The sequence below is a fragment of the Argentina silus genome, assembly GCF_951799395.1.
Source record: "Argentina silus genome assembly, chromosome: 14".
Lineage (NCBI taxonomy): Eukaryota > Metazoa > Chordata > Actinopteri > Argentiniformes > Argentinidae > Argentina > Argentina silus.
This window is the reverse complement of record NC_139668.1, coordinates 13,352,478-13,496,656: the sequence shown is the minus strand read 5'-3', so window position 1 is coordinate 13,496,656 and position 144,179 is coordinate 13,352,478. Positions and strand designations below refer to the sequence as shown.

At 43.4% G+C, this 144,179-nt stretch overlaps 8 protein-coding genes and 2 long non-coding RNA genes across 23 annotated transcripts in view; 6 read left to right on the top strand and 4 right to left on the bottom strand.

The window, feature by feature from the left end:
• The window catches only part of LOC310814692 (ribosomal protein S6 kinase-related protein-like), a gene marked incomplete at both ends in the record, with an annotated part of 5,137 nt that extends 4,678 nt beyond the window's left edge, over positions 1-459 (top strand). Inside the window, one exon of the mRNA XM_083684192.1 lies at positions 160-459. Coding sequence (XP_083540318.1) covers positions 160-459 — 300 coding nt within the window. The remainder of the gene's footprint in view (positions 1-159) is intronic.
• A 4,544-nt stretch (positions 460-5,003) lies between these two features.
• Positions 5,004-7,797, top strand: aldoca (aldolase C, fructose-bisphosphate, a; the record flags this gene model as incomplete). Its single annotated transcript, XM_083685120.1, has 8 exons — positions 5,004-5,119; positions 5,330-5,537; positions 5,773-5,827; positions 6,150-6,310; positions 6,418-6,501; positions 7,008-7,182; positions 7,305-7,504; positions 7,711-7,797. The coding sequence occupies 8 exons, from the start codon at positions 5,004-5,006 to the stop codon at positions 7,795-7,797; spliced, it is 1,086 nt and encodes a 361-aa protein (XP_083541246.1).
• Positions 7,798-10,179: 2,382 nt separating this feature from the next.
• Positions 10,180-13,835, top strand: srsf1a (serine and arginine rich splicing factor 1a). The gene is made up of 5 exons (XM_083685317.1): positions 10,180-10,588; positions 10,952-11,136; positions 11,741-11,913; positions 12,207-12,973; positions 13,412-13,835. Exons 1-4 carry the CDS (start codon positions 10,398-10,400, stop codon positions 12,402-12,404), a joined length of 747 nt encoding a protein of 248 aa, XP_083541443.1. The 5' UTR covers positions 10,180-10,397; the 3' UTR covers positions 12,405-12,973; positions 13,412-13,835.
• dynll2a (dynein, light chain, LC8-type 2a) lies at positions 13,579-16,169 on the top strand. 4 transcript variants are annotated; one of them, XM_083685320.1, is made up of 4 exons: positions 13,579-13,714; positions 14,391-14,525; positions 15,480-15,613; positions 15,708-16,169. In XM_083685320.1, the coding sequence occupies exons 3-4, from the start codon at positions 15,482-15,484 to the stop codon at positions 15,843-15,845; spliced, it is 270 nt and encodes an 89-aa protein (XP_083541446.1). In that variant the 5' UTR covers positions 13,579-13,714; positions 14,391-14,525; positions 15,480-15,481; the 3' UTR covers positions 15,846-16,169. The 4 variants fall into 4 exon arrangements, with proteins under 4 accessions (XP_083541446.1, XP_083541445.1, XP_083541447.1 ...); XM_083685319.1 differs by lacking the exon at positions 14,391-14,525 and having other exon boundaries at positions 13,580-13,714; XM_083685322.1 differs by lacking the exons at positions 13,579-13,714; positions 14,391-14,525 and adding an exon at positions 14,548-14,695.
• A 21,785-nt stretch (positions 16,170-37,954) lies between these two features.
• Positions 37,955-51,888, top strand: hnf1ba (HNF1 homeobox Ba; the record flags this gene model as incomplete). 4 transcript variants are annotated; one of them, XM_083685188.1, is made up of 10 exons in its annotated part: positions 37,955-38,325; positions 40,706-40,905; positions 41,408-41,678; positions 41,828-42,057; positions 46,943-47,094; positions 48,493-48,619; positions 49,045-49,227; positions 49,490-49,608; positions 50,136-50,180; positions 51,868-51,888. In XM_083685188.1, the coding sequence occupies 10 exons, from the start codon at positions 37,955-37,957 to the stop codon at positions 51,886-51,888; spliced, it is 1,719 nt and encodes a 572-aa protein (XP_083541314.1). The 4 variants fall into 4 exon arrangements, with proteins under 4 accessions (XP_083541314.1, XP_083541313.1, XP_083541315.1 ...); XM_083685187.1 differs by having other exon boundaries at positions 49,045-49,245; XM_083685189.1 differs by lacking the exon at positions 50,136-50,180.
• Positions 51,889-60,053: 8,165 nt separating this feature from the next.
• synrg (synergin, gamma) lies at positions 60,054-97,170 on the top strand. Of its 7 annotated transcripts, none has more exons than XM_083684416.1 (24): positions 60,054-60,107; positions 64,948-64,988; positions 66,145-66,275; positions 67,247-67,374; positions 67,593-67,698; positions 67,987-68,098; positions 68,898-69,248; positions 70,497-70,778; positions 72,342-72,419; positions 72,540-72,736; positions 73,821-74,108; positions 74,220-74,359; positions 75,444-75,559; positions 75,720-75,782; positions 77,088-78,050; positions 84,119-84,679; positions 85,676-85,839; positions 86,234-86,287; positions 86,418-86,514; positions 87,149-87,297; positions 90,036-90,146; positions 90,383-90,421; positions 93,734-93,766; positions 95,518-97,170. In XM_083684416.1, exons 1-24 carry the CDS (start codon positions 60,073-60,075, stop codon positions 95,647-95,649), a joined length of 4,371 nt encoding a protein of 1,456 aa, XP_083540542.1. In that variant the 5' UTR covers positions 60,054-60,072; the 3' UTR covers positions 95,650-97,170. The 7 variants fall into 7 exon arrangements, with proteins under 7 accessions (XP_083540542.1, XP_083540541.1, XP_083540545.1 ...); XM_083684415.1 differs by having other exon boundaries at positions 72,339-72,419; XM_083684419.1 differs by lacking the exon at positions 70,497-70,778 and having other exon boundaries at positions 72,339-72,419.
• Positions 97,171-101,444: 4,274 nt separating this feature from the next.
• Positions 101,445-102,077, bottom strand: dusp14 (dual specificity phosphatase 14; the record flags this gene model as incomplete). Its single annotated transcript, XM_083684640.1, has 1 exon — positions 101,445-102,077. One exon carries the CDS (start codon positions 102,075-102,077, stop codon positions 101,445-101,447), a length of 633 nt encoding a protein of 210 aa, XP_083540766.1.
• A 14,075-nt stretch (positions 102,078-116,152) lies between these two features.
• Positions 116,153-125,935, bottom strand: tada2a (transcriptional adaptor 2A). Its single transcript, XM_083685185.1, has 15 exons — positions 125,842-125,935; positions 125,299-125,405; positions 125,133-125,192; positions 124,719-124,810; positions 124,268-124,425; positions 123,699-123,787; positions 123,359-123,431; positions 123,017-123,080; positions 122,082-122,125; positions 119,545-119,655; positions 118,827-118,898; positions 118,486-118,618; positions 117,821-117,864; positions 117,331-117,410; positions 116,153-116,806 (listed from the first exon to the last, which is right to left on the bottom strand). Exons 1-15 carry the CDS (start codon positions 125,864-125,866, stop codon positions 116,621-116,623), a joined length of 1,338 nt encoding a protein of 445 aa, XP_083541311.1. The 5' UTR covers positions 125,867-125,935; the 3' UTR covers positions 116,153-116,620.
• Positions 125,936-126,075: 140 nt separating this feature from the next.
• LOC310815012 lies at positions 126,076-129,626 on the bottom strand. 2 transcript variants are annotated; one of them, XR_014554605.1, is made up of 5 exons: positions 129,442-129,626; positions 128,502-128,585; positions 127,507-127,596; positions 127,148-127,252; positions 126,076-126,747 (listed from the first exon to the last, which is right to left on the bottom strand). It is a non-coding gene; the product is annotated as an uncharacterized lncRNA (long non-coding RNA). The 2 variants fall into 2 exon arrangements; XR_014554606.1 differs by having other exon boundaries at positions 129,457-129,626.
• A 621-nt stretch (positions 129,627-130,247) lies between these two features.
• LOC310814847 lies at positions 130,248-131,737 on the bottom strand. The gene is made up of 3 exons (XR_014554597.1): positions 131,600-131,737; positions 130,807-130,902; positions 130,248-130,655 (listed from the first exon to the last, which is right to left on the bottom strand). It is a non-coding gene; the product is annotated as an uncharacterized lncRNA (long non-coding RNA).
• Positions 131,738-144,179: the final 12,442 nt, after the last annotated feature.

Below are 144,179 nucleotides of genomic sequence, written 5' to 3'. Positions count from 1 at the left end.
CAAGAACTATGCATATCCAATAGTTTTAGGCAGGTGTTGGAGTAAAATATTAGGAAACTTTATGAACAGAAAAACTCAAATTGAACTTTCTCTGAACTTACTCCCAATGCTCTTCTCTCTCTCTCCCTCCCTCCCTCCATATGTCCCTGGTGACCCCAGCTCATATGCAAGAACCCATCCCATCGCCTGCGTAGCCTGGAGCGCTTCAAAAGGCAGACTTTTTTCCGCGGCACTTCCTTTGACTCCCAGTTACTACAGAAGACCCCTGTTGAACTGATCCTTGAACTCAAGAATCATCCAGATCGTCCAGCCAAAGCAATGCGGGGCCTGTCTATGGACGACTACTTCCAGAACTTTGAATGTGACATCCTCAACTCCCCCACCAGCCCCACTGACCTGTCACCTACCTTGGCCAACATTGACCTGAGCCAGGCCACAGCTCAGGGTTGTAAGGCATAATAAGGTCACTCCGTGCTATACTGTGCCTCAAACTGAAATTCGTGACGTTACTGAATCAAAACAAGGATAGATATTTGATTGATAGACATTGTATACCAGATAAATGTTATTTTTTCTGTATATACCTAGTCCATGTGGCTCCTTCTCTACCTCTGTATGTGTACCCTGTTGATGGTCTTAATGCACACAGCAAGCTTTCCCAGTAGTAAATTGTCTTTGAAAGTTGTAGGTTTTTACAGAGATGAATGAGAGAGCAGGGGTCTCTCGTTACCTGCAACAGGATAGGTCCTTCCTTCTTCAGATCATGGCACACTTAATTTTATCCATGATTGCATCAATTATCTGCCTATTTTAAGCTAATAATTTGACTGATATGGGTATATTTGCCATTGGGAGGAACAGCACTGCACCTGTATTGAGAGCAAATACTTCCAGTTGTTATGTAAATAGTGAACAGAATGCACTGATCACTGATGTGATCTCATGGCATCTCTCTGTCAGTAATCAAAGATAAACTGTTTCCAAATGATGCTTTGGAATCGTGGATCCAGTTACCTGCATGTTAAATCTTTCCATTTTATATTACAATTTTATAAGAAGATGTCTTTATTTGATAGAAACCTTTGCATTGTAAATTGTAAATGTATTTCAAGCTGCATGGTTTTACGTTTCGTTACGTTGACCATCCCATTATGTTATGTCTTGACTGCCCACAATGTGTGTCCTGCTGTGTATGTCTACCCTGAGCAGATTTCACTGAATTACATTGCTGGTGTGTTTCTCCCAACTACAGAAACAATTTAAATTAAAAGCTATCTTGAAGACCCAAATCTCACTTTGGAGTTGGCCGTGGTGGTGTGTGTGTTTTATGTATCATGTGCTTTTCATGTCATCTAGGGCCTCCTTTCTTCTCTCCATCTCATGAGAAATATATAGTAAGTAATGTTGTAGTAAGTAATGTAAACCAGTACCTTGTTTCCCCCACAGAGCCACCTGTAGTGTTGCGAAAAGTTAAGTTCCACAGGGTTTCTAAGTTAGGAGGATACACTTGCTCCATATAGACACCTGGCTGTCCTGACCACAATGAATACTCCAGAATAGCTACAATACTAGATGTGGCTTTGAGTTCATTGTGACCTATTGAGTATTATTAATTTTGCCTTCAGTATACAGTATGAGCACTATACCTGGATCCATAGCTAACTCTCAGCCCTTGGTGTGACCTATTTGGAGGACTGGTAAACCCTTCAGGGAGCAACCTTAATAGACTGAAAATTGAAGACCAGATAAAGCAGTATCATTAAATGTTTTTAATTAGCTAACTGGAAAAAGACTACCACCCCTATGGAGATGGTTAAATATAGTCAAAGTGCTTTTTCAAATCATCCTCGTCTAACGCAGTATCTCCTGATTCTGAATGAGATGGTGTGTGGACTCCCTCCCTTGTCTGGATTTTGACATTGAATCCCCCTCCAGGCCCTTGTCTTAGATAGGTCTTCTCTGTCTGTTACGACTCTGGTGGCAGTCCAGTGACCCACATCTTGGCAGTGGAGTCCGTCTCTAGTCATTACAGCACACTGACCCACAATGGAGGAGGAGTCCCCTACTATCACAGTGTAACAAGTGGGTTGTGTCACGAGAAAATGCCAAAACGTCATACATTACTGTAGTTTTGATTACTGCTGCTAACCCCACAATAATAGTGTACTGTGATGACACCACATGTAGTCTCTGTGACAGAGACTTACCCGATTTGTGTGTTTATTAGAAAAAGGGAAGCGGAAGATTGTCAACGTTTGCAAAATAGATTATTATTTCACGATTTTGAGTAGTAGTAAGGAATAAAATCATAAAGCATGCTAATACAGTAAAGGTTACTTTATATGACATGGATCAAGTCAATGCTAGCTGTCTTTCAGATGACAGATCAGCTGACACAAGCAGACACAATCACGTGTTCCAAGTTGATATGGCGGCCTATTTAAGTGGTCTGTCTACACACCACTGTGTAGCCCACCACCACCACCCCCAGCCTCCACCTGCTCTGGTTCTGCTCTGTCTGTATCTATCAGGGGGGTTGATAGACGTGTGGGCTCCCTGTACATGTATGTAATATGCATGTACTGTATGTGTTGTTGTTGTTTATAACTCCCAGGCACTCTCAAAAGAACGGAGCCATCCAAGTACGCCAAGCCTAATTGTATAACCATTTTATATTCAATAAATGGTTAAGTGACTCATGGCACATGTGAGTGTTCCTGACTGAACTTATGAAATGCTTTGTGTGAATCTGCATAATTGATAGCTTCCGTGTTCTGTTCACTGTCATAATTAAAGTTTGGTTGTCACATAATAATAATAATAATAATAATATATACAATTAAAAATAGCACTGTTTTGACAGGATCATAGACTATTTTTTCAATTATTTCACTTTCAATAGGAAATGTTCCAATAAATTCAGCAATCAAGTGAAGACAATGGCAGGGCAGGGCTATCATAATCATAGACTATGTAGCAGACTGTTCCAAGCAAAAAGTTAAGTTGCTAAACTTAACAAAGTTAAAACTTTGGTTTTCATTTGAGAGAATTTTTTCCTCTGACCTGGTTCAAATGTCACTGCCCATTTAGGCTTCATTGTAACCTGGAGATTATTTCTATTTCTGAATATTTCTATCACATTCTTTACTGATACTGCATGCTGAGCCAATGAGCCATAGGAGTGTTTGAATTGCTCTGAGACTGAGACTGTCCTGTGGGTTTTAGGGGGAGGTCCTAATTGCCAAGAGATTCAGAACTTTGCCCAGGGCTTATTTGAACTAATTAGAATAAAAATAGTAGCCTATGCAAAGTGGTATAGTTTAAATCTTAAATGAGGTTGGTGCATAAGGTTATATCTAGAATGGGAAGAAGAAAAAAATTATTGGGCCAACATTATAATAATAATAATAATAATAATAATAATAATATACCTGGATGTAGGCCTTTACAAGGTACTAAAGTTGTCTGTCATCATGAAAAGGAGCTTCTTCATGAATTTTATTCAGGGGAATAAATATAGTTGTAATTATTTTTTTTTTGTGAAAATGAAAATGTCAAGCATATAATTCTGTTAACCTTATTAAGATCAGCACGGCAAACACTTACTTGGAACATTCCATTATAATCTCGGCTGCAATGATTTTTATTTCAATGTTATGACTTTTAAAGATAACTGCCTAGATTATGTCAAATTAAAAAGTATGTACATTATGTGACTGAAATCATTACATATAACTGTGACCTAGAATGATGGATGACTAAATAAATGCATTCACAATTGATATAGAGCAGAATTTATTATTATCTTATACACTAATGACTAGGGTCCTAGACTAATGAGGGCGTGTCGTTAAGCCCCGCCCCTAAGATCTTGGCTTTAGAGGTGCCGCGGCCTGAGCAGCATCCACACGAGGACCGGCGAGGAGCGTGACAGTGATCGTCACTTCAGTGAAGAAGTGAAGTCTGATTTTTTTAGTCCGTCCCTTGTCAGGTAAGATTTTCCCGGCTATTTTGACAATTGGCTGTTTTTATTAACAACTATTTATGTTATTCATTTCTATAAATTGCGCTTTTGTTGTTTGCTTATGCTATTCGATTTCACATTCAGCTAATTGACATAAAAGGGGATGTAACATTTCCTGTAATCAATTAGCTAAATTAGTGGTACCCCATGATGCATCCGCAACATGCATGGGGCATTATTTTCAAATTAATAATTAGATGATAATATTAAGTCAATAGAACTTAATAGAACTGCAATAGAACTAGAAACAATTGTATACCATATGCAATCCTCCTGCAACTGGCACGTGAAGTGACGCTTATTTATTCTTCTGGTGATGGCTGCACATTCGCACATTTGTTTTAATAATTGCTCTTTGACTGTGAAAGATCACTTGGCATTCTTATTTTATGTATATATTTCTTGTTGTTGTTGTTTTTCTCCCCTGACTGTCCTACAAATGTACTAATTGGGAAATTAAAGACAATTGATTGATTGATTTAAGCAGATTGCCAACGAGGATCAGTGGAAGTAGTATTGAGAGTTGTGTTGTTGATGGGTCTTTTTTGCTACGTCAAGAGATTACCACCTGATGGATCAAAAAGTGAAAGTGCTTTAGCGTGCAGCACTGTGATCAGCACTGCTACGTCAGCGGGCGAGATGCCTCATCCATATTGCCACATGTATTTGGCAGTGCCAACCTCGTCAGTGGCACCAAGCCTGAGGTTGCTGCCATACTTGCCTAGTTAACAGAAGAGTTTCCAAATAAATAGTCTATCTCCACGTTTTATCTGTGGGGGGAAAATGATCAAATGAAAATGATAATGCTTGAAGACTGAAAAACGTTTTGCATTGTTGGGGAGTGTCTTGCTTGAAAGACATTTCCCCTCATTTGTCAATAACCGATCACATCAACAAGGCATTCTAGACTTTCACAGAGTGAAGTAAACTGTGTTTTGAATTGAATGTCCCTGTGCAGGTTGTGTGACCATCTATCAGGATGACCCACCAGTTCCCTGCCCTCTCCACGGCCCAGAAGAAGGAGCTGCAGGACACTGCCCTGCGTATAGTTGCCCCAGGGAAGGGCATCTTGGCTGCAGATGAGTCTGTGGGTAAGTAAGGGGTTGTGGAAGGAAGGAGGCGCCACTCACTCGACAAAACATAACATTTTATATGATTCTAATCCAATAAAATAATAGTAAAAGAGTGTGCTACTTTCTCCATATTTAACCTAATTTATCCTCCTAACCTAATGATGTGCTAAGCGTGTGTCTTCATTCCTCCTAGCGAACATGTTTGTTTATGAAATGTCCTCGGAACAGGCAGCATAGCGAAGCGTCTGAGCCAGGTAGGAGTGGAGAACACGGAGGAGAACCGCCGGCAGTACCGCCAGGTCCTCTTCAGCGCAGACGACCGCATCAACAGCTGCATCGGAGGAGTCATCTTCTTCCACGAGACGCTGTACCAGAACGCTGACGATGGCACACCCTTTGTCAAGATGATCAAGGACAGGGGCATCTTGGTGGGAATCAAGGTATGAGTGCGCAAACACAGTGGTTAGCGAGGCCTTGGAGGGATTTTCTAGGTGAGCAGAAGAATTTTAAAGATGATCTGGAATCTGACTGGCAGCCAGTTGAGTAATGTGTGCCCACGGTTTGGTTTGATTGAGGACTAGAAGCTGAATTCTGAATGTACTGAAGTCTATTGATGGTATTCTGTACAGGACAGTATTGCAGTTGTCCAGATGTGATGTTATCTCTTTTCCTCAGGTCGACAAGGGTGTTGTTCCCATGGCAGGAACCAGTGGAGAAACCACCACTCAGGGTAGGGCTGAGACCCCCACTTCAGTGGTTGCTAATGTCACACTTTAGGAATCAGAATATCTGTGTTTGTCTGCTACAACATTAGATTAGATAAGATTAAATTAGAATATTTTGTCACACATTTATTATATTAACTCCACGTTTTTTATACAAGCTTGCTTTGCAGACATATATAGACAGTAATAATAATACACTGTGGTCTCTTATTCAATACCATCATTTGAAACATCTTGAAACATTTTTCATTAAGATTGCACATATCCATCAGAGATTACCAGAGGAAATCCTGAGTAATGCTCCACTGACTCTTCTTCGTCCCATAGGACTGGATGGGCTGTCGGAGCGCTGTGCTCAGTATAAGAGAGACGGGGCAAACTTCGCTAAATGGCGTTGTGTGCTCAAGATCAGTGACACCACCCCCTCTAAATTGGCCATCGCAGAGAATGCCAATGTCCTTGCCCGCTATTCAAGCATTTGTCAGCAGGTAAGAGTTCTGCAAAGGTGTGAGGGAAAAAAAAGCTGTATTATACTTCAGTAGCCTGAAACATCCTATTCAGACCTTTGATGCTGATTCTATCCTCTGTTATCCAGCATGGGATTGTTCCCATCATTGAGCCTGAAATTTTGCCTGATGGGGATCATGATCTGAGGCGTTGTCAGTACGTCACAGAGAAGGTAGGACCCTTTTCTTAGATTGTGTGTGTGTGTGTGTGTGTGTGTGTGTGTGTGTAAATGGCCAGTTTAACATGCTGAGTGTTGAACAGGTCCTTGCTGCTGCTGCTGCTGCTGTGAGTGTGTGTGTGTGTGTGTGTGTGTGTGTGTGTGTGTGTGTGAGCTTCTCTTCTCCTCTTCTCCCTCTTCTACCCTGTTCTCCCTCCCTGTACAAGTTCTCTCCTGCTAATAAAATATATTTAAAATTAAAAAAGAAATTAAAAAAAGAATAATAATAATATATAGCCTACTGGCATTACAGCTGCCAATGGCCCCTGGTGTGAGCATTGATTACTTTGTCTTATGATGACTGTTGGATAGATGATTCACTTATTTAAAAAAATGTATTGTTGTAAGTCACTTTGGATAAAGGCATCTGCTAAATGCCATAAATGTAAATGTAAAGCTTATTTGCTATGCATATATCATACACACAGTTTACTGTAACATGCTGTGTGTCTATTGGACAGGTCCTTGCTGCAGTGTACAAGGCCATGTCTGACCATCATGTGTACCTGGAGGGCACTCTGCTCAAGCCCAACATGGTCACATCTGGCCACAGCTGCCCCATCAAATATGGTCCAGAGGAGGTTGCCATGGCAACGGTCACAGCCTTGCGTCGTACTGTTCCCCCCGCTGTCACAGGTATACATTTATTGGATTATTATTGCAGTTTCTGAGGAGCTCTGAAGCAATATATTGACAGAAATCTATAAAAAATTTAAAAAGAAATCTATGGATCCATCTTCTGTTGACTGTGTCTGCAGGAGTGACATTACTCTCCGGGGGTCAGACTGAAGAAGAGGCCTCAGTCAACCTGAACGCCATGAACAACTGCCCCCTAGTGAAACCCTGGGCCCTCACCTTCTCCTTTGGCCGAGCCCTGCAGGCCTCCGCACTCAAAACCTGGCGCGGACATAAAGAGAACGAGAACGCCGCCACTGAGCAGTTTGTCAAGCGAGCAGAGGCACGTCCATCTCTTTTCAGCCTCTTGATTAACTTGGCTTTCATGTAATAGCACTCGTCGAACACTCAATCTCTCAGAATACTTTTATTCAAACCCCTAAAAGATTTCTTCTCCCCTCTATTCCTAGTTTGGCGAATTGTTCATGTATGAGATACCATCTGAAATCATCTATCCCCCTCCCCCCCCCTCTCTTTTTTCCCCATCAGGTGAACAGCATGGCATCCCAGGGGAAGTACAATGATGGAGGGGACAGTGACACAGCTGACCTCTATTTGCCCAAGCATGCATACTGAACAGCCTGTGATAATGCCCACATTCCAGCTTCTGCCAACTAACAGCATTGTCCACTGACACTACCATAACAATGTCCAGTCACAGGCATATGCTGTCTACAATTTGTATTCTAGATGTCGTAGTATAGATACTGGAGTGTACACTTGTACTTTCAAAATGATGCACATTGGTGGACACGCTCGATGAAGGGATTATATGAAATTAGGCATTGACAGTGTATTTTCCTTTGCTTTGACATTTGAGGACAATCATCTGATGATGGCCTTTGACTGGTTATTCGTCAAACATTATGTAGATAGTTGTAACTTTTGAGATGATAACACACTCTTATAGCATTAACACTTTAAACATAGTCAAATCATGTTATTCATTTTCTTTTTGACTTCTTTGAATCCTCCTAAATTATCTACTGCACAATTAGAAAATAATAAACGACAAAAGTGTGGTGCCTTGAGGAAAATGGAATACAGTAAATGTGACACGTATTACCACCATCTACTAAAACATTCCAATATTTGTTTTGTGGATGTGTTTCTAGACAAAATAACTGTGTGAAGACACCACCGATTTGTAGAGAGCTTTGAGTGTTCTATCGTTTCGTAGTGGCAGAGAGTTATTATCGTTGATAAAGAAATGGACAGCTGGGCAGTTAAAGGTGGCAATAAATGCTGTGGAAAAGTGTTTTTATTGTGACAAATCTTGTTCTCTACGCACCTGATGAAGTAGTAGCCTACAAAAGATCATACAAATAAATGTGTTGAGTAAAAAGCTCTTGTGGGCATTCTAATTTATGTCTGTATCTATATCTTGAAATGAAACGATGTAATTTAATGTATAGTTAATATTCTGTTGTTTGTCATATTACTTTCTCGATAGACAGATTTGGTACCATGGCACTAACATTTAGACTATAAGACAGTGATTTATCAACGTATTGACTGAAAATGGGAAAAAAAATGGAAAGTAAGACCATCAAGCACAAGATCTGTAAAAGTTAATTGGTGAAGTTCAATATAAGCCGGTAGCCGTCATCTGATTTTATTTCATATACCATGGCACCATCTACTGGCATGCGATTGTAGTTTATATGGTTCCAGGAAGACTGAACCATCAATTACGCAGAGCCTCCCCCCCCAATCTAATACGTAATGAAATTCGCACCGCTCATTTATAAAAAAAAAAAAAAAAAAAACTTTGTAAACGATGCACTCTGGTCAAGTCGTGAAATGGTAAATGTAGTTATTTGTTGAATATATTAATAATTAATGAATATTTTTTTTCTATAATTACCACATTCCAACAATTGATGAGAATTGATTGCATGGCCAATAAACAGTCTTTGTCTTTTCTTTGTTTGTAAATCTACTAGGCCTCGCGCCTTCGTTGAAATATTTGGCGCGCCCTGGGGGAATCACGCCCATTGGGTCCCGCCCCCAAGGTTGGGAACCACGCAAAGGCCCTGTCCAGATACAGCCCGACACTTTACCGACACTTGTGTAGAGGACCCATACAATCCGCTCAGATTTACTCAAGTGTCGAGGGAGTAGGGAGTGCTTCTTTCTGTACAGAATCATAGCCTCATCTGGAGTACAGATAAACACCTTATGTGATTTACACTCATCGTTATAATGAATATAACGAAGGCTATAACGATGGTATACTAGGCTACTATTTAAGATAATTCTTTAGAAAATATAAAGTTCTAAATTACATATTAAGAGTTGTGAATAGCCGAAAAATAGGCCTACACGAAACTGAATTGAGCACCATATCTCAAAATCTTACCTACACTTGCAGGGTTTTCCAGCACACTCAGTTTTAACTCCTGCTGCATTTGCTGGGCTACTCTTCTTGAAAAAACCTACCGCTGGGTTACACTCAGCACTGGGCAAGTTGTTTAGATCCACACCTTCTCTCAAAAAGCCTAATACTTACTCTTCGGGAGGTAATATACTTTATAGTGGATCATTTTAGAAGAATAGGCAAACCTATCTGTCACCTCCCTCGCCCACAACATATAGGCTTACTTAACTCGACACCACACGTGTTAAAAATGGATAAATAATGGACATTAAAGCCAGGCCCTCCAAATGAAGTTCGGGCCATTAGTTAAGAACATTTAAACTCAAGCAATGACATTCCATGCCCATAATTGTTGTTTATTATCTGAAGCTAGAATGAGCCTATACATACATAATTGGTTTAGAAATTATTTGACAACAAAAACATAAACTGTAATCTCATCGTATTTCTAAAGATACCATATCACGCACACCTGTTCAATCAATGATATGGACTATTTTGTTTGGCGGACGTAGCCATTTGTAGAGTTCAGAACTGTGCACGTTTCCGGGATCCATGAATGCCCCAGCGAAGAAGCGCGGTTCCTGAAGAAACTGAGTGAATTGGAGCAGCACGGGGGGGAGAAGTGGTGGACAACTTTTAGTGATTGATCGTTTATTCCGTATTGTTTCGTAGACCGTGTATATGAAATTTACTGGTTTTCTTAACGGCTGTGAACTGCGTGAATACTTCGTAGCTAATTCGCTTTGTATTTCAACCTAAGTCAAAACAATTTAACGTTAGCTTGCTAGCTACGATGTCGGGAGGTGTCGTGCGAGGCCCTGCTGGAAATAACGATTGTCGAATCTATGTTGGAAATCTACCCCCTGATATTCGCACCAAAGATGTCGAAGACGTGTTTTACAAATATGGAGCAATTCGAGACATCGATCTGAAAAATCGGAGAGGAGGACCCCCTTTTGCCTTTATCGAGTTTGAAGATCCTAGGTAAGGTGCTAGGCTACTTGGCTAGCTTTAGCTTAGCTAACTCGTGCGCTACTCAAAGCAACTCACTCACGCGACTTCGTTGTGGCAAAGCAGCTTGTTGTTTAACTAGTGAGCTAGTCCCATAGTAGTTGGCTAGCTGAAATCTGAACTTCTCAATCTTATGTCTGGGTGTCCTTTAGCTAGCTTCACAGCTCCCTGTGTGCCTGTCTGTTTTCACTCGTTTATTGGAAGGTGTCTTTGTTGCTAGTTAGCCAACGCGGATTATGCCCTGCATGAGTTGCCATGAGTGCACCATGTTGTGATTATGAATGTCTCTGCAGCATGTTGCGTTCGCTAACGATATGCATTCTGTGTTTCTTTCAGAGATGCAGATGATGCAGTGTACGGGAGGGATGGCTATGACTACGACGGCTATCGCCTGCGTGTTGAGTTCCCTCGAAGCGGCAGGGGTTCAGGCAGAGGCGGTTTCGGTGGAGGGATTGGCGGTGCCCCTAGAGGCAGATACGGGCCTCCATCCAGACGCTCTGAGTACAGGGTCATTGTCTCAGGTGAGCCGCGTAAATGTGTTTGGGACTCTGCATTGACCAACCGCGCCGCTATGCAAACGGTAACATCTAATCTTTGACCAGTCTTATTTTTCAACAAAACTGTGCAGTCTCCTGTTGGCGGCATTAAAAAGTGACACCTCCTCCGATTGATTGGCTAGTTGTGTCTTGGCTGGTTGGATTGGTGCAAGTAGATTACAATAGACCTAAGTGCTGAAAGTTTTGATCTTTAATAAATGTTTAACTAAATTTTAACTTGCACATAATTTGATTGTTTCTGGTGGAGTACCGTGCGTAGGGTTCAGTGGGTCATTGAACACGTTTGGAATAATAGTGACTGTACAATGACTAACCTCAAGTCGGCACACAGAACCACGTGACTACATCCTCTCCCTCCAATTTATTATGTAATATGCCTTACATTGCAGCCAGATCGATATCATCATGCTACTATTGTGCCATCCTTATAATGCCTAGCACATCCTGCACGAACATGGTTATTGCTGGCAGAACCTTTTGAATGTGGTCAAGTAGCACCTGTTGAGCAAAGTATTGAAAACAATCAATTTCAGCACTTCTCTGAATGCTTTTTTGATCTTAATTTAAGGGCTCCCTCAAAGTGGCAGTTGGCAAGATTTAAAGGATCATATGCGTGAAGCCGGGGACGTATGTTATGCCGACGTTTTCAGAGATGGAACTGGAGTTGTCGAGTTTGTGCGCAAAGAAGACATGACCTACGCTGTTCGAAAGCTGGATAACACCAAATTCCGATCACATGAGGTATGCTTTTAGATTTGGTTGGTTTTCATGTCACGGATGTTTTGTTTTCCCTCAACGGTGAGTAAAGTCATGGGGGTGGGGTGGTGGTGGGGGGGTTTCAAGTTTGTAGAAACCCTCCCTGCCCACTAACCCCTGGATATTTGTTCTGATGTATGCCTTAGGGGATTCTCAACAGGTGGCTACTTGTGCTTCCCTCCCAAGAAATTGAGTTCCTGTTTTTAATGCAATGCGAGGAAATTGTTTTGGAGGGATCTTTTTTTTTCAACGTCAAGTTCTCTTTGTGTGTCTACCAGGGAGAGACTGCATACATTCGCGTGAAAGTAGACGGTCCCCGCAGCCCGAGCTACGGAAGATCACGGTCCCGGAGCCGCAGTCGCAGCAGGAGCCGCAGTCGCAGCGCCAGCCGGAGCCGCAGCAACTCCCGTACCCGTGGTGGCAGAGGGTCACCACGCTACTCTCCGCGCCATAGCCGTTCTCGCTCCCGTTCCTAAACTCTGCTCCTTCTACCATCACTAATGTTGTGTTGCCCTTTTGGTGGATTCCCCCCCCCCTTGTAAACCGACTCCCTACCCTCTTGTTTTTACCCTTTTGAGTTTTACAGACGTCAAACTATAGATTTTAATTTTTGCATTTCATTTCCTGATGTCCTTGTAGTGGATGATCTTGGAATATAGCTGTTATCCCTGTCATCTTTCCTATCCTTCACCCCTACTGTCCTTTTATTTTGATCCCCTCTAAATTAGTTTTTAATTGACTGTTGTCTTTCCTCCTCAATTTTTGCAACATTTGAAAACTTACTGCGCTGAACTTCAAAAAGGTTGAGTTGTGAATCAGTTGCACTCAATGTTTTTGTAAGTGTTTGAAAATTGAGATGTTCTGTTTTTCATGGGATGGCGGGGATCTCATTGCTTAACTGTATTTTACCCTTGTGTCTTCCTTTAGACATCTGAAGATAAGGATTAAAGAATGATTTGGAATAAAAGCATTGTGGAGCACATTTCATTTGTTTGATCAGGAAGGATAGGACATCTTATTGAGGAGGAGTCAGGTCGAGGCAATGGTATGCTTCAGTATTGATTATTCGAACTACTGACAAATTGGCGAATTGAAATGGTTACTACAGGATGCATGATCATTGATAAGTCTCTTGAATGTCAGGCAACCTATTAGCTATAATCATACAGTGCATGTCTTTGGCTTTCAGCCAGGACAGTCCTGAAGTTTGCAATTTGACTGGTATTTTACAGATTAATTACCATTTGCTATTTCTTTATAATGAATTATTAGGTGGGCGCTCTAGGGTTTAGCGCAAAGATTGACTAAATGGCTTCAACCTGTAGAAAGTAGTTTTTTTTCTGAACTCGTTTGATGCTTTGGGTGCTCAGTGGCATTTTGATATCTAGTTATGTCATGAGTGCACAAAGTAAAAATTGGGTTAGGCCCATATCAGACATGATTCTAATGGTTTGCCTCTGATTTTTTTTCCTGGTATTTCAAGGTTTTGATTGGAGGAGTGGCTCAGTGGATCCCAATCCTTGGAGCCGGATCAGTGGATCGTTTAGGACAGGGATAGGCAAGGATGGATGCTTGGAACGGGATCCGTTTTCCAGGAATCAAATCAATTGATTATGAACTAATTAAGGAATCCTAGTGCAACTTTTTGAATGGCCCATTAAGTTTCGATTTTTTTGAGCGATAAATGTGTGCAGAGTCAAAGGATATGGCTTTATTTACGCTTTTGGAATAAGAAAAGGAATCAGGACCAGGAAGTTGGATCAAAGGATGGAGTCATAGCAGTCTGGTAAATAAGGGATTAAAATTGGGATGGTTGGGGAAGGGATTACTTTTGGGTACAGATTGTCTTTTTTGCTTAACTTTACTTTCCTTTAGTCTAGCATTTTCAATAAAATCCTGAAAAGACATACCTGTTCCTTTTTTAGTTTGGTTTTTCTGGTTTTGAATATTTGTAAAGGATTAATTATAAGGCCATGTGATGTAATACAATAAGAAATGCTCATCTATACAGTGGAAGATTCACAGAAAAAAATATTGAGTCACTTATTGCCTTTTTGGTTATACATGATTGGTTGTATAAAATGATCTTAATATACAGTAATGGTGGCTAAATATAGCTCCTAGTACACTAGGAAGAAATGTAAACATCTTTCAATCATGTCAAGCATGCATGTGCTTTACACACAAGGGCAATAAGGGTGCTGTTGGAACACATTCAAATGTATCCATCTTCCCATAATAGTCACTGATCTAACATGATGGGATTGGTTAAAGATGGTTTTCCACTGCATACACCAAGTAGGCCTTGACAGATCAGTAAATACTTCAAGGATAGGAGGAAGGAAAGGCTCGTTTTTATAGTATTCGAATACGGCCATGGTATTTGAATTAGCAATTAGTCAATCAGACATCCATGATTTGATATGTTGCTATCAATAAACCTCCATTGTCCACCAGTACAGCTTGGTTTACAAGCTCCCCTACCTCTCACCTTGTATTGTCAACGATGCATTGTGGGATGAAATAAGATGCCGGCAGAGTGGAGCTGCTAGAAAATGCTCAGAACACGGAGAGGTTGCTGTTCAGCCAATGGTAGGGTAAGTGGCGTGCGGCCGAGTGGAGGGCGGGGGAGGTATTTCAACGAGGGAGAGAGAGCCACATATTTGCAGAGAGTAAATCTTATTTCGCAGCAAGAAGGCAAAGCTCGAAAACCATCAACTAAATACCAATTTACGAAGGAAAAGTGCATTCATTACCCTCTACACAGGTGAGCGACATTGATGTACTATACGCACACACAAATGCATGGCTGATGAATGAAGTTGAACGAAAGCAAGTTTCTCGTGCCGACCATTCACTTTTCCGTGTTTTTTATTCGTACAACAATGCATTCAATTGATCATTTAATGCGCATTGAATTTGGTTGGGTTATCAGAGTAGTGCACCCCCAGGGGTGTCCATCCATCTTCTCTGTAATTTTACCCAAAATCGCGTATTTATAGAAGTTTTCCTATTCATTATACTCCTGAAATGCAGAAAATACACTTGGTGGTTTATATTGTTTGTTACGGCCATCGTGTAAAATAATTAATACAATTAAACATATGTCGGTATAGGCTGCTATGTGATTTAACTGAGTAATTTAATTCGACCTGTATCCAGTTTCTCCGTAGCCTATTCATATTGCACCTGCTCGAAGGGTCGTCGCCACTCACGCAATTGGTTAAAATACAGTCGAAAGATTCGCATAAATGATCTTGTGTTTCTCATGTGACCGGACAACGCTGGCCATTAGCCAGTTGAAATTGTAGGGTTTTTGTCGATTGATTGACCTGCCCTCTTATCACCTATGTTGGTGTCATTAGTTGCACGTGTTACCAACGCATCGAATTCATAGGGAAATGTAACCAACTTCACAATGGCTGATCATTTTGTGTCCACTTACATGTAGCCTACAGTGACATAATTGCCTTGAGGATTGATCAACATGAATGTCACGTGGTGATAAAAGACTGGTAGTGGTGGTGTTGATTTTTTCCCCCTGTTTGCAGACATGACTGACAGAAAGGCTGTTATCAAGAATGCTGACATGTCTGAGGACATGCAGCAGGATGCAGTTGACTGTGCTACCCAGGCAATGGAGAAGTACAATATAGAGAAGGACATTGCAGCTTACATCAAGAAGGTGAGATGTCCATACTGTATGCAATTTTAATAGATGCTGTTACCTGTTTTGTGAGCCACAGTAGATGACTAAAACCCCTCTTTTATCTTTACAGGAATTTGACAAGAAGTATAACCCTACGTGGCATTGCATTGTTGGGAGGAACTTCGGCAGTTACGTGACGCACGAGACTAAGCATTTCATCTACTTCTACTTGGGGCAGGTGGCCATCCTCCTCTTCAAGTCTGGCTGAGCTCTTCCTCCGAGGCCTGGAGTACCACTCTAACCCTGGACTGTACAATGCACTGGTGGCTGATGTCACATCTTCCCACGCACTTCAAAAGTTAATGAAAAGTAAACATACCATGGTGATACAAACTGGCTGTGCACAACTGCATGGACTAATGTGTACCATATTTAATGTGTGTGTGTTACAGTAAACTAAATTACTTATTAGTTGCCATAAAATGCAACTGGAAGAGATTTTTGTTAACACATTTGAAATTTTGTTATACCTGATTAAGTTGTAAATGCTTTAAGTGGCCTTTTGATTGTATAATAAAGGAAAGCTAGAGAATGTAGTTGTGCATCTGCTTTCCATCTGAGAGCTCTTGACTTCGGCTGCCACTTGAATGTGCTCAATTGCTTCCAACCTAGAATTCCTTGTTTCTGATGTGTGCATATTATTGCCAGAGGTACAAGTGAGACTACACGTATGTATGGATATCTCACCAGAATCACAATTGGTCTTATCAATCCCCACAATCTTATTGCGCAGAAATGTTATAGCTTTTGCTTTGTTTCTGTTAGTATCTGTATTATATGCAATGTTAACTGGGGCATGTTAGATGTTTCCGTACAGTCACGTCAGTGATCTTTTCATTTGAATGATTGAGATTACAGGGCGCAAAGGAGCCAGAATAAACAGAGTAGCACCAACCACACATGGAAATATTCAGCTGTGCAGAAGATTACTTTGAATGTCAGCTCTGCAGTTTTTTTAGGGAAGGCAATATATAGATTATCATAATCTTCAAGGGATTTGCTTGAATCAACATTTCACTGTCTTTGCAAGCAATGTCTTCCTATCCGTTCTCTGTGGGCTATATTGACTTGTCATTTTTTTCTGGGCATGCATCTTCTTTATGGTTCTATTGTGTCCTTTGGAACAAATGCTGTATGGTAGTTTACACATTTTACATCCTTATTTATTCTTTCAGATAAGAGGACTGTGGATTCCTGAAGTGTCATTCATTACATATATTTTGAACTTACATTCACAATCATTAAAACCTCTAAACAAGTCAATCAAACTTGATTTAATTCATTTGACAGGGCACAATGATCTATGTTTTCTTAAAGGTGCCAGATTTAGACAGAAGGCTGAACTTCATGTTGACCCCAGGGCATGTAGTTTAAAAAAACAAACAATGTACTGTGTTCATTTTGATAGGACCTGCACTGTCTAAACCAGTTCAAAACCTTGGGGTTACAGCTACATGGGGTGGAGTCTACTGTTTGAGTGGTTGGTCAACAGGAGTTCAGTAATGTAAAAGCCAGAGAGAAGATATAGGCCTATCATCTGGCAATTTTTATTCATGGAGAATAAAATCAGGGAGAAAGGTAGCTTAAAAGGTCAATCTGGGATTGGTACATACATTGTTGGAAACTGAAATAAATTATATAGCTAATGATTCTTGAAGAATAAAACATACAAATTCCCTACGAGCATAGTTCAACTGTCTTACCCCAGCAGGACCCAAAATATACGTTTGTTTTAAATTGTAAACAAACACTGTATAGCTTCAGAACATGGTTAAAACTATCATGATGATCTCATGGTCAGTGCTTACATCCATAGTTCATGATAGTGGTTACATTTCTCCAGCCCCATCACTCGGCTGTTTACCCCAAAAAATGGCAGGGTGACTACTTTCTTGTTTTGAATCCCAGATTGATCCTTTAATTGATAAGTCTATGAGTTTTCATCAGTTTACATCACAAAGGAGAGTATAGGGGACTATTTCCCTGTAGTTCATAACCCTTTTAAATAGTGCATGGCACACATTGATAATTAAGGTGATTGCACAGCTCTCTCCCTTTCATATAGACACATGCACACCTGCAGAGGCATGGAGGTCAATTGGATGCAAGACTACAGAGGAAGAATGCAAACTGGAAAAGTGACTCGTAAATTATTAGTGGGGAACTAACTGAATTAGCTAGATTTAGCTCTACTTTAAACAATAAGAACAACGTAGGCCGTGTTATTATGTGACTTGTGTTTCTCAATACTGTTTAGGTATCATTAGAGCTGCAAATGCAAACATACTCAGTGCTAACAAATGTGCTGATCGGCCTACTCTACCTGGTAGCCAGTTGAGTGATGCATTCAGTAAGAATCTATTTTTTATTTTTTATTTTTATTTTATAGATTTACAGTGGGGTGCACCAGACACCAAAGACTGTGGTTGTAGTACTTGTCTGCTTTAAGGAACATCTCACCTTCTTGATGTAAGCTGATTATTGTTGTGTCATTATATAGACTATTTAGTAGTGTTGTTTGGATTAAATAAAAACTCCTCTGATTAATACATCGTCAGGTTTCAAGCAGAAGATACAATTCCAGGTTCCTGGCTTTGTGCTTGATTCAGACATTGAGACGTACAGCTGAGATGATATATCTGTCTGAGTGTTCTATATGGAATGGTGAATTAGATTTTAGGCCACCTCATCAAGGATGGAATACATCCTGTACTCTTTGCACTAGCACCCTTATAAGAGCATAATTCAAAAAGTTTGTGGTATCGCGCAAATACGCTATTATGAGTTTATACTCCAACTAATGGGTGAATCTCAAAAGTCTTCGATTCCTTGTATCCTCCCTCGCATACTTCTTAACAAGTGCTGGAGATTTGAGGTTCCTCCCCTTGGACCCTCTCTGCAAATGCGTTTTAAGAAGGAGGGAGGAGAGAGGGTGCAAGGAATCCAGGCAAAACGTTTGAGATTCACCCAATGACCCGGTGTACCTCACTGCAGTACAACATCCTGCCACTGGGCGCAGACAGACACACTCAATAACATGTGTGTTCCTCTCACAAGGGATGCACATCCACACACCAAAAGGGTTGTGTAAGCACCTTTTTTTTTCCCGTGCATACTCTCACGTGGACACACTCATTTGGTCACATGCACAGAAACATGCGGGATTATTATACTTTGATGTTGGTAAATGAGTTGTATGGCGTCAGAGGAAGCTGATGCTCTACTACCTGGCCTGAGGATGCTGAAGATTTGGGAATCAGTCCAACTCAGCGGAATTATTCTCCAGTGTTTCCTGTTGAAAAGGAGACTGTGGAGTTTTTAACCTCATTGATTAGGGCCACCAAGAAGGCTCATAAAAGAATGAGAGCATCTCATTTCAATCAGTGTGAAATGTTGACATGAAAGAATGTCTCTTTGAGAGAATGTGTGGTGCTGTGAATGTTGTGTTTGACTGTTCTCAATGGTGAGAAGAGTGACGATGTGGTGTATCTATTTCACACTGATGGGACCACTCCACTCTCTGCTACATTAACACGTAGATGACCAAACATTCTTTGGTGACCTGAGAGAAACAAAAGACAAGATGCAGGTTACATGCAATGTATCTATTTTACCACAAGAGGGACACCTACTCCTATGTAATACCAAGCACAAAATCTGACAACAAGCTTTTTGATCTGAACAAACATATCACCAGTTATTTTTTTCAGACGAGAATATGTATAAATAGTTGTACAAAGTAATTACCAGGTATTACTACAGATATATCATACAAATCAAGTTATATTTGGATGTGAAAATGTCATGGGCTGTGCATTTGTGTAATTGTAATTGTAAAAATGTAATTTGCTTTGTGAATCTGGCTCTAAGTTCTGTATGATTGCAAAGTAGTTTTAGTTCCATGCGACTGAAGAGTACAAAGGCACAGTAAACATGTTGTCCCCCACAAATGATGTAGCGCTCCTCCTTGTGACAATTATTCAAATGTACAGTATTTTTTTATTATTATGAATGAGATAGAATAAACACAATAAATTTTCTTTTCCTCCTAGCTGTCTGTACCGTAACGTGTAGTGCTTCATGATTCATTATCAGTATTGCTTTTTACAGCTTTGAATTTATTTCACAAAATAGTATTCCCAAAGTCGTTAGGCTGTAGGCCCACTAGGCTACACTGCTACAGCTGCATTCACAGCCACACTAAAAAGTTACCGGTGTCATGTCAGATAGCGTTTACTTGTCAGTTAGTGTTCTCGATTAGACAGAAAGTGTGTTTTTAAGAGTAATCTGATGAAAGTTACTGTAAAATAACAGTAATAATGTCTTACACTTATGACACCTGATACTCCAAACAGTAATTAGATTAGATGAGATGAGATTAGATTAGATTAGATTAGATTAGATTCTTTACTTTAAACTTTATTGTCATTGCACAGAGTACAAGTACTGAGACAACGAAATGCAGTTTGGCATCTAACCAGATCTAACCAGCAAATGGTGGCATAGTGCAAAAGACAGGAAGTAATTGATGATACCATGAATATTAATGTTATATTATTCAACTTTTGCAATAATGCTTAATTACTACTTTAGTGATGATTGTCATGTTATACCTTTGTTCATCACATTTTTGTAAATATTATACCAGTGATTTTGATATTACCATGCACTTTAGATCGACTGTATGAATCTAATTATGTATTAAAAATATCTGTAAGACGTTGCTGACGCTTGCAGATGACATATTATTGAGTGCATTTGTGATCTGATATCATTCAAGTCAAACATTTTGATTAATTTTGCTGTTAAATTGACAAATTGCAATAACATCAATTCATGTTGTGAATTACATAATTCATGTTAAAATATTCTTAAAATACATTAAAAAAACTTGGAATGCAATGGTGACATGTAAGTAAGCCATCATCATTACGTTTTGCCTTGAAACCACAATTAATAGAGGAACACTATCTGACAAGGGAACACATACTGACAGTGCTTGTTTGATGAATTTTCAATGATTTGACAGTATTATTTGAAAACAGTCAATTGGCCAAAAGGTGCAGTGTGAAAAGGGTTGCACTTTCCTCGTTGCACCCTATTAAGACATTTTTAATGATAACAATCACTTTAGCTGCACCGTCACCTCAAACTACTAACACCGGACCTCTCTCATTCACCCAAGTTTTGTAAAAATTGGGCCAATCAGTGTAGTTTTCCCAGTGGTGTCAGAGATAAAGTGTGACATACGAACAGACAGAGACCGATCCATAGTCTCCTCCCCGATTTCATCGTGGGGGACAATTATGCAGGTCAATAGGTCAACAACCACAGAAATATCAACAATTCTATTTCTACGTCAACAACCTTCTTTTGCATCGCACGGAAACAGTATATGTTTATTATTCTGAATATTTAATGGTTGAGTGCTACCACCTGCTGCCGGTGTAATGGCGTGATGTGCTGATTTTACCCACCTCCATTCCCCTCCCTCCGCGGAACCATTAACCTCCAGAATCTTATCATGTCAATTGTGATGCCTGAGGAACAAGAGTCTTTGAGCTCCTTTTACAGCCCGCTCAGTGTGATAAGATGTGCCGTGGTTCAGCCCTCTGTTCTCCCCTACTGTTTTTACAGCTCACGCAGATACGAAAATTCATTTTTCTGAGCAGAGCCCAGAGTCTTTAGAGCTTCAGCTGTTTTGACTTTGACTAGGAGACATGACTCCTAGTCAAGGGCCAATGTTTTATTTAGGTTGAAATCATCATGAAGTCATTTCTTCACAGCAAATAGCAGCAAAAAAGATGTCACCTGGATATCTGCAGAACTTGGGTGTATAAGAATGCCCGATGTGCTTCTGGGGTGTAGAGAGGATAGCCTATTGGTAGCTATTAATTGATCTTCACGTTGACTGTTCTGATAGGTGCACCTAGAAATTGCACATTGTATGGAACCACTCCACTGTTCCAACCAGCCTCCAGCCAGCGTCCTTATCATAATTGGTATATGAAAGCAATCCACAGCGATAGTTTAGTTAATAATGTAAACAAGGGACTATTATGGTTCATCATTTGCAGAAAGCAGGGATTCCCCACCGCTATACGGGAGTTAAAGATTATCCCATTGCCTTCTATTAATAGTGACTGTCTGATACCACAGGGGGAGGTAGAGAGAGAGAGAGAGAGAGAGAGAGAGAGAGAGAGAGAGGACAGATTGGATGAATGAGACGATGACATAGGAGGCGATAGGTACGTAAAGGGAAGCAGGTATAACGTTTTTTGTCTCTAACTAGACAAGAGTCCTCTTGTCTCCTCTCTCCCTCTAGTCTTATGTGTAGCCTTGTGGATTAAATGACCTTGGGGATACGGGTGGATGTCCCTCACCTCTCCTTGCCTCCACCATTTTGTTTGTACACAGCCTGTGAGGTTTGTCCTTGCACAGGGGACTGAGAGGTGATTGGGTTTCTAAATGTCATGCCCGGTTTGCTTTGCTGCCCCCGAGAGTAGTTTGTTCTAATGGTTTCCTCTGAATGGGATTGGGCACCAATGAGGCTGAGTTTGCAGTGCAATGCAATGCGATGCAGGAAGTGTCTCAAAGGCAGTCATGCTATGCAGTTTCACTCTGGTCCAGTATTGCTCATGTGCCATTGCCTCATTAATAAACCCATTTAAAGTAATGAAAAAACAAATGTGTGTGTGTGTGTGTGGGGGGACGGGGACGGGTAGTGATTGTATGGAGAGAGAGAGGAGAATTCCAGAGCAATACACACATGTTGTGCATCACTAAAGATCCGTCTGCTGTTGTAACCTCCATCATGTCTTAAAAACATTGCTCCTGTTTTTGCTTCTTTTAGACCCCTGGATCCAAGGCAATGCCCTCGCAGATACGTTTTTATAGTATGAAGGTGATCATAAAATAAATCTATAAAAGAGAAAGCAAACAACTTTAAAACACTTCAGAATAGAAGCTGCAATCAGATTTCTGTATTGATGAGATTAGCCAATGTAGGTTATGACAAGAGGGGAAGCAGGTTAAAGGTTGAAATTTCTGTCTTTCATGGGCCGCAACACTTGTATTTGATAGATAGCTGCACTTTTTATAACCATGACACACACACACACACACACATATGCTTGAGAGAGAGAGAGAGAGAGAGAGAGAGAGAAAGAGAGAGAACAAGATCAGTTGCATGACAGAAAAACATTGTAGAGACAATGTAGATTATCAGTGTCAGTCTGATCTATACACTATTTATGTACTTCTATAACTATAGGAATTATATATATTTTATTTTTTATTTTTTATTTTTTTACCAATGTGATGCATTCCTGTGAGAGTTTGAGAATTTGTTCTCAATGGTGTACCTGGCTAAATAAAGGTTAAACAGAGTGTATATTTGAAGAGTTCATGGTAAGATCAGCCTACCTCTCAACAATGATCAATAAAAAAAACACTGTTGCTATTGACCTAAAGTCAGTCACTAGTCCTGCCCCTCCACACACACACACACACACACACACACACACACACACACACACACACACACACACACACACACACACACACACACACACACACACACACACACACACACATGCACACACACACACACACAATCTGAGCCAAACTCTTTATGGTCTATCGTCTTGTCATTGTAATCCTGCCCCTTTACTGCCATGCCTGTGAGCTGCTGTCAAGGATAAGGCAATTAGCTCATCATAAAGACTTGATTTATAGAATCTGACTGCAAGCAATGAGGGTTATTCAGAACTTCACAACCCCTTTTGATTTAAGCGAAATCTCCTCAACAGTAGGTAGTGGTCGAAGATATAGTCACTGTAGGCAGTTTTCAAAGAAAGAATTCTGAGTAGACCATGGCTTTTTAAATAGTCAGCTGCTGTGCCTGCGTGTCTGGCTGTCCCCATTCAGTGGGCTTTTTTGGACAATATATGCCGGATTAGAACCTACGGCGACATGGGCATATACAATATATGCTCTGAAGGCATGCATCGCTAGAGAGAGAGAGAGAAAGAGAGAGAGAGGAAGAGAGAGAGAGAGAGAGAGAGAGAGAGAGAGAGAGAGAGAGAGAGAGAGAGAGAGATACTCTTCCTGGGTAATTGGCTCAGCTCAACCCTCTCCGGTTCTTATCTCAGGTCAGATCCAGGCAGTGGAGGGAGGCATGTGATGTTGAGCAACATCAGGGTCATAAAGAGCTGCAACTCTCTTTATGAGTAGGACTGTGAAACTCCTTATGATGAGTAGGACCGTGCTGAGTTGTCCAGAGGAAGCACTAAAGCAGTCTATAGGAGCAGTCTGGGACACTCACACTCCACCCTTTCCTTGTATTTCAAGGAATACATTTTCATAGACTTCAGCTATCCAAAATATCTTTAGGAATATCATATCTATCTTTTGTAAAAGTAGTAGGTCGGTTGTGGGGCCTGGCTGGACTGGAAATACACACAGAAGTGATGTGGAGTCAATTGTCAGTCACAAGATGACATAAGTGTTGTGAAAGGTAATCTGAGGGGTCTAGATTGCTGTCTAGTATTTTAAAGGTGTTATAAAAGCGATCTTTTATCTCATACACTTGTTACTGGGCTCTAGTCGGCCCTGACTTACCTCAAGGTCTGTTTGACTACAGCCATGTAAGGGGAGGGGGGGGCGGGTTGGAACTGAGGGGGGTCATGTGGGGGGTCGGGGAAGTTTCGGGGCGGGGGGGGGGGTTTGGGAAGTCACACAGGTAGGGGGGCACTGATGCAGTTGGTGGGACTGTGCAGTCACCATGTCTCAATCTACAAGCCAAGCCTGCATGACTAGGCCAGGGCAGGAGCTAATGGCCCCACAATTACATTCTCTCTGTCCTCCAGATAGCAGCCAGCGGAGCGAGACGCAGCTCTACCACTCCATCCCTATGGATGGAAATAATGGACATATTCTAGCATGACACATTGGCATCATCTCAGGGATATAGTAGAACTAGAAAATGGATTTTCAAATACAATTTGTAGGCTTGCTATGGCTGGCTAAAAGTATATATTAGTAGTACCCTAAGTAGTAGTAGCAATAGTGACTGTAACAATAGTGGAGGCTTAAAGGGATTTATATGTAGAACAGCTGAGGACACACAACCCCCTGGTCCCCTGTCCCCAGATCCTTGTACCCTGTACACTAGGTCCCTGTGAAATCATCCAGAACAGTGAGTGATGAGCAGGCGGTTGAGTATGCGTTAGTTAGCACTGTGTTGAAATGTAGATGGAGCAAGACTAAAGCAAGGGGTGGGGGTTGGGGTGCGTATGGGGGCGGGGGGGGGGAGGCTGAGACTGGGGGAGGGAGAGGAGGAGGGAAAGGGATGGTGGGCGGGGTGTGTGTGAGGGGGGCTAGAGTTGGAAAGGTCAAACTGATGTGGCAGCAGTGTTGAGCCAGAGAGGGACATACTTTCCGACAGGATGCCTCCCATGGCCAGGGTTAATGTGGTGGTGGAGGAACAGAAATGTGCGGATGAATTCATTTAAGGGATGAGCAGAGGAGCGTGGAGGGACAGAGGGAGCAGAGTCCATGTGGGGGTGGTGGGTGGGGGGTGGGTGGGGGGGGGGGGGTTAGAGGTGGGGGCTGATCCGGGCATATCCATTGGTACCCACCCCCCATCCATCCTAACTGTCAGTTAAATTTTCCTGCCTGCACCCTGACCCTAATGATCATCACCGTACTGCACACTTCACTGGGTTAGTCGTGCCAACAATAACACAAAAAAACATATCCAGTAGAATTATTTACCAACAGAGAAGAGACAGGGATGGCTACTCATTGTCCTGGCTCTACACAGATTCATGGCACACGTGCTGTACACATGTACTGTAGACTACCCGAATACTATTTTAACCTCTGAGTGGTAAAGTGACATCTTCTTGCTTTTCTTATTAAAGCATGTGGAATTACACCCTCCATTCATAATTGCATTACATTACAAAGCATGTGGAATTACACCCTCCATTCATAATTGCATTACAATTATGAATGGAGGGTGTAATTCCACATGCTTTAATAAGAAAAGCAAGAAGATGACAGAAGGAAATCAGGGAGGGAGATAGAGGGAAACAGACAAAGTGGGATTGACATAATGGAAAGTTTGGGACCAGGAATTGAACCTGGGTCTATAGGGTTGAAAATGTGTGCGAGCAAAAGTTGCGGTGGGGCCTAAACCTGCTCAGCCAAACTCGGTCTCAATGACCTTTATCCATTGATAGACATTATACTGCAGTTGATTTGAACATCTGATGTCTGATATTGTTGACATCCTCTGGTTTGATATTTGTCACAGTCAACGAATGGATATTTGGGTGTCATAAGTATTCATGATTAACATCTCAACCGTAACATCCAAACATGTGTCTGTAGGCCCATGTTGCATAGACCTCCACCTTGCATCCTTCTGAAATCTAGAAATAACTTGTATTTCCTCTTGAGTAAAAGCAATGTCAGGATGTTAGCAAGACTGAGGTTTATCTCCATTAGGAGTCATGTCTGGTGACAGCAGCAGAGAGGAAGGTAACTGTAGGTGCTTAAAGTTGTCAAAGAGGGACAAGACAGACGCCATGGTTGATTGAGTGTGAAGCTTTTCTCTTTACTCATGTTATAATAGATAACTTGGCTTCCACATTAGGTGGCACAGGGCCAGTTACTTCTATTTGTTCACGTCTGAAACCAACTTCTTAAACAAGCAAAGTAGACCCGAGGGGGCCTCTTCTTGAGTGATTTTGATACTTGCAACTGAAATTCTGGCATTATACTGTATATCATACATTCACAGGGAAATACAGAAAACGTCTCCATTATCCACTTGACAAGTGTCATGGATATGTGTTGAAGTTAGGGATTCTGATGTAGGCATTACGTGATGCTGCTATTCACTGATGAACTTCAGGTGGTTTCCTGTGTTTACCTGCTCCATGTGGCCCAGTGTTTATCTTCTGATTGAAAGGACACATCGATCAGATCCTTTCTCTCCTCCGGAGTTATCACTTGTGTGGCGTTATGGAGTTATCACGTGTGTGCTGCCAACGTTGTTATGTCGTGAGACATTCTATACGCCTTTTAATTTCTAAAAATGTGTTTTTCTGCTTGAGATATCTACATATCTGTTTTCTCACGAAATGGTGATATTTGCGAATGGGATTGTGCTCAGTGACATATACTGGGATGAGGTACAGTAGGAGAGCTCAACAATGCTCCCTTTGAGTCCTCCTCCCTCAGTGGGGCCACACCAACATTGATTGGTGTCTGAGGTAGAAGTGAATGTGCTGATTCCTCGCACATTAGGTTATTCATTAACACTTTACAAAAAAAAGAAATAAAAAGAGCTCATAGACTTGGATAGATAACCTGCTACTGTGGTTGTCAGAACAGGGAAATAAATTGCTGACAGAAAAAAAGGATCTTGACACTAAAGGTCATTCCTGCTACTGTCCCATTTTCAGCTTTATGTGGCCCTGTTTATAGCCAAAATAAAAAATATGCTTTAAGAGATAGAAAGTTCTGAGGGAGGGACCGGCGAGAGGTCCCGTGGCTGAGGTGGATGGTTTTGTAGATCTCTTGAGCTTTTGTTTGTAGAGCTTTTGTTATTGAATGACATGGGACATAGGACTATTGTAGCCTTGAGCAGACCAGAACATACAAAATAGCTTATAGGCCCAGACTCATGGTCGCAGTTTGTCACATTCATGACACATTCAAATGGATTACAATGTCATAAAATCATACAGTGACATTATAGCACAGAGAAACAGAGTTTCTTGACCTCCTAGTCCAAAGGTTCCTAGTTCCACTGTGCTCAGGTAGCTATACCACCCTCTGTGTGCAGCAGGTCTACATGTATCTCTGGAGAATTGGTCTCGATACCTGTTCAGCATTGTTGGTAGATGTTGTGTTATCTGAGGGATTTGAATTTCTTCTCTCCACTCAGGTGCTAGTCTTCACTCACTGCCGTTTTACTCCCCCTATCATTCCTTTTACACAGGTGTCACCCAGAGGTAGAAAGTAATGAATATCAACTACTCTCAACTACTCTGTAATTTAGTAGATTTTGGGGGGGGATTTGTACTTATTTTAGTTGAGTTTTTTTTTAGTTTTGAGTTTTTTTAACAGTTACCAAAACTGCCGTCAGTGTGCCCAATCATATTGAATAACGAGTGCCGCGATTTAACGGGCCAATCAAGTCAAACCACGAACAAAATCTGAACGATAGTCGAATTATCATAAAATACAATAACCAATGCACTCATTTTTCATTTTGAAAGTAATTACTTTTTAATAAGCTACTTTTTACTCTTACTTGAGTTGTTTCCTAGACTTGACTTTTACTTTAACTTGAGTGAAATTTCACTGAACAGTACTTCTACTTGAGTAGGATATTTAAGTACTCTTTCCACCTCTCACTATAATATTTCTCCTATTGGAATGTGCCCTTAGTGGTGTATTTCTTAGTTTGAACTGTGTGTGTGTGTGCGTGTGTGTGTGTGTGTGTGTGTGTCTGTGCTTGCGTGCTTGCATATGTGTGTGTGTGTGTGTGTGGTGTGTGTGTGTGTGTGCTTGCGTGCTTGCCAATGTGTGTGTGTGTATGTGTGTGTGTGTGTGTGTGTGTGTCGATGTTTGCTCTGCGGGGTCCCAGTCAGAACATTCCACTTCTCATGGCTGGTAATGGCGTGAGTGCGTGCTCCTGCATTAATCAGGGTGCTGTGAACCTGACTGTAATCGCAGAGGAAACCAAGCAGGTAATTACCTCTGAATCTTAAATTGTGGAGAGGAGGAGAAAGGGAAACTTTGGATAGGGAGGGGAGTCAGAGGAGGAGGGGGGTGTGTGTGTGTGTGTGTGTGTGTGTGTGTGTGTGTGTGTGTGTGTGTGTGTGTGCACATGCGGATGTGCACGTGCATGTGTGTGTGTGTGTCTGTGTGGTGCATCAGTTCTGGGAGAGTACACTCATCCTATTCCCATTTGTCTTCTACTCTCCCACCTCCTCCTCTAATTGCCTTATGCAAATCCAACAAAAACAGGAAATTGAATTGCATTGAAATAATATTAAGATTGCTGTGAGTTTTTCTCAGGAGAGGAGGGGAGGCCCTCACCTAAATATCTATACAATCAACATAAGACTTCATTTGACAAAATGTTTTAAGATCATCATGTTTTAAGATCACATGAATGTATGTTCTCAGGGCACTGAGTGAATCGTCAAATTGATAACAACAAAGCAACTACTTTTCTTAGATAAAAAGGGCTATTCACATGCTATACATTTGGTCACAAAATGTTCCATGATCGTAAGGCTGTGTTTGCTTAACCATTGAGAACAGAAGCTAATGGATTGGCGCAGATTTGAATTCCTTTCATCTAACAAGTCAGTATTCCATTGCTTTTCTGTCAACAGATTTATAACACACACTGCCACACCTTGCTGATCTTGGCTATTGGTCTTGGCACACACACACATTCGGTTTCATCAGAATGGGGTCAATGGAGATACTGTATGTATTTATGAGTGTTGATCCTCATTCCAAACACTTACTCCTCTCTGCTGCCTATGTGTGTGTGTGTGTGTGTGTGTGTGTGTGTGTGTGTGTGTGTGTGTGTGTGTGTCTGTGTGTGTGTGTGTGTGTGTGTGTGTGTCTGTGTGTGTGTCTGTGTGTGTGTTTGTTTGTGGTATATGTGCTGGGTTTGGAAATGCTTTTGTGATACTTTGGCTGAAGGCTTTGCTTTTCAGAACACATTGTTCTTTAGAATTGTTACTTAGAACACAAAGTGATTTGAAACATGAAAGTTACAAGTGAAGGGCCTTGCATACAGTAACACGTGTGTCAATATGGGAACGTCTCTTAGTGCTGTTCTAATTTATTGATGTGACTATACCTACATTCTACAGCACACCAGCATCATGTAATCAGAGGACTCACTTTTACACAGGCCTGATGTCAGGGCAGCAGTTTGACTGAACTCTCACTAGGCGGCAGCAGTGAGGGCATTAGAAGTTCCAGTGACAATGACACTGCCTGACGCCTTCTGCACCTTTCCTGAACAAAAGGAGCCCTGTAGACTCGCAGCTGGACAAGAGACCTATGTTGTGTGGGTCGTTGACCTGAAACCCACATATTCCAGTACAGAACTGTGGAACACGTTGGTGCCAGAATCATGCAAATGGTCTTCACAGATGACCAGTTCACTAACTACGAATAAAAACTGCCTTTCTATTATGGAGATGAGGACATGGACCTTACTCATTCTGTGCATGGTGCGTGTGTGTGTGTGTGTGTGTGTGTGTGTGTGTGTGTGTGTGTGTGTGTGTGTGTGTGTGTATGTGTGTGTGTGTGGGCCACTCCTTGTTTTAGAACACACCGACGTTAGCTGTTAAATACTACAGTAGGTGGATTTTATATATTTTGGCTCTCAAGGAAAAATAATGCAATATCGAATCAAATCATCAAATCAAACTGGTATAGCACATTTGAACAAACGTTGTAATATAATGTGCTTTACAATATAAAACAAAGACAATAAAAACAAGAATCGAGAGCAATAAGATAATACATCGACAAATCTAAGTATCTGAGTATATGTTCCAATAGTCAGCAACTCCCTGGGTATGTGTTATTTATTTACGTTTTACAGTAAATTGAAAAAAAAAAGAGCTTTGGAAATGGGATTTGAATTTGAAATAACTGCCTGAATTGATGGAATTGATATACAATTGACCCCAACCCCCTGCTGCTGTAAAAAAAAAAAAAGAAAAAAAAAAAGGCATGTTAACTGAGATCCACCTGTGGCTGTGGTGTGTGTGGTGTCTGCTTTGATGGATGAGAGAGGAGAAAAGCTCAGGTCCTGAGAATTACTGGCACCAGGAAAGGTGTGAGATCAACACAGTGAGGGGCCTCTATGTCCGTCTGCTTAAGTCCTCCATGGCAAACAGAGGACAAGAGCCAAGCTGACACATTTATCTAATGTGACCTTTTGCTAGAGTTGGTGACAACACAACACACACACACACACACACACACACACACACACACACACACACACACACACACACACACACAACACACACACACACACACACACACACACACACACACAACACACACACACACACACACACACACACAACACACACACACAGACACACACAACACACCTCTTTTCACCTGGTTGTCCCTGTGGTGGACCACACACATGTACCACCTTGAAGTTTTCTTTTCATGCCTCAATGTGCCTGTGTGTGTTTTTGACTCATTTGTTTTCCCTGAGTCACTCAGTTTGAGAGTGACATTGCTATTAACCTCTCTGCCAGGGGCCTGATTAATTGATGAGCATTAGTAGTTGGAGGTGGTGTTCCAGAAAACGGTTACAATGTTACACCACTCTGCTCTTGACTCACTTACATTTGACTATGATAACCTTTGTGTAAATGTATCAGACATGTAGGAAGGTGTGATAAGGAAACTTGTAGTGTTGTTAATATATTTGGTTTCAGTCACAGTGAAGGTTATATTAATCAAATTACCTTCTCTACACAAGGGTCTAGGAAGTAGGGGCTAGGGGTTGTTTCTGGACAGGGCCTACCCCTGACTTGAGATGGCCAACCATGTTGTGTTTTCACCTGGAGCCATAGAGATACAGTCTCCAGCCCCCTATACTCTGACAAAGTGGCTGTTGCTTCAATTCCCTGAGTCAATATTGACCACCGGGTCGGCCTGCCAGAGACACAGCAGCAGGTTGCAGCTGGGGCCTGGGGAGGATGGAGACAACAGAAGGGAGAGACCGCGGTATACTCTGTATTTTATATACCTAAAACCAAAAAGAGTTCTTTGACTTGTCCCTGTAGGAGAACCCTTTGAAGAACCTTTTTGGTGCCTTGTACAGTAGAACCCTTTTTGGTGTCATGTCTCTGTGGAAAGGGTTCTATATGGAACCGAAAAAGGTTTTTCAAAGGCTTCTCCTATTGGGACAGGAGCCCATTTTTAAAAAGAGTGTTATAACCTTTTTTCGGATGTCACCCAAGTATCCTCCCCATGTACAGTAGGGTGTACGAGGATGTTATCACATATTCAAATCCATGTTATATAATTTAGGTGTTGTAAAATGATATTTTTAGATAGGTCCATTATGTAGGACTACAGCGTTGATCCAAACTGCTTTCGAAAATGTTCTATTGAGGCTTCATGTTGAGATAATAGCACTCAAATCATCAAGACGTTGAGCAGTGATGCAGTGGAGAGTAAACTCAAGTGGACTCAGTTTACCCAACCTTTTAACTTTGTGAAAAGTGTTCACCCAGCTATTATGCTATGTAAGTCTATTATTGTTATCCACAACGTTAAGGGTTAACCCACCAATTATGTTTTACCACAACATCCCATAAGTTGAGTAGCCCCTGTCTATCTTGTACAATAGCCCCAGCTCCCGATGGATCCAGCTCCTCAGCCCCAGCCCCCCCCCCACCCCCGAGTTGCCAGGATGAATCAGAGCTGTGGTGTGCTGCTGCCTGTCAGCTGGTGCCGGGAGCTGCCTGCTCCTGACTGGTGGGGGTAGGGGGGTGGGGGGGCTTGGGGGAGGGATGGGGGGTGGGGGGTATGATGCAAGGGGTCGCACTGCCCTGGTGGGCAAGCTAACGTTACATCACCGCAATCAACCTCATGTCTAGTCTTGGTAGGCAGATGTTAATCAGAGATGGATATCAAATTTCCCTCACATATGGTATTCTATGTTTCTGTGTCAGGATGTGGGCAAGTAGGATGTGGGCAATAAATAAACTGAAATGTCAAACAATCCGAAAAAACAAGGAAATCAGAGAGAATCTAGTAAAAGAGCTAGGAGAGATAGAAGTCGGTTAGAGGGAGAGAGTGAGGGCAAGCGAGAGATGGATGAGGAGAGCGATAGAGAAAAGGAGAAAGAAAGAGAGAGAGAGAAAGCAGTTTGGCCTGCAGCTTGACTGATGAATGGCCGTGTAACCTCAAAGCCACTATGATCTGACAGGATTTAACAAAAGAAAAAAAGAAGTAAAAAACTCAATCCCTGACCACACACACACCTCTCGCACTCATGAGAGCAAATATGGCCGAGAGACTTTCAAGTCTTGGGCCTGGTTCAAGAAAAGCCCACAGAAACGCACGCCCACTCCAGTGTGTGTTGACAGAGCCAACACGGTCCATGTCAGACAGGCCCTCTGGCTACAGGCTTCAGTGTCAACCTCAGCCTCCATCTCTCTCTCCCCCTGGGCAGGATCAACGACAGGTCATGTTTAAGAATAGGGAGGAGTGGATACCAGCGATTTTCATCACTTTCCTCTTCCTCCTATATCTCTTTACCAGCAAGTCTGTGTGTGTGTGTGTGTGTGTGTGTGTGTGTGTGTGTGTGTGTGTGTGTGTGTGTGTGTGTGTGTGTGTATGTGTGTGTGTGTGTGTGTGTGTGTATGTGTGTGTGTGTGTGTGTGTGTGTGTGTGTGTGTGTGTGTGTGTGTGTGTGTGTGTGTGTGTGTGTGTGTGTGTGTGTGTGTGTGTGTGTTGGTATCTCAGTGATTCACACATACAGTGATGAAGTCCCTTTCCTCCCAAAGCTGAGATCAAAGCTGCTATTGCTTCCAATGGAAACTCAGTGTGATACAATCACAGCTCCTCTGCAAGAAGCAGCCTTAATATGGATATTTGAAAGCAACACCATTAGCACGGAATTGTCAATGGATTTCAATGATTAATGAAACTTTTGGTTTATCTGGCCACAACATTAGTTGACAGGGAAAGTAATGTATTTTTCACCATTTAGGTTTCCCTTAGAAAGAATGGTACTTCCTGGTTTAAATAAAGGTTAGATCAGAACATTTCGTGATAACCCTACATTGAGCTTTTTATGTGACAGATAGAGTCATCTCAGACTATGCCAAAGCAGACAAAACACACCTTATTATAAAACAGCCTATTTGTTATGTAGGTGTGGATGATTGCCCTCTCTTCGATCTGTCAGAGGAGAACAACACCCTTTACCAGACCGGAACATTATTAGTAGAATTGGAGATGCAAAAACATATTTTTCAACATTTTAAATGCTAAAAACTTCAGTGTAGAATTTACAACAGTAAATGAACGACCATTGAGTATGAGATAGTAACCCTAACCGTGAACAAATGACAATCAAATATTATATTATTATATGCCATTTAGCTGACGCTTTTATCCAAAGCGACTTACATTGCAGTGAGTGCATACATTTCAGTATATATGGTCCCAGCAGGAATCAAACTCACAACCTAAGCATTGTTAGCGCCATGCTCTACCAACTGAGCCACAGAGGACCAAGACAACCCTTCACACGTACAGTGATGAAAGTCCCAGAGGATGGAGAGATGAGTGGTCGGAGAGTGCAGGTTCAGGTTGGGGGTAAGGTCCGGTTTAGTGTGTGGAACGGGACATGGTCTCTGGTTCCTGAATCTCACGCAAAAGCCATGCAGCCCTTGCCCTTTTCAGTCGGAGAGTTTCCAAACGTTCCGCTCTCTGCCCCGAACTGTGACAAGGGGGGGGGGGGGGGGGGGGAGGGGTAGGGTTGAAAGAGGTCACTGAAGACCCACATGCCATCCTGGCATCCAGGCGCTTTGGGTCACTACCTGCACTGGCAGTTCATCCCAGAACCTCTGGACTCATTACACACCCATTAGACTACAGCAAACAGGCCTGTGCTGGATGGATCCAGCTCCTCAGCTCTGTGACATTAAAGCCTAACCCTTTTATAGGCCTACATGTTATAGCCTAGGTGTTAATCCATTCCATCATCGAGTTGGTTACTAAGATGAACATTAGCTTGGGTATCAGTTAGTTGATACCTGTTTTTGGAAATGGGGATATCTATCTTTCAATCAGAATGACAGTGTTGTGATGTTTCCTCGGCTTGTTCTTTGAGTAGTGAGGATTGCTCACTTGCATTGTGATCCCAGCTGATCTCCTTATCAGTCTATGCTGAGTGATTAACTCTTATCCAGGGAGACAACATGTCTGTCAAAGTAGAGTTTCTCACTCATGGGTTTGTTGTTGTGAATGTGATGGAAAGCTCATAAGTTGACATGGATAAACTGAGTGGAGGAACGTACGCAGTTGTGTGTTGTTTCCTGTTTCATGATTCTTGTGTAGCTTCCGTAGCTTTGTCTGTTATTTACAGCAGGTTATCTTCAGCGCCAGATTATGTTATAAGTATCGGTCTTCTTTTTTATATTGAAAAGAGGAACCCAAGTCATGAACAGAAATACAGCCATGAATAGAAATTTGCATGAACTTTGGTAGTCCGTGTGTTTCAACTGAATCCTAACAGTCCAAGGAGGGACACTGGGTTCTACTGTCTAGGCCTGATATGACAGATTCAGGGCACTGTCTGCAGTGTATACGAATGAGGTGCAGAAGGGTCTGCAGGTGCAGCTCAGGAGGCAGTGTGAAAGCCCTCCCCTCATCGTCTCTGTCCCTGTTGCCCAAGTGTCCCAGGCTGTGTCACTAACTCATGTGAGAATGCTGTGGCTCGTCCGTGTTCTCAGCTACGCTCCAGCACACACACTGCTTTCACAACAGGCCTGATGCTGTGCGTTCTGGATAAACAGTTTTTGCTGTTTGTTATGATTTGTTGTTAATGGTTGACAGACAGAAATGGTGGCATGTAAAAATGACAGGATCGTCCCGGCCCCATGTTCATCCTCTCTTCATTACCTAATTTCAGCGACATTTTGCAATGAAATCTCTTATCCTGTCACTTAGTGTATAATTGCTTGTCATGTTATTAACTAGGTATATATACTTATTTTGAAATGTCTTCATTGCTCCCATTAATTGAGACAGATATCTAATTTAATATTCTGTTTTAGTAAATAAATCAATTAAACACTGCTAATTTATTATTCTTATTAATGAGTATATAGGCCTAGGTCAAATTTGGCCAAATATTCTAAATGGCATATTGTTTTCTACTCTCTAAGTCTCAAAATTACTAAATCCCTTTATTTTGTGTATTCAGATGTAGCATATGCCTGCATGCCTGATTCAATCCGAAAATGCCCTTTAGTTTACAAACTTAAAGGCAATTCATATCACAAGACAGATGCGAGGTATGGAAAATGCCAATATTTATCATTGCGAAATTTATATTTATTTCCTCAGGCCAAGAGGTCTACATTGGATTTGAAAAAAAACAACAACAAAAAACATTCCTATCTGACAAACTTGTATTTTGTGGTGACAGTATTGATGACAGCTTGTGATTTAACTGTAACCGCTCGGTTATTGACGTTACCTGAGCTGCACATCTATCGATGGCATTTTACACCAGTTCGAAGTGCAGGTAAAGGTGTGCATCTCAGGCCAACTTTTCACGACAGCGGCACATAGAACAATGGCAGTGATAAGAAGATGATCGATTGCATTATATTATCTTGTGTAATGTCCTCTACAGTTCTCAAGATCAAATATGAGTAATGACCAACGCAACGCCTGTTTGGGGTTGTGAATCACTCAACATTACAGTTAAATGATCCATATGTTGACATACACCTTTTGAACTTTTTTTTAAGGAAAAAGTACACAAAATCGCATTTGGCTATCGAATAGACACAACGCGTCACGTAGGCCTATACAAGAAATGTCAAATTGATTAAGCCTATACTGTTTAATTGTGCGGATCATAACTAGACTACACTAATGAATCATTTAGTCTGTTTCCTAACCAGGTGGCTGGATTACAGCCCATATTCCCGATATCTAGGCTACCATGTTTCCATAATCTAAGGCCTACTATTGAGGAAAATTATTAAATACATTAGAAGTAGCCTGATGGGTATTTAGCCTAATGACCAATCAGGCCTAGCCTAAACGTTTGCGCCGTCCTGCTGTGTTCATTAGACCTAGGCTACTAATGATCAACCACATTGATACTACACTAAAGGGCTATATAATTATTGGCACACCTAATCTACATCAGATAGATAGATGTACTGTTATTTATATATGTATATACATTTATAATTTTATATTATATATATATATATATATATATATATATATATATATATATATATATATATATATATATATATATATATATATATATATATATATATATATATATTAATTTGACTTGGAGGCTATTATATCATGGCTATTTACTTACACATATGCTATGGCTGTGTAATATGATGTCATATGATCGGCATATAAGGTCTATAGGCCTAGTTGTTTAGTAATTTTTTCACTATGCAAGCCCGTTTACATCGTTTATTAAAACTTTGCGTATAAGATCGGCTATACAAAAGTTGTTGCTATTTGGTCACATATCGCTCTGAGACAACCACCTTTCCCTGTTTGGGCGACTTAATATGTCTTGCTCCACCGCTGTTATGTAGGGTTAGGGTTAGCTCGGTAACCGAACCTGGTAACCGAACCATGTAGTCCTATGTAGCCGCACCTGCTTGTTCGCTCTGGGAATCTGCTGGTGCCGCATTGTGCTTTTGCAGCGTTAGAACTAATAGCGATCATCTTTTCATGGATAGTGCTCCTTTACAAGTCATATGAGGACACCTCACTGTCCATGTCCGACATACTGTAAACAAACACAACACAAGCCACGATTCTTAAACATGTAATAGTTTATTTCTGACGCCTTATATAGTATACATATAATATAGAATCGACGAGTCTTTAGGAACAGGCTAATATTGTAGACCTACTTACATTGATGTTACAGAATCTGTCATTCTCGGCCTATACACTATACCTTTTCGCACATTAGGCCTACCTGTTGATTTTAAAGATGGATTCTGACACATAATTACAATAATATGATTATTAATAATATTCATTATACAATTATAATAATAGGACTACTAATAATAATAATTGGACCATCCTTCCTCTTTCGAAAGTCTTTATAAGCTATACAACAGAGTCCAAAGTTCATGAAAGTTTTGCTGATAAGAAGAGCCAATAAAAGCAACAGCGCCGGCTGCAGAGTAAACACACGTCTACCTGCTTCAGTCAGTGCGGCCTTTTCTCTGACGATTTGCATAGAGGGCCCATCAGCCAGCCCACTAATTACCATGGTTTATATTCCCTGCCCTCCGAAAGCATCATGGCAAATTATATCACTCTCCGCGACTGGGAAGTGAACCAGCTTCTCCAAGCAGGTGTCAGAGGAGAGTTCATATAGAAACACTGGACAGGAGAGGGAGAGAATAACATTTGATTGTATCGTTCTTCTCCTAAACTTCCCCTTCTCTGTAGTTTTAAGCAAACAACTTTTTTTTTTTTTTTATGTTCTCGAAAATGGTGTCTAAGTTGACATCCCTGCAACAGGAGCTTCTCAGCGCCTTGTTAGATTCCGGAGTTACCAAAGATGTTCTGATCCAAGCGTTGGATGATATGGACCCTAGTCCGAATGGCTTTGGAGTTAAATTGGAGAACCTTCAGATGTCTCCGCCAAGTTCTAAAATGAACGGAAATGATTCGGATTCGAAGCCGGTGTTTCATACCCTGACCAATGGGCACAGTAAGGGAAAATCGTCGGGAGACGAGGGGTCCGAGGACGGGGATGATTTCGATACGCCACCGATTTTAAAAGAACTACAGTCGTTAAACACCGAGGAGGCAGCGGAACAGAGGGCAGAAGTTGACCGCATGATAGCGTAAGTTCACTTTTCAATGTTAAATTGTAAACATCTGAGCTTTTTGGGATAGGATGTACCAATTGGTGTGTGAATATCCCGTTGACAATCAAAGGAAGCGACATTGTGAACCAACATTTGAAACGTCCTGGATTTAGAGTCACGTACGGTATGGAAATAGGACTCAGTGGCCTATAATGTTCCATATGTTTACGAATTCAAAATATCGCGCAAGCAGAATATTCCTTTCACATTCTGGTTGCTAATTATCCACGAGTTATTATTTATTTACTTTAGCTAAATGTAAACTAAACAAGGTCTATGTATTATTAACTTACTCCACCTCTTGCTGAAATTAAATCTAGCAATGCAAGCAGAGAAAGTGAACTCACAACCACGTTTCAATGTTTCAGTCAATAATAATGATGATAGCGATAGGCCTAAGAGTGATAATAATAATGATAATTTAAAAAACTATAACTGATCATAACTATAATAGTAATATAATAGTAATAATAATAACACTATGAAAATATATAATTATAATAATGATAACAACAAAAACAACTGTTGTTGTTGTTATTATTATTATTATTATTATTATTATTATTATTATTATTATTATTATAATATGCTGATAATAAAACTTTGTTCTGGAAAGGTATGCAGGGCTATAAAACGACCCTAGGTCTTACTATTTTCCTTAATTAGCCGTCGTAAAGCCATATATAAATTCATTAATCACGGCAGCAACTTGCTCAAATGACCGGAAGAAAATCAAAACTAACGCACGTGTAGTTAAGTTATTATTAATTTTATTCTATAAATCATCAACTGAAAGATACACAGTGGCGTATGATTACAGTGAATGGAGATCTGGTTATTCATTGTCGACAGTTATAAACCAACATATCCTAACCCACAGACTTAAATGTAGGCATTCTCCAAAACAAACAGTCTTGTGTAGATTCGCTTCAATTACCGATGTGAAGTCAATACTTAATCTCAGATGACTACGAGGGTAAGTGTCAATTTTACTGTAGCCTTACATATCACGCATTGCTCAGGATAAAGAATATAGACCAAATTGATTGAATTGTTTTCATAGCCTATGATTATTTCGATAAAAGAGACCCTCCATTACGTTGTCCACGCATGCAATTGCTGAAAAATGTATTTCCTGTTGACATTAGATAACTTATTTCTTAAGGATCAGAATAATGCTAATGATTTTGGAGGGATATGGCCTATTCGTGGCTTATTGAGAGCAATCTTGAAAGACATGCGTGCGTTAGGGCTAGGCCTATTAATGTCTGATATTGAACCAAACAACATTTTAGCATATAAAATAAAAACAGAATTATAAAAATGAAAGCAACCTCATAGATAGAAGTATATAGGGACACTCATTTTTTTTCCGCGGCCCATCTTCAATACAGAGGGAGCAGAATAACCTAAATGAACCCTCATACACACACAACGCATACATTTATTTATAGGACTACATGCAACGCTTATAATGAATGTTGATCTTGGTTTTTTTTCTGTTCGCTATTATGGACCACGAAAGAAACCTTGTTCGGAATGCGTGTATTTTTTTGTTTTGACGACAACTCTTGAGCACCTTTTCCCTCCTACTCTCCTGTGACTATATCACATCAACCATTTCATCTGTTTGATACGAGCTTATTAAATTGGAATTTGACATGTTAATGTCCAAATTGGAAACCGTATAAATATTCGTGCACCATACAGACAAATATGACAGCAATGCTTGTAAATACTGTTTGATTTACCTATTTGACTTGAATTTAATTAGCCTATATTTGTTGTTAGATTAGTCTTACATTTGCTATTTAATTATGCCTGAAATATAGTAGGAATGTAATTCTTGGAATTAGACTCTAATTTCTCAGTTTTAATACAGTAAAAACATTCAATTTAAATAGGTCTAATTTCATGGTGTCTTTTCAGGTTCAGAACTTGTTATGAAATCACCCAGTCGAATTGCACCAGCTCAATGAAATCAGTAGGCCTAACCTTTGAAAGTATTTACAGCCTATTGAATACAATGATTAACGGTCGTTTATTAGGGTACTTTACAAATGCCCCAATGTACAACCCCCTTTACGTGGAGCCTTGCGAAATAAGGAAAACGCCTGCCATTGACTTCGGAGACAAATTTGGAGAAGAGGGGAACTAAATGGTGGAACTGTGTGGATAGTAAATTATTTGGTATTATTAATTATATTATTTGATGAATATTGCATAATTAACACAACACCCACAGCCTAATAAGCACCATAACACTAGGCCTAATAGTACGAATAGAACTAATAACATGTATTTAGCAAGGGTGTGAATCTTGTATTCATGTATGTGTATTTTAATGTCAACCCAGGCATGACCCGTGGCGCGCCGCGCGCATGATCAAAGGATACATGCAACAACACAACATCCCACAGCGCGAGGTGGTGGACGTAACGGGGCTAAACCAGTCTCACCTCTCGCAGCACCTCAACAAAGGCACGCCCATGAAAACGCAGAAGCGAGCGGCGCTCTACACCTGGTATGTCAGGAAACAGCAGGAAATTCTCAGACGTAAGTTAATATTTGAGTTTCTCTCTCTCTCTCGCTCTCTCTCACACCCACACACACACACAAACACACACACACACACACACACACACACACACACACACACACACACACACACACATAGATATGGTTGTTGTGGGCGCCTTAATTCTAATGTATCTATTTAAATATGTTTACTAAAACACTCCCTTTTCCTGTCTATAGGCCTATGGGCAATTTTCTATTGGAGTTTCATTATGATGAATCCACCTGTCATGATAAATACTTGGCAATTGTCCCTCACTCAATTGCCAATTCCCTCGATTCCATTAGGCATTACCTGAATAATGGGTTTAATTTATCAAAGCTCCAATGCTTCATTATGTCATGGAAATTAAGAGTGATTTAAGTCCACTAGTGTCACCATAATATATTGTAAAAACACTGTCTCCAGTTTCTTTTTAAACTATTGCATGTTTATTATGTGATTTGAGATGCATCAAATGTATCTTCTCTTATTTTTCAGAGTTCAACCAGGCAGTTCAAGGTTCTGGCAGCAATATGACTGATAAAGCCAATCAGGATCAGGTGCTGTTTTTTTTCCCAGAGTTCAACCCACCCAGTCAGGGTATGGGGCAGCCTGGGGAAGAGATGGGCTCTGAACCTGCCTGCAAGAAAATGAGACGCAACCGTTTCAAATGGGGGCCCGCTTCCCAACAAATCCTCTACCAGGCCTACGAAAGGCAGAAGAACCCCAGCAAAGAGGAGAGGGAGGCTCTGGTGGAAGAGTGCAACAGGTAAGAGGAGGAAGCTTTTAAAAGTTAAAAATCCACAGACGGTGGATTGAACCCGGATCTCCCACATGCCAAGCCTGAACGTTTTTCAACCTATTTAAACATCTTTTACTTTTCTTTTAAACTGATACTATTTCCATCTGTCTTCCCAGGGCTGAATGTCTTCAGAGAGGGGTGTCCCCGTCCAAGGCTCACGGCCTGGGCTCTAACCTGGTCACCGAGGTGCGTGTCTATAACTGGTTTGCCAACCGGCGCAAGGAAGAGGCCTTCAGACAGAAGCTGGCGATGGACGCCTACACACCCACCCACAGCATCAACCTCCTGTCCCACAGCTCCCCACACCACCCGCAGGGCAGCACATCTCCACCTAGTAAGATAGCAGGTAGCATCACCACACATATACACAACACACAAGGCTTTTCACTCTGCTGGGTAATATCGCTCACTCTTGGGAAATATGGTTCTACCTTGAGCCAAAATAACCTTTTTGATGGCATACATCACCTCATTGTGTAATGGCCACACCATCAAAATGTTGGCTTTCCTTCCAACCCTGGGAGTTTCAGCGAGCCATGTTCTGAGTTGATTTAATCAAGATATGGGCCGCATCCCGATCAGGGATATATCTCGTAAGAGTCAAGAAACAATGGTTGGCAGAAGATTTTGTAGATTTTTTTGTTCTTCCCCCACAGTAAGAGTGAAAAGGTGGCGAGAGCCTCAGTTGATGAGATTAGGGAGAGTGAGGAGAACCAGAAAGAGAGAGAGAGAGAGAGAGAGCAAGTGATCAATAAGAGTGAGTGAGTGAGTGAGCTGAGCAAATGCCATTGTTATTCTGATCTTTGAAAACACACTGAGAACAATCTGCATTGTACCTGCAATCTCCACTCCAAAGTCAGCAGGCAGAGGAGGGTGGCACAAAGAGCAGCAGTCCTGTGACAGGCTATAGGGTCAGGACAGGGTCAGGGAGGGCTACACCACTAGCCTAGCCTAGTCTAGCTACAATACTTCCACGTTCACTCTGCTCAGTCCTTAGGTGGGTTGATGTTTGATGTTGATGTTGACTGTTTTTGGAATCAACAAAGTTAGTAACTGGAGCTGCAATAAGGAAATCCAACACCTGATTGCTCTGACTTTTTCACCTTATCTTGCTGTTTGCATTCAGTGTAATTTAGTCGTTGTAATGTCCTCTATCTTGGGTCGACGATGTAAAACCAAACCTATATCTTGATGTAGCGTTATCCTCAGTGGCCACTCCACCATAAAAGCAATGATTTGAGTGACTCAATCAATGCCTATTGTTGTCCTTTCATGTCAGCACACGAGGTCAACGCTGTAGAAAAACAAACCTTTTGCCTCGGCTCACTCTCTTACCTTTGGATATACTGGGCCTATTAGTGAACTGTCTGTTTGCTTGTGGTTTTTCCCAGCACACCTGACCAGGCAATGACCTCAGGTTGCAAAGCCAAGCCAGCCAGGGATGTCAGTGATCAGTGATAGGCTTGGCAGTAAGTGATAGGGGGGGGGGGGGTTGTAGGTTGTAGAGGGAGAGGGTAAGGGTCAGAAGCGGAAGATGCTTTGCCCCCACCCCCCCCCACCCCCCTCCTGCACTCAGTTGCCTGCTTACAAGGTGTCCTGCCAGTGTCCTGTGGACAGCATCAGCTGTTTTTCAGTGTCAGCCCTCCGGCCCAGACAATAACACCCCAGCAGGCCGCCTCATTGCGTTGCTAGGCCACGGCCTCTCTTATGCATGCTTAATGGACAATTAAAATCCATGGCTACTACATCTCCCAGGCCTTTGATAAGGGGCTCCCCTGATTCTGACTCTCTATAGCCCCGCCTGGCAGGGGGTTCCATTGTCCCTGGGTGTATTAGAAGACTGCCATGACTGGAACCTCGGTTCATTTATCTCCAGTGGGCCTTGGGGAGGGCCTGTTTTAAAGCCCCCCCGCCCCCCACCCCCCCTCACCTTTATGGTCGTCAGTTTTGTGGCTGAGGTTCGCTGCAGACCGTAGCAGCAGGAGCTGTCCGGTGACTGATTGGCTCTTTTCTGGCCAGACAGGAGTGATGGCCTCTTCTGCTCCAGCCTATAGAGAGAAAGCGGGGTAACCCCCCCCCCACACACACACACACACACACTCCTCCTCCTTCTCCTCCTTTATCTAGCCCAGTGCCACAACTCCAGTTATGTGAGAGAGGTCACTTCACTGGGTTAGATCAGAGAAAACCTCTTACTCCAGGAGTTTTCATTGATCAGAGTGAGGTTGGTTGGTCACAAGTGGATAGACAGTTAAGAGTAGGCTATGTGTTTTTTGGGAGTGTGTTCAACTCTACCCTCAGTGTTAGGAAGGCAAACCAAAACAAATGACAGATATTGTTTGTCACATGGAAATATGATATGTACATAACATGGTACATCCATGCATTCATCAAATAATGGTTCCACATTTCACTGGAGGCAATAACACATTTAAGGCTTCAGTTTCTGTCAGATCATTTAGTGAACCATACAAACTTTATTGAGCCATATACACTTTCTGTTTTTATAGTGAATATGAGAACATGCTATTGGAATTTAACCCTGGGGTCAATTCCAAACAGCGATCAAATAGTGTTTACATCTCTGGCCAACCTCTTCTAGTACCTCTATTGAATCAATAATATTGAATACGTAAGTTGACTCTCTTAAGTGATTTAAATAGGGGTTTTGCTTTAGTTTACCAGCATCAAGGATAAACAACAACATTGATCCACCCTCGTACCAATCTGCAAAGATAATTCAGCAAGACTAGCTTCTTTTTTTTCCACCAAATGTGCTAACACATTGAATTGAATGCCTGATAAGCTAAATTGTAGATTGCCGGTTTTTAAGATTCCTCCCTCGCTGACGTCCACTAGCAATGCAAAACCTTCTGACCCATTGGACGGGGGTTGGGGGGTGGTTGTTAGAAGGTTGTGTCGCGCTGTGTAACAAAATAATAAAGACGACACCATTCGATTCTGAGAAGATGTACCTCAGTTTATAAACTTTGTGTTGCGTGAGTACATTTCTTTTCATATTTTTTCATCCAAGGATGCTGTCCTCGTTATTCTGTATTTTGCCTTGTTGAGCGCCTCTCCCCCCCCCCACACCCCTGGGTTACCCCAGGCTAGGTTGGAGTAGTAGGGGAGAGGAATGAGAGGCCTGCCCTCTGCCTGCCCTGTCCACTGTCCTCTGAGCCCCAGAGAGAGAGAGGGGCACAAAGGCAGGCTACGTCCTGCAGACACCCAGGAGGTCTCACATATGCACTGGAGCTACAAAGAGCACTGCCTGGGGTTGGGGAGCCAGGCTTTGATATTACATGGCTCACACAGAGAGCTGAGGCCTTTAAAAACCCTGCTGCAGTTCCCTGCAACCGCTCCTCCCCTTCCCAGGTTCTCCCCCTCCCCTCCTGCTCTTCAGGGAGCACTGCTCACTGCTCCATCAAGGAGCCTGGGGTTCCTGGTTGATTTAGTTCTTAGTTACCAGATTTCTGGAGAGTATTAAAAGGAGGATGAATAGGGTGTCGACTGGAGAATAATTGTAACAGACTGGGATTAGTGAATGGTAATGCGTCGAGTGAGTAGTGGTTTGTGTTGCTCCCTCTTACAGATTTAATTTTGTTCATTGCATTTTTAGAGGAACAAAAATGTCTGCATCCCAAGCTCCCCCCTTGCTCTGTATTGGCAGCATCCCAATATGACCACCCAGGGCATTCTTAGGAACACTAACTAAGTTATTTATATATCCTATATCCCGTAGGATATAACCCTTTTTGGCTCTAGGTAGAAACTTTTTTCTAAGAGTAGCTATTTGGACACCACTCCACTTTTGTCCCAGAAATGAAGCCCTCCTACCTCCAGTCTCAGACTAGACGTCTGGCGGAAGCCCTCCTGACTGAGAGAGGGGTTCCCTGCAGCCAGAATTACTGCCAGCCACAGTCAGACAAAGCTGGCCTGAATAGCCACCCTCTCCCCTGGACACTTTTAGAGGTTGCCCAGCTCACAGATAAATGCCTGTTTATGAGTCCCCCTGCCATTGTGAGGTTATGGGGGTCATGAGTCCAATGGAGTGGCTTTATTGTTCTGGACCAGTGTTTACAAGGCCCAGTGGAGTGTTGTGGGGTTGCTAGTACGTTGCTGAAGACAATATGAGGTCTGTGGACTTCTTGTGGCCTGGACAGAGTAGAGGACATGTAGTTAGAGGGTGAATATCTCCAAGTCTCTTCAGAATGACTGGGGGGGTTATTGTCTTTTATGCCGGACTGTGCTATATGTCCATGTCCCCTGTCTCTAGCGGGTCGCTCAGTGTGACATGCCATTCGTGGGTCAGAGAGAGAGAGAGAGAGCGGGTTTTGGGAAGATCTCAGCTCAGAGTGCAAACAGAGCCTGTCTCTGCACCGTTCCGTCCCTGACCTGGCCACAGAGGAGCCACTGGTGGAGGGAGGGAGGGAGGGAGGGAGGGACATTCTGTGTGAGGCTGAGACTACAGGATAAGAATGTGTTTGACATTGGTTGTAATTGTGTAATGTTTGCTCTGTTGGTATCAGAGGTGTGTGTGTGAGTGTGTGTGTGTTGGGGGGGGGGGCAGGATTGGCAAACATCCATTTGATAGGGGGGGGGAGAGGAGACCAGCATTCCTGTGGCCCCCCCTGGTTCAGGCTGGCCAGTTTGGGTTTGGGAGACAATGTGAGGTCTAGACATGGGATTAAGGGATGGGTTTATTCAGTGATGTCACATAATTCAGTCACTTAATGTTATAGGAGAGTCCCAAGTCGAGGTGAAAATATGACAGCATTCCTTATATTATTTATGTCATAGTAGTAAAGTCATCATATATTACCTCTTATGAGGTACTGTATACTCTTGATCACACAGGGTTGTGCTTAAGTTCAGAGTGTCTGGACAGCAGATTATGGGGGGCTGCTGTGTGTGTGTGTGTGTGTGTGTGTGTGTGTGTGTGTGTGTGTGTGTGTGTGTGTCTGTGTGTAGTGTACACACTCCATGGCCTTGGCTGAGGTAGGTTGATAGCACTGGTGGAAGGGTCAGTGTGTTTGTTTGCTCTGCTCCCCCCCTCCTGTCTGGAGTCAAAAAGCAGGGGACTGTGTGGCACTGCAACATATACCCAGCTGCCCAGTGGCCTGTCCCTTTGCCCTACATACTGTAATTATGTGACACAGATGTTGCCCACCAAAAAGAAAAACTAAATCTAATTGCTTTCTCTCTCTCTCTCTCTCTCTCTCTCTCCCCAGTTCGGTACAGCCAGCAGGGACCCGGTGAGGTCAGCTCCTCAACGACCATTAGCCACCACAGCAGCATGGTGGCGAGCCAGTCTGTGCTCCAGCAGGTGTCTCCGGGCGGGTTGGACCCCAGCCACGGTCTGCTGTCACCTGACGCCAAGATGGTGAGTGAACACACCTGGCCAGGCCCTCCTGGCCTGAGATTAGATAAGGGCCCGGCACAGGTTTAGCATAGATATACAAAGTAGGTCCCTGAGCGCTTGCACTCCCATGGAACAGTTGGCAGGGACCAACAATTAGCGCATTGTGCTGCTCTGCGTGGCAGGTAGAGGGAGGCGGCTCTGAGCGCAGACCGTAGGCCTTGTCGTGGCATGCGCAGCCTTCACCAGAGTGAACCGACCAGGCACATCCGGAGCTGAGCTAATAAACCTGACAAAGAAACATTCTGCTCTTATTGATTAAATACCCTGTAAAGACAAGCCAGAGGGCGGGAAGCCGTGCGCTGCTTGTTTTTGCTCTTGCCAGGGAAAATGACGACAGCGCTTGATTATGTCCAATGTTGTCTGTTTTTTTTTCTTCTTGCTTTAGAAAGGTACACAGGTTTCTCCCCTCTGCCCTATTTCAATATTTGATCAGTCAAAGCGAAACCTGTGCTGAGACCTTAACCTCTTTTTCCGCTGCTGCAAAATCTGTTGTATACAGTCCTAACGCTTACAATGATTCTAGGGTTAGGGTTAGGGCTAGAACACGTTCATTGCATTGTTCTGTTCTACAACATTTTGGAACATCCTTGTATCACATCTATTTTGTGAGATGATCCATGAGGATTCATAATGCATTTGTCCTCCTCTGTCTGCAGCAAGTCAGATTACCAAAGCCTCCCTGTAGGGAGGGTGAACAATGTACTGTACAGCAGGTCAGACCTGACAGGTTGTTATCTATGGGGTACAGATGGGGTACTGACCATTCCCTCCTCTCAGGGCAGCTGGCAGCCTGTAGTCAAATAAACCCACAGCCTCATTGTGGTGGGAGGAATACTTTGAAACTGTAAAAGACCACAATTTGTATCAGCACCATGGACGCACACTTATGAGGCAACTGTACACTCACAGACACACATACACACACAAGCATGCACACATGCATGCACACACCCTGGCATACACACATGCACCTTGGTACACACACACACACTCTCACACTCTCACACACACACACACACACACACACACACACACACACACACACACACACACACACACACACACACACACACAAACGTGATTTTGAATCTGTGCTTTTAGGTTTTATTATCAGATGCCTGTGTAGATAACTGGGCTTACACAAGTAACGTGTTACACAACACACAAAAGCACCATACTCTAACTGAGTCAACATTTATCTGCGTGACCTGCTTTGCTGAGAGCATAGTTTCACTTCCAAAGTAATCACCACGCTATACTGTACACTATACATCTCATGGACAGTACTGTACATCAGACTGAAAAAACACATGAGGATTGCGCCTTTAACTATTTCTCGTTGTGTTTCTCTCTCTCCAGATTTCGGTGTCGGGCGGAGGACTCCCACCAGTGAGCACATTGACCAACATCCACAGCTCCCATCACTCACACCAGCAGACACAGAACCTCATCATGCCTCTCTCTGGAGTCATGGCCATAGCACAGAGTGAGTCAACCATCTCAGTGTGCCCTTATTACGTCTCCATCAGGTGAGGCTGGTGGAGGTAGACATTGGAGGACAGGCTCATTGTGATGCATTGACTGGAGCGAGGAAGGGTATCAAACTTGCTTATCATAATAAACAACTCCTCATTCCTGCTGTGTACAACTGCTGAGGACTTGATCAAATGTTGTTGTTTTTTACCTTTTTGTCTCTTCTTACACTTTTGAGAGGGAGAAAGAATTGTTGTGTTATTGTAGACAAAGAAATTATACATATAAACAGCCATAGGCTGAATTGCAGGTACAATTTACAAATCACAATTTCCAATTTACTAATAGCAATTGAACATAAAAAATAGTACAGAACAACATCGACAGACACATAGAAAACACAGTCACTGATGGCTTCACGGTGTGTTTGTGCTGTAGGTCTGAACACGTCGCAGTCACAGACAGTGCCAGTGATCAACAGTGTGTCGGGCAGCCTTGCGGCGCTGCAGCCGGTGCAGTTCTCCCAGCATCTCCACAACCACCACCAGCAGGGCCTGATGCATCAGTCCCCCAACCACATGAGCCAGCAGCCCTTCATGGCCACTGTCACTCACTCACACAGTCAGTACTACTACTACTACGACTACTATTACGACTACTACGACTACTACGACTACTACGACTACTACGACTACTATTACGACTACTACGACTACTACGACTACTACGACTACTACTACTACTATTATGACTACTATTACGACTACTATTATGACGACGACGACGACGACAACTACGACTACTACTACTATGACTACTACCACTATACTACTACTACTACTACTACTACTACTACTACTAACGTGTCTCTTTGTCTTGGCAGTGTACCCTCACAAGCAAGAGCCCCCACAGTATTCCCACCCGTCCCGCTTCCCCTCGGCCATGGTGGTCACAGACACCAACAGCCTCAGTACCCTCAGCTCCATGTCCTCCAGCAAACAGGTGAGTCCCTGGCCTGTCCCAGCCCCACTCACCTCATCTCACCTGGGTTCAAGTAGTATTAAGCAGCTTGTTTGAGTTTGCCTGGCACAATGGAATCAATGGAAAAAAAAGTTCCCAAAAGTGCAAACCCCGCCCATCAGGCAGGCTCAAGCAAACCCTCAACATTTTCAAATACTGTCCCAGGTCTACCGCACACAAACAGCCTTCACCCCCTCTCTCAGTGAGCACAGAGCTCTGTCCTCAGTGTCTGTACAACTAGGTCATTTTACCTCTGTGTCTTCTGCATGTACTGTGTAGTTCTAATGTGAGTAAAAAATGACTTTGACTGTGTTTCGGGAGATTTTGCAAACGATACAGAATGAAAGTTGCTATCATCTACTAACACAGCGAAAATCTTCTGCACACCTTCCAAAAACCCCCAACCTGAGCACTCATTAAGACTCTGCGATAGATCTAGACTAGGATAGGATAGGTCTATGTCATGACTTGTGATTGTGTGTTGACTTGTTTAATCCCTATCATATTAGGATTCCTCCGTAAACAAGATGGTGCAACTTGGGGGTCTCTCCTGGGTAAATACAATTTTCTTAGTTCAGTCCACTTAGTTTAACTCCACTGAGTCTGCTCACCAATGGGTTTGTCTTTTTTTGTATCACAGTCAAGGTCTCTTGACCATATATTCATATGCAATATATTGTATTTACACCTATTTTCGTATGCTTATATGTTTTCCATTGCATTGCCACTACACATAAATGCATGCAATGATTGTGTGGTTGAAGCAACACATCAGCCTACATCTACTTGGTCAGACCCACACAGACTAGTTGCAGGCAATGTGAGACCCAATGAGATTTAGAATAATGCAACATTTATTTGCATTCCGATTTTATGCGGCTAATGCTTCCGTTTCATTCCCTTACAATGCTGGGTTTGACCCTACTCAGTTCACCCACTGTTGTGCGTGCATGTGGACTGCAAATCTCAATCAGTGGACCAAGCGGGTGTATGGATACTCCTCAGAATTCCTATTTCCTTTGAAAGGCCAAACCAATCAATCACCTGTGCCCTCAGCCTGAACGGTGCTTGATTAACGACGCCTCTTTTCGCTTTCCTCTCCCTGGTGAGAGAGTGGCGCTCCCCGCCCGGCAAGACCCTAGCCCCTTGATCAGGAAATGAACTCTACTGTTAATCAAAGTTCTTGCTTCCCTTCTATACGAGGGGGGGGGGGGGGGGGGGGGTATAGGGGGAGGGGGTGGAGTATTACAGCTCTTCCCCTTTCCTACTTCTCCCTGGTCTCAGTGAGCGCTCTAGCCTGAAATGCTGTCCTCGTTCTGGGCTTTCACGCGTTCAATTTCCCACGCTGAGGCTGAGCACTCATCCTGCTGCAGCACTGCCACTGATAGGCGGACGGGCTGTGAGGACATGCTCATACTGTTTGGCAGATGCTCAGTTTAGCTTGAAAGCAACCTGCGTCTTTCAGCAGTTTTGACACGACACACCTCATAAATACAATATCCTCCTGGTTTGATCGAGATGCAGGGCCCAGTGCTCTACACCGAACCTGTGCAATGTATTGAACGAGTTCTGAGACGTAAGACGCTTTTCTTAAACCCAGCGAGCAATTAGCCAGCAGGTTCTCCCAGGCTGTCTTATCAGAGCTTTATTTGGCCTGGGTGGTGTAGAAAGGCCAGTGGGCTTCTCTCATGACCAACATGCTCAGGCTTTACAACCCTCTTGTTTGCTGAGGACCCCCCCCCCCCCCCCTCCACCCCCCACCCCCTCCTCTTTCCGTCCACTCCCACCTTCATTTAAAACGTACCTCCACTTAGAGCCTAGCATCTAATGACTGTGGTCTTAACAGCTGGCCTTTACCTTTATCAGGTAAGACTGTTTGCTGGCCAGAGGGTCACACCAGGGTCAACTGCCTCCATCCCTCTAGAGAAAGGAAAAATACATGACACAAACAATGTCAAATAAGGCTGTTTCAATGGAATCCAGGCTTTTCAGAGGGAGCGGAAGAGGGAAGAGGGAAGAGGGAGGAATATATTTGGTCAGGTGTGGCATACGTCGGGTGCAGGGTTGATAAATCTGTTTCTTTGAAATCTCACATGCAGGGGACTTTTAGAAATGGTGCACTTTTTCACATATGAAATACTTCCTCACCAGTGAATGTGTTTGTTGTATTGAACAGATTTTGTTTGTATGTACGATGTAGGCGACCCACTTTGACATGTTTTCCTCTTTCGCTTTTTGCAGTGTCCTCTTCAAGCCTGGTGAGAGTGCACACCTGACTTCCTTGGTGCCTAGCAACAGGAGCACATTTTTCCACCCCCCTCAGAGTGGTAACCGTGACAACTCCTAATAACTGGCAACAGTGCACTGGACGATGAGTCGGTCAATAAATCAAGTGTGGCGGAGCGGAGGGCGGGAGTGACATTAAATGGAGAGACAAATGAACACTGCAGGTTTTAAAACATTAATAGATGCCCAAAATGAAGAGAGGAGAAACTGGATTTCCTTTGACATACACAGATGATCAACAAGGATGTATGATTTATTTTTTATTTTTTATTTTTTAAACACAGTACTTTGAAAACAGTATTCAGTATTTCCTTAACTTTCAGTGAAAATGTATAAATGGCACAGTCATCCTTTATGTGGCCAATCATTTGTGACATTACTAAGGAACAAAACCATTGGAGATCCACATATGCCCGTGTGGTACTGTTTGTAAGCATGGGACTGGAAGGTGGTCTTCGAAGACTACTCTGATACTGTGATTCGATGTGGAAAGATGAAGGTGTACCCAGGCTGAGGTGCTCCCACAGTCTGGCCCCTGAGCTGTGATGTGCTGTGGTAGGGAAGGACTCCAAGATGGACACGGTTGTTCCCTCTGGCCCAAAAGCCTGGACTCATGGGCAAATCTGTCCGTCTCCAGCAGCCTTGGAAATAATGATAGCCACTTTTACTATATCATCTCACAGCCATGCACACCTAGCAAAACTGTCTGTATGACAATCATATTAGCCTTGAGCAGCTGTATTGGATTTGTAGATACATATTTTTGTGTACCTGTTCTGTTTAAAGGAGTCTTCCATGAGGTTGGTTTTTCATATTTAATTTTCTGTACTGAACATTCCAGATAATGACTACTGTGCTTTTGAATCTGAAGGATTTCAACATTTTGTAGACATAGACAATATATTTTATTTGTTATTTTGTTCCATTTGTAAACTGTGATTGAAAGATATGACAATCTATATATAACTCTGAAGGACTATGAAATGTGCATGGAAGTCAATATGGTGTATTGGAAGTCTGCACACTGTACAGTACCCTATACTGAGGAATTTCAGAGACGCACCCTTACTCAATGAACCCAGCAGCCCTCGTATATTTGCTGTTTTCAGAGCTGCCTGCAACTTGACTCATAACTATGGGTGAATTCATATATGCCAAAGTTACTTTAACACACTGTGCTTTGGGTGTTTTTTTTTTCAAGTCTGCCTTGTAGGAGTATTGACTCACGTTGTCAATGTGTGCCTTGGAACCCAGTCATAGTTCCAAATCATAGCCTCAGGGTGGCCCTTCTCCATGCCAGAGATGTACTGATGTTTGCACATGGGTCTAAGTGAACTTCAGGAATGGGCCCTCCCTCCCACTTCCTTATTGACTCAAATCCCAACATGTCAAGAGTAATGCAAAGACACATTTTCAATGGGATCCTTTTTTAATATTCATGATCATCAATCATTGCAGGGACCCCCTGCAATAATGAAAATATTGACAAGTATTTGCAAACACAACAGTGATGTCCTATAATTTGTCAAGGGGAGAGAGATGAAAGGGCTCCTTGGTCCAACAGTATGTTGTGACAGCAGCCATTCTAATCATGATGGATACCACAGGGAATGAGAAATGTTGGGGAGAGGAGGAGCTGCCCAGGGTCAGACACCCAGACAAACAATGTTAGCCACTTATGCAATCCTACCCTACACCCTTTTCATTCTACTGAGCCATGCTGAGCTGGGTACTGTGCTGGCCTGGTTGTACATTCATCGTTGTTGCTGTAACATTGCTGGAAAGGACCATGTGAAAAGAAAATATCTGAACGAGCCAGGTACTGTTCAGGTTGGGTTAAGGTTAGTAATATGTGTAAAGCCCCTAGGGAAAACAACCATCAGAAATAAAACAATTCAACAATTAATTGTTAATGAATTTTTAGACTGGATATTTTCTGAGGACAAATTATTTTACTTGATTCTCATATTTTCAAATATTGAAGTCATGCCCTCTTCACCTCCATGTCATGGTTGAGGCTTATTCAGACTCCTTTTCAATACAGTAGGTCATAATGTTGTTATTACTTTGTTATACTTTGTCTAAAACTGTTATGAACACTGCCATCTACAGTAATCAGAGGGCATACAGAAAAAAATACATTTAACTGTAGATAACAGAAGACAACATGATTTTCTCTTTGATGTGTTATTTTTGTATAAAATGGAAATCAATCTTTTAAAATCATTATTTATACTTTCTGAGAAAATGTTGATATTTCAAGTAAAGATTCTTTTCAAAATGAATGAATGATGGTCAGTGTTTTCTGTTTTGCTGTGGGATGTATGATATTTCTTTGTAAAAAAAAAAGAAAGAAATCCTTACCTTCCAGGAAGTTTAGCAACATGAATGACCCTCATGTTACCTTTTCACCTGACTGTGTTCTTATGACACGTGTGATGGGAATTTCTATTCTTCAGCAAATAATGTTTATTCAAGCTACGTATCTGATGGACAAAGTGAATTCCCTGGCCCACACCGTGTGACACATTGTCCCAGTGTGTGTGTGTGTGTGTGTGTGTGTGTGTGTGTGTGTGTGTGTGTGTGTGTGTGTGTGAGGGTCTGTGTGTATGTGTGTGTGTCTGTGTCTGTGTGTCTGTGTGTGTCTGTGTGTGTATGTCTGTGTGTTTGTTTGTGTTCTTTGCTAGTCGGATACATTGGTAAAATTACCATTTATTGCTCGAATACCAAAAGTCTTATGTGCATGCAAATTTAACAAAAATGGAAAATGGGTAGGAGGATACTGTGGGGCATACTGTGGGGAATAAATATTCAAATTAGAGAAACTGCTCATTTTCAGTCGTCTGCACAGTCATAGCCAGCCAGGGTCAGACAAAATCAATTCAGCTAAGCCAGGCAAGGAGTCCAAGTTTGACACTTCTTTCAGCACAAAAATTACACAAATTATACAGCAGTCTGGACTTCAATTACCTGATCCCATCCTCTTTGAATCACCGAAGTAATCTTATTGTGTTGTAGCTAGATCCATGTAGCTATGAGGACCCCATTTTATTCTCAGAAACACAACACAAAATACGCTACACCATGATTTTCATCGTCGATTGTCTTTAACAATGTTTTTGAGAAAACAGTGATTATTCAACCAGAGCTGCACTATTTAAAACTCCTATTGGATCATTATGGTTTACGGTTGTTATGTGCAACTTTGCTAACTTCTTAGGACTGTTTTGCTCAAGCAAAATGGACCCTTTTTAGTGTGCAACTCAAAGTCAACTCCCTCAGTGAAAGCTCTGCATATCATTTGTCAATGATGGAAACTTAAAATGCAATCTTTTGCTTTCTCAAATGGGCCAGCAGTGGGCACCTGGAGTGAATTATAACTCATATTAATAGACCACTTTACATTCCAAAACAAGTACAAGCCATTTGACATGACAGGGGGTTAGGTGCTACCTCAGTTAATGTTAGGACCTAGGGGCTTTACACACGACAGGACCGAGGCGAACCATATTGTGCTGCCTTGGATATCTTCCTTTCACACGGTCCTTTCCAGCACTGTTCCAGCAACTATGGTAGATGTGGAACCAAGCCATCCCAGCTCGGTTTGGCTCTGTAGTGTAATATGGGTATTCTGGTTCACAAACTGAACCAATGTGTTGTGTATTATATAGTAGAGGGGCCTGTTTTGGAATGGAAAGGAGCCATTGCTTCACAATTATGACTGCGAATCAGCTTCGCTACCGTTTTAAGAAGGACCTGATAAATCGTACTTGTTGACAAGTATGGTTTGTGTGCGTGTGTGTGTGTGTGTGTGTGTGTGTGTGTGTGTGTGTGTGTGTGTGTGAAAAATAACAAGGGGTGAATATCCAAACATACATATTCATTGTGACTCTCTCTGTATCAGTTGATCTGCTATCACAAACATATAAATCCCTCCCAAACTGCATCTATATACAACTTTATAGTTTGTCTCTAAAACTGAATCCACAACATGGACCTGTGGTTTTGAGTAGTGTGAAAGGACAATCATTGTAATAGTTGTAATGGGTTAGGGTTAACCCTAACCCTAACCCAACTCTGCAGAAGAAGCCTTTTCTGTCCTAAGCTTGAAACTCCTGAAGGACTGCCCTCCATAGCTACACGAGGAGGAGTCCTGCTGGGGACACCCTTGTAATCCAATGATGTTGCTCTGTTTGGTTATCAATGAGGCCTTTGATTCTAGGCCCAGGGAGCCACTAAAGATCTGAACCGCTGCTCTTTTATGACTTTTCACTCAAAGAAACACAGGTTAAGAAGAAAGAGTGTTCCATTCCCATTTGCATCCATTTGGAAACAAGGAGATATACAATGCTATACAGCACTAATTCATCGACTGAATTAAAATGACTGTGAACTAATAACAACGATTACATTAATTCAGCTGTTTAATTCAACTGACATTTTGGAGGGGTAGCTTTCAGTGTTAGATATAACATTACTTTTTGTGTTCTGTCTACATTTGCAGGCGAAATCACAGATTATGCTCATTGTCAAAGTGCTGTGTGTGCTCATATTGACCGTGCCATGGAATGCTGCACATCATCAACGTATGTTTTACAGTACCATTTCAGAGAAAGGAAATATATACCTGTAAAAGTCTTCACTGAAACGGTAGGACAGTCTAACAATCCAACTAGCATGCAACTATTGTTAAACAAATGAAGCTCCATTCTCAGTCCTCGCTTCTATCCTCATTTGTCACCGTGTCTCTGTTATGGAATCCCCAGCTAGAGAACACAGGTTAATGACTACCATGGCATTGTCCTATTCATCCCATAGCTGTCTACAAAGTGGAAAATATACATAACAACATGAAAAGGAAAAGGTAGAGGTGGTGATAGAGGGATGAGAGGAGGAGATTTATTTAAAGAGGCAATCTGTAATTGGTACATCAATTTTGGGACTTAATAAAGGTAATTAATTTAAATTAATGATATATTGTTCATCAATTTAAATTAATGATATATAAACATTGATTCTTGAATAATATAACTTGCTTCATGAGCTTAGATCAACTGTCTTACCGCACCAGAACCCAAAATATAAACGTGTTTTAAGCCATTGGTTGTAAACAATACAATTGTAAACACTGTATAACACATGGTTCAAAACTTTAACTTTGATCTCTTAGATGTCAGACCTGGCATCCATAGATCTGTCTATGAAATTGAGAGTGGTTACATTTCTCCAGCCCCGTCCCTCAGCTGTTTACCAGAAAAGGTTGCGGGGAGATCACTTTGTTGTTGTATGAATTATAGATTGCACCTTAAACATCACGCAATTTTAGGGAACTAACTGTGATGCTTACAGTACATAAGAACGTGATGAAGAGATGCAGTGTACTGGAGAGTTTTTCATTACCTCACCAGTAGGTAGTGAAGAGAAGAAGAAGGAATGATTCTTCAGATCCAGTTGGGACTCAGAGGTCAACATGAGGAGCGAGCTGGACACGCGGGGAACAGAGGACAGCGACAAAGGGACAGAAAGTGGAAGCTGCAGGGTGAATGTGGTCGTGTGTTTAGCAGTCCTAGAAGAATGGGTACTACATCAACTCCAGCTGAGGCCCAAAGGGGTTAATGGATAAGACTACCCAGCAGGGGTCAGAGGTCGCAAGGCCACGCTCTGCCAGGGCTAATTGGTCACTGCGAACGGAGTTCAAGCCAACCCCTCTGTGGAGAAATACATACACATGTATGCGGAAGCTTTGATAGAGGAGTCTTCCATCAAAAGCCCTTGATCTACGAAAGGCCCTCCATTGTGCCCTTGGACAGACATGGAGATCCAGGCTTTGGTTGTAACAATCAAAAGCCCTCACTGCATGTTACCAAGGACACAGACACATTATTAGTATTTCACAGATGCATTTCACTGCAGTTGTTGTTTTGTTTTACGTTCACATTTCACGTTTGAGCACTCTTGCTTTTTGTATTTTCTCTTGTTCAACATCCATCAGAACGCATTGGATTAAAAATTAGACCGGCAGACATTACAGTTGTCCAGTAAGTGGATACATAATCAGTTCATTGCTGTGAGATTACTTTATTATCTTCAGTGTGCAAGTATATGAAGCAGTATGCCATACTGAATGAAAAAGTAGTTTAGCAGGGCAACACAAAAGGATCAATTAGCATAGAAAAGTAGGACAGATCCTGCTGGAGAAAGGTCTATTTCAAGCCATAATTTAGCTGAGAGTCTGACAGTTGTTGTGTATATCATGAAAGAGGAAACATATCACAATTGAAGTGGAAAAACTACAACTCAGTACAACTCATACATAAAAACTACAACTCAGTATCATTGCCATACCATTGAAAGTATTAACAGTTCAAATTACTTATTATTATCAATTCGTTTTTTTAACAGAGAAATAACTGCAGATCAAATATCAACAAATGTATTCATTAGATTAGGTCATAAACCATTAGATGTGATACATTACATTGTTAAGGGCTAAATGAGTCAAATGAGCAGTCCTTTCACAGCCTAAGGGAATCAATCTTACTAGCAGGCCATCAGAGGAATAAGGCTGAATAAGAATGAGAGCCCTTTTTAGCCATTGCTCCTAAATGGGAGTAAATGAGATGTGGGTCTTCTCCTTGTCCTTTCATGTCAGAGACAGATCATATACAGTACAGAGGAGTCCTGACAGATTACGGTTGCCATGCTGATGCTGTCACAGGCCTGGTTGCTGAAGGGGTTAATGATTTATGGACAATAGGGGGATGCCCAGAGTGGGACCCTGGGTTAATGTTCACCTTTCTCACTGGGCCACCTCTGGGGTCTGCCCATTGCCAGCCCAACCCCAGCACCGGGGGACCTGACTGACTCTACTGGCCTCCAGCTAAACCCACCACGCCCAGCAGGGTGCGAGACCCATGCTCCTCAAGCCCCAAGAATGGACTCAAAGAGCCAAGGAGGAGGGACAGAGTCTGAGAGACTGACGAGGGCTGATGAGATGTTTTCAAGAGTGTAATGCTCTCAGACACCAACAAGTCACAGGACAACTGCTAAACAACTTTGTAGTTATTTAACGTAATGTATTGCTACATTACAACTGAATTTGTATCCAATGAATGCGTAGCCATGTGACTAAACTATATGGGTCAAGGTGGATGAGGAGTGCCACTATCTACAACCCACTATCTACCCCGTCTGGTGGAGGCATCAACGGCATTAAGGGAGATATCAATATGGTCATTCCTAGCTGGTGGTATTGCTCCCTCTGTAGTGGATATGACCTTTCAATGTGTCCATTGAGTAGATTCTGGGCAGAGGATGGGTCTAGGGTAGACCAGATGATGGATCGCAGAGGGGTCTGTCATCCTATGTCTTACACTGCCCTCATTAAGCTGTAAATCTTTCACAACAACACCCACTGAACAATAGGAGAAGGGCTCTTCCCTGTTACTCCACCTTGTCACTGGTGCAACAATGAAGATGCCAGCTGAATCAGTTTATGTGTCTCAGCCACACAATGGCCTCAATACCTCTATCAGCCTGTAAAAATGTTGGACAAATCCTTAGGGTATAAATGCAGTTGCCATTAAATTCAACAAGCTATAAAAAGATCAATGTATTTGACATGCTGCTAATTTTTACTAGGTAAATCTAATGTACTAAAATGAATGAATTTCCCCTTAGTGAAATGAACTTCCCCTTAGTAAAAGAAGATAGGCTATCATCTGCAATGGATTATGAGCAAGTCTTGCTTCCTTTATCTATCTATCTTATCTTTTCCCATAAAAAAATTCACACTCACATTTCCCATCTTATAAAGGATTCTGAAAAAAATACTGGACTGTGCCATTACCTGAATCCTAAAAAAAATACTAAAATCATAATAAAATAAATAAATAAATAAAAAGATTTAGTTCATTCAAGCCACTTCTTGATGTGGCTTCCTTTCCTTAATCTGCATTTATCTCCATACACCTGTCCTCTTCCTCTTGTCGAATCTTTGGTGTAACCTGATCCACTGTAATGTCTCTCGTGAGATCTTTGCTGGCAAAATACATTTGAGAGAAGCACAACAGTGACATCTTGTGGATAAGAAATAGCAGTGATCTGGAATATTCACACACCGTCACTGGCTTCCGACATCTTTCAGTCTGTGTTGTTACGATGGCTCTACGGCCAGGATCAGGGGGAGGTGGCAGGTATTTCATTTCTTTAAAATTAACATTTAAGAAACAAGACTCACGATATTCTACTTTTAACATTTCAATTTAATTGGTCAATATATTTACTCACCGGATAGTGAGAGGGGAATGAGGGTTGCTTTGTAGGCGAGGCAGGGTATCGTGACGGCTGTGTAGCTAACTAGCTAGCTCGCTCGCTAGCTGTCAGGTCAGCTGTCAAAGGTGCTCATTATTGTGTGACTGGTTTGTTGGATGTCGCAAATGATGACAGTTGACCAACTGATAATTCCCAACGACGATAGCTTACGATAGTGATGATAGTGGCAAGACTTATTATGGACAACTAGCTAACAGTTGCTGGCTAGCTAGCTTTCAGATGCTTATTGCTCTAGTCTAGTCTGCTAGCCTAGCTACCACCTATCTATCTATGTTATGTAGCCAGCTGCTGACGTTAAATCTAGATGACATAAATCTGTGCAAACAGCATGCCACATTGTGATGGTTAGAGTGATTGCTTGTAGGTACATTGATATAATTTGATACTAATTAAAGGGTTCATGATATCAGCCAGATAGCTAGCTAATATGGAATGTCTGTCGTCATGTCAGCTGATTCAGATGAGGTTGCTCTACAGCCCAGACTACCCGCACACTATTGTCAAGGCACAATGGTGTGAAAGCTAGCGCCTGCCATGATCTCTTATGACTTATGTTTCGCTAGCTAGTCAAGTAATATGCTAGCTAGCATCATTTTTAGCAGCTCGACAGAGCTAGCTAACAACCTCCCCACCGTGGTGATGTCAGGTGTCTGGGATGGATTCACATCAATTGCACTTGAAGGTAGCAGCTAGCAAACTAAAATAAACTTCTTCTGAACATGTGGATATCAGTTTCACATTCTCCTCTCGTCTCTTTCATGATGTGATCAGTATGAGCATTGTCGTCTCGTTACAGTGTCTCAACCCTCTCTGTTAAAAGGGCTTGCTTCTCTAGGCTTGTCCTCTCTGAGCTGTTGTCATGGGTCCTGACTTCATACCACTCCAACCTGTGTTCAGAGACTGATGGAGAGCCATGCGATTTAGCCAAGGCTAGTTATTTAGAGGAGCCTTGAGCCTGTTGATGTTGGTGAAGCAGCAAGTCCAACAGTGAAGATGAAAAGGCCAGCCTCATGTTTTTTTCATCAACAGAACCTCAGCCGGAGCTGAGCAGCTTGAATAATAAATGTCTACCTGCTACACATCTCTGGTTGAGCAGCCAGTGATATTGATACTGTTTGTGAAACCAAAGAACCCTGTATTTCAGATTAGCCTACCTGCGCCAAGCAGGACTAGGAACTTTGGTCGTTGCCGCTGCTTGGAACTACACTGTGTGTGACTTTGAGACTTTAGTAGAATGTGAGGTAACTACCGTATTTAGGTGTTGTGTGCGTGAAGCCCTAGAGTAGCTAGGCCTACAGGACATACACAACAAAATAATGTTAGTTTCTTCACACAGCATTGCTGTTATGTATAACCTAAATCATAATACTGTTCTCCAGCATGTTCTTATGGTTCCTTATCTTTGGTAGCATAGAGGTTCAGTTCACTACCTATCTTCCACTGTCGATTGAAGACCCATCTTAACGGTCCCTCCTAAAGACCTCTTCATCTCCACTATCCCCCTGTGCAAGTTTCCTTCTCCTGTGAATACATTTAAAAAATAATAATAGTAATAATAATAAATAATAATCTTCCTTTCTTCTAGCATTGTGACTGCCAATAGCCCCTGGTCCTAGCATAGATTAACTTTTTCTTATGATGACTGATGGATAGATGATTCACTTACTTAGTCCAATGTATTTGTTGTAAGTCGCTTTGGATAAAGGCATCTGCTAAATGCCATAAATGTAAATATAAAAAGTGTTCGAATGTTGCATGCAATCACAAGCCTAATATTTTGTTTTGCTCAAGCAAAATGAGGCCCCTAGTCCAAAGTTGGCGACTATGACAGGCTGCTCTAGCTACACTTGTGGCTACACTTTGTGTGTGTGTGTGTGTGTGTGTGTGTGTGTGTGTGTGTGTGTGTGTGTGTGTGTGTGTGTGTGTGTGTGTGTGGGCGTGTGGGCATGCATGCATGATGACAGGCTCTGACACACAGAGTCAGGGGATAGGAGCGGGCGGGCAGGCAGGAGCTGTGTTTGGCAGGCCAGCCTGGAAATAATGAAACCTATCCTAGGCATCAGGAGCCAGAGGCATGCGTCTCCACTCTCCCACTGCTCCCTGGCATGGTACATGCTCAGTTTGTCACTCATGGGACTCACACACAAGTGGGAGTTTGAGACAGGAGGGCTTTAGCAACAGGTGTAGCTAACTTTTCTACTGCTGTTTGAGCAACTGGGAGAAACCTTGAATCTCGCATTAATCTTTATTAGAGGTGCATGGGAAGCTGACAATTTGCACTCTAAAATGAATTAATCAAGACAGGGTAAATTGTTATTTAATAGGTTTAGTTAAGTATGATATGAATTTTTCAAAGCCAAGCTGTTTAATCAGAGTTGGGGGGGATTTGAGCAGCTATGACTAAGATGAGTAACAACAACCCTAATGTTGATGTGCTAACGCTCATATTATAATTGTGTCAAAACTTATTAAATATTTCAAAGTAGGAACGACTTGTACGGAACCATGGTTTTAGCCTAAGCGAGGTGTGAGGTCACTGTGCGCTCGAGTTATCCCACCTTGAAACAGGAGGGAGACTCACTTACAAATGCATTGAATAATTAAGGTTGATTTATCATAGGATCGTTGAAGCTCGTCAATGTTTAATGAGCGAGTGCTTTTGTGTACACTTGTTTCTAAAGTCTGTGAGAGAGAGCGTCCAACATGGCCTGGTGCCGCACACAAGTCCTGTTCAGAAGAGCCTACAATCTCTTACAGTTCCATAGACACTTGTGGAGATGATTCTGATTCATAAGCAGGATGGTTGTATGCTACTGCAATGGAATTGTTGCTTTCCTGTTTAGGGTTAGGGTTAGATCGATCCAATCCTTTCAGATTTACTAAATGGACAGGGTTGTTTCTGGAGACAGGGCACCAGCGTTGAATACGATGGACTTCATCCTCTGCTCACTATCACTGGCCAGCGCCCAAGCCTTCATACAGTATTAGCCCTGGCAGTGTTGCTATTGTGAACACACAGGCCTTGTACAATGTAATGTCCTATACAGGCCCAACAGCTGGTATCACTGCTTATCTCCATTGTGTTAATCTGCACTGCTAATCCAGGGCTGCGTCTCACTCCGGAGGGCAGTCACCTTGTGTCTGCCCTTGTTCACTCCCCTTCACAGATCTTGGCCTACACATACACAGCCAGTCCAATCAGATCTGTGAAGGGGATTGATGGGAGGGAACAACTTTCCGGAATGAAATGCAGCCCAAGGGTCGTTGTTGTGGTAGTTCCCCCATGAAAACATTGGAAAGCTGTAAATCTGAGGGTGAACAGATGTGAGGCAGGATCGCTCCAAGTCAAGCCCTGATGGTGCGAAAGTTATCCTGGAGATGTTGTTTGCAATTGTGTATAACAGAAGGGAGTTATATGCATAATTTATTATTGTCATTGCTAGACAACCAAAGTTGATAGGTATTTGCGTTCAGTACAGCGTAGTAGGGGCAATTCCACAGTAACAGAATGATTTTTCATTTTCAAACACATACCAAACAATACCCTTGTTTGGCAAGTTTAACAAACCATACAACTCTATACACAAGGACGACTACTATTCAATTCCCAGTGAAAAAAACAGATGTGTATGATTCAAAGTTCGGTAATGGAATTACCCTAAAATCTCCCTGTTTATTTTTTTATGTAACTACGTCTCCCCAAAACTGTTTAAATATGTTAAAAACTGTTAGGGGGAAAAAAAGGGCATAGGATGATGGGCCTAAATATACACATTTAAAATGTACAGTGAACGTGCATCGCGAGTGTCAGTTTCACCATAGAGAGACCATAGAGAGGGGAAGATGTGACTCTGCGTCACAGTTCCACCCTGGCCTTTGTCTCCTCCTCCTGACGTCCACTACCTTGTCTCTCTCGCCTCATTCACTGACGCAGTCTGTTGCCCATGGATACCTCGGTCTCTGTCTTCTGTTTCCGAAAAAAGTTTTTTTCACTTGGCTATAGATTCCTAATGATCTGTCTCCCATTTTGGCTGCCAGGCCACGATCAAGACAAATCTCTATTAATTGCAGAGATTGAAAGGACCAGTGCTGTGAGGCATTCGCATTGAAATGATAATGCCTTGCAGATATTATTTATGAACCAAAAAAACACAAAAACACGCCGTGTGAAAATGTTGTCAAAGGAGCTCATTCCCTGATCAATAAATGTTGTTCTGAGCAACAGCAGAGTGTTATTGGATCCATTTTTCTTCCCGCTTGTCAGATTTAGTGTTGGCTGTCAGTGCAATATATATTCATGCATTCCTTGGAAAGCAGTGAGCCTGAACAATAAGAGGCACACAGCATTCAGATGTAGCCTCGGCTGGTCTCGCCAAACAGAAATGTGTCAGAACATAAATAAACAGGAAAGAGTCTAAGTATTTAGGTTGTCTTTGTGTTGAAATAAGACCAGGCCCGGGCCTAGACTCTTTTTTCAATGGTAGGTTAATTTGATGTGCATTACTCCACAGAGAATTTACGGGTATTGTGTTGTAAAGGCACGACACATTAATTTCTCCTCACTGAATTATTATTTCATTCGCCCAATCCATACTAGTACTACCATATGCGCCTGACAGAGAGTGTTTTCAGCTCATGTACAGTTAGGCTACTGCACGGCGTTGTGGCTCACGACCTATGTTTTTCCCTTTTTTCCTCCAGTTTTATTTATCCTGTCGGAGGGGGCCTCGGAGCGCCACAAGGTGAGTCATGCTTCAAGTCAACATTACTCCCCCCCACCCCTACCACCCCCCCCATGCCGCCTAGGTCCTTCACTCTCCATGCAGTATGTGCTCTGGTTTCCTCAGCAGTTGGATTCAGACAAAAGGCCTCGCCTGCTAACTGACTGATCACTATAGAGACACTCAAATAGACCCAGTTGACATTCATGCTATGCGAGCTAGATCAATGCTAGGTGAAACTCACCCTATGCTACCTAGATCAATGGAGATCGTATAGGCCTGTGTGTTCTCATTCGTTTCACAGGTCACTGGAGCATTGGGTCATCCTCCATTTTCAGTGCAGCATTGAGCAGATCATTCAATAATGCATGCAGTGGATGATGTCATCACACATGGCCTCATATTCTTTGAAGTGCCGCTGGACCGACAGTGTGTACAGTGTAGGCTACAGGATGCCAGAGAGTTAGGCAGAGCCCTATGTTCTGTAAAGTGTTTATTTACTTTAAAACGACACACCTCAGTCCTCATAAACACACAAACGTTTGGTAACGCCTCCCGTACGGGTTGCTTCGAGGCGTCACCGGTAGGCACTGATGTTTTAGTAACACGCTGCATCAGAATGCATGCAGAAGCACTTTGGATGACTGAGCCATTTATTCCGCTTGGATAAGGCCTAATATGGTGTGTCATCCGGAGGCTCCGGGAGGACAGAATGCATGTATGTGTTGTCAAGGACCTCTTGCTGTCAGCTAGAGCATCTGTGCATGTACACACTCTTTATTATTTTTTTTAATCCTGAGCTGTCACGGTACTCACGCAAAAACAAAACAGATTGCGTTGTTGCTGAGCTGCTGTTTCCTCCTTGTCGCTGTTCAGGAGATTTGTTAGCAATAACATCTCGCTGCAAATGAGGGAGTTAATACTCATCTCTCACACTCCTTAAACCCTTTGTTAACTGCGGATTTCTCAGAAAATAGATTAAACCGAAATCACACTTGAGATTCTCACATTTGAAAATGATTTTTTTTTACTCTATGACTATTGTTTAATCTAGGTCTGTGAAGCCAGACAAAAATAGACTGTACTGTCTGTGCTCTCTCATTTGGACACTTTTAGTGATGCAATGGGTGTTGTGGAGTTGCAACAAACCTCTGTTGTGTTTTTTTTTTTTGCACAGGCATGCTACCCATGCAGCAACAGCAGCAACAACAGGGCTTCCCTATGGTCCAGGTCATGCAGCCCAACATGCAGGGAATGATGGGAATGAACTTTGGAGGTCAGATGCCTCCTGGTGCAATGCCTATGCAGGTGGGTTTGTGTTTGTGTTCTTGTTTTATGTGGTTCCTCTTCTCAGGGGCCTTTACACACTACAGGGCTGACCCAAACCATACTGTGGTGGCTCGGATGTTTTCCTTTCACATTGTCCTGTCTAGGCCAGTTTCAACAACTGGTTCGACAAATGGTGGATGTTTTAGCCACGATGGCCCAGTATAGCTCAGCTTGGTTCGGCTTCTTTATTGTAATTAGGGTGTTACTGGTCTGGTGTACAATGTGCTCTCTTTTACCTCACTGGGTCTTGGGTCCTCTGAGAATTAAGGACAGACAAAAAAAGAAGGGCAAGAAAGAATCTTCCTCCTGTTTTCTGTGTTACTTAAGAGACTCTGAGTCTGCCCGCCTCAAGCTACCCCTCACCTTAAGAGTGCAGAAGAAGAGCAGTTTGCAGGGCATTACCTCATACATAGCCATCTATTATGAAGCCCAGCTCCAGCCTTTATCTGTCTTTTATCTTGTCTTTCTTTTATCTTGTCTTTCTTTTATCTTGTCTTTCTTTCTTCTACCACATGACATCACACCACCCCTTTCTCATCCTTTTTGCACCCCAGACTCTGATTTTATCACCTCCGGTGCATAGTAGTGTCGATACATCGCCTGTGCAGTCTAATGATAGTAGTTATGCCCTCAGACTTTGTTGCTACATTGCTGTATTTCAGAGAATGAGGGGGTTTATCTAACCCTGGAGGCTTCCAAATTCACCTGTTTACAAGATGCTGCTGATGCATAAACAGTACACCGTGACAGCCCACTAACTGCTAATGGCACTGTCCTCAAGTCTATTAAAATCACTTAGAAATGCATTGGTTTCCTGCTGCTGCTGCGACTGATGATTTAATATTGAATGAAGGGAACGCTGCACATGTTAATGAGTGTGCTGCTGTGTGTCTGTTTGTTTGTGTGTCTGTGTGTGTGTGTGTGTGTGTGTGTGCGTGCTGTCTGTGCAGGGGGGTATGGCCATGGGGATGCAGGCCCCAGGCATGCAGTTCATGGGCCAGCCGCAGTTCATGGGCATGAGGCCCCCGGGGCCCCAGTACACCGCCGACATGCAGAAACAGATGGCTGAGGAGCACCAGTAAGGCATCTTTCTTTGTGTGCCTGTGTGCCTGTGTGTGTGTGTGTGTGTGTGTGTGTGTGTGTGTGTGTGCGGGTGAGTATGTGTGTGTGTGTGTGTGCGCGTGTGTGCGCGCGTGTGTGTGTGTGTGTGTGTGTGTGTGCGTGTGTGCGCGTGTGTGCGCGTGTGCGCGCGCCTGCCTGTGCTAACTGTGTGTTGTGTGAACGTGTGACCTGTAGGAAGCGTCTGGAGCAGCAGCAGAGGATGCTGGAGGAGGACCGTAAGAGGAGGCAGTTTGAGGAGCAGAAACAGAAGCTGAGGCTGCTGAGCAGTGTTAAACCCAAGGTCAGCCTCATTCTGTCAGCCCTGTCTCACTACATGGTACATTTATAAGGAAGGAAGAAAGCTCTTTTCACGCTCAAAGTTAAAAAGTTTTGTTATTATAATTGAGTTGAAATCATGATGTTTCGACTATCGAAAGGCATTTCAAAGATTTAACTGACGCTCTTATCCAGAGCGACTCACAATAGGTGCATTCATCGCTGTCTGAGTCACGACTGGCATGTTCATACATTGTGATAACAACACGGTCTGTCTCCCCCTCCTGAGCGCTGCTTTGTCCTGTACACACAGACAGGGGAGAAGAGCCGCGACGACGCGCTGGAGGCCATCAAAGGCAACCTGGACGGTTTCAGCCGAGATGCCAAGATGCACCCCACACCATCCTCACACCCCAAGAAGCCAGGTACAGTACGCAGGACCCTGACCCCAGTTGCCGTTGTCCTTGGCTCTGCCCCAACCTATCTCTCCTCCAGGAATCCAACCACTCCTCAGGCTCCCCAACTGCCTGACTGAAAAGCCTTCTGACAGACAGACAGACAGACAGACAGACAGACAGACTGGTGGACTGGTGACAGCCAGGGGACACGCTCTCCGACATCAGTTGTTGCAATGAACACAGCAGCTTGTTTTCGTGTCCCAGGGGTTTACTAAGAGTGTGTCACACAGATTCGTCCATTTACCATATTTAGAGAGCAACATAATCCTCTGCTTTTTTTTTCAGTTATATTTTCGCCTACTGTTGTGTTTGCTACTTCCCTCATTTTTCCCTTTTTCCTAATTTGTTACAAGCTCCAATATTTGGAATACCTTAACAGTCATAGGTTCTTGATGTGCTACTTACTGTATGTTTAACTTTGTTATAGACCTTCAACGTTAAACATGTAGATGCCTCTCACTTTTCATCTTGTCTTGTGCATTACAGAAAGTTTTGTATTGGCATAAAACTAACCAATTAAATATTTAGGATTGATTATTTTGGTATACTTAGTTCACGTTAATTAATGGACATTATCATATTTATTGTTGCATATGATATTCGTATTGTCCAATCATTTGCATAAGAAGCTATGGAGTACATTTTCTGATCCTGCACAAAATAGTCTTTATGTTTCACTGTTGTGTTGTGGTGCACTTTATGTATCTTCCACCCTAGCCCTGTGTTGTGTGTCGTTGCCATCATCATTATTTCTCCATTTTTACAGAGTCATCGCCATCCCACTCCTCTGTCACCTCTCACTCCCTCCCCCCTCATCTCCCCCCTGAGGATGATGACGAGTTTAGTGACTTTATAAAGGGGCCCGGCGTAGACGCCTCATCCTCCTTCCCCTCATCCTCCTCCTCTTCCACCCTCCCCCTCCCCTTCCAGCCCCATGCCCAGCCATCGTCCCCCTCTCTCCGGGCAGGTGGTCTATCTGCCGTGTCTTTAGATTTGGGTCCCACACAGAGAACCCCCTCCTCTGCCTCCCTCCCTCAGTCCCTCCCCACTTCTGTGTCCATTCCTACTGCCACACAAAACTCTGCTGTCAACTCCAGCTCCCAATCTGCATTTCAAGGTAACTCCTTCCTTTTCTTTTGCATCAACCTCATGAGTCAGTCTTCATAACCAAGCGTTAACACACCGCCACACCTGTTTGGTAGACATGTTTAACAGTCGTGTTGTTGATGTGATAAAGCCCTAACTCATAGTGTTGTTAGAAACGGAAGCCTCATCCTCAAGTGTCAATCTTGGCCCACAGTTGACAGTGTGCTAGCATGCAGACGCAACGGCAGATGGGCAGATTACCTTAGCCTTTAAGTTAGCACACACTAGGAAGTTAACAATGTTACTGCACTAGCCATAGCACTGCCTACAGTACAATTGGTGAAATACTGACAGCGCTGCGCTCTCTACCAGACCTGGGTAGGAAAATATTTGAGCGTTTGCTTGAGCCTATCTGGAGTGCCAGATGGGTGGGGTTTGTACTTTGGGGATACTGTTTGAACCCAGGTCTACCATCCACAAAGAGCTTTGACGGTCATGGCTGACTCTGCCAATGCTGCTGTTGATAAGCCAGTTGTCGTGAGGAAGGGATGGGACAGGTGTGTGACAGAAAACACACCAGGCAATAGGAAGCAGACTGCAGGTCTTTGTGTCCCCTGCCTTGTAATCTCCTGGATCAGGTTGTGTGTTCCCTCCTCTGTAACGGATCCATGCAGATAAACTCCCCATAGTCCCCACAGAGGAGAAACACCAGCTGGAGAGCCTCACAGCCTCCTCAGAATTCTGTTTACATTCCAAATGTGTTAAGGGGTTTGTGACCTAGTTGTCTCCTGTCTGTAGTAAGCCAATTAACTGAGATGGCACCAAGTTGCTTTCTCTTTGATATGTTGCCTCTGACCTGGAAAGGGATATCTGTAGTAACTGATAAGCCGCCTGTAGCTTCACCTAGGCGTTAAAGTTGAAAATGCGATAATGTAATGTCTGAGGCGCTAAATATCTACACACCAAATGTTCCCCTCACTTAAGATTTTTGAATTACAGCTGTACATGCACTGGTCGACAAAAAAAGGATCTACCTCGAACCAAAACTCTTTTTGGTGCCACGTAGAACCATCTTTGTTGAAAGGGTTCTATATGGCACCCAAAATGGTTCTTCAAAGGGTTCTCCTACAGGGACAACCCTTGTGCAATGGTCAGTTTCTGTCAAGTTAGACATTCACCCCACCATCTTCAGGGAGCCCGTACAGTAGAAGTGAGTAAACCGACCCGATGGATGGTTGTGTTACCAAGCCCCTGTGTTCCTCGTCCTCCACCTCTCTAGGCCCCTCCCTGGAAGAGAAACTCTTCTCCTCGTGTGATCTAACGGCTAATAAGAAGGCCCATGTTAGCTTTAAGTCCCAGCAGCCACTGGCAGAGTTGGGCCCCAGAGCGAAAGTCTCGGCCCAGTTTCACTCCAGTGACAAAGCACGGAACTGGGCCTGGAATCCACCGGGGGACCTGAGTTCTGCCTTCACCATAGAAATGCCACCTGAGTCCCCAGCACCACTGCCTGCGGCCCCCACACCAGCTGCTGACACCCTACCCCAAACCAGTAACAACGGTGGTGAGAGAGGAAACCATTTGTCGCTCTTTCTATCTCTGTCGAATTAACTTGATCTATTCTCTATTTATCTATTCTCTACTAAACCCAGATGAGATAAATACTGATGGTGGAATGCCCTTGTTACTGTTTTCTGATTTTTCTGGAAACTTGGACATTCACTGACCATGATTTCCGACCGAATGGGATTGGACCAAATCGGATGCTGCTCACTATTTTCTCATTTATGATCTATACTATCTATGACACAAATCCTACTAACCTCTATTGGCATCACAGAATGAGGTGAAAAGAAAACTATTTTCTCTACTAAGATATTCAAGCATGTGGAATCAAAGGATGACGTAGAAAAATATTCCCTACTACTGTACTACCGATTCAACACACACACACACACACTCTCTCACACTCTCTCAGGGCACAAACTCAAACTCTAGATATCATTTCCCAGTCTTTGGGCCTACATAGTTGTCCATCTCTGCCTCCCTGGGTAACTGCAGCATGACTCTCCTGACTCTCCTGACTCGCTGAGGAGCTGCTCTGCTTCTGCTTGGTCTCTTTTCTAGGCCAGTACTTTCCCTGCACACCTCAAGCCAAATCTCATTAGAGGTTCTGTCTCACGTCGGCCCCTGCCGACACAATGTGGAAATACTCTCTTTTCTCCTGAGGTCGTCTGGAGTAATACCTGCTGACTCAATAAGCCGCCGTCTGTTCCCCTGCTGTGTAACTCCCTTCCAGAGATTGACCTCGCTTTCGTGCATGCAGACTTGCTTGGATTGAGGTTTAACACGGATGCGCTTGGATTGCCCCGTCCCACTGGGGGCCCCGAGGCGCTCCAGATAGGGGCCTGCTTGTGCATATGCCACTTTGCTACCTTCTGTTTGCACTTGTTTGTTTGTCTTTTCTCCCCACTGTCATCCAGGGAAATGTAGCGGCTCATCATGGAGACCTGTGCATTGTAATAGAGTCGTTTAAGTGTCCAAGACGATTTAGACCCGTCTGGTGAGAGGATTATGTGCGAAGTAGCTGCTCGAGTCAACAATTATTATCCCTGTAACATAGAGGTCTGGCTCAAGGCATTGAATCTTCCTCTCCGAATGTACCTCACCTCATTAGTCTCTTTTTGAAGCTGCTTTTAGACCTGCTGAATCAGTATCTCACTTCACTTTAGTCCATAAAGGGGAAAAACAAACCCCTCGGTTACGTAGGAAAGAGATTTAGGTCAATGTCAGTGTGTATTCAAGAGAGGGCCTTGGTTTATTTGTTTTTACAACCCAAATCCAATCCCTCTCTCCCCCCTCAGGAGCTGACAGAGTAGTTGGTTATGGCCCAAGAACAGATGAATTGATGCCTGAATCAGCAGGAGGCTTAGTGAATCAGTGCAGAGTAGTATTACGTCTGCACTGAGCCCTCCAGACGTCAGGTGTAGAGTACTACTCTAGCTGTGAGTTTCCATGGAAACCAGGTTGTGTGGTGACTGAGGGGGACTCAGGACATAGTAATGCCAGGACATAGTTTTTGCCAATGTTTGTGTTTTCGTAACTGTCTCTGTGTTGCTGACAGTAGGTGTTGGTGTATACCCTCAACAAGAGCACATCCAACCCATGGTCCCTGGCTGGCTCTACAACGACAGCCTCATCCCGGGTAAACAATCACCTGTGTTGAAACACATTCCTACTGATAGTCCTTTTCTGACAAGAGTAAATTATACAACCTTTTCAGGTTGCATATTGTAATTGAATCCCGGTTTTTGAATCCCTACAGAGATGTTCAAGAAGGTCCTGGAGTTCACCATGACTCCGGCTGGGATCGACACAGCCAAGCTCTACCCCATCCTGATGTCATCTGGCCTCCCAAGAGAGGCATTAGGGCAAATATGGGCCTCAGCCAATCGCACCACACCTGGCATGCTAACGAAGGAGGAGCTGTACACAGTGCTGGCCCTCATCGGTGTAGCACAGGTAGTCATTTATCATTTTTCAAAGGAGAGTGGAATTCCACTCAGTGTGGGCAGATTGGGTACTGGGGGAGAGGGCAACTGTCATTGACAAGTGTGTCGGCAGGCCCATGTGAATGAGTTCCCCCTCAGGTCCTTGTGCCTGCAGGCCCAGGTGAGTTGAACGTGTTGAAACCACTAGGACGATGGTGCTACAGTTGGGTGAATGTGAATGAGTCCCCCCTCAGGTCCTTGTGTCTGCAGGCCCAGGTGAGTTGAACGTGTTGAAACCACTAGGACGATGGTGCTACAGTTGGGTGAATGTGACAGCCCTCAGCCCTGTGTACCGTCGGCAGGCCTCTTATCTCCCCCAGCCCGGCCCTGTCACCAGCACCCCTGGGAGAATGCAAATCCGGTGCCGTCAGCGGTGCACGCCACAGCAGACATGCCGGGAATAATAAAACTCCTTTTGTTATGGAAATGAGTCTTAAGTCTTAAGGGAGCATCTGCGCTACGAGCTGCATCCTTTTGTAGAGTGATGAGAGAAAATTCGGAAGCTTGTCTTGTCACGGGTGTTAAAATGGAACTCTAATTAATGATTTAGGCAAACTACTCTGTCTCAGCTCGTGGTGGATGGCATATAGATGATTGGTTTGGATGAAAAGGGGGGGGGCATGCGTTCCGACACACATGCATTTTAATTACAACACTCTCGTGTGCTGCTGACTCGCTTTAGGTGCCTTTGTCACTGCAACCGAGTTGAATATTACACCAACATGAATCAGGAGGGACCTATTATAACTTGCTACGTCAAGATCTCCAGGATTATAAGTACTCATGAATGAATTAGGCTGGTCTCCGATGTTACTCAGTGATGCCACATGTAATGCTGCGTTCAAGTGCTCCTCGGAAATAGTAAACTCGGATATTTTTCCGACTTTGAAACTTGATATCCGAGTTTCCCACGCTGAAGAATCTCAGAATCAACCAAGAGGGAGCTCTGCACAAGAAAAGCAGTAGGGAGTTTAGAGTTTCAGAGGACCGCTTGAATGAAAGTTGAAGTCCCCCCCCTCCACTGAATCTTATCTTGGTTATATTCTCCATTGCAGAGTGGTCTTCCAGCAATGAATGTGGACATTTTGAGCCAGTTCCCGTCTCCCCCAGTACCTAACCTGCCCGCCCTGGCCATGGCCATGGCCCCTCAACACATGCCCCAGCACCAGCACCAGCACCCGCACCAGCACCAGCACCAGCACCCGCAGCCCATGATGACCCAGCCCCCGGTCTCCATGCCGATGTCCATGCCCACCCAAGCACCAGCCATCATGGGCATGGCTCCTAGTGCTCCTGCCCAACCTCCTCCCAGCAACTTCATTACTAACTTCCCACCAGTGCAGGTAACAGAGCCATGTGCCCAGGTCAGTTTTGTTTCAGGAAGCATTCCATGGTTGTTTGTTTGTTTGAGCCACTCATGTCTTGTCATGTCAATGTCTTGCGGATGTGTTTAGGGAACCAAAGCAGATGATGATGATTTCCAGGACTTTCAGGAGGCTCCCAAGGCTGGAGGAGAGCAGTCTTCCTTCGCTGACTTCCAGGGGGAGTCAGCGGGGAGCTTTCCCTCCACCACACCCTCTCAACACCAGAACAGGTACTGTACTTGCAGTACGGTACTGACTGTAGTCGCGTTTCCAACATGCGTAATGGTTGTTGTGTAATGACACCACATGTCACTATCAGTCACTGATAGTCAGGTCCAGGGATGTAGCAGAGACTTAACGCTGTTTTACCCACATTCTTTTATGGTGAATAACGTTTACTCACCTTTGACGAACATTAGCGATTACATTGAACATTGAACATTTTCCAGTGTTTACCCATTTCTTTCTGCTACATCCCTGGTCAAGTTATAAAGTATGATACCACTGTCTCCTGAACTATCTGAGTCTTTGGAAACATAAAAAGGTATATGGTCTCTTAATTGCTTGTAATAGCCCATCCCCCCTAGCGAAACATTGATGCAGTGCCATCTCCTAATGAATTAATTTCAGTGGACAGCAGATAAGCAGATACATTATACACATTTTAAAACCTGCACAGAGATTCTGTCTATTCCCAGGGAGAAGGAATGGAAAGGCAATTATCTTTAGAAAAGACAAAGAGAATGGAGAAATAAAAGGTCTCACATCTGAGTGCCATAGTCTCTTTTACAATCCTCTCTCTCTCTCTCTAAACAAAACAAACGAATGTCTCATTGTTTCACCACCGTATCTCCAATCCCCCAAAGTCTAAGATCACTTTCTAATTAGCAGTAAGACAGAGAAAGCCCAAGCTGGATTGTCAGACAGAATTGGCAAGTGTAGCCTTGCAGCTTTTAGAAGAAGACGTTGTTCAGTGGAAGGCCAGATCCCAGATTCCCCTAAAGGCTTTAGGTTCCTGGGTCTTATCTGTGGTACCAGTATGGTGTGAAACCTCTGTGGAATTTCAGTATTATAGTGTCCAATCAGCTCAGCCAGCTTAAAGGGATTAATTTTAGGAGACAGGGTTAGTCTTGCCCAGACCTGGGTCAAAAAGTAGTTGAAATACTTTACGACGGTTTTGCTTTAGTCTGTCTGTCGTACAATTCCTTCGTTCCATTGTGCCAGTCAAACTCAATCAAGCACAGATTGACCCTAGTATTCAAGTATTGACCCTTTGTGTCCCTTGTTAACTGAACATGGCTGTTGTCTCTGCAGTGCACCTGCCATGCTGACTCCTGTCTCTGGGTCCTCCTCATCATCCTCTGACAAGTATGCTGTCTTCAAGCAGCTATCTGTGGAGCAACCTTCAGAGCCCATACCCCCTGTCTCAGGTACCTATCTACAACCTGTACAAATGTACGCCCTTTCAGTAGTTACATAATGCGCCTGTTACTGTATCAGTTAATAGTATATGGTCTTGCAATAGAGTACATTTGCCTGCCCGTCAAATAGTCAAACAAAGCTTAGGTTTGTTGATCTTGTATGTCCCAGATTCCGGAGACAAATACAGCGTGTTCAGACAGCTTGAGCAACCTGCTGACAGGAAACCAGGAGGTAAGCAGAACCCTGCCTAATTCCTCGTCCCTAGCACAAAGAACATGCACACATTTCCCCAACACACAGACACCTCTGTTCCCCAGGCAGCCCCCCTGATCTCTAGGCCATATGGCTGAGAGGACATGGTGGCCCTCTGAGAAGGTCCCTGTAAACCACAGATGACTAGAGGAAAGGACACACCGTTTTTGAGAAAGTTCCCTTGATGTCCTTTGTTCTTTTTAGGTAGACGGAAATGTGTTTCACCTCCTGGCTTGAACATGTTATGCTTATGTGTAGTAAATAATGATAGGAATCCGTTTTTTAGATTGACCTCAAGTATTATTGAATGCCCCTTTGGGGATTGATAAGGTATCTTATCTTATTGACCACGGATATACACACAAATATAATATAATATTACTATGCCCTGTGTGCTATTGTCTGGCACACATTTTAGCGTGCAAGTGCTCATACAGCACTCAGCATTGATGTAGGTGTGTTTCCTGCCCCTGTTTCACTAGAACAGTTTGCGATGGGGACAGCTCTCACCACTCCAGTAAGTCTAGTAAGGCTTGCTGTGACCTTTCCTTCCTGCTCTGAGGCTCATTCTCTACCATGAGTCCATTACTTCTCTCTTCTCCAGAATAAAGGAGCAGTGTGAACAGATTCCCTGCTTATAGTCAATGCATATATAATCTACGGCAGGGGTGTTTGGCTGCCCCTGCCCAATATACATCTCGCCCCTACACCACAATACTGTCTACCCACTTTTCCTCTGTGGTTTTCCGTTACTCTGTCATGTTTTTGAATAATGTATAGTTGAAAAAAATCATGGCATTTATCGTTGTAAAATCATGGCACTGCTGAGATTGGGAAGTGTTTGTAGAAAGTAGAGAGACGCCTTCCTCTGAAGTATGGCTTAATCATCATGTCCCGTCCCAGTTTGGGAGTGACAGCTCGGTGCTTGCGGTGGTGCTATGTGTGTGTGTGTGTGTGTGTGTGTGTCTCTGTAGATGACGTCGCTTTGTTTGTGCAGTCATGTGTGCGGTGTTATCTTCTCACACTACTAGTGTGTGTGTCTCTGGACTCCAGGCCCAACCCAGTCAGTGCTAGTTCACTCGACAGCTTGAAATTCACCATGAGCATCGGCAATGTGACAAAGCCGTAACTAATCCGCCCCTCTCTTTCTTGTCGGATTGTGAAATGAGAAAATCCAGGCTGAGGCGACTGGTGCCATTTTGTGTCATGCCAATGTCCTCTCTGTCTGGTTGCTGTGTTAAATGCTTTCTCCATGCCCTTCAATTGTTCTGTTTTGTTTCACAGGGGAAGGATTTGCCGATTTCAAGTCTGTCAGTGTTGATGATGGCTTCACAGACTTTAAAACCGCCGACAGCATCTCTCCACTAGACCCTCCAGACCAGGCAAAGATCTTTCAGCCAGCCTTCCCTCTTACTTTTTCTAACTCTCAGTCTATACAGCAACAACAACAACAACAACAACCAGCAGCTTCTCTTCCTCAGCCCAAGCACTCTCTCAACATGGCCGACCTGGATCCCTTCTCCTCTTTGGCTCCCTCTACCCCCGCTCCTGCCCCTGCAGAAACCAAACCCAGCCCATTTCCTTCCATGCTCCCCTCGCTGGTGCTCCCGCCTGGTGGAGCCAAGCCCCCTGGTGGAGGGGCCGATGACTTTGGGGACTTTGCCCTCTTTGGCTCTTCCTCCTCTGAGGTTGCCATTGGCCCTGCTGTGGGAGGGGGCGTGGCCACGCCTCAGGATGACTTTGCAGACTTCATGGCGTTCGGAAGCTCTGGAGGTGAGCCCAAAGGTGAGGGCAGCATAGGAGCTAGAGGGGAGACCACAGCTCAACAGCGCCCCCAACAGGGCTCCGACAAGTACGACGTGTTCAAACAGCTATCTCTGGAGGGGGGCGGTGCATACGACAACAACAAGGAGAGTGGTGGTGGCTCCTTCTCCTCCCTCAAGAGCGACGCGGACGACTTTGCAGACTTCCAGTCCTCCAAGTTCTGCACAGCGCTGGGGGCCTCTGAGAAGAGTCTGGTGGACAAGGTGGCCGCCTTCAAACAGGCCAAGGAAGACTCAGCCTCGGTCAAGTCCCTGGACCTCCCGTCCATCGGGGGCAGCAGCGTGGGCAAGGAGGACTCGGAGGACGCTCTCTCGGTTCAGCTAGACATGAAGCTGTCGGACATGGGCGGAGATCTGAAGCATGTGATGTCTGACAGCTCTTTGGACCTACCGGGCCTCTCGGCCCACCAACCCCCCGCCGCAGGTGAGGAACTAGTGCGCTTGCTCTGGTGAGCAAGGCCCCGCCCAGTTACACACAGAACCAATCACAGGCCTGAAATTTGCCACTCAGTCCTCCTCAGTGCCCCATAGCGCCCCATTAAAGGGATAAACCTATTTTCATGTTTAGGTGAACTATCATCTTACCCTAAACTGTCCTCATAGGCCAGTAGTGAAAGCTTCTCCAGTTCTCTGTTCTCCACTTTGCTAAGGCTGCAAAGGCTAACAGTTATCAGTGCCCTCTGCAATAGGCACTTAAGTCAGCATTGTTGAACATGCCAAAATCTCCTCAGAGAAACTTGGAATTTTGGAGAGGGCGCTGCTAACTGTCAGCCTTTGCTACAGTAGCAAAGTGGAGAACGGAGGATCGGAGAAGCTTTCAACCATCCCTTTAAAGCAGGGCTTAGCCTAGAGGGCCAGCAGTAAGCTCCAAGTTACTGCTGAATCATGTTCAAACACTCAGACATCACACCACTACATATCTTGTCATCTCATCAGTCCCACAACATCATTCATTCATTCCCAATCCCATCATTAGTCATTTTGAATTAATTTAATATTTATCAAGTATTTATGAAGTATTTATTTATTTATTGTTCATATAGTTATTTTTGTGAATTGATTACATGTTCTGCATTCAAAACTCTGCTTTTGTATCACAGTCAATAAGCACAGGTCTGCCCCTACATATATTCATTCAGTTGATGAGAGTATCAAACAAGAGGGACGCAGTTGTAGTTCATTTGAGAGACTCACCCTGACTGCTCTTCAGACCTGGGTTGAATAGTACAGTATTTGAGATACATTGAGCGGTTGCCTGAGCCTGTCTGGAGTGCCAGATCAGGAGGGTTTGCACTTTTGGGACTATTTAATTGGTTCCATTGTGCCAGAAGTATTAGAAATTATTTGAAATACTATTTGAGCTCAAGTCTGTTGTCTATTCTACTGCAGACTCACATTCCCGGTCTGTGCGGCCATGCACCATTTATCTCACCAACCTTGATTGTGTGTGTTGACATGTGACTGTAAGGGTGAATACAGATGAACGCAGGAGCATGTTATAGTTATGGGCTTCTGTACAATGAGTTTTCTTTCAGATCACTGACTGCACACACTATTGCAGCCTACTGTACCAATGGCTTCACTTTTACTTACAGTACCGGAAGCCAAAATCTTCCTGAGACCGATGATGATTAGCTTAGCACTGATTGAAATTAATTAAAATTAGGTACTTATGAGGAAGGAAGGAAAACAGTCTAAAAAACAGTCTAACTATTATTTACTGATAATTGATTGTTGACCAAATTCCATGACCGTGACTGCCCTCGTGAGTGCAGCTGTTTCCTAAAGGTGGATAGATTTCAGTGTTTTGTGAAAAAAGGCAAAATTATTTGTGATCAATCCTTCATACATCAAAGGCAGAACCCAGCCCTATATTTTACACCATAGAGTAGATGGAGCAGTATTATTGACAGCTCACCGTGTGTCTGTACTGTATGAATGTGTATGACCGGTAATGTTTTGTATGAGCACAAGTGAGTTTCCATATTGTGGTTTTCAGAGTAACCATTTAGTATTCCTTGGAAAAACAATGTTGTATATCGATCTGGAACAGTATTTGTTACCTTTATTTATCCAGGTAGGTGCCAAACCTGCAGCACTGTCTGCTACTACGGAAATATAATAAGTCTATTACTTTATTTTGCCACCCACAATGATTTTCTTCATGCACGACAGTTCAGTTAGCGTACAAAAAGCACACCATTCATAGACTTCATGCACCCTGGGCCAGCCTGGCCACCCAGACACCTCAATGGAAACTCCAATGTAATATAGTTTGACTTCATGTCTAGGCATTGTCCATATCAGCACGTACCTCTCCCCCTCCGATGGTCATGATTTATGTACCAACCATCTCATCTTCCATCATGTCTCCTATTCCTCTTTGTACGACATTCAAGGCCTTTCCCTCTCTACAGCCCTTGCGTGTGACCACATACAAAAGCACTTAGATGTGCTTAGCCTATATATTTCATATTTCAACACCAGCCAACATATCAGTTCACTGGTTTGTAGCAATTTGGGCAAAGGGGGCATCTAAATCTTATTTAAACTAGGAGTTATTATAAAGTAGAAATTATAAATGTAGGCTAATGGGGGGGCCCCCCATTGTTTCAGTATTTGTACAACAGAACAAAGAAACTTCCTGTTATCTGAAACAGTTTGGCTACTCTCCATTGAGAGAGAAGGACGATGAGCAATGAGAACTGAACCTTGAACTGCAACAAAATGGTAGATGTGATGAAGGTAGTGCCCAGCCGAGTGTTGATACATTCCCAAAAGCTGTTCATTGCTGCTCCTTTTTTTTCTGACCCACGTTTATCCGGTGTTGTTGTTTCTTGGCGATCTCTAGAGTCTCAGAGAAAGCGTAGCAGGCCTCTGCGTGTGAGAACCTCATCATGCTTGCACTATGTTCCTACCTGGACATGTAACCTTAAAGTGGCAATCTGGGATTCAAACAATAACAAAGTGGTCTACGACTCTCAAATTCATAGACAGAACTATGGATGAAATTTATTGAACTAAGGACTAAACATCCATGAGATCAAAAGGATAGTTTTAACCATGTTTTGAGGCTATACATTGTTTGCTTACAATTCACAAACATTGGAATAAAACAAGCTTATATTTTATGTTCTGATGGGGTAAGACCGTTTAACTTAGCTCATGAGACATTTATAAGTTATGTTCTTCAAAAATCAATGGCCATCATTAATTTAAAAGTCCACAAATATATATACCAATCCCAGATTGCCCCTTTAAAGAGACAGTATCTCTTTTCCTGGGCTCTTTTTGGGTCAGAAGCTCATAAAGGAAGCCTTTTCATTTGTCTTTGATATTCAGGTACGTTTTGTTATGTGTGGGTCCGTGGACAGGCTCTCTGAGAACACACACTGACGTTAGTGTTACCCTCCCCTGCCTTGCTTTTTGCTGCAGTGTGCCTGCCTGTTCAATTTGTGAAATTGACAAGAACATGTTATAGGATACCATTTTCTGCATAACAGTATAACAGGTTGTTTTTATTGAAGTAAAAAAAGACAAATGTATACATACAGATTGAATAGTGTATTTTTTATTACAGGAAAATGAACTCTCATTTATTTTGAAACAAGATAGACTTCCTGATATTGTTTGAATGTGTTAACGATTTTAAGATTAAAAGAATTTATTAAGATATTTATAGAATATTTGAGGGTGGTTTAGAATCAAATATTTTTGAGAAATCCTGTCCTGTTCACATGAAGGGGTGGCACTAAGAGACTGTGCACATCAGCCTTCCAGGTAGCAACTAGAAAAAAGGATACTGTCTCTTTAAATCAATTTAAGAGCATCTGTATTGGACATAAAAGCCTTCCCTAAGGTGTGGTGGTAGTGTTCTTTAACCCTTTGAGTGCTTGAGCAAACCTGTTTTGTGTAGAATCATATACAGTAGACATGGAGATTGCAGATGCTCAGTATTGCCAGATCTCTTGATTATTTTCGACTGTTGACTGGATTTGGTGATCCTTACCTCCCCTTTCATCAATAGAAGGTAATGCCTCTGGGTCCTATTGGTTGTAGTCATTACCTAGTCTTTATTTGATTTCAAAAATCAGTAATTGACATTTTGAGCTTCTTTCATGACAAGAAAAGCATTCAGGTCCTCAAAGGGTTAATCACACCTGCCTCGAACATGTCTTTTGGATGATCCTTGGCTTAACAAGTGTTCTGTATTAAATTATGTTCCAATCAATCTGTTGCTTTCCACCCTATTAGTACAACTACAGTGTGTCTTCTACCGAGATCTACTAATTTTAGTCTGTGAATGTGCCTTCTCGTTCTGGTTTCTGCTTCTATATTCTGGGATTTATCTTTCTTTTGACCTTTTTCCGCTGTTTGTTTTCTTTCTTCTTTTCTGACTCTGCATGCCCTTGTATTCAAAATGATTAAAAGACAATTTTACAAGTGTTAGTTTGACAAACCTCTTGTAATAATAGACCTCTTTCACAGTATTTTGTGATCTTTCTCTCTTTCTCTCTCTTCCCATGTTGTCGTAATAAATATTACTATTGGTATTGCTGAAATGCTTACCGTCTTATTTTCTCCTTTCCTTATCCTGAGAGGCCAGATTATGATCTAGCTACACGAGGCTTACTGCACTAGCTCCTTGTCAATTTCACAAATTGTTTTCTTGTGTGCAGGCAGTATTGTATACTGACCATGTGTATCTCCAGATTTTGCGCGTGTGTGTGTGTGTGCGTGTGTGTGTGTGGTGTGTGGTGTGTGTATGTATGTGTTACCGTAAACACTGGGAATCATAAGATTGCTGCGGCAAACAATGAATATAGACTCAGACCTGCTCCACTACCTGCTCCACTATTTCCTGAAATATGAGTGGTACATACTGTCCCATGATAATAAACAGTTTGTACTCTAGTCACACATAAAATAATAGTGGAATGGAAATGTGTTTCACTGGGCCTTGTGCCATTCACAAACACTCACCTGCCTTAACCTTAAAGGGATAGTTCACTCTTTGAGGTTTTACCTAATTTTTGACTTATCTAGGGTGTTAGCTGCAGTATTCCTTACGGAATATCCTTATTTCCACTAGAATTGCACATAGGAGCACAGTGTACTCGCATCCCAAGGTGTGTAACCATCTGACCAACCAGGAAGCTCAGATACAAGATACAAGATTGTTTATTAACCACACAACCGAGGCTGGTGGAATTCTTTCCACAATCACTGTTAGACTTGTTTATCACGTTTCCTTGACAACATTTGTTGTTTCTCAGTGCAGGACAGAAACCACCACAATCCATCACAAAATATATATACTTTGATCATTGGTTTATTTGTACATTTTTTGTAAATATATAGCCAAGATACAATATATGTAGAAATACATAACCAATATACAGTATACCTATTGTGATGGCCCTTTGTTAATGCAGGTTCACACCGGATTGAAAAACTGAAAAGACTCAATTATCCCTTAAGGTGTCTACTCTCACAACCCACAGCAGTCACATCCCCTATTTGTTTTCCTCTGCATCATTTAATGCAACAGCCAACACAATCCTCAAAGAGTTTGTCAGGTCAATGTTGGTGTATCTCAAGCATTTGAAGTCAAATCGTTCATCAACATTAAGGCTAGTGGTGCTGAGGGAGTGAGCGTGTGTGTTTCTGTGTGCAGGTGAGAAAGAAAAAAAAACATTTTGGGTGTAGAACACTTGGGTTCTATTAGGCTTGGGCTGGTATTAGAATTCTCAAACCGGTATACCATCCCTCCAAAATATCCCAGTATACGGTTAAACCTTTTAGAGGACTTTCAACATGACTTGAAGTTGTAGCAAATCTATGGCAAGTAGTTTATCTCTCTCTGGCCACAGTTATGATTTATGACCTCCTCCACCCCTTGCCCTCAGACAAGACAAATTGATCATGCCTTGTGATGCTTGTGCGCAAGTTAATTTAGACCGATGTTTATTAAACAAACCTTGGTGGATGTAATAATGGCAATATACAGGTGGAGAGGGTATTGATGGAAGTAAACCGATATAAGCTTAAATACCTTATTCACCCAGTAATATCTTACACCTGATAGACACTTCATAATGACCCCATCCAAGTGACCCCTTACACACATTTTAGTGTAGAACAAAAGAAAAGGTTTGTAGGGAGACAAGTAAATACTCTGTCAACGCAAAGCTGCTTGTTACAACAAGCCAATGCAGCTCCTTTTGTATTATTCACACACAGAATACATTATTTTGTATTTTATTGAAGAGTAATATAGCTATTATCACACAACTACTATTTTTAATAAACTTCAGATGTTAGCACACATTTAGTATCAATGTGATATGGTTTCTAAGTGTTTCACATACTGTAACGTAGCTTAACCAGAGAGATCTTGTCCATTTGTCAAGGTTGACGAGTAGCACCCGTCATTTCAGCACCTATGCTATTCCCACTTGGAGCCACCAGTATTTTGTGTTGTCATTGCAGAAGGAGATGACATGAAGTTTGACCCCTTTGGAACGTCCACAGCCAGCAGCCTGGCCAGCTATGATTGGTCAGACAGGGAGGAATGCTCGTCTGGTCAGGCCAAGAAGCCTCTGGGCCAGGACGGAGCAGCACTTCCTTCCTCAGCAGTAGCACACGGGAGGGAGACGTCGTTCGGTAGCTCAGAGAACATCACCCACGCCTCCCTGGCTAGCGCCACCACCTTCCCCACCGAGGACAGCAGCGCTTCCTCAGAGGGCAAGTTTGAGGCCTTTGCTGACTTCGGCTCTTGTGAACAGGGGGGGGGTGGGGGCCTTGACCAGGAGGATGATTTCGGGGACTTTGCCAGCACCGTGTCGGAGAAATGCGACTCTCCTGCTGCCACAGCAGAGGCGGGCTCCGAGGGCCCCCAGAGCGAGGCGTCTGATGAGTTTGGGGCCTTCCAGGGGGACAAGCCCAAGTTTGGCAAGTCTGACTTCCTCAAGGCCAGTTCTCAGACGAAGGTCAAGTCCAGTGAGGAGATGATCAAGAATGAACTGGCCACCTTTGATCTTTCTGTCCAAGGTGAGTCACAATACGTTCTTTACTCTTCACAATTTATTTTGGACATCAGTGAATACCCAGATACATTATTTCCTGACCCTCAGTGAAGAATATGATCTTGAAATTCAGTTAATTATATTGTCCAGTTAATTATATTATGCACATATCTATAGTCTTGATTGAGCTGCGTGAGTGGAAGCCACTGGCCCTAATATGATATAGCAGCATTTTCATCACCTCCAACTGGAGCAGCTGTGGCTCCTCAGGCAGCCACATGCAGTTTAGCTGTCGGGCAATAGGGGGCGGTGTTAGGACTGCAGTCTCGCCACAGTCAGACAAGTGAGATGAATTAACACAGTCCAGCAAATCCATGAGCAGAAATTACCGCATTCACTTCTAAGGTGTTTATTTTTTTCATTGTATTTTTTTTTTTTTTTTTTTTTACACTGCTGTTTGCCGGTGTTATGTTTCCCGCATAATTTATGAGCACTTCCTCCAATGTGATAAAAACTCATTTGCCTCATATAGATTTTCCTCCCTGTGTTAAATGTAATTTGTTGGAATGAGAGGGTTTTACTTATCTCCCCAGTGTCCCCATTTGTGTGTGTGTGTGTGTGTGTGTGTGTGTGTGTGTGTAATTGTGTGTGTGTGTGTGTGTGTGTGTGTGTGTGTGTGTGTGTGTGTGTGTGTGTGTTGTGGTGTTGCTGCAGTGTTTGTCTGTGCAAGCTGAGCCTCCATGAATTATTCATACCCGTGTTGCCGAACTTGCCGTAGTGTTTTGTATGTAATTATCGTTTCTCACAAATTAAGTGTTTGTCGCTTGCCGTCCTTGTCCGGAAAGAATTAGCCACAACAGAATTTGAGCTCAGTAAAAAAAAAGTCCCATTTATGTAATGGTAAACAAACAGGTGCATGTCTCAAATGAGCCATCACTGGTTTGTATAAATGGTCATTAGTGTGTGTGTGTGTGTGTTTGTGTGTGTGTGTGCGTGGACATTCTCTCTCTCCTTACCTAAGGGTCCCACAAGCGCAGTCACAGTTTGGGGGAGAAGGAGATAGGACGCTCGCCCCCCTCCCCCGCCCCAGAGCAGCCCTTCAGAGATCGCTCCAACACCCTGAGTGAGAAGCCTGCCCTGCCTGTCATCAGAGACAAGTACAAGGACCTGACTGGAGAGGTGGAGGTAAGGCCGTGTGTGTGTGTGTGTGTGTGTGTGTGTGTGTGTGTGTGTGTGTGTGTGTGCGCGCGCACGCTATGAAATAATTTCAAATACTTGGAGCGTTTGTTTGAGCTTGCCTGGAGTGCCAGATGGGCCAGGTTTACACTTTTGGGTCTGCTCCATCGGTTCCATTATTTTTTAGGCAAACCTAATCAAGCACAGCTAAGTACTTGAAATGATTCAATTCCAATTTAAACCCAGTTCTTTTCTATAGAGTTTCGCTTTGTGATTCTGCACACATTGACGGCTGTGGCTTAAAGGAGATTTTGTTTGTATTTCTTTATGATTACTTGTTACGTCTCGCACACTAGTCACAGAAGTATCCTCTGTTACAATCTCCACTGTTGTGTTCTTTCAGGAGAGTGAGCGCTATGCATACGAGTGGCAGAGATGTCTGGAGAGTGCTCTGCAGGTAAGATACTCCTGCTCTGTTCTCTGGTGCGTGTCTGTCTGTCTGTCTGTGTGTCTGTCTGTCTGTCTGTCTGTGTGTGTGTGTGTGTGTGTGTGTGTGTGTCTGACCTATCCTATCCTGCTGTCCCCAGGTCATCAACAAAGCCAACAACACCCTGAATGGCATCAGTAGCTCCACTGTCTGCACTGAGGTCATCCAGTCAGCACAGGGCATGGAGTACCTGCTGGGTGAGACTGCACACACACACACACACACACACACACACACACACACACACACACACACTGATGCATGCCACACCACCAATGAGAGAGAGACAGAGAGAGACTCTGGGTGGCAGGTGTGATGGCTTATCTCTGCTTGGCCTGCACTGGCAGGGTCTGGCTGTTATTGTGTGTGTGTGCGCTCGCGTGCATACTGCCATTGTGTAGAACTCTGACCAGACGTCAGTGTCTGCTTTTAACAAGCTGTGATTGGCCCACATGTCAGGGGCTGGGAACACAGTGTGCTAAGGTTACTGCTGTGGATCTCTCCTTCCTCAATGGACAATGTGGAATCAATCACCATTCCATCTTAAACTATTATATTACCATGAAATGATCTCTGGTTGCTCTGATGATTTTTCCACACTGTTTTTAAGAAATATATATATATATATATATATATATATATTTTTTTACCAGACACTAGAGGTTTGTATTTGAATTTCATACTGTGTAACCTTGAATAAGGAGTAGGTTGAATTCAGAGTTTGTGTGTGTGTGTGTGTGTGTGTGTGTGTGCGCGTGTGTGTGTGTGTGTGCGTGTGCGTGCGTGCGCGTGTGCGTGTGTGTGTGCGTGTGCGTGTGTGTTGTTTGGCAGGTGTGGTGGAGGTGTATCGCGTGACCAAGCGCGTGGAGCTGGGTATTAAGGCCACGGCGGTCTGTTCTGAGAAGCTCCAGCAGCTGCTGAAGGACATCAGCCGTGTGTGGAACAACCTCATGGGCTTCATGTCCTTGGCTAACCTGGCGGTAAGACACACACACACACACACACACACACACACAGTGGTGTAGGGGTAAATGAAGAAGTGAGTATACTGTAATTTTCTGAAGAGGCACCCTTTTCAGTAAGGCAAAACTAACCAATATATGCCCAATTGTAGAAGTGTTTGGGTCTATATGGTATCAATGGATAAATATGGATTTGGCAATTGGAATAGATTCCTATGCAAATCAGAGACCCTATAAAAACAAAGATATTCATTCCAAAATAACATGAACTATTATCCTTGCATTAAGATGGACTCAGTTCAACTTATCGAGTGACTTGTTGATGAAATATTTGCATTTGAGCTAATTTTAAGAGTGTCATAGCAAAGGGTCTGAATACTTATAATAAAGCCCTAACCCTGAATACTTATAATAGGTATTTCTGTATTTCAATATTAATACATTTGCCGAAATTTCTAAAAACGTGTTTTCCGATTTGTCATTCTGGGGTATTGTGTGTGGATTGATGGCAACAATTTTTTATTTATTTAATTTTAAATTGAGTCTAAACCACAACAAAATGAAGGGGTCTGAATGCTTTCGTTTTCTGCCCCTCTAATCATCATTTAATTAGACCTAACCTACATTTCAGTCAAATATAAGATAGAAATTTCCAGCAAACCAATGATGACATTGACATTATTATGTCAAACATTTGACTTTTTTTTTTTTTGGAAGGGGGTGTGAACTTCAATTCAAAAGGATGGGCAGCAAGTGCAACACAACCACATGCATTTATCTGGTACAATTTAAATCATTACAAAAGAACCGTGTGTGAACATAGTAACTGACCACAAGGTCAACTGTCCATTTTGTGAAGTTCTAAGAATGAGCATAAACTCTCCATTTATTTTCAAATTGGTTCCGCAGCCTGAAGCCGCGAGGCAGTCTAGTCATTCACATCAAAGGCTTCTTTTTATTGGCTGCCGTCATTTTATACAAGTCCACAAATCTCCATTCATTTCATTGTGGTTCACTTGCTGTGAACAAATCACTCTCGTGTAGGAAAAAAGAGACTTGAGTTGCATATCGCGCAAGATACACCATCATCTATACGTATACAGTACATATCATTGAATTGTAGGTGTGTATACGCTAAATCCTTACCGAGTAAAGTGGGTATACAGCGTGTACCCGTGTATGGCCTTGACTACCCTACTGCACACAAACCTACCTCCCCTCCATTTCAGAGGGGTACAGTAAACACACAAACCTACCTCCCCTCCATTTCAGAGGGGTACAGTAAACACACAAACCTACCTCCCCTCCATTTCAGAGGGGTACAGTAAACACACAAACCTACCTCCCCTCCATTTCAGAGGGGTACAGTACACACACAAACCTAAGAAAGAATGCAAAGGCCACTGATGTCCCCTGCTGCATTGAATTACAGTTGCTACAGTTGCAGCTGGACCACTAACTATGTATAGTTCAGGTGATGTGGTTAGTGTGTGTGGAGGGAGTCCTCCCTGCTGACTCTGTCTCTCTCTCTCTCTCTCTCTCCCCCGTCTCTGGCATTAACTCAGCCCTGGTCTGTACCACAGGACAGCCTGCCAGCTGTTTCCTGTGACCAGGGGAAAACACATTGATTCCCTTCTGTTGGCCTCATTTGGGAAGAGATGGAGTGTGGCCAGAATGCTCTCTAGTGTCGATGAGACACGGGCTTACTGAGAGAGAGAGAGTGAGGCTATACATAGACCTCTGAAGTATGCCTTTATAGCCTCTAGTGAAACTCACGGATTATCCCCACCGGGATGTTCCTGTGAATCGGGAGACGTTGCAATCCCTTTTCTTGTTTCATGTTTTGTATATAGATGATGATTGAATGTTAGAACTGCCAGCTGGACACTACAACCGTTTTCTGCAGAACAGCACTGTATTGTTTGTGTCTGAGAAAATGCGATTCTCCTTTGTTGGTAGTCGTACCACATCCAGCACATGCGTTCACGGTCATCCTCAAATGATCCAATATAAATGCGGAGACCCCCCCCCTCGTTTGAAATCCCACTCGATAAAATAGGTCTACTACGTCAGCACTGGGCTGGGAAGGCAACGTGTTCAGACCTCTCACCAATGCCTCAATGTTGTTTTTCAAACATTGTGATGGTTGTGATGGGTTATGGACCTAGCCAACCTTGTTGACGATCAATCAATGAAACCTTGATTGTGCTGCCAGTGTTGTTAAAGCGTGCCCAGAGTTGTTCAAGCGTGTCCAGTGTTGCAAAAGCGTGTCCAGCGGTGTGGAGGTATCTGTTTGTGTTCGTGGTTGTACGGACGGGATGGGGGGCTGTCGATGGGTCTCCAGCAGCAGTCTGCTGTGCTGCTTTGTGTATAGAACAGAGGCTGTGAGTGGAGATGGGCTGGCCTTATCCCTACGGTCAGACAGCCTTGGGAAGAATATTGCTTCTCAAATGCCAGCAGATAATACAGGCTGGCGGTCTCGACTCAAGATAATGTCAGTAGAGGGAGAGAGGGGGGGGGGGGGAGTGGGAGATGTCTGGCCACACACACCTAGTGTGCAGGTGCATAAGGATCTGCCAAGAGACTAACATATACTTTAACTATATTCACTATAACGCATTGTTATATAGACAAAGATTAGATTATTTATGCTTCAGTCAATGTATCTATAAATAGAGGGAGGTGAACCTGAGCCTTAGTGAGCCAACTGGGATTCTATGGGTTATTCACTAACGTGTGTGTGTGTCTGTTTGCAGCCTGATGAAAGTTCCCTGGACTTCTCATCCTGCATCCTGAGGCACGGCATCAAGAACGCAAAAGAGCTGGCCTGTGGCGTGTGCCTGCTCAACGTGGACTCACGCAGCAAGGTCTGTCTCACACTCGAACGACACTTGCTTACACACACTTGCTTCTAGCTACATGTTGCTAATGCTAACTGTTCATACAAACATTTTCCAGTTAATGTCATTCTGTTGATAATTTGTCCGGTACCTTCATGTGTTTGTCACATGTTTTTCATGTGTTTATGTTATCATGTCGCAAACTAAGCGGCAGGGACATATAAAAACAAATTGCAATTGATTTGCCTTTGAACATTTTTCAGAGCAAAGAAGAGAACACTATTGGACGCCGGTTTAAACGAGTACGAGACAGTGAACTGTCAACGGAATCTCATTTCACTCTCTCCTACTGGGGGCTAGGGGGCATATTCTCCTCTGATAGGCAGACACAATGGGGTGCCAAAATGACAGCATTCACCTCTCCTCACCGCTCCGTTCTCATTGTCTACTGCGGAACCTTGCACATGCACAGATGGAGTTAGAATCTACCAGCCAATCCTATTTTCCAATTTACCTCAGAACCATTTCAGCTCATCTTCATTTATGACTCGTATAAGGGAGGATGATGAAATAATGATGATGGTAAAATGTAATGATGATAACTTGGAGCGCTTAGGGATAGAGCAAGCAGAGAATGAAGGAGAGAGAAGAGATGGGGGAGAGAGAAGAGATGGGGGAGAGAGAAGAGATGGGGGGGGGGGGAGAAGAAGATCGAAGATAGAGAAGTAAAAGAGAGTTGGAGACTGGAAGGAAGAGGAGGAAAGCTGTCACTTTGGCACCTTTAGGTTGGGCTGGAGCATTCTGGGATGGTTTCTGGAGGGTCAGTGAAGTGTGGAAGCTTCACTCTTCAGCCAGTTCTCAAAAATCTTTCCTATGATTGCCTCCTCCTCAAAACTTATTGGAGGAGAAGGTCTGAGGTTCCTCCCCTTGACTCTCCTCCAATGCAAGGAAAGAGGACATGAGTAACAGTGGAAAAACTTTTGAGATTATAGTCCTTTCTCAATAGTCAGGAAATCTGTCCTCTCCTCGATTCCTCCGCCCTCAATTCCTCTGTGACCCAGAAACCGATGAGTGGTCAACATATTTAAGAGCATATGCATTGTCCAACAAGTGGATTCCTCCCTGTCCTCACCTCCTCAAGGAGGTGCCCGCTGAAGGATACAAGCTTGTATCCTCATGTGGAAGAGTTTGAAGGTATTCGGCTTACTTAACAAATCCACACACCCTTTACTACGTAAGTTTAAATGTTGACGCGTAGACTTCCACAGAATCGCTGGTCCCCTCTATCTTTGATCATATGAAAATGTAGAATCATGTAGATTCAAGATCAACAAATTGCATAGCGAAACACATTATGCGTTCATTACTTTCATAATACGGAAGCATAAAACCTTTATTACAGCTGCAAGTGTTTAATATTGAGTTCAGTAGCAGATGAGAAATTATATTAATATAATTTGCACTGACTGTTAGTATTTCAGTGAAGTTGTTGTTGTTGTCAACATACGTCATCTGCATTTATCTGGTAATTTCAATAGGCACATCCCATGCGGGAGAGAATCGTGAGAGGAACATCTGATGTCTTACGAGCTCGTCTCCTCTCTCCCTCTTGTCCTCATCCACTCGACTCCTCTCCTCGTTAGCTCCCTTTGTTTCCCTGCCATGTTGTCAGTAGGACATGAGTGGAGGACGTCGGAGAGGACGTGAGGAGTCATGTTTCAAGCTATTGAGAAAGGGCTTATGAAAAGGCGTATCTCGTCGATGCCTTCATCTGATCGGTGCACCTTTCACTTCACCACGTACTATACTACCTAACCCTGACCCAACACTCCTCTACTACAGTCCGTCTCCCGTCCACGTCTGTGTGCGTTTCATAACCATCCACCTCGTCGTTTTGACTAGGGTTTCATATGTCATTTTTATTATGATGATGACAATATGTTCACTTGTCAAAGCCCTGGTCATCAGGAACTAGGAGTCATATTGGGGGGACTGTTATTAAAGTATGGCTTTCCTGTACGGTCTGGAGGGCGAGATAGCTTTGATTGTTTCCTACGTCCCCTGTATCATACAGCCAGAGCCTGATTGATGGAGAAGGCAGAGAGGATGGCTGAGGGATGGGAGAGGCAGAGAGGAAGGCTGAGCCATGCGACTCTGAGCTCAGAGCAGATGTGTCGTACACATCAGTCATGAGCGAGGAGCACAGGTGCTAATAGATCTGCTGGGAGAAAGCTTCTCTCTGTCTGGTTTCCTCTTTCTTTCTTTCTTTCTCTCTCTCTCTCTCTCTCTATATATATATATATATATATATATAACATATATATATATATATATATATATATATATATATATATAACATATATATATATATATGCGCCTATCTCTCTCTCTCTCTCTCTCTTCCCCCCCTCCTCACCTTCTGTCTTACTCTTTCTCTCTCTCCCGTAGTCTCTCTTACTCTGCGTGCCCCTGACATCAGATTAATAACCTACCTTTTAATTACATTTTTGTCTGAGGCGCATTTGTAAGAAAGCATAAAAACCAAATGAAGATAGCATAGCATCCGCTCAGAGGATAATGAAATCAGAGAAACCTTTCTCATATAGCAGTCAGCCGCCACTGGTAATGGCATTGTCCTTCAGAGAAGACCTTCCGACCAAAGGTGAAGACATGGCATCACTGGGGGAATATCAAAAGTGTTTCCTCGATTCATCGCCTCCTCACTCCTCACCTCATTCTATAGACACATTGGAAGAGAGGCTCTGGGAATAGAAACGGCAGATCTTCACCTCCAATGCTTTTTGAGAAAGAAGTGAGGAGAGGACGCAAGGAATAGAGGACACACTTTTAAGATTGACCTACTTGTCTCTGATTCAGGCTTTGCCCCCCTCTCTTATCCCATGAAAGGGCAGAGATGGAATTACACAAATATGTTGAGAAAGGGATGGGCAACAGACAGCATCCAGATCTCAACACAGTGTGAGGCTTTACAGACTACTGGTGGAATTAGGGTGTCACTTGAAGACAGAAAACATTTCCAACCTTTTTAGTGTGATGATTTGAGGTTAATTACCATATGCCTTAGTAATCTTTCACTAAATGATATACGTTTTGGGACAGTAATGGATTCTTTTCTTTTTTACGAGAATAATTTATCAGCACAAAGTATTCATAAATGTCAGATTGTGAAATACCTCAAGGATTTGGAGTGATTATTCAGTTTAATTTTGTCATTACTTTCTTTGGAAATCTGCCAAAAATGTTAAAAGACATTTTCACAGCAGTGCCGGCCTGTTATGAGTTTCGCATAATTCATTTTGCTCTTGCATTTCAAATCTCCAAATGTATTGCAGAGTCTGAGAAGTTGCTGTGAAGTTGCCCATTCCCCGTACAGTATGGCAGAAGCACAATTAATGTAGGAAGACAGGGTGGATGGCAGTAGGGTAGTACCTTGGATTCTTTCACTTTTGGGCTCTTGGAATATTCTGGAAAAGAGGTGCTCTTTCTCTTTCTCGGTACACCAATTGTACAAGCTGTCTCGCCGTTCAGTCACTGTACAGTTTGCTTACTAGGGGCAAAACAGACATTTCTGACACCTCTTGTGCTACTTGCAGGCACTGGCTAAAGACAATGACAAGAGGTTGAGGGTAAATATGCTTCACTTATTTACGCCTCTTATTTGACTCAATGGCAAGCAGTAGAGTAGACTGTAGCCTCCCCTTAGATAAGGTACTATATACTGTATGCACCTTCCGTTAACAGGTGATGGCTCTGTAGCAATGAGCTCCCATTGTTTCCTAATGGAGGGTCATTAACCTTTAAACATAATTACAAAGATCCCCTATGATTAATCATGCTGACCTTTTATTTGTCTTATTTGTCCACCTGTTTCTGTGTCTTTCACATGCACATCTCTCTAGCACTTTCTGTTCAGGAAGGGGGTTTATTGTACGTCTTTGTGTCTCTTGTGTTGTATGTTGTGTGTCTTGTGTATGTGTAACTATATGTATACTGCCTTCTTGGCAAAGGCTCACTTGAAAAAGAGATCTACATCTCAATGTGACTGTCACAGGTTAAATAAAGGATTGTTTGATAGGTAAATGCACTTGAAAACTATGGTGTTTACGGTAGAGTGGGGAGAGTGAGGGGAGAGAGAAGGGTGCCAAGGTGGGAGAGCGAAGGCTAGAGGAGGAGAGAGAGTGAAGATGAGAGAGGAGAGGAGAGGAATGGAGTGACAGTAAAGGAGAGAAAGGAGGGGGAGAGAGAGGAGGGTGCCAAGGTGGGAGAGTGAAGGCTAGAGGAGGAGAGAGAGAGAGAGAAGGTGAGAGGAGAGGAGGGGAGTGAGTGAAGGAGAGAAAGGAGGGGGAGAGAGAGGAGGAGGGCGTTACTGTACATCTTTGTGTTCCCTTTCATTTTGCTCTCTCGCTCCAACATTCTGTGCCTTGGCACACTAAGTGCAGTTTGAGGAGAGAAGTGGGTTAAGGCACAAAAGAGCTAAAAGAGAATACATTATGCCAGAGAAATCTGTGAGAAATGGAGAGGGTGTGAGTGTGTGTTTCAGTTTGTGTGAGAAGGGCTCAACAAGTGTGAGCATTACCTGTGGTAAATTGTTTGTGAGCTTTGTGTGTGTGTGTGTGTGTGTGTGTGAGAGAGCTCTGTGTGTGTGTGTGTGTGTGTATGTGTGTGTGTGTATGTATATACATACTGTATGCATGCATTCTCTCTGTGTGGGAGGATATGATTCACCACACATGAGTCATCTCTCATTCTACCTCCAGCTCCAATATTTCACCAGGGATGCAATCTCTTAAAGTGCATAACACATACACACATTAGCATCTCTGTATCGCATATGCAGTGCTGCAGCTGGGTCCATCGACACGCAAGCTCACATCACAGATTTCTGCTGTGCATAGTTCACCTAGTTCATTTTCTCAACAGCTATATAAAGATGTTATGTGGGAGAGCCATTCAGTTATCTCAATAAATTAGATTAAAATGTGTCAAGAGGACACAGAGTGAGCACAAAGTCTTATTGACATTCACAAAGCATTGTGCCAAACATGAGTCATATCGTCATAGCAGCAAGTTCCATTGACCTCTGTTTGTATGCTATAGTGGTTATGTAGGGCAGTCTCTCCAGTCCCTGCTTCTTAGCGTTAGTCTCAAAGGGGAAGAATTTAACCCAGCTCCTGTTGGCCGTTTGTTAATGTAGCATCCTTATCAACTGGACTGTGTGTTATAATAGTAATACTAATTGTGACAATATTTATTTATGTAGCACCTTTCATAATAAATCTAAAAAAACTTGAAGCACAAAAAGTACATCAGAACGGAATTTATCAGGTCAGTTTGTCTTATCACTCTTCATTCCCCCTTATTTCCCCCCGTCCACCAGGCCTTCAACTCAGAGACGGACAACTTCAAGCTGCTCTACGGGGGCCACCAGTACCACGCCAGCTGTGCCAATTTCTGGATTAACTGCGTGGAGCCCAAACCTCCAGGCCTCATTTTACCCGACCTGCTCTGAACCCCCCCCTCCCCCCACACACACACACACACACACACACACACACACGCACACGCACAGACACCCCGGTCACCGCTGCCATGGCAACAAGCGCGGACGGTAGTCAACACTGGAGAGGTGAAGGAGTCGGGGTTCGCCACCATCCGCACACTGGATGTGCTCTCACTGTGGGCTGCGAGGGGGGGGGCAGAAAGGACTTTAGAAGTCACTGGAATCCTCTTCCTCTTATTTATTTGTCATTCCTTCTCTGGTCGCCCTCCTCCCTCTCAGAGGTGCACACGGCGGGCTCTGCTCTTAAACTACGGCAGAAGCTCATCAAGTGCAAATCTGCTAGTTTGTACAAATTCATTTAGGCTTCTTCAAAGCCTTGTCTTTAAAATAATGATATTGTAATATTGTCCTGTATAAATGTCCCTGTTGCTTTTTCTCCTTCCCTCGTCCCATATAGATTGGTTAAAAAAAGGTCAGCCTTTTAACATTGATATTTATGTAACTTTATGTGGCAGACATTCAACAAACAGTACTGAGATATATGATAAATGATAGTTGATGATATGGAAAGGTAACAGGAAATAATCCAGTATCCATTTCAGAGGAGCCAAAAATGCTGAAAAGTAAATTGTTATGTAAAATGATTCTCGCAAACATAATTCACCCTTTTACATGCAAACCCCCTAACAACGATAACAACTGTGCAATATATGACACTGATTATGTGTCTCATAGAACTTGGTGACAATTAAATATAAATATCTTTAGTTTTCCTTGATGTCACTTGTCGCTTTGTTTCTCTTGACTGCTTTTGCTTCAGAGAGACTTTGTTCTCGTCAGTCTAAAAGCTGTCTTTTTTATTCCCTTTGTACTTGTTTCATCAGGGCTGTGTATCTTATTGCTGGAATTGAATCACTTTGATGGTCGGGTCTGTAAAAGGATAGTCTGTGGTCGATAAAAGTTGTAATTGATTTATTTTTTTGAAAGCCTTTAATTAAACATTCAAAGCTTCATTGCTGTGTTGAAAGGCAGTGATATTTACCATTTTAAGTATTGTGTGACATTGACTGCTTTTGAATGTCTTTTTGTATTTTTTGATTGCTTTATCCTAATGAAGATTACTGTGGTGTTTGGAAAATTTTGGTGGCACTGGGACATGAAAAGGAGTCTTATTTATCAATGGTTGGTTATGGGTTTGTTTGTGTTTCTGTCATGCTGTGCCAGTGTGTATACTCTGCTGGTGATGTTTTTTGCAGATGTCAAGTCTTGAATGAAGTCAACTGTGATTATGAACTATACAATTGCAGCAGCACTTGTGGATTACGGTATTGCAGCATTGTAATTGTACAAATGACTAACTAGTAATGTGAAGTGATGACATTTACATTAATACAATATTTATGCAGAAATTAAACACTTGCCTTGGTCATTAATAAGGCTATCAATGAATGCATTACAAGCCTTGGGGTATAGGCCTATGTGTTGGTGGTTCTAATTACTTCATTGGGTAAAGGGGACATGTTATTCATCCGTTACGAGTGTTGAAATGAAAATGCCCCCGCTGGCTGATCCCCATCAACCAATCAAATGAGAGAGCCCATGAGGCACAATAGAGCCGGTCTCATTATCGTTCTCCCTCCTCCTGTGTGCAGGTGTGTTCGTTCTCCAACAACCATTTTATCCCTCTCACCGTTCCCTAATTGAACATCCTGCTGAAAATGAATTCCTCTCTCCACACTCACTCTCGTCGTGAGCTCGAGGATTACAGAACATTCCAGACGCCTAAATCTGTAACCAAGTAAGGCTGCTTTGATTTGAAATGGAGGGCCGTCTCCCTGTCCCTACTCCTGTCCTCTTCATGCCTATTGTCTGCAGTGACACAGTATGACTCAAACCGTCACCCCAGGAGGATAGCACTGGAGAGACAGAAGTGATGCCGTACTGTATTGACCCGTATTCTTTAGACCCAGGGCAAGGCCATTTCACAAGCCCTTTGTTAATCACTGTATTGATTAAAGGCAACTTTTTCTACACCTGAAGCTGAAATAATTGCCTTTAACCATATTCTCTCAAGTGACTATTTTTCCTACTTTGATGTCCTTGGTAGATCTTCTTTCTTTTTGTCTTTTTTGAGTTCATACACATACAGTATATCACCTTGCATACTAGTCTTGAAAGCAAGTGTTCGAGGACTGTCATTCTAGACTAAGCTGCAGGTGTATTTTTTGTGTACAAGATCTTGTGCTTTGAATTGAGTGGCTAGAGACTCCAGTCTAGCTTATCAATTCTCTCTTACTGGACGTCTTGGCACATCTTGTTTTTAGTTTTTTTTCATCAAAAATCCATATTTTTCTATACTTTTCAAGGTCTGGGAATGGTCAGTATTTTATTTATAGACTTTTTCAGACCTTCCAGACCTGCAAGAGTCTCTTCACTTTTCTGTAAAAGTTCTGATTGGCTTCAGAAGGCTTGCATGTCAACAAAACAAAAAAAGATTTGTTTTCCTAATTGGTTTTATTAACACACAGTCCTTTAAGGGGCAGTAACTTCAACCATCTAGCCTAACAATGCCTCCGTTTTCACAGTTATAGTTTCAAATGGACATGAACTCTCCTGTCAGTCCTACAATTCCATACATTACATCTCTCTCCTTCTCTCTCTCTCTTTTCTTCTTCTCCACAGTGCTTTCCGCAGCGATTGATTACTGTGCCCAGGCGATGATTCACTGTTAATATTCATCACTTACAGCACCACCGTGCTTGGTGATGGTTACCAAGGTTACTGTAGTTTTCATTTGCTGCCAAGTTATTGTCATACAAAGTGCATCCTCACCCACACCTCTCTTCCTGTATGGCGATTGATTGCTTTAGAAAGCAATATCCCCTCCTTTGTTCCATCCATTGTGGCGCAAGCGTCATTATAATTTATATCTGACATTCAGACATTAACATTGTGAATATGTACAGACACCAGAAAAAATAAAAGTTGTGTAAGCTGCTCCCTCCAGCGTATTCAAATTAAGTTCGACAGGTATCGTCTTACGCCAGATAGTGCGACCCTGTCCACATTGATAGTTGTGGTTCAGGCGATGCGGGTAGTGCTAGAATGACGCCTGTTGTATGACTTTGGTGTGACAGGTTAAATCTAACAGCAACCATTGTAGTGTTCAGTGCACCACCACCCTCCTCACATGACAGAACTGAACCAAGCGGAGCTGTACTGAGCTGGCCTGATTATGTATCAACCATAGTGGCTGTGACAGTGCTGGAAAGGAAAATACCCAAGCCAGCACATTATAGTTTGTGCTGCCCATAAAATGTATAAATCCCCTTATCAGTTCAAGGCAACTTAGTCAAGCATCAGGCTGTGCGCCCATTTGCCATCCACGTATCCTTCATAAGAGGACGCTGCTGCCTGATGACACACCATCCGAGTACATCACCACAGTTGGTTCTGCATGGCCAGCCCTGTTGCCCAGTGTACTGCCTCTGATGTTCAGGGTGATGCAAATCGCTCTGCTTAGTGGTTTGGTGATTAATGCTAATACCCTGCAGCTGGTGACGGATGTGTTTACTCTCAAGGGGCATGAATATGCCCCAGGAATCAGACGCACACACACACATACTCACACAGCTCCAGTCCATTGGGGGGGAGGCAAGGCTGGTGCAGAACATGTAATTTGGGCCCATCGCTCCTTGTGTTATTCCATCATGCTTGGCCTGTCATCAGATGGTGTCTGTGGGTAATGGTGTTTATTGTGTTGTAGGCCATTCTAGAGGTCCTTCAGCAGCATGGCCAGAAGACAAATAGCACTCATCACTGTCTGGCTAGTGCTCTGTGGCCATACCAAATGAAAATGAATGATAGAACGTTGCTTTGACATCTGAAGACACCTCTGGGGGCAAATGGTTCTGTGGAACATCAATAGTCTTTTGTTAAAAGAGCCAGTGTACCTGTAGCCCTTTCTGAAAGCCTCTCTCTCTCCATTAAATATGACTCATACTGTAGTTTCAAAGAAACCCAGAGAAAGGTTACACCTTGTCTGTGTATTCAGCCATAAAATTCAATAAAGATTTCACAGAAATGTCTGCATGTTTTGTGTTGCTCGAAAAAAACACAGATTTATCATCTTAGCCTTGGAAGCCCCATTATTTATTCAAATGTTGGCTCTGCGGGATAACTGTACTCTAATAGAGATCAATCAAATGTAAAGAATTCTGCAATTATTCCCGAATTGATTGAACTGTTAACCTCAATTATCTGGTTTATCAGGTCTTTACATTCTATGCTCCAACAAATAATGTTGAGAAACTATTTGTCTTTCACATTAATATGAATATCACGTTCTCATTGTCAGTTGCAATTGATTAGCTCACAAATGTACTGTGACTGGCTTTATTACACTATGGAGGCACTATTGACCATTATTAATACAATTTGAATGTATCTGGAGGTGGAGTTGAGAGTTACTCTACCTCAGTAACTTTTCATATTTCCAGGGCATTGAATAAACTGACAATACTGCATTTAATAATTTATTTTATTTTGTTATTCATTTCCAACACAAACTATTGCATGAGCTAACTGGTTACATTTGTATAATCATTGCCTGTCGCAATGAATCAGACATCATGTAAGCTTGGCTTCTAACTTACATTTGTTACAAGGGCATTGCTCTCTTGCTACAGTACTTACAGTATAGACTTCTTATAGACTTCTTCCAAATCGCAAAAAAAGAGGAAGGCTCGTCAATGAAAGTACACCAGTTGTTTAGTTGTTCAGTGTCTGGCTGTATTCTGTCTATGACGCCTTCCACTTTAATACGAGGCAAAAATAAGGAAGTAGAAAGTGTGTTTCTCCCAAGCCACTCAGCATGGTCTTCCTGTTCTTCATAGCGGCCATTTTAAAAACAGCATAATATTGCACAATATTAGTACTAGTACAGTATATTCCCTGTGGTAAATAGGGACATTGTTTAAACCTAAATGTCTAGTTAGAACTGTGCATATACAGTCGTAACAGCTTTAAAATATTGATTTAAGGTGTACCGTAACCCTAACCCATATTGTTTTATCATTTTGTAATATATATCACAAGGTTATAATAACTTGTCTACATTTTATTTCTGTACAGTTATAAGTATTTTAAATGCTACCATAAACTGAGAGCTGCTGCCCCTCACATGAAAGACAATGGCAAAAACTGGCACACAATACCATCACATGACGTTACGTCGGGGAAAGGACTTCAGCGAGTCACACTGCTGTCAGAGTTGCTGAATCTCAAGCACCACCCACACTCTCCCAGAGTGCTCCAGTGGAGTCCAGGGAAAGTCAGGCCAAAACAGGTAACAGAGTGCAGCTGCCATCACAGTAGGAGTGTTTCATCTCCTTTTTGGTGTCTGTCTGGCATCTTTGTGGTCCCGTCACTCCATTGATCCTGAGGATTCTGGGGCTTGGAGTGGCCTTGCTCCCTCTCAGAGACAGACAGACGGACAGACGGATGGGGGTTGGATGCAGTGCAGTGTAGTGCAGCAGCACCAGTCATCAGTCTGCAGTGTAGTGACTGATTTGACTCCCTCCCTCCATCCCAATGTACCAGTATTCATTAATTAAGCTTCACATAGACAGACACTCACACGCATCTCACTTTGCATCTCTGGCTGTGGGAACATGCATGAACCACTGCAGCCCGGAGGGGAAAAGGACTGGATTGCAACAGAGTGGACCATCAGCCATGCTCTGCTCTGCTCTCTCTCCTCTGTCTCCTTCCCTTCCCCTCCTCTGCGAGGACCCAGCCCTCCTCTACAGGCCCCAGTAGGGAGCCAGGCTCCTGCGGTCCCGCTCGTATACGTCAGGTATGACCCCGTAGGGCGTCTGCACCATTTTCACAGAGTTCCTGCCGAACAGCTTCCTCTCGTACTCGATGAGCTGGCGCCAGAAGCCCCCGTTGGGTCGGATGACGGGCCGGCGGGCCTTGACCCAGGCGTGGGCCTCGGCCAGAGACACGCGGTGGTACTTCATGAGGTAGGCCAGGCACAGGGAGGCCGAGCGGCTCACCCCCGCCGCGCAGTGTACCAGCACCGCCCCCCGCTTCCGGCTCACGCTGTGGATCTTATCGGCCACGCTGTCGAAGTACAGGGAGAGGGGCGAGTGGGGCATGTCCGCCAGGGGTACCTTCACGTACTCCACGTGGGGCCAGTTGAAGTTGGGCAGCTCGATGGTGGCGTTGACCACACAGGTGATGCCCTTGGACAGGAGAAGGCTGCGGTTGGACGCCACGTTGCCCCTGCTCAGGAAGAGGTTGGGGGTGATCTGGGCGATGCCCCCCAGAAGGCTGCCACTCTCTTGGAGCAGCCTGGGTACGGCCGTGGGCACCACAGAGCTCCGGTGGTGGTGGTGATGCTGGTGGTAAAAGCCTTGACTCCGAGAACCCATTGAGGAACAGAGCGGGTGTGAGAGTGAGCGAGACGGTCTCAGACAGAACAGGCAGAAGGAATAGCAGGGAGGTTCTTCAGTAGCCAGAGGTCATGGTGCAGATGCAGGAGAACCAGATAGCATGAGATTCACCTGAAACAATAAAAGGACAGAGATCCCAATTTAAATGCAAATGGGGTAAATGTTTTTTTTAGTTTTCATTAACGATGAGCACTTACACTGGCAAACATACATCAGTTTGGGAGACTGCCATCAAAGCTATTTGAGTTGACTCAATAATGCAATGACTAGATAATGGCATTAGACTCTTTTTGGATGACATTGGGCAGTGACAGCTGTATCTGTCAAATTTTTCCCAAATCACTCTTCTGTCAGTACAGAGAGATGACTGTATGCCTGGAAGACAGTAGCTGTGCCAGAAGGTAGTTGGAAAGGCTTGATTACTGAACTTAAGCCAAGCCAGTCCAGGAGTGATGAGGCATTGGTGGGAACTCCCTTTCTGTGATAACACCCTAGGGTTGTAGAATTTAAGCTATAATGCTTTGAAATAAAATACCGTTAACCAGAGCTGATTCATTCAAAGACTTTATTCACGCAGAATATGTAGCCGTTCAGGTTTGCAAAGCTGACCCCGTTATCTCCTCAGTCACCTGTCTTTATAGATTTCACACAGGTTAACGACTTCTATTCAACATATTTCTGATTCCTGTCTCCATACACCAATAACATTCAAGAACTACATTTCGTCATCAAGGTGTGCTTATATTGTCTTTAAATTGACCATATATTATATAGAGGTGAGACACCTCACGTATTGCAAATGAGAGGCTAACAATACACACTCCCAGAAAAAGGTTCTACCTAGAACCAAAAAGGGTTCTTCGCCTGTCAATGCGTGAGAACCCTTTGAAGAACCCTTTTGGGTCCTGTGTAGAGCCGTTTTGGGTGGGTTTCATGTACTGTACAGGTAGAACCGAAGAGTTTAAACAGCTGAACACAGACACGGTTTATTCGCATTTCAAATACACTGGGGGGCTTTTACTGTAACTGGACACTGGATAGAGGATTCCAGTCAGTCCCATAAATGTTGGCTTAAATGGTCCAAATCTACTAAATGTGACTCTCTCTTCGACTCCTCTCTCCTAAGAGTGAGAGATCACACATAATTCACCCGCGCAATAATGTCGGGATGGCTCCGGCGCCTCAGTTTTACTGGGTAGTCCTGGGCACTAGTATGGACCCAGCTGAGCTCCCTACCCGCAGGTGGCATTGTGTCACTCCTACTGCCTGTCCCCGTCCAACCACCCTCCCTGGACCTACTGCATGCTGAGATCTCTCCCGTTGCCATATGGGCATAAGCCCCCTGGAGGCAGGCAGGCAGGCAGGCAGGCAGGCAGGCAGGCACACACACACACACACACACACACACACACACACACGCTGTGCTCGTCTACAGCTCCTGCATACAGATCACATCCCTCCATTCTCTGATGGTTAAGACCCTTCATTATTCATCTGCATTTATATTGAAGTTATCTGGGGAGAGCCCAGAGCTGGAGGCACTACCTCACACACTGTTGCACTCCTCCTTGTGCGTCATCCACACCTTGTGCACACGCCAGGGGGTGGGAAGGTGGGGGCTGTCTCTCTCCCTCCTCTGCCAGTCTGGTTAACAAGCCACACAGATCAAATCAAAAGCATTAAATATGAATTAAATCTGCCGTCTGTGCACAAAACACCTGCACACTCCCAGTGTCACCCTCAACCTCGATGTAGCCATTCCCCGAGGCACCGTTTGTGACACACACACAGAGGCACACACATGCATGTGTACACACACATACACGAAAATATCACAATACCACTAACCAGGACAGATGGAGCCTGTTGTCTACCAGAGAGCTTAGTTTTAATGCCAGTGACAAAAATATCCTTCTGCTTTAGTGCACAGGAATGCCAATCTCCCCAAGGACTGGGGCTGCTTTCTCATCAATAAACCTATCTGGCCCAGTGTGAGCAAGTTGTCTATCTCCCTTACACCTCCCTCCCCAGGACTGAACCACAGCCTGCCTCCCATTCTCCACAGATGATAGCCACGGAATCCCTCGTTCCCTAGCTGCCAATCACTGTGCACCTTGCCTGTTTAGACATGAAATGGTTGTCATGGACGGATAGGTCATAGGTGCAGCTGACTCCACATTCTTTCCCATACGCGGTTACCGTTGGTGATAAAACTGCATATACCTGCAGCGACAGCACTACTTGAGCTGGTGTTTAAATATGGATACAGATAATGTATCTACAGTATGGTTTAGAATTATTTACATTGGCCTGGATTCCCTCCAAGTGAATGGAGCTCTATGGTGCTATTAACAACACAATATATGGCTATTTTGTATCTAAGTAAGGGAATTACATATAAACTGTATTGGTGAATTGATCACATCCAAGAGACATTGGAAATCATGTTAATTTGTATTTTTTGTAAACCATATTTTAATGGGAATAAAAGGACAGGATACACTATTTGACATTGCTATTTGAGAATATAAGGTTGTGCATAGTTAAAGGGAGTGTCCATTACTGTGAAACACACAAACGATAGGCTATATTTTAACAGCGTACAAAAACAGTCTTAGTGCAAACGCAGGTGCTGTCGGGGGAGGTGACGCTGAGGGGGTGTGTCTGAAATATTTGTGCTATTTTCAAGGCCAGATTTTTCAGCGCACATGATGGCCTTGACTTGCTTATTGTCGTGAACACGCCTCTGTTTACCGCTACACCTCCCAAACTGTCAATATGCCTGCGTTTGGACTGGCGTCCGTTTGGACTGGCCTGCGTTTGGACTGGCCTCCGTTTGGCACCTGCTGAAAATAGAGCCCTCTATATCTTTGCTGCAGTGGTCACCTAATGACCAGAGTGGGACTGTCTGGACAGCCAAAACAGCAGGGTGGTAGACAGAATGAAAGAACAGGAGCGAAGCACTAAAATCCCTGGCCCTTCCAAAGTGCTGATGTGCTATGGCACTGGCTCTGCTGACATTCGCTCCATCCACATGGCTATTTATACCCGGCCTGGGCAGAGGCAGTGAGTGAGGGAGCCGAGAGAGGAGGAGAGCGGAGGAGGCTGCCGAGGCTGTCACCACACACAAACCTACTGTTGGCGAAAAGAAAGGTTGCATTGTCAATCAGATTTCCTCTGCAGTTTATTTCTCCCGAAACATTTTACATGAGAGATGGAGCAGTTTGGCATTTATTGAAGTGCCTAGCACTTTTCTGGTGTGAACACTAATATCCATTATCTCCCCCCAAGGCATATCGAGCCATGCTCTCACCTGACCAGAGGGCTGTCATGTGGTTAGGTCTGGTGGGGGTCAATTCCATTTCAATTTCATCAATTCAGGAGGTGAACTGAACTCTAATTTGATAACTGAGATAAGGCTTTTCATTTTCAATTATTTTTCAAGAAATTGAATCTGGGCATATGTTCTAATAACAGTCTGCCCTTCTCCCGGTGTGCGTTCTTGATTTATATTCTACAAGTAAATTGAGAATTAAAAGCTTTGGAAGTTTCAAATCATTGCAAACACGCAGCATCGTCACTCAGTGTATGTTTCAGGGCTTGTCAACATCACACATTCTCTGATGCACATCTCTGCTCCCCTCTCAGCATGGGGGGGGGGGGGGGATTCCACAGGGGTCCGGTTCCAACTCCTCTAGCACTAATCAAGAAACGTGAGCCACATGCGGAGAAACCGGATCCATCTGATCAGCGGAACCAGGGAACCCAATCTGACACTGCTCATGCTGCTGGCTAAGCAGCTCATCGACGCTTACACCACCAGACAAGAAGTGTTTGAAAACACTGGAAATACCTGGATCAACAGGTGGGTGTCCGGCTGCAACAGAGAGATGTGCTGTAAGCAGTGCGCTGAGTGCTCTCACAATGCAGACCATATCCATTCACCCTCAGCATTCCCTGAGAATGACTCGGCAGGCTAGACAACAATCTCAACAAAGGGGAGCTGTGAGAGGTCTGTTTGTACAGTACTGTATAACCCCCTAAACAGTCAGGTATACATCTAGCCTGGCTATTAAGCCAAACTATTTAGCCATTGCTAGCGAGCTCCATTACTGCTAAAACACCAAGTGATCTGGTGACGCCAGGTTAGTATGCATCTACCTAACAGAGGAACCATTTCACTGATTAGTGAACCTTCTCTGCAATAAGTTGGATGGGTAGAAGGAGGCGGTCAATGAATTTTCAGGACACGTCCTGCATGAGGACAGGGCTAGGCTGCCTGTCCTAGCACCTGTCTGAGCCGAGTGGCACCTCCCTGCAACACAACACAACTGGGTGCTGCTCCCCCACACAGCCAATGTGTCACCTCGCTGTGGAAGCTGGCGTAGAACTGTGTCTACACACAGGGATGACAGTCCAGCCCTGGGGCACTGGGTTATAACTGCTTACCCAGGTAGTGAGGTTGGAAGTCTACTACCTACAATAGCAGATGATTCAACGACAGAAATGTGGAAATGTGCAGAGTGGACGAAAGGTACATTTTCTTGTTTTGAGGAAAGACAAACACTTTTTTTTTTCTTTGGCTTGTGAGAGAAAAACAATAGGCATCTTAACCCTATGAGCCATTCTTGCTCTTGCGACCTGGTTTGAACAAGGCTTACCTACTTACTTATACAGTATCAGAGCATGTACAGCAGAGTGCCAGAAGCCTACACAGTAAATGATGTGATGCTGTTTTATTGAAAATGCACATACATGCATCATCATGCAACATGTTATGTTGTAGCCTATCACAATGTGTCATGGACGGTTGGTTTGAGTGTCAGCCCACTGTCATTTATATAGAAGATCAGGCTGTCACTGAATGAATCCACAAGTACAATAAGTGAATGAGCACTGTGTGTGTGTGTGTGTGTGTGTGTGTCTGTGTGTGTCTGTGTGTGTCTGTGTGTGACAGAGTCAAGTGATTAACAAAATCAATCGGTACAGGAACACAACTCATTTATTGCACGATTACACAATAGTGTTAATTCTAATTCAATTGACAATTAATGTTGGGTAGATTACTTTTGAGCTTTAACGTTTTCTTCGCATGTGTAGCCTACTGATTTACAATTGAATAAGAGCTATAGCCTAGTGTAGGATGAATCAAATCACGGCAATTACAGTGCAGGTATGCCGACGGTAAACATATGCATTGCATCTCGATATAAAGTGACACCTGCTTTGAGTAAGCAACTTGGCTTTCTGTCGCTCATCTCCAGCAGTCTTGGTAAAGTACTGTAACACAATCTCTATAGAAACTCTGAAAAACCAAGCATATTATGTGAGTTTTACCTAAAAGAATATTTACCTACAAAAATCACCAACATACATTATTACTCAATACAAAACGGATAAGACTTAACTTACCAAAGCACTTTGGCTGAGCTGGTGATTTTTCAAGTGCGTTGACAACTCACCACTTCACGCATACGGTTGCTGAGTCAAACTGTAAACATTTACGTAACGCAGAGAATGAATATTATGGGAAATAATAGATGATGATAGTGATTAATACGGAAACAAAAGAGCAATTTTTCAAATCAGTAAAGGAGAACTCAATGCGCCTGAAATGTCTACGACAGTACGCTCGCAGCAACGGTTTAGCACTGTGGCACACGAAAATATTCGGTGCTGAAGAAAGAGCCTACGCGGTAGGTTGAAGCGCCTCCCCTCCGAGCAACACAGATAGGCTACATGTTGATGGTGAATACAAATCGTTGAAAGGAAGCGAACCAAATTAAGTATCATCAACCGATTTTATTGTCACGCTCAAATGTTCTGAGAAATATAACATGTTGTTGTTCGAAGTTGCATGTCCATTAATCTCTCTCACAAATTCCACATTCGTCACTGAGGGGAGATTAAATTACATCACAATCGTATTTTATATTGCACAAATATGCTAATACTATCTTATAATTGTGGATGTAATGGTACATGGCCTTTATATCACATTTAGTTTGTCAACTCAATTAGTTGCTCATCTCTACAGTGCGTGGACAGTGTGATGCACATTCATCAATGTTAGGGTGCATAATCACAAACAATATAATTCAATATCCTACAGTCTTACTCTTATGTGGAAACTGTCCTAATTTTCCTAACTAACATTTACTCCGAAATGTTTTTCACTCTAAGAAAAGCTGGTGATATGCCTCAAGAAAAAAAACCTACATCAGTACTTCTTCTAAGTCATCTCATATGACATGGCCACAGAGGACATAAAGTACTATACAACTAGGCAGCTATCTCTGGGAAATTCCTCTTTAAACACAAGTGTCACAGCTACAGGTCAAAGGAGGGCCATGCGTTAAGGGCGACAGAAAGCAATAAAAATGTTCTGCCATGCTCTTTTATGTGGGTTCACTAAACACTGTGCCTTGTCTGTTTATAGAACCACAGGCATTCTTGAATTTGATACTGTCAGGACAGAGACACGATGCAATGAGTTTCCAGGAGTCAAAGAAAACAAAGACAGAAAAGGTCAGAGAGGAACACCTGATACCTTTTTTGCCAGAATCAAACATGGTGGTGTCTAGAGTGCTCTTGGACCGTTACCAAATCTGCCCGTGCGGTCTGTGTGCTCCTCGCCTTACAGGTCTCTAATTTACCAAACTCAGAGATAGAACCAGAGGAGACAATAGGCAGGAAGGTGAAATCCAGTACCAATGCACTATAGTGCAGAATACCCCAAAGACCTTCAGACCTTTAGGTATCCTTACATTCCTAATTACGTTTCATATATGTGAATAAGGAAATGTAGCATCTCAAGTGGAAACAAACAATTGTCTCTTGAATGTCTGCAGGGTGTCTGGCAAAGACGAGGCATACTACCTGTAGATATAGTATCTTTGAGAGCTAATAGGTTTTTAATTAAATTGTCACCACAGGAGCTTGAATTAAGATATTTCCCCCCTGTAAATGATGGTATCCATTATTAAGAAACAGACAATGAGATACATTCCGGAATGCTAGTTCTATTAGTACAGTTATTTGTTTAGTGCACCTCGGTGGCCCACATCTCAGTGTCTAGCCTGTGAGTAATCACCACTCTGAATGGGCAGACACAGCTCAAGCTGTGCTCAGGAAGTCGTCTGGGTGTGTTGACCATACACGACCCCTGGCAGCCTTACCGCTGCACCAAAACCTTGGGGAAAAGCTGCCCCTGTAGGGCCTCCATAAAGCCTCAGTCGTAAAGTCTACCCCCATACACAACCATTATCTGAGCTGCTGCTTGGCAAAGTCAATGCTATTTAAAAGAGATCCTGAGGGGGCTATTATCCTACCCATAAACCCATGGTCCCCGGCTCTGAGTCACTCCTAATTAAGTTCCATGATGATAATCACCGAACTCAATCAAGTGAAAACAAATAGTGATGTACCTGGCTGTGCCACCAAACCTATGATGATGATGATGATGATGACGTAGCTGGCTGCTGCCTCGGTGGGCTGGAGGGAGAAACAAGGGATGAAAATATAATACAGTATATAAGCTATACTGTATATAAAGTATGGATCATAATGGTTATGGAGAGCCAAAGTACTACAGGTTTTTGTCCCAGCTCAGCACTGACACACCTGATTCAGCTAATCACGGTTCTGAAGATCAGTTGACTATTTCAAGTCTGGTGTGATAGCACTAGGCTGGAACAAAAACCTGGACTCACTGCGGCTCTCCAAGACTGGGATTAAGTACCACTGATATAAATAGAATAGTATGATATGCAGAAACAAGGAGACAGATTTTTGCTCACGCTAGCAAACGTAATGTCAGTGTTGATCACAAAATCACCAGATAAACACACAAGGAGGAGAGCATCTTGTGAGAGTGAAGGAAATAGTCATGTCTTTGAGTAGACTGAACGAGTCACATCACCCGAATATACTCTGTCGTGTGCGTCACCGTGTTGCACTCTACGGAGGCTGTCCTGATATGGTGAATCAGTTGGCACACCAAGACAACACCAAAACAAACCACAACAGATGGAACCTCCCCGGCGGAGGGTCTGAAATAGAGACAGAGCGTGCGTTAACGTGCCTGACAGCCTGGACGCACGCACGGCCTTTTGACAGACTCGGCTGATTAGGACACCAAAACTGATTATAGTGAGAGAGGTCTGTTTTTCACCTCAACGCTCGCAGGCACGCGCCATGGGCAATTACGATGAGGGGGAGGACAACAGGACAACATTGGAAAGAGGACAACATTGAGGACAACAAGGGAGAGAGAGAGAAAGAGAGAGGCATGCACATCATAGAGGGAGTGTGTGTGTGCGTGTGCGTGTGCGTGTGCGTGTGCGTGTGCGTGTGTGTGTGTGTGTGTGTGTGTGTGCGCGTGTGCGTGTGCGTGTGTGTGCACGTGTGTGAGTGCGCATGTGCTGGAGGCTGCAGGGACAGGGACTGGAATGAGACTGAAATGTCAGATGAGTCACAGGCATTCCAGTGAGATGGTGGGGCTGTTTAATAATGGTTCCACAGTGTGCAAATGGAGGGTGAACATTTACAGTGACATCGTCACCCTAACAACAAGCACCTGCAGCTTCATCTCAATGGAGCTGCCTGAACTGAATCGTCGGGCGGTGCAGGTGACCTGACCGCCACTCAGAGGGATACACTTATGAGCTGTAGGGTGCTCTGGGGTCACCATGACTACACTAAATAGGTTGCCCACCTCCAGGGTCTCAAAGAATTCACAGGCATATTTTCACACTGTAGTATGTGGCCTAGTTATTATCAATAATGACTGGTTATAACTGCTACATCACATTTCTTGAATGTACCATTTGTCAAGGGAGCCTGCCATGTGAGATACCTCAATCAAACTAATAACTCAAGAACACATTCCATGGCATTTGGGCCAGGTCCTATCTAATTAAATCATTCCGGAAGAATGTAGAACATGACAGGTAACTAATTCAAGTGCCTCTGTGCGTGAGCTGGAGCAGAAATAGGAGTGTTGTGCCAGGAGCATTGGCCAGGGCTAAGAGAGACCTGTCTTTTCCTCTGAAGGCATTAGTACTGCTCTCTCCCAGACCCCTCTCAGAACCAGACCCCTACGCCCTCCATGCCAAAGGAGCCTGCTTCAGTTGAATGGTTTACCCAGAGAGGCTGGGGGATACTGGCCTTGGGACTGGTTGACGGGGAGCTTTGAAAGTTTGCTGTGTAAAGAACTGTTCAACTGTAAAACTGTAAAAAGGTAAGTTAACTTTCCACCTCGAACCAAAAAAGCTTCTCTGGCTGGTCCCTATGGAAGAACCCTTTTTTTTGGCGCCATGTACTGTAGAACCACAGGGACAAGAGGAAGAACTGTTTTCTTCCTAGGAGTGTGTAGGTGGGTATAGTACGTCTCTAGCAGAGCAGTTCAGATATAATCAGACACTACTCTTCTTCTACTGACAACACTTCCAGAAATGATTATGCCTGTAAAAACGAATTCATTGTAGAAGTACTGTAAATCTCCCAACTGATCCGTCCCCATCCTATTTCTGTCACAAATAGCCTTTTCACATTCCCAGCGTGCATGTACCCACTGCAGATTGTCCTGACGTTTATTTTAGGCCAGCATTGACACATTCTCCCCTTTGGCAGGGAGGTTGTAAGACGAGGCGGCATATGGAAGGTGTGTTGTGGTCAGTCAGTGATGGAGTCCTATGGAGTGGGGGGGATTTAAATAAAGCCCTGCTGCTACTGGTCCTGCGGGCACTTCCAACTCCCCAGCTGTGACAGCAGTATATGGACCTGTGATCTAAGTGTTTGCTGTGGCAACATGTGAGCAGGAGGCAGGAGGGGAGCAGCATGGAGTCTCCCTATCACTGTGATCTGGACAACTCACACATCAAACAAACACAGATCCACCGCTACTGCATAAGGAAAACCAGACCGGCCCTGCCGATGCCAGAGGATCCCAGAGCACCAAAGGGGTTTGTATGCTTGCTGGTGTTGTGGTGCTTTGCGTTCAGTAGACTATGGCCATGGATTAATATGCCATGTAGAGTACATTTCTGCCATAATAAACATGTCAGATTGAGTATGTTAAATGGAATGCAGCTGATAGCCTTCTTCGGCTTTCATGAGACTCAGTGAGGAAAAGCACGTACAAGGACGGGTGGGGGGTGGGGGTCAGTGCTACAGCAGACTTACATTCTGAGCTCTGCTCTGGTTAGTCACGACTCCTCTGCCCAGCAGATGAGCATGAGCAACAGGGCGAGAGGGAGTGTGTGTGTGTGTGTGTGTGTGTGTGTGTGTGTGTGTGTGTGTGTGTGTGTGTGTGTGTGCGTGTGTGTGCGTGTGTGTGTGTGTGAGTGTGTGTGTGTGTACGCATGAGTGTGCACGCATGAGTGTGTGTGAGTGTGTGCCTGTGAGCGTGCATGTGCCCGTGTGTGGCTCTAGACACAACTCCCCCCTTTGCCCCTCCTCTCCCCAGCCGATCACATCTTTTCAGACTTCAGCTCGAGAAGGCTGTAGACCTGGTTGCCAAGGGAACCCAGCATGTTGACAATGGAAGACGGGTTCACCTCTGTGCTAATCACTGCCTAGCAATACTGGCTGGAGGGTGCGGGAGGGAGGAATGCCAACGGCTAGATAGTTTGCCCCTTAAAAGGGATCGAGTGCACTCTAAAATCTAATTTTGTCCACAAATTGGACCCCATCGGCTCCCATCATATTGGAAAATGAGGCTACTAAGCTGTTTAAAAACCGGAATATGGGCATAAAAAGTGCCTTGGTATTGAGTGAAGGTACTGTATGTAGATAATCGCATAAATGTGATTTCGAAATGAACCCTCCCTTTAACAGGAGCAGGATGCCATGCGAATGTGAGAGAAATGCCAAAGCTCGGCTTGTTTATTCAACCAACTGGAAGGAGACATGTTTTCCCTTTTCACTGAATAACACTGAAGTTGAAAATCAATATCGAGAGAGAAAGAGGCTGTTTTAAAAAACGATATTTTCTTTTCTCACAGGAGAGCCCTAGCTGTCTCTAGCCAAGCTCTTTTCTGAGTATATGCTGTTTGTAGCTCCACTGAAAACTATATAAAACATATAATGTGAGAGGTTACCTGACAACTTTATAATGTCTCTGAATATAAACAACTAGAAATTATCTCTAACTGTATGATCACTGTGTGTACAGTACGTGGACACAGCATGTGCTGTGAGTATTCATCGAAATATATATTTGCAAAATGTATTCTATTGATTGATCATATCGCGATACAAGGACACCAATGTGATCTCCGAAATGTCTATAGTTGGTGATAGAAAACATCTTTAGATGTTCAATTAAAATTTACAAAGACATGAGGGTGTGTGTGTGAAAAAACTAAGATCTAAACACATCTTTAATAATGCAAAGAGAGACAGTGAATCATGTGGGGTGAGGGACAGAGCCAGGGAGGAAGGGAGGAGTGAGGAAGGCCGGGTGGGGTTGAGGGAGAGGGAGGGAGGGAGGGGGGAAGGGAAGGAGGGAGGGAGGCAGGGTGGGGTGGGGTGGAGGGAGAGAGGGAGGGACGGAGGGAGGGAGGGAGGGAGGCAGGGTGGGGGTGAGGGAGAGAGACAGGGGAGGGATGACTGTGTCTGAACAGATATTGTGTGGGTGAGGTGAGAAATGGCACATCTCTGCCCACACACAGAGCACTGACACTAACATCTGCTCCATCTGCCCCTGCCACTGTAGGGGTGGGGGGGTGGGGGGCTCTAGACTGTGAGACCTCTAGACCCATGAAGTCAGTTACGACAGTGATCTTTGTGCATCTTCAGGACATGTACGTATTTGTCGTGTCGTTAAAATCTGAATTCAAGCATCCTATTCCGTACTGCACATGGTCAGATTCCTGGACGTTCTAAATGCAGTGTTCAAAACGTTATGTCAGGGGGATAAAAATGTAGCTTCTCAGGTTCAAACAGCACTGTAACAGTGTGGACAATAACAATAGGTTTTGTGTGTACAGTGCTTCTTTAACAAACCCAGAGCACTTAACAGGTCATGTAAACAAAAAAATAAACCCATACAGCGAGAACTGAAAGTAATGGACAACATAAAAATGGGACATGCAGTACAGAGACAGCACAGAAGAGGGGCAACATACAAAGTCACACATTAAAAGCCAGCTAAACAGATGGGTCTTAATCTGGCAGTGTAGCAATATAAACCGTGTATAATCACTCTCTGGAAAATAAATCCATCTAAAAGCCCATCAATCTGAAGAGAAAACTCTCCAGACAACTCTCACAAATGAACATGTTTACTTGGACATGACACTCTGATCTCAAAATGGATGCTGCTGCTCACTCACAGCCTCTTCCTGCCTGATAAATGTCTTCCCACCCACAGGTGAGCCTGACTCCCCCCTCCATGACACCTGACTGTATCACACCACTAGCGCTCTCCTGTTTCTCACTCCTCCTCCATCTTCTCACCAGGTGGCAGAGTGGGACTCGCGTGTCCTCATGGCGCCACAGCGAACGGGACCACTGCCATTATAGCCTAACACCGACAAGCCACGGAGCGGACAAAAAGTTAATTAAATACAGACACCTTTTTCAAACACCTATAACCTCAAAAGCTGTCTTGTACTGACTGCACTGAATGTTACAATGTTCTGGTGGACATTGTGATGATACTGCATGTATCCTTAACACTTTTGGGAAAATAATGGGACGCCATTATGCCACAGCTATAATAGTTGGGGGTCTTGACAAGTGAATTGCTGAATTACCACAAGGAACTAAACAAAACAAGCAGTTATAAGCATGCACCTTGTTGTGTCTTCCTTCAGAAACATCATAATCAACTAATATTAACAAGTTAAAGCTGCAATACAGTATGTAACTTTTTCCCCTTGAAAATGTCCCTAAATAACCATGCTGAATCATTACTGATGATGCATCGACAGTCTGTGACAGTGCGTACAACTGCCAAGACCCTGCCCTTCTGCCTGAATTTGCTTTCCCAAAATGTTCGGGACGTTTCTGGGTGTCTATCACTTGCCGTGGGCGTGTAACATGCGACTTGCATGTGTGGCTCATTGACTACCTTCTGTACTGCCCGGGAGCCGCATTTCTCAGTACTGGAAGCCAACCTCAGCCTTTGTGTGCAAATATGTTTGTAATTAGTAGTTTTAGCATTGAGCAAGGGAAGGGGGAGAGGAGGAGACTATTCTGAATTGTCATTGCAATTCCCATTCCCAATCCTGCATGTGGTGCCTTTAAATAAAATAAAGTAAAACAAAAACAAAACAAAAAAAAAGAGCAAAATGTTGTACTATCACGGTACAGAAGAAACAGAAACATTTGGGTGCAAAACATCACAGACAATTCTGACTTCTTCATCCCCTTTAAGAGGAGCACATTTTCAGACCTCTCTCTCTTACCCCCTCCTGTAGTGCAGCCTCCCCTTATCATCAAAGGTGGGATCTGGGGTTCTAATCAGGCTGTTAGCGGCGGCTGACTCGACGCCACCGCTCTGCTTCACACTGCCCTGATAAAGCTGCCAAGGCCGCTGGCAGCCTGTATGCTCTAGCGTCACAGGCAGACCTCCCACGTCATGTCACACCAGCCCCAGCTCACACTCCGCAGAGGGAGAGGGAGAGAGAGAGCCTGTTACCAACCTGAGAAAGGCTACGAGAGACCTCACTACCTGGAAATGCTGTAAAAAAAAATAGTGAACTCGGCACTGATGGGAATGAGCCTGCACTTCACGATAGGATTGTACACAAAATGTGCCTCCATCAGAGGGTTGTTTGTAAAAAGCTGGATATAGGGTTCCAGGATTGACAGCTTTTAGTGAACTAAAAGGCATACATTCATTTATTTTTCAAATTGAATTTCATTCAATACAAACACAAGAGCTCTCAAATATTACAACCATAAGACACACTTACACTATAATATCTTAGATATTAGTTTTGATGTAATAGCATTGTTATGATAACACCTATTACCTCTACAATGCTTTTTTTACACACTAAGTAATAAATAATTCAGACAGAACATACAACACATACTAGTGCTTTTTACACAAAACATTTTATTACAGGAGAAATAAATACATCATTTTCTCATCCCCTCCTGTGTCACTGACCATAAAGCACTTAACAAAGAAATGTTTATTAGTTTGATTAGAACACATACAAGGCAAGATGGATACAAAACGTAGATCCCTAAGTTGATGACAAATGTAAAACCTAGGGGCGATGACACTTGTCACAGGACATGACATCATAATCTCAAAGGACAACAGGTAGCAGAGAGAGGCTGCATTCCAGGCCGGCTACATTACAGTCGCCTGTCAAATCTCCCAACACCTGGATGAGTATTTAACATGCACCTAACCGCATCATATTATATAGAAATCTGATGCCTGACTGCTCAGTCGTTGACATGGCACATTGGTCGATGCGCTTATTACTGACTGCGATGTAGTTGGCCTGGAACGTGCCGAGAGTGTCCGTTCCCCGCTGCTGTAACAGTTGTGAGGCCTAGGCCTTGTTGATGTAGCCCTCCTTGATGAGGAAGTCGTAAATCTTGCGGGTCTTGTTGACGTCGATCTTGATGAGCGCCCGGGCCTGTGCCAGTCGCAGCCCGCCCTGCCGCCTGCACTCGTTCAGCAGGGCCTGCTTGTACTCCAGGTAGGCCCCGGGCACCAGGCGCACCACCTGGCACAGCTACGGCCGCAGCAGAGACAGACGCCGGGTTACACAAACACACAACTACTACTTGAGAGAGAGAGAAACGGCTTTCTATTTCACTATTGGTCTGTATTGCTTGGGTTTTACTTGAATAGTGCTTTAATTATCTCTTACCATTGCTTGTATCATGTTAACATGTAGGCTACTGCTGTTCATTTATTGTTTTCCTATTTCACTTTTCTTCTATTGTACTACTGTTTCTTTGATTTTTATGTACAGCACTTTGAGCTGCAGTCTCTGCAGAAAATGTGTTCTATAAATAAATGCATTATTATTATTATTATTATTATTATTATTATTACTGCCTACTGTTCACTAAACATATACGAAATACATACCACATACAACATACTATTTAGAGCCTACTCTTTAGGAAACATGCATGCAGCAAGCAACACATTTCTACGTAATAAATCTCATCCATACTGAGAAATCATCATCTGAAGACACACTCTGTCTGACCCCCCCCTCTCCCCCCCCCCCGGGGCTGACAGCCGTACCTCTTTCTCCCTGTCGTTCAGCTTCTCCGTCCCCGGGAGTCCAGTCAGGTTGAGAGGCGGGGCGCTCCTCCTGCCCGTTGCTGTGTGAACATCAAATCAATAACAGTCAAGCAGATGTGCAACTCTCCAATGTTGTCCTTTCACTTTGGATGTCATACTGACAGCTACGGCGAAAACCCAGTTCACCTGTTTGTTGGCAAAAGACGAAGAAGCCAATATTTACGATGGGCAAATTGTATAAATATAGCCATGCGGGGACTGAGTGCACACACAGATGTATCCTGCTTGTGCACTGGAGGTTGAGGATTAAGGAACGGCAAGGAATACAGGGGAGGGAAAAGCCAGAGATAAATAAGCGTAGCGGTGCTATTTGTTGAGTGTATTTATGGAAGAGCATCCCTGAGAATACATTAACGTGACTGTGCTTGGGGCGATGCCAAGAGAAGAGAGAACAGAGAGAAGAAGAAGGGAGAGAGAGGGTACCCCATACCTGTTGTTGTGATGGTGGTGATTACAGGAGTGATGCCAGCGTCACTGTGAGGAGAGGGAAAAGGGTTATTGTCATGACGGGCAGAGGCACACAGTCAACGCACACACACGCACACACACACACGCACACGCACACGCACACACACACGCGCACCAAGCCTTTGTTCATAATTCGCCCTCTCCAGGATCCTAGTCCACAAAGAGAGTGAATCATCGCACACACCAGCAGTTGGCTTTTTTTTCATGAGGACTAATTATAGGAAGTTGGAGAAGACCCAAGTACTTGGTTTTCGATAGAAAAAAAAAAAAAAAAACAAGAACAGTTCTACAGTAAAGTAAAAACAATCAGACAGTTAGTTCCAAGAGCAAACAAGTAAGAAACTGCAGAAGAGGTGTGGGATATCTCAGCTCTATCCATCTCTGCCTGCCTGCCTGGCCTGGTGCCTATGACAGAAGCCTGTGTGTGTGTGTGTGTGTGTGTGTGTGTGTGTGTGTGTGTGTGTGTGTGTGTGTGTGTGTGTGTGTGTTGTGAGAGAGAGAGAGAGAGTGTGTGTGTGTTGTGAGAGAGAGAGTGTGAGTGAGTAAGTGTGTGTGTGTGTGTGTGTGTGTGTGTGAGAGTGTGTGTGTGTGTGTGTGTGTGTGTGTGTGAGATGCAGGGACACTCACATGGCTGCCTGTTTGCTGAGCCACTGCTGACAGGCACGGCCATCCTGGATGTACTGCAGCACGTCACACAGCATGGTCCTCTTCCTCCGCTCCTCCTCCCGGACACGCTTCACCCGCTCGTACACCTTGGCACCTGTAGGGGGGGTGTGGCGCATTCGGTGTGATTGTTTTATTCCACCTGTTTCACTCGACTGATATCAATTTGGTGATATCCATGTTTTATTATTGTACAGCACCTCAGTGTATGAAATGTGCTACATAGATAAAAGTTTGTTATAGGGGTGTAATTGGAGCGGCTGCATGGGAGGAGGAGTAGGGGGTTGAGAAGGTTCTAGACTCACTGCAGAAGGACTGGATCCCTGCTCTTCTGTACTCCTGGAGCCTGCGGATTTCTCTCCTCAGCTCAAACTCCACTGGAAGACGAGGACATGGGGTTAGAGAGGCCTGTCCTGAACACACCGGACTTGGGTTGAAACAGTATGAGATTAGTTGTTGTTTTTTTATATTAAATATTTAGCTGTGCTTGATTCAGTTAAGCTGGAACCAATGGAATAGTCCCAAAAGGGTAAACCCCGCCCATCTAGCACTCCAGACACGCTCATGCAAACACATCTATTGCTTCCCTATATCAGAGCAGAATGTTGGAGCGCGCACCCAGACATTGCCACAACCCCTGCTCTGGCACAGCAGAGGAGTGTGTGTGAGCAGAGGAGTGTGTGTGATCCTGAGGAGCTGTGCTCTTTCATTACTAGAGGGTGACGTCTCGGCCCCCCCCAGACACAGACACCGACACGCACGTACGCACACACGCACGCTTGCACACACGCGACCTCCAGCAACTGTTGGCTTCTGCTGCGGTGATTGCAGGAGATAATCTGACAGGCTCATTACCACTGTAACAAGATTAGTGTTGCCAAAAATATTAAAAAGATCCTCACATGTGACCTGTGTCTGCAATGTCTGTGTCGATGAGAGGGGAGGCTGCAAAAACAGTTCTGTTGGTCTACTGTATGTCTCTGTGTGTGTGTGTGTGTGTGTGTGTGTGTGTGTAATACTCACATGCATGGCTCTCAATGAATTTGTCGTGTTCAGTAGGGCCAACCACCCTGGCAAAGCGTCTCATAGCATCATACAGGTCCTGTACTTCCTTTGGGTAGCGCCGTTCCAGTACTGTGAGACACACACACACGCACACACAAATACAAATAATAGATGTTATTTTGAGAACTGTGTTCTATTGGTGAGTCGTTTCACATTGATTCATGTTAGACTAGAGCCTTTTGAGGGGGGAATTTTCCGGAGAAACTCAGTGACCCCACTGCATCAGTGAGATACCCTGCTGTGGCTGGTAACAGCGTAAAAGCTCCCCCGATGGGCATTTCACCACCACTTCACCACTCAACACTACCCCTGCATACCCCCCCCCCCCCCCCCCCCGCCCATGTAGGGTTGGGCGGTAATACGGTAACCCATGGGATTTGAAAATGCCCACGGTGTGCTTTTCCAATCCAGGCATAAACATTTCTGCTCCATTACCTATAAAAATGCCAAAACGAAGAGTCGTTTTTCTATTCACAATATGTAACAGGTTTTTTTTTCTCTCTCAGCTGAGAGTAGGAGGGGGAGAAGCTGCTGCCGCGCGCTCACTTCACACACAAAGTACACACAGGAGTGAGGGACAGAGATCTGTGGGTGAGTTTCCCGAGAGCTTTGCAGCTAAAGTAATACCTTACCTCTTTTGACAATCCAGGCCCACTCCTCCCCTAGACCAGCAGAGTTCTTCATTTACCGAATTTCACAGAAGACTGATTGATTTTACAAGTGCTATTCTCTTGCGGATTTGCGTCTGGGTTGCTGAGAGAAATTAAGCACTGCTTAAGCTGCGAAGCTTTTGGGGAAACTGACCCCTGTTTGTTTTTGTAACGGCTGTTTTTGTGAAGATAGCACCAGCCACCTACGTTAAAAACTGCTCGCTTTCCAACTTGGCCCGTTTGCTAGCAAACTTTGGCAGCGGGGAAGATGGTATAACAGTCACCACATACACAATTTAGCTTTTCGATGTATATTAAATATATGGAGCAAAGACAGCTCGCACCAGCTCCCCTTGCCACATTATTTGTACTGTATAGCCTACCATATAATAACGTCTACATTTTAGGACAGAACAAAGGAGTGAAAAAACGGATACCTCCCAACCCTTCCCCCATCTCCCCCATCAAGGGCCTATGCTACTCTTGTCTCATAGCATGGCCACTGTTGCTCAGTAACAAGCCGTGTGGAAGCCAGGAGGGAAAGCTGTCAGGGGGTGTGAGGAGAGCGTTTCAGCCAAGTCTCCTCCATGCCACAGTCAGAGAATCTGCATAGTCCTCCAGGCGTCTCCTACATTTCATTTTCTTTACTCCTAGGGCAATTTCACTCACAGCTTGTACACATTGAATGTGAGGTACAGTCGTATGACAGGTTAATGCCTGGACCTTACAGCACATCTGTTGCTTGTTTTGACGTCTGTAAAGGCCTGACAGCAGCAAAACATACATTGTTGGAGTCAACCTTCTACTGAACTAAGCCAAATACTTTAACCACACAGTCTGACAGAGTGTGTGTGTGTGTGTGTGTGTGTCTGTGATAAGCCAAAGACACCGCCTAACCATTGAATGTGACAGGATGGTACTGGGTTTGGTGGTCTAGAGATGGACTGACGCCCTGTCAAGCTAACAGGACTGGTGGTCAAAGTGCTGCCTACAGCAACAGAATCAGCCAAGGTACAACACTGTGAGCCACCGGGGCTCGGACAGTGCTGCCATTATCATGTCACACACTCACACATACACTTTTCGACAGTCTCCATGACAACCAGGCTGCAGCTCCACAGCAACTCCTGGGTTCCGTTTTGTCTTGAAAGACTAGAGCGATAAGGGGACGAGGGGGTGGAGGGAGGGAGGGAGGGAGGGGGGGAGGGAGGGGGGGGTTGGGGGGCGCTGTTGGCTGGTGGATAAATAAATAAAACATAAGGGTGTCCTCTTCCACCCAAAAACCACAGTCAATTTCACAGGTTCAACACCTGAATGTAGCCTTGCATTGGGTGGAAAAAAGGGAACTGATTGGATAAATGTATTCAGGGAGTCTCTTGCCTTCGAAACCTTGATGAATAATACCAAGGCATGAAAAGGATTACATTACCAACCTTGATGAAACCCAATCCACGAGGAGCGGATCAATACAACCTCATAAAGCTCCAATCTATTTGGCCATTAGACCTGCAGTGTTCATTTCATAGGGATCTATTCATAGTGGAGCAATTATGCAGCAGCACACACACTCTGGCTGTGGCGCACGCACGCACGTGTGCGCGCACGCACACTCGCACACGGCTATTCTGAGCCTCAATCGTAATTATGAACACCGTCAAGCTGCACTCTAGCCCCCCGGGATCACACGGGGTCACAGGGGTTACTGTTGATGATTACTGGATGCGAGTTGTTTACATGCAGCCATGGAGACACAAATGAATATACAGTCTGGGTGCGAAAACAAACGCCTCTGCTGATGGTATGCAGCCTATCCTATCCCAATTCTGTGCGGACGGAGAGACTCACTCTGGAATTTCCGCAGGTTGATCAGTCCATGGTCCCGGATGATCCTGGAAGACACAAAGCGTTACGACACTGTACCACAACTGACTCTTTAAAGCTACATGTCCAATGTTCAACATATCCAATCACTTTGACCTTTTTAGGTTTGTTTCTTCCAAGTGAAGCAAATGTTCAGTTAAAAGCACGATACAGCTAGACAGAGTAGAACAGTCATGCAACAGGTAGCCATTCCTGCACTTCCTGAACAAGAATGGAGGCCCACTCCGCCTACGAACTCTATTGACCTGCTGTCCGCTCTGGGCCTCTGTCCGTGTCCTCAGCTTGGGGGTTGGGGGGCAGTTGGGAAACACGCTAACTGAGAGTGTAGAGGGTGATTGGGGGGGACGAGGGGACGGGGGGATCAAGCGGTGCAGCCAAATGAAATACCACACCAGCCCCACATGCCATTCCACGAAGCTTGGGGATTTAATTATGATTTACTGATGGGACGCATTACCAGAGGAATTGCCTGTGCGTGCCAAAGAAGACTGAGCACTGACACAGGCTGAGGGGGACTGAGGCGTAAGTGACAGACCTGGTGAAAAAGGCAATTCCACAGAACACCATACCACCTGTCAGGACTCTTCATTACATCCAAGGTTATGCTTTGAGGACGTTTTCTGTTGTGTGTTTTGTGACAAGATTTTTCAAAACACAAACAACTTTGACTTCATTCATTCATTTTTTGAATTGTTGAAATCATTTGTGGTTTTGTATCAACTATATTACATGTTTGATATTAGAACGCAATTATGTGTTATGCTTTTTTTTTGGGGGCAACATCAATGAAAGATTATGCATTCGAGTCTGACGAAGAGCAGTAATGACCAAGACGTTTGAGGCCATCTAGTGACTGACTAAGACCAGTACATCCTGTTCAGCAAACATTTGCAACTTACTTCTTCCTGCGTTGTCTCTCCTTTAATCTTGAGTGATATATATCCACAACCGCAATCTTGAGCGCTAGATGGAACCAGACCAAATATGTTAACATAAGTATGATGGTTTTCACACTAAAAGGCCGACTTGAATTGTAATGTGCTGGCTCAAATGTTTTCTTTCACATCGTTCTTTCCAGCACTGTATGATATGACCAGGCTAGCCCAGTTCAGCTCAGCATAGCTCGGTTCGGTTCGTCCCTGTGGTGTGATTAGGGTATATACATGTTCATTAAGTATACCCTCCCATTCTCTTGGATTTTTCTCTCTCTATAAAGAACGTTCTGGTAATTTTCTACTCACCATGTAAGATGTCCGAGTCATCATCCACAAAATCGATGTCTTTCAAATCCCATTCAGCATAGTTGTCAAACTCCTAGAGAGAGGATGACCAATGACAGCACTGAATGAGTTACATTCATTTGAACATGTGACAACAGCATGGGACATTAAAAGAGGACACAATACAGAAATCCCTTGAGCATTCAGTAGAAACATAGAAAGCCTGACTGTGTTTGCCTATGGTTAGTGACAATAGCACCACTTGCTTAATTACCACATGCTTAATTTCCCAGGAGGGAAAACACATGTTGTATTGAATTAGATTGAATGTTGTTATGCAGAATTCCCTTGTCCCTCTCACCTCCATGAAGTCAGCTCTGGCAGGCATGTACCCTGCCATGTCTCGAGACAACATGGAGTCAAATGTAGGCCTGGGGGGGTCGTCAATGGCTGGGAGAAGAAAGAAAAGATCACCTTCTTACCTAGGGCCCTGAAAAGGACTTTGTAACAAAAATAAAAACTAATAGAAAGAAAAGGTGGAAGGGCATGATCTATATTAAAACACAGAGTTATTACTCAAGTTATTACGGTGTGATAAAGTCAAGCGTATACAGCAACTAAAGTTAGTACTGTGTAATAGAATCAATTGTAAATTAGGGACAATGCAGTGGCAGATCAGATCATGAATGACTAAAGCTACCCATTTCGCTTGATATGCAGGAGAACACGACAGCATAGGCCTACATAGCCTACGTATTTTGATCATGAATTGTACTTGTAGTATTGCCATTGTTGGTGCTTCTGGCGTATTTCATGATAATGTCTGTGACAAACTGTCCTTATGACTATGGAGGGGGATATCCAGAGGTGGTCGGTGCAAAGAGATGGATAGAGATACTATCTAGACTAGGAGGGTGTGTGTATACTGACGTTTGAAGGGAATGGCGGTGTCTGCAGTGCGAGCCTCCTCCATCTGTCGCAGGCTGAGCAGGGTGGATGAGAACAGTGGGTTGTTTATGAAGTTCTTCATGTAGTGGGCCTCACATTCCTCCTTGCTTTTGGTGCGCAACTGATACGCCACGTCCTGCCTGCAAAGGCACAATGTAAAAGTGGAAGGTTTGTTGTGTTAAAGTATACAGGATATTGATGTAGAAACAGCTTCCATAGGACCTCTTATGGACCAAAGCTGCAGTGTGGTGCTAGACACCAGTGTGAGGAGCTTTACGCACTACAGGACTGACCCAAACCATACCGTGTTGGCTTCAATATTTTCCTTTCACATTGTCTTTTCCAGCACTGTATCAGCAATCATGGTGACTGCCTAACCAGGCCTTTACAGTACAGCTCAGTGTGATGAGGGTGTGAGTGTGAGATGACTAACCAGTTCCCAAAGCCACAGTCCATGACGGCCTCCAACAGAACCATCTCCTCCTGCGCTGTCCAGCCAGGCTCCAGCACAGGGAAGTCCGAGGTCTGCAGGAGGGAGGAGGCATTTGTATTGACTTCAATGAGAAAGGTCAATAGTCCACTAGGCCTACTGATCTGCAATGAGCGATGCAAGTCTATGCTAGCTATCAGTTCTCTACTACTACTGCTACAGTACATGTTGCATCCAAAAAGGTTAAACAGAAAAGGTGTAAGCTAGGAGCACTGTTTGACAATGATAAATAACTAGGCGGAAATACCAGCCAGTAAATCACATCTAAAATGTATTCCTGGCAAGAAAACATGAGGTCATAGTGTGTGGCAGTAGGTGAGAGCAATAGGTGACAGCACACGAGAATGTACATCTTACCATGATTTCATACTTGTGATCACTCTCATGTTTCTTGTACTCAAACCCTCTAGTGAAACACTGAAATAAATAATAACAGTAATTTAGATTATTCAATTAACAGTTGATAAAGATGCAATGAACGACCGAGGCAAAATCAAAACTTTCAACTCTTTCACTGACTGACCTGGAGACAAAGAAGGAAAGGTGGGGGCCCACACTCTGCGCACTTTATGTAGGGCTCAGTCAGGTAAGATGAGCAACCTCGACACGGTGGCTTGTCGAAAGGATCATCTTAAAATAATGAATACAAATGAAGCAATTAATTAATACAAATGAAACTAATGTGTACCAACTAAAGTAGCTAAATAGTTGAAGCACTGATTTAATATTGATGACAGGGCTGTCTCAGGTCCTGAGTCAGGATTTGTTCGAGCAACGCTAGCTAGTGGTATAGTATTAGACACCATTCTGCAGTGTATTCTAGCTAGCTAGATCATTAGGGAAGTATTTTGCAAATTAAATGTATGCAAGGTATAGTAGAGAGAAATTGCAGGCAGCCAAGATCTGCTAAAGAGCTAGCTACGCTAGCTACTAGCTGGCTAACGCAGGCTCGCTTTGACAGCTGTTTGTCGCTGCAAAACTTGACAGTGGCTGATATTACAGTGCAAAATCGCTTTGAGCTATTGATTTATTTTGTATTCAACAGTGTGATATAGACCATACTCACTTCCAAAAGATGCTAAACGGTCCATAGGATCAGTCAGAGACAGAGCACAGCAGGATTATTTGTTGCCAATCTATTTGTCTGTGTTTGGCACAAGTGTCTGAACTCTGAGGTAAGGCATAACTAATCCAGCGCAGATCAGAACCAGTGAGGGACAGATCATTGGTACTTGTTCTCCCGATTACAGTAACTATACATCACAAACATTTTTTTAAATGAAAAACAACATTGTATTGTTTATCACCATTTTATTTATCATTTAAAACCGCAATTCTGACCTCTTTCTCAATAGCACGGACAACCGTTAGCGTGGTCGCTGTTTCACTTTCTACGTATCTGTACGTCTAGAGATACAGGCAAATTTGTACCATGCTTGCTACAAAATACAAATACCCTGAAGACCAATGTATCAAAAATAAAAAATCAAATACTGGTAAAATACATTTGCAAGTAGGCAGCCACGAGCGGACAATGACAAATAGGTAGCACATTTCTTCAGAAAGACTTGGGTGGCGTAAAGTTACAATACAGTTATTTAAAGTTTGTTGTTACAAAATACATTACATTTGTGTTCAGTCAAATAGAATTTACAAAATATATTTCAAGTACATGTAACTGCCCATCTCTGCATCACAAAAAATCATTCAGCCACTATATATATACAGTACCAGTCAAAGGTTTGGACACACCTTGCCAAGAGTGTGCAAAGCTGTCATCAAAGCAAAAGGTGGCTACTTTGAAGAATCTAAAATATAAAACATATTCTGGTTTGTTTAACAGCTTTGCTTTGCTTTGCTGTTATCCTTCATTATCCAGTAAAAGCCTTTTTTGTTCTTCCAGTCAACCACACGAGTTTACTCCAGCTTCTCTCCCAGGCCTGGTGTGTGCAACTCCGGAGCATCTGCAGGCCTTCAGGAAAATGCAAGAGGGCAGAACGGGTAAGCTTGCACTCTTTATCACCCCAGTTTAGTTCAAGTCTTTGGTCAAACAGCCCAACAGGCTACAGCATAGCAGTGGAAATGCACATACCATCACAATTTTGACCAGTCAATCAATCAATCAATCAATCAATCAAATGTTTTTATCTAGTGCATTTTACAAAAACATTTTTTTCACCAAGTGCTTCACAGTGGCATATGTGTAAAGAGGGTCTGAGTCCTGCATTTGATACACACATTTGATTTTATGATTGGCACTATGTGTCCATGCACCGTAAACAAGTCATGGTGCTCTGTGTGCATATATGGTATTACATACTATAACGAGACAGATCAGCTTGAATCAATGTATTATTTTGCTTATGTCATACCTCTGTGGAGGCAGGTAGATGAGGTGAATGTTATGAAGTGGAGCCATGGGTTTGAGGCAGAGCTGACTGACTGGACGGTCCCCTTGCCGTGTTCGGTGGTGTGGCCTTAGAGGTGACATTTTATATTAGTCAATCTTCTTATTGTGACATTTAAAAAAAAAAAAAAGTTTTGTAGGGCATTATTGGGATAGAGACAGTAGAGATTGACAGGAAGGATGGGTGAGAGAGAGGAGGGATGACATGCAGGATATGTCGATGGCTAGAATCAAACCACAGACCTGGTATGCGCGTTGGTGTGCTACGCCACCGAGTGTCCGTTATTGTGACATTTTAAATAGTCACTCTAAAAATAGCCTTACCGTTTCAGTTTGTGAATGATACCAATTATCATGTTCATTCACAACCACAAAAGTCCTGGGCTCTTGATTGTTTTCACACTGGACTGGGACCTGCAGTAGAATGAAATGTATCCATACATGTAATGATCACTGCACAGAATGCATGGTTTGCATAAAAGATACATGAGCATATTGAAAATGTGTCCGAATATTACTGTTACGTTGATTAAGTACTACTACTACTACTCTTTAAACCTAGCTAGTGTAGAAACACACATTATTCTTTTGGGTTCCTCGTAGAAACCTTTTCACAGAGGGTTTTAAATGGAACCCCAAAATGGTTCTCTCACAGGGACAGCAAAATAACCTGTTTTAAACCCTTTTATCTAATACTTTAGGCAATATTAAATGGGTTAAACAAAATAAAACAAATTTTGATTTTAATGACAGTGTATTTTGCTGCTCAGAGGTTGTACTACTACCACCATGCAGGTTTGTTTACATCTGGTCTTTAAAAGCTCTTTTTTTCTGAACTAGGTCAGTTGATGTTGAAAATATTGGATTTGTGTGACTGACCAAGGTGATTGTAAAATGGAAAAATATTGCGTTTGTGTAAGTGACCAAGGTGATTTTAAAATCTTAGCATGCTATGTATGTATATATGCTATGTATGTATATTTTACATTGGTTGGCATTCTGCGGACAGCAAAGCAAGAATTTCGTTGTACAGGGAAACATGTTTTCTACTGTGCATATGATAATAAACACTTTGAATCTTGAATCTTGAATCTTGAAAATATATACAAGGGAATGGATTAATAAGTCACCAACTAGCTTGATATCAATCATTCCCTCATAACGTTCCCTCCTAAAACATGTGTTTTCTAGCCACTACTCATTGTGCCCGTTCTGTATGATGTGTTGTTATTGTGACATTTTAAAAATATATGTTTTTTAGGGCATTTCTGCTTTTTTTATTGGGATAGAGACAGTAGAATCACTAAAAATAGGCTTACCGTTAAAGTTTGTGAACGAGACCAATCATCATTCACAACCACAAAAGTCCTGGGCTCTTGATTGTTTTCACACTGGACTGAGACCTGCAGTAGAATGAAATGTATCCATACATGTAATGATCACTGCACTGAATTAAATGCATGGTTTGTACAAAAGATACATGAGCATATTGAAAATGTGTCAGAATATTACTGTTATGTTGATTAAGTATTACTACTACTGTTCTTTAAACCTAGCTAGAGTAGAAACAGTGTTTTCTAGTCACTGCTCACTCTGCCAGCTCTGTATGATGTGTTGGTTGCATCACCGGCGGGAACAAAATACTGTGCCGGACCATAACACAGTACTTGTTTCATGCTCTGGAGGCCAAATGCTCTAGTTTGCATAAAAGTGCAAAATAACTAAATAGCCTACTTTGGTTATTAAATTATTTAGTTCTTTACTGATTTGTAAATTTTACCTGAACCATGTACAACATCAACTCACATATTAGCTACAAAGCTAATGTCCATCTTTCGTCCCTTTCTATAGTTACACACAGCCAATAATCAATGTACTTTTGAGCACTATAGAATGTGAATATCTATTTGGCCGTTATACAGAGCAAGAAATAAACAGTTATTAATAATAATTAATTCAAATACATTTTAAAGATAGCATTATTTACCTTCGCACATGTCACACATGATATACCCATCCTTTAGTGCCGGAAAAGGGAGCATTACAATGTGACACCATACGTACAGGTCACGCCACTGCGTCACTCTAGTCTAGTCCGTCTTAACTCTTATGATTTGTGATTTGAAACTGTTGATAAATAAACTGAAGACATTTCTGCATTTTGAAAGTTCATCTTCATAGTTTAATATTTTGCATAACAGTTCAATGACTGTTTGAAGCGATACAAAACTTTCGTTTCCTTACTGTGGAATGTCTTACCATGGAATGTCTTACCTCTGCAAACTTCAGGTCCTTCTTGAATTCTTACTATGGTATAACTGTGCCAGAACAATCCCAACATCCCGACACGTTGTTCACTGTCCTATCCGAAGTCAAAGAAATCCCAGGTCTGCATTTCGGGAGTTTTGTGCTATAACATTCTCCGTCAAATCCCTTTGAGAAAGTGTTCTCTCTTAAACAGGAAGAGTCACTTTCACAGGGAAGATCAGCTATTTAGATAGTTACTCACTTCTGTTTAACTCTTGCCAAACAAATGGTTTGATTACATAAGATGTATGTGAGCAATGCTGCTACATTTGCCTAATATGGGCCTGAGGACTGAGTACAATCTGTAATTATGTTGCAAGAAAATCTGAGAGATTCTTTACAAGATAACCATCTCAGGCAAACCATGATCTTTGATTTGATTGTAAGTTATACACAATAGTATAAAAAACTGTTTAGGTTCAATGATTGTAAAGCCAGAAGAGCAATGTTGTTCATAATATTATTCATCTAATAGAAGGTTTAGGGTTAGGGTTAGGGTTAGGGTTAGAAACCATACTGATATAGTGGTTGCCAACTACAATTTCAGTAGATGTTCCCCCTGGTCTTCAGTGGCCATTCTCCCTTTCACCACAAGGTGAGGATATCACATAATTCTTCAAGGGAATGAGAAAATATGTGTGGCCTATGCGCCTAGAGCTACAAGCACACACACACGCACGCACACACACACACACGCACGCACGCACGCACGCACGCACGCACGCACACACACACACACACACACACACACACACAATTTGCATACAAATGATCATCAGCAAGGTGAAATTGACAGAGCATCGGGTGGTGAGTTAGCAGATCATGTAGTATTTACATCATAGCACTAGATTGCTATTCCTTGAGTAGCCATGCTACTATTGAGAACGCAATAATACAGCATCTGGCTACATGAGATTTACCATGAGAGAAACCAGAGGTACGCATCATTGTGAATCTTTATTGTTGTATGTACAGTCACTTCCTTTATATTACAATTCCTTTTTACAAATATATACTATAGAAAAGCACGTCCACTTCTGTGCCTCTGGCCTTCATGTGTGTTCGCTCTCCCGCCAGATCCAGTTTGTTCTCACCCGCCTCCGTCCGTCTGTGTAGTCTACGTCTTCTATCAAACCAAATGGGTCATCCTGACACTGCTGTGGAACCTAGGGAAGATAGCCGTCTTCAGTTTTCTCAAGATATATTATGCTTACTAGACATGTCGCGTATTTGTACACATAACGTTGAATAACTAATTTCAGTGAAGCTCCAAATGTTGAAGCATCTCTGTAGTGTACAGTATGTACACAACTATACCTTTGCATTTTGTGAATAACACAGGTAGCTCTCGGTGTCATACACAACCATGTAAGGGTTGGGCTCTACATCGTCCTCACACTGGATAGGGCCCCCCTGCAATAATAGAGACAACAGAATTATTCTTAGGGTGTGGCTACAGGTACAGTGCCCAGAAACGTCTGAATACTTTCCGAATGCACTGTATATGCTAATTTGAACAATCCTGCTTAATCTAATTTTAAAGTATATAGTGTATAGTGTATACACTTTGTGTATTGAGAACTTTTTCCTCACTTACAATTCTGTAAGCTATGCTATCAACCTGTCGCTAAGCTAGCCCATAACATATCACATTTGACATCAATGTCTCAACAAATTTAGGACTGATTTAAAGGTAAATCACAGTTTAGCAATGCAGCAGTTGGACACAGAAGTAAGTTCATTCATATAGCATCAAAAATTAACATAATATCTTCAAAATCTAAACATTACCATCTTCTCTTTCGCCGCCATTTTATTCGTATTCAATTGCACGTGAAAATAATGTCGCAAGAAGTTTACGTCATTGTGAACGTCATCAATACGACTCATCTTAACCCCTAGAATTTGTTATGTGTATCAAAAGTTAATGTATATGTTTTACAGATTTGATGTGTTTCAAATATTGTATTTAAAAAAAAAATCAAATGTAAGGTTGAATACAGATTGTTACATTATTGCTGAAAATAAGATTGTATGTTACCGTATTGACCCTAGTGCCCTTATTGTGGAATGGTGTCCTTGCTTAGAAGTCCTTTCAGTTCACACTCACCCATGTAAATCAATGTAAACTTCTTGCAGCAATGTTTTTCATGTTTCTGTTTTCCAGTGTACCAAAGCTTTAATCCAGAGCATTTTTGATTGAAGATTGAAGTCAAAGTGCACTGATTCCATTTTCTAAGGAGTGTCCAACAAGGATTGGTTGTAAACAGGAAATGGGTTGTGGTTACATACAACTGTACAATTTAACTCTTTCCTAACTCTAGTTCGGCTTATTTCTATGTTTATAAAGGTAAATGTACACTCTGCAGTGCAGTGTGAGTTATACTGATGTTGAAAGTCATGACTGAATATGTAATTCTGATAAAATATTGAAGATTAAAACATTGTCTACATGCTGTACTGCCTTTTGAAACTATGACCTTTGACAGTTCATGATTAAGAAGCAGTGGCACACTTGGTGGCTTGAGTATTTAAATATAGACTGTACAACAAAGTACAAAGTCCACCAAGTACTTTTGAGGTCATTCCCTTTCCTACCACATGGTGTTGACCTTGCATCAGTCATTTGGTGGAAAGTGTAGCACTGCAATGGAGTTTACACAGACACACACGCATGCCCACAAACACAAACACACACACATACAATACAACCACCACCACCACACAGAGGTAATCCCCCTAATTGGTCCCTCCTAAAGACCTCTTCACCCCCACAACCCCCCTGTAAGTTTCTCTCCTGTTAATAAAAAAAGAAGAAAGAGCATTGTGACTGCCTATGGCCCCTGGTCCGAGCATTTATTACTTTTTTGAATTTATGACTGATGGATAGATGATCCACTTACTTAGACAAATGTATTTGTTGTAAGTTGCTTTGGATAAAGGCGTCTGCTAAATGCCATGAATGTAAATGTAAATGTAATTGTGCAGAGGATCTACTTCAGTACGAACTACAATCCCATAAAGATGACCATGGTGTGGCTGTCAAGCTGTAAGAAACAAAGGCTAAACACAGGCCCAGGCCTAGGGGGTGAGAAACCTCCCTCTGCTCTCCCCCTGAAACAACACTGAGGCTAGGGGGACCCATACTGTCAACAAGACACGCACACGCACACGCACACGCACACACACACACACACACACACACACACACACACACACACACACACCCAGGAGTGTGTCCCAGAGCCCCTGTACCCCTGTAACAGTTCCTCTGGGAATCATGCAAATGTGTTGGGAGAGACTCAATCACCGTCTCGCCAGCTGCTACAGGAGTCAGGAGACAAGAGCTGTGAGCCATTCATTCCCATCACCAAGAGAAGAGCCGGCCCTCAACAGATTGAGCACAATAAAAGGACAATAGCACTTTCCCTCTTACTGGGATACCCCACTAAGCGATAGACCTCAGGTTTGTTTAACAGCCCTCTCAGAGATTAAATTGATAATTTAGTGACATTCTATAAAAAAAAAAAAGAGCTCTCACGTAAAAAAAAGTGGGATTTCATTATCGGTGGAACATGAACAATTTCCACTATTATCCCTACGATACTAAACCTGCACAGTGGAGTTCATACACATCCCCATGCGATGCCTGTATTCTTCAAGTTGTTCATGTTTTAGAATTCAATGTTGGCAAAATAGACAGAACAACAACAAAGACAAACTACTAGGAAGCTGACGTGGTCCAGCCCCCGTTCCGCCTCAGGAGAGCATGTAGACTCTCCACACGTCAAACAACCTATTCAGAAAAATGAAATCGTCACTGCGATTCTCCGTTGTCACTCGTGCCAGCCAGGGTTACCATATGTGAAGGCATACAAAATCACATCTAGTCGGCGAGCGGGGGCACAGGCTGCATCCATTATCCACGGAGAGGCTAACAAAGGGAATAATGTGAGCCTCACACAGACTGACACGTGTGTGCTCTCATACATCCCCCGCTGGCTGCTGCATCACTGCCTGTGGGCACACAACCTGCCATCTCTTCATTCCATGCCCCCCCCCCTCCACCCCTACCGTGTGCCTCCATCCCCTTTCACCCCGCCTGCGAGCCCTGAGGAAGGGCCTTACAGACCGGGCACATCCCCACACCCCAACCTGCAGGCCCCAGCTCGGCACCGTTCCTATGGGTCAAAGGGACAGAGCCTTGGGGTTTCTCTGTATAGAAGTGTGCCAGATTATGCGCTAGCTAGCCAAAAAAATGCCTACCCTCTCCTCCAGCCCTCCTACCCGTCCCCGTCCCCCTCCCCCACCCCTCCCTGTCCATCCCAACTCCCCCATCACCCCTGCACTCCCCAGCTGCTGTGATTTGAATATGAGGGCCCCTCAAAAGAAAAGAGGGCATCTGCCACCTGCCTCCGAGGCTGCCCTCCCCAGAAAGAGACACATTTAAAGCGTCCCTCTCACGGAGATGCACTGTAACAAGATTAGGTCCTTTGAAAAAAGTTAAGTGGGTGTAGAATGGATGCGCACACTTTAGAGTGAGCAGGGCCTACTGGTGACGGAGATGGCAGCAAAAGACACTGTGATGATGTCATGGTCATTGCCTTCAAGATGAGAAATTCTACGCGGAGCTTTTGCAGTTATGCCAATTAGGAGATCAGAAGTGTCTTAGAACCATTGAAGTGTGCGGCTGCTGCTGCTGCTGCACGCTGAATACTTAATCTGCTTAAAGGAGTGGAGCATGTGCAGTGCAGTACAGTAAAGTATAGTGTAGTATGGATGATATACATTCAGAGAGGGGAGGGCTGATGTGTTCATTCATTTATACTATTTCCCTAGCTGTGATCTCATTATCTCTCCTCTTTCAAGTCTGGTCCATTAGGCTTGCTCTGCTTTAGCTGTCTCTTAGAGCCATTCAGTCCCTTAATGATGATGACCGTCGTCGTTATGACCTCATCACTGCATGACTGCATCAGTGAGGACCAGAGCTGGAGCTGTATCTGGGGCTCTGCCTCTGCCAATCAGACCTGTCTAGCAGTCTACTTCTGTGACCAATCCTTCTGTGACCAATCCTTACAGTGCCCAAAAGCAGCCTGTGTACACACTATATGCAAATAGTATTTAACATCATGTCGAATAGTTTAGCTGTGCTTGACACAATATGCTTGACAAAATAGAGCCTAGCACTCATAGCATTTGAGGCGTCAGACTAAAGTACTGTATTTAGGGTTGCAAAATCCCTGTAAGTTTTAGAAACTTTCCCAAACCATGGTAATTTACTGGTAATTTGGGGAAACTATAGGAACTTTGGAAATTGTCTGAAATTGTTCCTAAAATACTACTCTGACCACTTAAAATGCATTTCATAGTGCATATTGCTTTTCTATGTGCCCATCTTGTCTGTGAATTACAAGATAGTAGAACATTTTGTTATGATTGCTTAAGTGGTATTAATTCTGAAATATTATTATTGCACTCAGATTTCTTATCTTTTTTTTTTTTCATTGAGAGGATCCATTAGGCTGTGTGGATCATTGGAGAACAATCCTGATTCGATGTATTAACATTTCAGACGATGCATTGATAATTTCCCAAATTGTGGTAAATTACCAATGTTCTGAAAGTTTCCAGGAAAGTTTTGAAATTGACCAGGAACTACGTTATCTACAGAGAAGCACAGAGAGGGTATACAGTAACATCTTCATGTCATGTCATGGTCAGGGCTGTGAATGGTCATGAGGTTCAGTGCATGTTGACTGAAGGGTATTTGGAAACATTTCCCCAATGCGCTTTGTAATAGCAGAAACAGGGGATGAAGCAGAGGAGTGGATCAGACTGATGGATGTCATTTGACCATGGAAGCTAAGCCACGTATTTGCAAACACAACATGTTTATATCCTGTTTTAACGGATGAAACGGTAAGGTAATCTCAAAACGCTATTTGTCTTCATTTATTTAATTTAGGATTAAGCTCATGTGACATGTCAGCTGTAATTGCGTAATCACTGTAAAGGCTGCTTTCACCTCTGATTAACGAAGCTACCTGCCCCCATCTGGCCACTGGCTCTAATTATCATACAGCTGTCACTTAATGAGCTTAACAAGCTGCATGCGTGCAGGAAGGAGAGGAGGGTATAGCTCTCTTCTCTCTCTCCATCCAGCAGCATGTGGCAGAGAGAAGAGGAGGGTATCTCCTCTCTCTCTCTCCGTGCAGCTGAGCACATCTGCCCTAACTCATGCCGACACAACCAGCAACAGTTAGAGATATTTTATTTATAGTTATTTGTTTTTGCGTCTGTGCGAGTTTGTTGAGGTGAAAAGACAGCACTGTTATCACAAAGCCTTCATAAGCCTCACTGTTTTAGACATTCAGCCTGACAGCCCATTGTTAAAGGTAATGGTTTTAATACTCCACAATATTCATCACAAAATCCCTCCTTATAATAAATCATACAGTCAGAGGATTAAGATGAAGATTAACAACTGTAATGAGGTGACTCATCAAACAAAAATATATCAAACATCACCAAAAATGTTTGCCATAAAGAGTGCAGGAATTAATGTTTCACTAAGAACACAGGAATGCAATAACAGGGATATATGATGTATACATCATTTATATGATATATGATGTCGGAGTCCTGGCTTGAGGTAGATGAAGATGAATAAGGATTCTCAGGTGCTGCAATGGCTTGGGGCTGGGGGAGTGGCTGGATGGAGGATATGGTAGTGTGTCTGGTGGTGTCATGATCCAAGTATTCACAGGCCAATCTGGTAGATGTGCTCAAGAGCATCAAGTGTCTTGACATTTGGATTCAATTATTAAATGCGTGCAACACCAATTTAAAAGTGGTATATTTGCATATTTCTCACCCGTCCGTCATTGATATAGTCCCAAAATGTCATTACTTTGTGCATACATACGTTACAAAAGCATTTGTTACAAAGACAAGGAATTTCAATGGCTCTCTCTCTTAACATAGCTGCCAAGAGAATAATGAAAGCTGATGCAAGCTCTGAATTTGACATTGTGTGCAATAAAGCAAATATTAACGAAAAGGTATTTCCCCCACAGACCTCTTTTAACCGTTAGAGGATTTTTATGGTGCGGAACTAACATTCAGTTCAAAGAGACTCGGAGAGCGTCTGACATTCCAACACTGACCCTTAGCTTGGCAGGGAGCTGACCATCACATGTACAATCGTACATGTATCTCACATGCTACACACGAGGGGTCTCAGGGGTGCACTATGTCTTTGAACAGAGATCATACATCAGTTTCACAGTGACTAGAATAAGGAGTCTTCCTTCCTGTTTTTAGTAGAGGGAACCGGGCTTTGGGAATTGTTTAATGTCTTAATAACATACCGTATGTCACAAATGATTGCTTAAGTAAAGCCTGTGAAGTGTTTGGAACCCCTTAGCCTCTTTTCACCACTGCTGTGTCTTTGACACAACGCCTTTTATACGCAATTCCACGAGTGAGACCCCCAAAAATTATCCAATATGATTGGTTCTGATTCAAAACACTATGGACAGAATTTTGTTGAGCCAGAGGAGGTCCTCCCTCACCCCCAAAGCAGAGCCCATCCTCCTAGTCCACACTGTTGTTTTTCAATTTTTGTCCTCAATTTTTGTCCTTCTTTTATGGAAGCTAGCTAATTAGCTAAAAGTTAGCAATGTAGATGTCCGACAGTCTCCTTGAGTCAGTAACCCTGGAGGTATGCCGGCTTGTATGAAGTTCAAAAACGGGATGAGCTCCCTGGTGATATCGGATTGGTGCTATGACCTGTCAGTAATTTCATTTTGAACACCAACAGCCCACCCACTTCTGCTCAACAGCCATTGAACAATGCTGTGTTTGACATACTCTGGAGTGTGGAATGTGCAGAGCGCCAGTCTGTTGAGAGAGATGAGAAGCCCCTGACTATCATGGCCTTTTATTCATTGATACTATAAAAAGAGATTGACTCTGTGGTTCCTTGAGGCATTACTGGAGTAGAGCAATGTTAATATCATTAGGGATCAGTTCTCTCCCCACCTCCTCCAACACCCACAGAGTACACAGGCACTGTTATGGCAGGATATCGCTGTGAGCCAATCAAACACAGGGCTCTCACACAGATGTGCCGTTTATTTGTGTGTGTGTGTGTGTGGGGGGGGGGGGGGGGGGGGGGGGGCGGGGGGGATGTGTGTGAGTACGGTACATTTGCTGAACCCTGTGAGCTGAGTGGACATCCTCTCCCCGCGGCCAAAGAGTCGTCAGCGATGCAGTGAGAGTGAGAGAGTTCAGGAAGGTCAGCAAGCGAGTGTGGAATGTCCGCGTTTCCCACGCAGTGCACCTCCACACACAAGCTCTGAAAAAACATGTGTCAGGCCTCGACCCTGCAGACGGGAATACCAGGGGCCTGCCCTGGGGCTTCAGCCAATGGGCCGCAGTGTTTGAGGAGCCACACGGTTAAATGAAACCGTGGAGGGAGGGGAAACTCTGGAGGGAGAGAGGAGCAGGATGAATCTTGAGGCCAAAGAGGGAGTGAGAACAACGTGGGCAGAACGACTTGGGGATATGCATGCTTCTGGAATGAGGAAATCCGACCCGTTTACTCACACACACACACACACACACACACACACACACACACACACACACACACACACACACACACACACACACACACACACACACACACACACGCAGTCCGCCCCACGGAGGTTAAAATAAACCTGTGAACACACAAAGATCTCCCCATGTGAAGCATTGTTGTGTTTCCTCTGTACCTCTCACGCCAGAGCGACTTTACCACAACACTGTCAGAGCAGATCAGCAGAGGAGGGCCCAGACGGCTCCCACGCTCCAGCTCTTCCACAGCCACTCTGCTTGCCTGGGGAGACGCCACAGACAACCCCCCCCTTAGCTTGTTGCTTTAGCCCTGGCCTCAACCAGCCGATTGAGCCCCTCTGGGTCTCAGCACTCAGGGCTCCCTAACACAATATCCCCCCTGGACAAAGCTGGGAAGAGAATGGAGTTGTGCATTAAGGCATTATCTATAGTGGAGAGTGGTAGAATGCATAGTGATGACAGCGAAGGTTCATTCAATGTCAAGAGTTTTTTAAAAAGGGGCTAAACTGTTGCATCTCTGAACGCAGATACTGGAGCAGATACCCCCCGAAGCTTGCTAGCTAGGCTACTACTGGGTGGGGGCAATGTTACTTGCTTGCAGTATGATTAAATTACCTCATTCAGGAATATAGAAGGACTTGCAAAAAAAGCTGAGAAAAATGTCAGTCATCTTCATCTTCCCAGGATCCCCCCCCCCCCCCCCCCCCCCCCAGAATGCAACCTGTCATTGGAGAGAAAGTATTCTTGGTGGCCACCTGCTCTTCAAGAGGGAGTGTTAGAGAGTGTTCAGGAGCAGGAGTGAGCCAGGAAAGCCTCTCAGGGTCAGAGCTGGAATGTAGCTTTGTGAAAGACTCATGCACACCTCTCACTGAGCCAGCCAGCTGAGAGGGACAGGGCTCAGCTCTCATCTTCCCAGAGGGCCACCAGTCAGGGGTTGTGACCTGTCTAGCCTATCACTTTCGACCACAGCAGAAGTGCGCAACCCTAGCAAGGAAGCCCTGTTGAAAGTGGAGTTTAGTGGAGGTGGAGTGTGAGTCCTAGGACAATGAGGGAGATTAAGCAGCTGCCATGGTGTGTGTGTGTGGGTGCGTGCATGCGCGTGTGTACGTGTCCGTGTGTATGTGTGTGGGGGTGTGTGTGTTAAGTGCTAACAGTTCACTGGAGTACAAAGTGTGCTATTAACGGACTGTTAGTGGTCAATGAGCCCAGCCATGGCACTAAATTAGAACACCTCACAAGGCGCTGATCAATGCACTAGTAAGGCATTACGGCCGACACGCTGTCACTGTCGCCACTTCACAGACGTCTTAAGTCCAGACTGGCGTGACTTTACAAGCAATTAGGTGGGATAAGCCAGGCATAAAGCAGGCAGCCCAGAGGGGGATTCAGAACTATTATCATTGTGCACAATATTAACTCGCATGAATTTCAAATGGATTTAAAAACAACAACAAGTGACAACACTCTTAGTAGGTCAGTAATGAATAAGATAAAACTTTGAATAGAGGGAACTGTCCCTTTAAGGCTCAACCCCCGCTGAGGATTGGCAAACTCTAGAATTTGAATAAAGGTTAATGAAGGGCAAAATGACAGATAGTGGTGCTGATGAAATGAAGAGCAGCTGCTGTGAGAGGAAGAGGTGACGTGGGCTGAACAGATGAGCAGGGAGAGCTATATTTGCTGCGTAAGGAGCAGGTTGCGAAGCCTGAACAGTTTTGGATTCAGCGCGCCCAGTCTCGCACTCACGCATCTGACAGCGTAAAATATAGACTCAGCCAACCGTGACAGATTTGCCCCCTTTATTCTGTTCCTGTAGACTGAAAAATCAGCCCAGGGAAAGAGGGAGGGGAAACACACACACACACACACACACACACACACACACACACACACACACACACACACACACACACACACACACACACACACACACACACAAACACCCTGAATTATATGACAATATCCTCCCTGACAGATGAACAATATAACAGCTATCAGATTGCAGATCTTATAACAGCTCCATGTCCCTCCTCTCTCTCCCGCCCACCGCCCCCCCTCCCTATGTGACACAGTGAGCCTCAGTGTCATGCTACATTTGCAGTCTCCCCCTACATACGTTATGGAGCCAGAGTTTAATACTGTCAAATGTGTAAAACGATTGGAGACACAACTCTAGATATATGAACTGCAAACTGTACCTGTTAAACAATCTCAGGGGAAGAACCCTGTCCCGCTGCCAAACAAACAAATTGTTTTCCAAAATGATTATTACCACAGTTACTTACAGTACACAAACCCTAATAGAATCCAGTATCACAATGAATCATGCCTTGGAAGGATACAGTATGGGGTCATACTAGTTTAAAACTGTAATGAAAACAGAGGCCTTGTTTGAGCTTGGGAACAAGGTTCCCCTAGGACAGGACAGGGCCGTAAACAGAGGCTTGGATTGGGGCGTTTCGGTTTAGCGAGGCATGTGGTTCTGATTGGCTGTGGCACAGTGGAGAGAATAATCATTGTGTATTGGTGCTTTAACTGGCTTCAGCCTCGCACATGAGCAGATCAGAAACACATGTACCAGTGTGATTGTGTCTGAGGGCCCATAAAGACGGAACTCTGGAGGCAGAACATCGAACCACTCAGAGTCACAGAGCCACACAGGCCCCTCTCTGCATGTTTAAATGAGCCACAGGGCTGATGCAATACAGTACAACTCACACGTGGGTTTGATTTCCTTGACTGAGGTCTGCATTCTGATTTATTGTACCAGTAACTATTGTGGCAAGAGAGGAGAGGGGCTTCGTAACTCTCACAGAAATGTGCTATAGACTAGGGCTACAGTAAATCAAGGTACCGGTATCCTCTCTGATTGAGGATACTTGTTTCATAGGCTTTCCACTCAAAATGCACAATGTCCCCACTCATCAAAAGAAGACAAAATGAACGTGCTGAAACGTATGCTTATAAACCAAAATGTCTCTGTTGCCAATGAAATGGAATTCTGGGGGTAAAGGGGTCAGAGGGCCAGAATTTTCACCAGTGTGTTGGCAGTGAATGGGACGGCTATTCTAGAGTTACCACAGCTGTGTCTGCAAGCCCGGAGAGTGGCAAGAAAGTAAGCTCAACATTTGTGTGGGATATATTTAATCCTGCGCTTCAAGAGGGAACGTGATACTAGGGCCAAGCAAAAACAGGTCTGATTTTGACCTAGTGAACCCTCCTACTAAGGCCACAGGCCATGGAGGAACACAGCCTGAGGAGTCTGTCAACACACTCATGGAAAGCTCACATAAAGAGCTCCCACACTACACAGCTGTGGGATTGTGAAACAGTGCCATGCTTGGCACTGCCCTCTGTGTCTACAGTATATACAGTAGTTAATCCTTTTACCACATTTCTTTTGACAGTGCCTTTAACAATTGCAAATGGTTGAAAAGACTGTTGTTGTCAACGGTAATCCACAGACTGGTGTTTAGCCCCATGGAATAAATGTAATGCTTCTGTTTACTTAAAATCTGCTCCTGAGGTGGGTAATAATAACATTTATAAGAAAATGACAGTAGCTTGCAGTGTTGTAGGTATTGTATGTGAGTAACATGTGTTATTGTTGCATGGAGGGGTTATGAATAGATCCCTATGGGCTCATTTCGCATGAGTAAAACTGTCCCTAGAAGTGAGTCAAGTTTTGAATACATACCATGCAATCGTGAATTAAAGTCTGGTTGAATAATTAGTGATTTCTCAAAAACATTATTAAAGACAAGGTACAACATAAAATCATGCCGTTTTGTGAGGATTTTATTTAGCATAGTTCAGCACTGTTTTGCTCAAGCAAAATTGGGCCTATTCAGTAGTGTAACTATTGGCCAGGATACCAGCCAACCAGCCAGCCTAGGCCTCCAATGTATCTGTCTCATCAGCAGGTTTCAGATGGTTAATTGAGGGAATTGTAACAGGCTTATCTCTGTGGAGCAGGACTCATTAAGACCCCCCACTCACCCCCACTCACCCCACCCCCCACCTTCCACAGTGACAGGCATGATGCCACCTCTTTCTCTCTCTCCTTCCCCTCCCAGACCCGCCCAATACCAAAATTAATTAACTCCTGAATTAATTATGAACAATCCCATTATCTGAAATCCTAGGGGGTAACTTGGCACAAAATAGGCATCATTTTGGCATCTTCTAAAGACGGCAATGTTTCTCCCTTTTAACCAGTAACCAGCAGGGGTGAAGAGTTGGGAGTCAGGGAATAATGTGCTGTTCATGTGCACTCAGAACAAGGGAACTCATTGTACAAAGATGATATCCAAGTTTTCCACTCTGAGAGTATTAGAATCAACCAACAGGAAGCTCTATGCAAATAGCTTGGTTATTGATGGTTGATGTCATTTTTAAATTAGCATATTGTCCAAAGTGACAACTTTAATGAGCTTGTGTCACACCCTGCACTCGAGGATTATAGTTAAGTTATTAAAATCCAAATCCCCCTGGGCTATTAAACAACTTCTTGGTTATCAGAGAAGATATTCCAACAGATGTTTCAGAGTGATTCAGATCTTAGAAGTCATTTTCTCTGTGATTTATAGAGTAGAGAAGCTGCTGATAATGACACGCCATTCGATATATACATATGTACCCGTACAGACTGTATGGTCTTCACTACGGTATAATAAGCACTTATTGACACTAAGGAATCGATTGTCCAGTGAGTCTATTCTGTGCTGACCTAAGCCCAGAACACAGAGAATGAGTGGAACCTCCTCAGTCAGGGTTTCAGTGAGGTCTATATCAGGTGCCTGAAACAGCCAGCAGCCCGGCAAGGTCCCCTGTCAGCAGCAGATGCAGGGCCCTAGATAAATGTGGCAGCATGACACCTGTCTCTGCTGACCAACACAAGTGGCCATGACCCCTCCCAGGGACCACCATGGGCTGGGAAACTGCCATGGCCGCAGGCGAGTTTCACTGGGTGTGTCTGTCTGGACCTATGCACTGTCACTAACCCCATCACACTAACGCCAGTTGAACTCTCAAAGGCTGACACTCAAAATAAAAACTCAACTGAAGTGGAATCTAGCATGCCGCCCAGATAAAGACAAATGCCCTTTTCCAAACAATGTGAGATGTTTGCACTGAATAAAGGATTATATAGACTACTGAAGTAAACCGATAGAACATACTGTAGTATTCAAAAGTAATTACAAGTGAATACAAATTAAGGTTTGTCTTCAAGCAATTTAAAGACAAATGTTACATACTAAGACAATTAGCTCCTTTAAAATTCAGGTTTTCACTTTGCCCAATTAATCTGGGCAAATAACAAAGGGGGAATTTACTCTCAAAACTGTTATGAAGAGTTATGAATGTCCCGAACAGTACAAGATGTCTTTATGGCTTGAAAACAGAACTTTTAGGTCCATTCCAAACCAAACATTGCTTAGTGACCCTTTGTGACTACAGTAGTAAACAAAATAGCCACATGAGCTGACCCAAGGTGGCCACAATAACACCTCTTCCTGTCCCCATCAACAGTGCTGAACAGCCTCCAGGTCATGAGTCTGAGTGAGTGAGAGGGGGAGGTTTGTATAAACCCTCCTTCTACTGCAGATAACCTATAATCCATCACTCACTTCCTGTTCACCCCCATCCCAGATCAGTTTACACACTTCCTGCATGTGCCATAGGACTTCCTGCATGGCCCCCTGGTAGCAGCAAGGCTCTGAACAACACACTTATCTCACTCCACACACAAATACACATAATGAGGCACTTTAGCATCCAGGGGCTATTGAGTTTCCTGCATGTGGGCACGCACGCAAACACACACGCATGCACATACACATATATACACACACACACACACACACACACACACACACACTTACTCTCTCTCTCTCTTTCTCTATTTCTCTCTCTCTCTCTGTGAGCAAGGGACTGAAACAATAACTACTGGGCCCCTGCCTCTCTCTTTTAGAAGGCACCTTGAATGGAGGTCTATCCTGTGTTGGTTTTTAATTGAGCAGTCTGATTGGGGAGACAGGGCTCACAATGGACGCACTGCAGACTCA

Bases quoted from the DNA above. Each gene is read 5' to 3' on its own strand.
- srsf1a (XM_083685317.1), top strand. From the start codon at position 10,398: ATGTCGGGAGGTGTCGTGCGAGGCCCTGCTGGAAATAACGATTGTCGA. The intron at 10,589-10,951 runs GTAAGGTGCTAG...TGTTTCTTTCAG, and splicing joins ATCGAGTTTGAAGATCCTAG to AGATGCAGATGATGCAGTGT. The intron at 11,914-12,206 runs GTATGCTTTTAG...TGTGTCTACCAG, and splicing joins CCAAATTCCGATCACATGAG to GGAGAGACTGCATACATTCG.
- dynll2a (XM_083685320.1), top strand. From the start codon at position 15,482: ATGACTGACAGAAAGGCTGTTATCAAGAATGCTGACATGTCTGAGGAC. The intron at 15,614-15,707 runs GTGAGATGTCCA...TTATCTTTACAG, and splicing joins TTGCAGCTTACATCAAGAAG to GAATTTGACAAGAAGTATAA.
- synrg (XM_083684415.1), top strand. From the start codon at position 60,073: ATGGCTCTACGGCCAGGATCAGGGGGAGGTGGCAG. The intron at 75,560-75,719 runs GTACCTATCTAC...TGTATGTCCCAG, and splicing joins GCCCATACCCCCTGTCTCAG to ATTCCGGAGACAAATACAGC. The intron at 84,680-85,675 runs GTGAGTCACAAT...TCCTTACCTAAG, and splicing joins CTTTGATCTTTCTGTCCAAG to GGTCCCACAAGCGCAGTCAC.
- tada2a (XM_083685185.1), bottom strand. From the start codon at position 125,866: ATGGACCGTTTAGCATCTTTTGGAA. The intron at 123,432-123,698 runs GTGAGAGGGACA...TCCTCTCTCTAG, and splicing joins CCAGAGCTGACTTCATGGAG to GAGTTTGACAACTATGCTGA. The intron at 118,619-118,826 runs GTGAGTCTAGAA...CCCCCCCTACAG, and splicing joins AGGGATCCAGTCCTTCTGCA to GTGCCAAGGTGTACGAGCGG.